This window comes from Mustela nivalis, assembly GCF_964662115.1.
Source record: "Mustela nivalis genome assembly, chromosome: 3".
Classification (NCBI taxonomy): domain Eukaryota; kingdom Metazoa; phylum Chordata; class Mammalia; order Carnivora; family Mustelidae; genus Mustela; species Mustela nivalis.
The window spans coordinates 73,711,435-73,855,613 of record NC_139022.1 but is presented as its reverse complement, the minus strand read 5'-3'; the positions used below and the strand labels follow the sequence as shown (position 1 = coordinate 73,855,613).

The 144,179-nt window shown below is 39.4% G+C and overlaps 1 long non-coding RNA gene and 1 pseudogene across 2 annotated transcripts; both read right to left on the bottom strand.

Annotated features, from left to right (window-relative positions):
- Positions 1–17,122: 17,122 nt before the first annotated feature.
- LOC309861918 (GTP-binding nuclear protein Ran pseudogene) lies at positions 17,123–17,800 on the bottom strand (annotated as a pseudogene). The gene has a single exon. The product of its transcript is annotated as a GTP-binding nuclear protein Ran pseudogene (transcript).
- Positions 17,801–39,393: 21,593 nt separating this feature from the next.
- On the bottom strand, positions 39,394–106,986 carry LOC309860981. The gene is made up of 4 exons (XR_014309706.1): positions 106,775–106,986; positions 83,500–83,848; positions 42,705–42,858; positions 39,394–39,759 (listed from the first exon to the last, which is right to left on the bottom strand). It is a non-coding gene; the product is annotated as an uncharacterized lncRNA (long non-coding RNA).
- Positions 106,987–144,179: the final 37,193 nt, after the last annotated feature.

Genomic DNA, 144,179 nt, shown 5'->3' with positions numbered 1-144,179 from the left:
TTTCCAGTGAGTTATGGTTTTTAAAACTCTACTTATTTTTTAGAATCTTCATATCCAGGGACCCAAAAGGATAATATTCTTCAACTCATTTCCAGGTGGGAGAATGTTCAATAACTTAAGAAATCTTAAGAGTTGGGTAGAGCCTTATACTTTTAAAAGTAGGTTTATATTTTCTACGTATTTGTAAAACTTCACTTTCCGAATGCATTTCTAGATACAACACATATTACCGTGAATATGCTCTCCCCCCCGAAATGTGGTTTAGCCTGTTTGGGTATTGAGGGGTGTCCTCCAGGCCCAGAGCAAGGCTGGCCTTTCACATCCTGTCTTCTTGTAAATACCCCAGCATAGAGGACTTATCCTTAACACCTCAGAAAATCGGGCAAGGTCTGGCCTTTTGTCTGACACATTATTTATCACACAGATGCAGCCCATTGACAATTCTAGAGACCACACATGGGAAAAGGAATTTCTAAAGTAACACATCAGCCTCCCTGGGAGCCACAGGAAACTCCATTCTATGTGAGAGTATTTGCTGAGTCAAACTCTGGTTTGGTGAAAATATTTTCTTGGGTGAATCCAATTCAACCCTTTAAAAACTCATCTGACTCACTCCATAAAAAACACATATTAGACATTGCTAAGTCCTGGCTGTGCGAGCCTATTGCCTGCCTTCTGGACACCTTAGACCACATATCTGCACATGCCTACATGCTAAGGTGTGCCACACACAGTTCTGTGTTACTTGAGGCCATCTCTCAATTGCTCATTGGAACCCTAAATGCATTTTTTCTAAAGGCTGGGTATTTACCAAATTATGTAAAACCATAAACATTAAAAATGCTTTCTTCCATTTCTGGACACTGAGCCCCAATTTTTGGTTGAGAAAGCATGTGCAATGATGCTACTGACCTACCGTCAGCTCGGCATATACTTCTTGCAGTTTCCTAGTGGTAATCACTACAACTTAATCACCTGTGAATAATAAATGGAATTTTAAGATCCCTGGCTAGATTCTGTGGAGTGACCTGATTGGGTGGAGGCTGGCAGCGCAGATGGTATAAGAATTCACCCAGGCAGAACAAAGGAAATAGAAGTTTATTGAATACACTGCAGGGGAGCACTGGGCAGGACAGCAAAGGAGAGAGTGTCTTTCAGGAGACGGTGCTGCAGTGGGCGGTTAGGAGGGACTAGCAGTTGGTAGGGGGAGGTGAGGAGGTATAGGAAGGTATGGAATTTTCCTTTCTTGGTCCCTGTGCCCGGTTGTAAGTAGCCCATTGGTCAGCTAGGGTTAATAGGTATTTTGAGGCGGGTCACCTAAGGAGCCTGTTTTCATTCAGCCTGGTGGTCACTGTGGGCCCTTTTACCTTACCTAGGTTTCCATTGTTCAGGCGTGTTGCCTAAAAGCAGCCTCTACACATCTTGTAACATATCTATTACAGTGGGCTGGAAGCAAGAATGGCCACTACAGGGAAGAATAAGTGGCAACGAGGAATATGTGCTTCCCTAAGATGATATACTGAGTAACTGGGAAAGAGTAAGATGCACATAAATCTCATACGGGACAGAGATTCTCAAAGAATCAGTGCAATCACAATACTGTGCCTTTGTTTCTCCATCTCTCAGAGGTTTATAATCTCTTCTATAAATGCTTTTCCAAAATCTGATTCTTTTAAGGGATACAGTTTGTGCTCCTAAGTGCTGCCCACATTTAACACAACTTTTTAGAAAGATCTCTACTACACATGGGCCTGATTTTTAAGTTGCATGTAAGTAAAAAAGAATTGTTAATTACCCAACGTGGTTAATAAACATAGAAACACTTAGACCTGATAATTCAGGTCTTAAATATAATGGTACATTAGTCAAATCAACAATCAATAATTATTTCCTTACTTAAAGTGTGAAGAGGGACGGAGGAGGCAGAATTAATCTTTTTTAAACAGTCTCCTATGAGTTATGCATTTTGCACACAGTATCTTCCCATTTCATGACAAATGCTATTCTTAGCCCCATTTTGCTGATGAGAAGGAAATGGAGAAACAAAAGAAATTCTAGCCTGAGGTCACAGAGCTAATAGCAGAGATGGAACTTGAATTTTGGTGGGTGGGTTGCAAAATCTAGGCTCTTTTTAAAACACTAAGATGCCTCCTTATAATCCCAGTTGAGTTGATGTTGCCCAAATGAAGAATGGTGAACCAAAAACATAAAATCAAGAGAAGGTGGGGGAGGTGAGAAAGTCCCTCTGTGATCCACATTTGTCTTGTTTCTTCCTGGCAGCTCACAAAACCATAGAGTCCCTGGTGATCCTAAGCATCTGAAGATGAATGCATGAGGTATGGAAAGTACTTGCATCGAAGAGTCAACTGGTCAACTAATCATTCCAACATGTAGTACAGAGCAGCCTCTGCTGAACTGTGTGCCCAGAGAAAATGAAATATAAAAGAAAGAAAGTACCACGGCTCTTTTTATTGGAGCGGAAACATAAAAGCGAAGGATAAGCCATACCACATATGAACATTCATTTGCAATTATTTCTCTTCTAACTTAATGTAGGGCCTTGGGTTATACAATAAACTAGCAGTTTGGGCAGTTCAAGGCATAATAACTTCCTCTCTTTTCATAGATCAGAGTTAGAGAATAACTCTCCCAAGTCACATATCCTATAAGTCTCTACAATAAGCCTTTTGGTGCTGAACAGTCTGTATTTTTTTAGATTTCTAAGTGACCTCCTAACACTTTCCTTCAAAACTTCTTGCTTGTGGTTTCCTAAATCTTCCACAGGTCTTTTGTTAGGAACTGCTTTCCTTTTTTATTTTTTTATTTTTTTTTTCATTTTTGCATCGTTTCCTCTGATTAATGGCAGCACTTAATTTACCAGTTGGGAATATTATTAAAGACAACATGCACATCGGGTATTTGAGATTGAAATGAATTTCCAAAATGGTTATGTATCTGGATGAATGGAAAAAGTACAGTTAATAAATGATCTCTCTGAGCTATGGAACTGAAATACCATTCACCCTATCTCTAGACATCACTTACAGCATTGCTTTTATCAGGGGAAAAAATGTATTCCCACCAGTTCTATATGTATTAATTTATACAAGAAATACTAATGAGTGCCCACTAAAGGCCAGGTATAGTAGCTAAAATGCTAAGTGAACTATACCTTGAGCTTATGGAGCCTTCAACCTAGTGGTTCAGAGAGACAGTTCAACACGTTAACACACATACGAAAAATAGGTGTGACTGGGAAGGTGCAAATGCTGGTGAATATACTGCAGGGGCATTAGCAACCTACATGATGAGGATAAACAGGAGTAAGCAGGTGAAGGTAGTGATAAGGAAGAGACAGTTCCCAGGCAGAGGGAACACATGTGAAAGATGAAGCAAGAGAACGCAAACTCAAAAAGTTCAGCAAACTGGAACTTGGGTGGAAAGAGGGTTAGTGACAGGGTGATGCTGGCCAGATGGATACATGGGCTGAGCCTCGCAGGGTTCAAGAGTCACATGGAAGAGTTTAAATTTTGTCCCAGGGAAGAAAGAAGAGAAAAAGCAAGTCAATCACTTGGTCATATATTCTTCTTAAGACACGCTTGTCAAACTTGGGAAGGCGTAAATATCATCCAGAGAGCTTTTGGAAATACATTTTGTTAGTCCCTACTATAGAGACTATGAACAGTAGGCCTGGAGTGGGGCTGGAGAATTAGCATTTCTCATAAGCTTGTAGGTGATGCGGATACTTCTGGTGCAGAGACCATACTCTGAGCAGTACTGTTTTATAACATTCACTCTGGCTCCGTGCAGAATACGCTGGAAAGGACTGAGACTGAGAATGAAGAGTAGTCATGGAATTCAGCTTGTTACTCATTCGTTCACTCACTCAACAAATGTTTATTTTATTATTTTTCTATTATTATATTATTTCATTTATATGCCAAATTCCTCTTTAAGTGCCAGGTGACATAGAAGTGAACAGAATCTACTCTTTTTCATAGAATTGGTACTCTACTCAAGGAAACAGACCCAAAGGAAAATCTAATAAGTAAATAAACTATATTAGTGGGGGTGAATGCTATGAAGAAAACTGAAACAGGATAAAGGGAATAGAGACTGGTTGTGGGAGTGGGAGTTATTATTCTAAGTAGGGTAGTCAAAGAAGGTCTTCCAGAGTTTGAGTGAAGTGGGAAAGCAAGTCAAGGAGAGATCACAGGAAATGTTTTTCAGGCAGCGGATTAGCATGTGCAAAGGGTCTAAATTGGAAGCAAGCTTAGTGTTCTGGGGGAGGAATAGTAAGAATGCCAGAAAGAGTCAAGAAGGGAGCAGAGGGTGTACGAAGAGATCAGCCAGATACCAGAGGGTGGAGGCTTTGGTAACAATTTTGGATTTTATTCTGAGAGAATTTAGAGGTGCTTAAAGGTTGTGGGTGTACAGAGGTTGTTTCAAATGGTTTGACCTGGTCACTGTGATGAACTAAGAGATGGTGAGACACATGAAATAGAGAGGCTGCTGGGCATGTGGAGGATGGGGTGGTAGATTTAGAGTGCCATTCTCTCTGGTATGACTTTCTCCAGCTGCTCCAGGACAGACAGGTGAAGAGACAGTGCCAGGGATGAGATTGAGCAGATTGCAAGACAGTTGATGTAACTTAAAAATGAGAAGCCACACTGATAAATAACCTGAGCTGATCTCACCACTGAGTATGACTTAATATGGTAACTGCGTGTTATAGATATACTTTTCTAGATGAGCATATTATTCAATGACCCCAATCTTCTAATTCACCAAGTGCCAAAGTGAGCCCTGAAATGTTTTTCTTAATTGACACATAATCCAAAAGTGATTTGTTTTTGGATTTAACTAAAGTTGTATTCTTGTTGACATTTGAGTATGAGGTCTCAATGTATTAAGCCCCACCCATCAAGCAAAACAATGAACATATCCCTGTGGCGATGGACTGCAAAAAAAAAAAAAAAAAGATGGGAAGAATATGGTGTCCTCACTCTGTTCTCCTGCTTGGCTAATCCTTCAGTTTCCACTGCATTGAAAACGGACTGAAAACACCCTCAAACGTTGAAGATCACTAAGCTTGCTTTTAAACAGCATCCAAACAGCAGAAGATAATAGTTTGGGTTTAAAAGAAAGCAGTATCCAATTCCAAAACAGCTGGAGAAATCAGTGGTCCTGGCCTCACATTGCCAAGAGGCCAGTGCCAAGAAGTGCTTGGTGACTTCAGAATAGACCCTGGCATCACACAGTCACATTGTGGCTTCTCTGTGGGGAAGCCATAGTGGCTCCTTCTCTAGATCTTGATTTTCTCATCTGTTAAGATAAAAGCAGTAATACCTACATTATAATGTGGTTACAAATAATGACATGTAAAAAGCCTGAAGCTCCCAGCGTGCCTGTTCATTTTAAAGTTGTGTATGTGTTAGCCATTATTATTTTTTATTTTTTATTTTAATTTTTGTTATTTATTTGTTATTGCTTTTTATTTGTTATTTTTTTAAAGATTTTATTTATTTATTTGGCAGACGGAGATCACAAGTAGGCAGAGATCCAGGCAGAGAGAAAGAGAGGAGGAAGCAGGCTCCCTGCTGAGCAGAGAGCCCAATGTGGGGCTCGATCCCAGGACCCTGAGATCATGACCTGAGCCGAAGGCAGAGGCTTTAACCCACTGAGCCACCCAGGTGTCCCATATTTGTTATTTTAATTAACAAAGAATTCAATTTAAAATTAGAATATAATTAATGAATACTTATAATAGAAATTTTGCACAAGTTTACAGTAAGTATAGTAGAAGAAATTACTCATAATCCTAGCATCTAGAGATGATTTTGATGTATATCTTATAAGCCCCTTATAAGACAAATTAAGTTACATCAATAATACTTTAAAAAAAAAACACTATTGTATCTAATCATGATAATGATGATGATTTGATAATGGTTTTATAATAAGGAGAGATTTGGTATTATATCCAAGCTTTTGCCCATAATGGATAGTCCTTGCACATCCAACTGATTTCTTTCCTTATTTATTCCTACTCCATTAGAAATTCCTAACTCACAATTATAGGTTATTAAGTATGTCACTAAGTGTTTGATTTTTTTTTCAGAGAATTCTAAATATTTAAATGAAACAGTGACCCAGAAACTGTGGAGCCAAAAAAACAGTCCATTATCAAAGTAATAAGAGCTTGTTAGATGAGAAGGGCATCAGCATTGTTGAGAAGCTCAGTGGTGACTCTCCCCAGGACATATAGTAGGAGATACTGTTAGATAACTGGGCGTATTGGGGGCGCCTGGGTGGCTCAGTGGGTTAAGCCTCTGCCTTTGGCTCAGGTCATGATCCCAGGGGCCTGGGATCGAGTCCCGCATTGGGCTCTCTGCTCAGCAGGGAGCCTGCTTCTCCTCATCTCTCTCTCTGTCTGTCTCTCTGCCTATTTGTGATCTCTCTCTCTGTCAAATAAATAAATAAAATCTTAAAAAAAAAAAAGTTTAGGGACGCCTGGGTGGCTCAGTTGGTTAAGCAGCTGCCTTCAGCTCAGGTCATGATCCCAGCGTCCTGGGATCGAGTCCCACATCGGGCTCCTTGCTCAGCAGGGAGCCTGCTTCTCCCTCTGCCTCTGCCTGCCATTCTGTCTGCCTGTGCTCACTCTCTCCCCCCCTCTCTCTCTGATAAATAAATAAAATCTTTAAAAAAAAAAAAAGATAACTGGGCATATTGATGGGAAGGTGGTTAAGAGGATTCTAAAATAATAGAGGTCAGGTGGAGACTCTTTAAAAAAAAAAAGTAAGTGCAAGTACTGCAGTAAAAGGCAAGGGTGGAGGGGGCTATCAAGATAGATAGTAGAACTTAGTATCCCTCTCAGCAAGATGAATGGGAAGACAAGGATATTAATCACTACAATAAAAGAAAATGAAGGATAGATAGGATTACATAGCCTAAAGGCTGTCTAATAGAAAGTCAAGGTCCCTTTCCTAGTTTTAGGAACTGAGCCCATATTTAGGCTCATAGTTCACGGACCATAGGAGAAAGTAGGTCCCCAAAAGGAAGGACTGTACAATGTCATAATAAATACATAGAGTAATAATTTCTCCTGACACTTCCCCAAGGAGGTCATTTACTCTATAACTGTATTCTAGGGAAAGGAGAATACTCAGATATTTTAAGGTCTGTTGTCACAGTGTCTGAGTTGACATTAGTACTGAAGGGCATAAAGCATCAAGATGATAAGTTGTTTACTTTGAGCCCCATCTACCCTGGAACTGGCAGTGGTTCATCGTGGCTGGAAATGGCACATGTTTGAGTCAGAGTTTGTCTCTCCAATTCATAGGGCCTTGGCCAGCACCACTATTCAGACTTACAGAGTGTTAGATCTACTGATATTGTAGGCAGGCTGAGTAATATTCCATTGTGTATCCATGTCTTCTTTATCCATTCATCTATTGATGGACATCTGGGCCCTTTCCATAGTTTGGCTGTTGTGGGCATAGATACTATAAACATTGGAGTGCAGGTGCCCCTTCAGATCACTGCATTTGTATCTTTCGGGTAAGTACTCAGTAATGCAATTGCTGGGTCATAGTGTAGCTCTATTTTTAACTTTTTGAGGAACCTTCCATACTATTTTCCAGAATGGCAGTAGCAGCTTGCATTCCCACCAACAGAGTAAGAAGGTTCCCCTTTCTCCACATCCTCACCATTATCTGTCTTTTCCTGACTTGTTAATTTAAGCCATTCTGACAAGTGTGAGGTGGTATCTCCCTGTGGTTTTGATTTGCATTTCCCTGATGCTGTGTGATGTAGATTATTTTTTCATGTGTCTGTTGGCCATTTGTATGTCTTCTTTGGAAAAATATCTGTTCATACCTTCTGCCCATTTCTTGACTGGATTCTTTGTTCTTTGGGTGTGGATTTTGATAAGTTCTTTATAGATTTTAGATACTAGTCCTTTATTGGATAAGAAATTTACAAAGATCTTCTTCCATTCTATAGGTTGTCTTTTGATTTTGTTGACTGTTTTGCTGTAAAAAAGTTTTTTATCTTGATGAAGTCCCAATAACTCATTTTTGCCTTTGGAGATGTATCTAGCAAGAAGCTCCTGTCGCTGAGGTCAAAGAGGTTGCTACCTGTATTCTCCTCTAGGATTTTGATGGATCCCTATCTCACATTTAGGTCATTCAACCATTTTGAGTCTATTTTTGAATATGTTGTAAGAAAATGGTCCAGTTTCATCCGTCTGCATGTGGCTGTCCAGTTTTCCCACCATTTGTTGACTTTTTTCATTGGATATTCTTTCCTGCTTTGTCAAAGATTAGTTTACCATGGAGTTGAGGGTCCATTTCTGGGTTCTCTATTCTGTTCCATTGATCTATGTGTCTGTTTTTGTGCCAGTACCATACTGTCTTGATGATCACAGCTTTGTAATAGAGCTTGAAATCAAGCATTGCAATGCCACCAGTTTTGGTTTTCTTTTTCAACATCCCTTTAGCTATTTGGGGTATTTTCTGGTTCTATACAAATTTTAGGATTATTTGTTCCAGCTCTGTGAAAAAAGTTGATGGTATTTTGATAGGAATTTCATTGAATGTGTAGATTGCTCTAGGTAAAATAGATATTTTCACAGTGTTTGTTCTTCCAATCCATGAGCATGAAATGTTTCTCCATTTCTTTATGCCTTCCTCAATTTCTTTCATGAGTGTTCTGTAGTTTTCTGAGTACCAATCCTTTGCCTCTTTGGTTAGGTTTATTCCTTGGTATCTTAAGGTTTTGGGTGAGACTGTCAATAACTGTTATTATTTTTAAAAGCTTTCTTTGTTTTTTAGAGAAATTTCAAAAGGTGTTACTACTCTAATACATACAGCATTTCTACAATGTTATAATTATACTGTTTGATAATCTTACTCTCTAAGCAAGTTTTTCATAAAAACATTTCTATTGCCTTGGCAGTACAGACTGTTTGGGTAATCACTCTAAAATAAAATCTTGCGAATGAATTTGGAAAGTTATTAGAAAATCATGCCAAATATGATTGTTCCCTTGCATATTTCCTCCTACCAACAAACCAACTAACCAAAATTCTAATCTTTTTCTTTCCATCTATACTTACCTCTAGATATGGCCCGTCCATTACTATAGACCTCTGCATCAGGTTCACTAAAATGGCCAGATATCTTAGAACTGAATAAGTGTGTTAATTTACTTATTGATTACCAGCCAAAAAAATTCAATAAATATTTTGCATACCTTGCCAACATTTCAAAATTGGGAAGGTTCACATAAAAATCCATATCTGTGCTCTTTCTTAAACTTAGTCTGCATTTCCATGTAGAATCAATATACTAGGGCTGAAGAGCAGTCAGACACTTTAGAAGGGTCTTGCACTCTCCAGATTGACACATTCCACTCCACCTTACTTTTATTTTTACCTACATGGCCCAGGGCCTTTCAGTTTGTATCTTTCACCTAGCTATTTCCTCATAAAGTTGTTTTTCTAAGCCTAGCATATTTCAATTTACATTTTCAGATCTTGAGTAAATTGGCAGAGAGGGGGAAGGGAGAAGTTTGAAGATCACTTCTGTTGTCTTTTTAGTAGAGAACGTACTGTAAACATTATGTTTGCCTTTCCAAAAAATTGATCACTGGGGAATATTTATTCTTACTTCTTATTTCCAGAATATAGTATACGCTGAATAAATGTATATTGAATGAATAAATGAAGATCAGTTGTTCAAGATACCTTAGTGGATAAACTGCTCAGTTCCCAGTCCTCTTTTTATCTACTTAAAAATATGTATTTATTTGAGAGAGGGCGAGCAGGAGGTGTGGGGCAGAGGGAGAAACAGACTTCCTGCTGAGCAAGGAGTCCAGTGTGGGACTCAGTCTCAGGACCCTGGGATTATAACTTCAGCCAAAGGCAGACTCTTAACTGACTGAGCCCACCAGGTACCCCAGTTCCCAGTTCTCTTAAGCCCATGTTTTCTCTTTATTGTACTGAAAACCACTCCCACCAACAACACCAATGATTAAAGTTACTAGAAAAATATGCCACATGTCCCAGGTGTGGTGAAGGCTAAGTTGCTATAACAAAGAGGCTCCAATATATAGTGGTTCAAAGAACATACAAGTTTATTTCTCTTGCACATAATAGGTACTAAGGTAAGAAGGCCACTCTGTTCCATTCAGTCGTTTAGGGAATCAGAGCAATTCTTAATGTTCTATCAGACCATATTCAGGCTCTTCTATATCCTGGCATGGAAGTAAGGGAAAAGAGAACACAGACTCAGTACTTTAAGATCCATACTTGTCATTGGAATCACATAGGAGTTGAGGAAATATGGAACCTGGCTATGTGGCCAGGTACCCAGCAATAACCAACTCTATCCCTATGCGAGAAGGGGAGAATGGACTCTGATGGATCTCTGGTAATGATGGTTCCATGAGATGTATTATCTAAAGTGAAGACCAAATGAAACAATAGTCAGTGTTTTTCAAGATGATTTTCTGGCTCATTAGAGGAAGATCTTTCAGGAACGAGGGCTCCGTGTTTGTGCAGAAGTGTGATGAAGAGAATGGGTAACCTGTGGTAAAAACGCTCAACCCCTTCAGCCTGATACCACGCGAAGGGCTTGTGTTTCTTGGTGACTGTCAGTTTATGGTACACTTTCAGATTCCTTTTGTAGTTTATCAGCAGTTTATGTTTTGGCGCTGTTGATATGTGGAGCTGGATGACTGTTGTAGGAGTTGTCCTACAGCATGTTTAGCAGCATCCTTAACCTCTACTTTCTAGATGACAGCATGCCCTCTAACCCCCACCTCCACTCTGGTAGCGAAAGATGTCTCCACACATCGCCAAATGTCTCCTAAAGACAAAATTGTCACCAGTTGAGAACCCTGGTGTAACTACACACAAACTGCAGGAGATATGGCTGTTTTGATAAAACATACTTTTCAATTAACCTCTTCCTGTGGATGCATGATTATCATTTACACTTCTGTCCAGTTAGTATTTAAACAGTTTCACCACTACAAGGATTGTATTTTGAAAGTGATTTCTGTTAACATCAATAGTTCTTTCCATACGTTATATTTGATCATGCTGCTTCAAATGGTTTTAGTCATGGTTTAGGATTCATGCTTGACATCAAGGTTTAGATTTTTAGGCTAAGTAAAAAGAATTTGAAAATGGCTCAGTTGTGGCAAAAATAAGATGTTTATGCAAGAATGTTAATTACATAGGATCATGAGATTATAAAGGGTTGGCAGCAGCTATTTGTGAGGAAAGTTTATCTGTACTGGGTTCTTTGAATGGATTTCCACCTCAAGCTCAGAATTTGCCTAATCCTGCTCAAATCATTATTTATCTCTGACAAGATCAAAAATTTCCTAAAGAAAGGGTTAGAAATTTTCTTCTACTTAATCTTTCTGCTTTTGGATCTAGACAAGTATTTGATTGTCAAAACACTAAGCTAGGAAGAGCTAGGTATTCTGGAGAATATCTGCACCTCCTTTTGAAGGGTTGTTAGTAGGGGAGCAGGTGAGTAGTAGAAGCCTTAACACTGGGATTGTTCTCCTCCCCTTCCCAATTTTTCTGAAGGATTTTAAGGTAGAAAAGAAATCTCCACCTAGTACTGAATAATATCCCTTGTCATTCAGGTTGACTACAATGCCTACCTTACCTATCTCACAAGGAAATTTCCCACACCCTCAGACTTTAATGCCTGCTTAGCCCTGTTTTACATCTCCTAGTAACCATAGCTTATTGGATCAGGAGTGGACATATGGCCCAAGAACATCAATTTCTGACAGTAACTGTTGACATTGTCTAATCCTAAAAGGTGAGCTAGATCAATCTTTTTGAGGATTTAATCTAGGAAATCTACAGTGAAAGTTGAGTGAATAAACCACATAGAGAAATGGGCTGTGAAACAGAGTCAGGATCCTAAGACAGAAACTATAAGGCATAAGGCCAAACTAGCATTATGAACAAGAAAATCATCTATGAGTATATAGAAACTAAAATTTAGAACAAACATATTCAGAATTGAGGAAAGGAATAACTTACTTGTTGATTTCCTGGGAAGGAAAAAACTACTTTTGAATTTCCTCCTCTCCTTTCACTACAATTATTGTAAAGACTCCAGTTGAAAGTAATACTGTGTAATGGTTAAGTATGTGGAGTGTGGAGTCAGGCAGCCTGGGTTCACATGGTAGCTTTACTATGCAATAGCTGAGCGTTCATAGTTATACATATTGCGAAACTTTCTGTGCTGTAGTTTTCTTCTCCTCAGAACCTAGAGAGACTAAAGCTGAAAGGAATCCTTCGAAAGAATTGTCATCTTAATAGTGGGTCTCTGTATATGCTCACCTTCCTTGGTTCCAAGCCCTCAACATTGTCGTGTGCCTGCTATTTCCCCACTACTTTTCCAGTTTTTGAGTATGTTAAAAAACAAAACCAAAACAATCAAATTAAAAAAAAAACCCAACCCATTGTCAGTTAGTTACTAGCTGAGGATGTTCTACCCTCTGGGGAGACTTTGGGGCAAGACATCACTTTTTTAGGGTATTAAATGCTCAAAACCTCCCAGGTGCCTAGACGATACAGTTCCACTTTTTCCAGCCTTAGCTCTTAATTCTTTTTTTCTGAGATTATCACTCCAGTCTAACAGATTTATTGATTTCAGATATGTGTCTCGCATACAAGCTTCTCAGTTCTGCTCATTATATATTCTTTACCAGATTTCCCTATATTTCCCTCCTCTTGGTCTCTTCTGAACCGTCTCCTCCCACAAGGTCTTCCATGAACCCTTCCCTGATCAACCCACCCCTGACAAAGATTGCTTGGCCTTGGGCTTCTATCTTCACCCTTCTATCTTCAGTCCCGTTTTAGCAAGAATCTTGCTAAATCAGTTTAGCCAAAATCCCCTACCATACTATTTGATCACACTCCATACCTGACCAAATTCCTCACCCACCCCAGCCTCCCTTGGTATTATCTGATCACCTTGGTCTGCCTTCAGCAAGAATCCTGTTAGGTCAGGTTAGGGGGAAAAAAAAAATCATCTCACCCTCTGATTAATTTCCATGTATCAACTCCCTCATTCTACTCCTTGGCTATAAATCCTCACCTTTCCTTGTTGTATTTGGAATTAAGCCTGATCTCTCTCTCCCCTACTGCAAAAGCCCACTGCAGTAATCCCTACAGCTATGGCAATAGCCCTGAATAAAGTCTGTCTTATAATTTTAACAGGTGTCATGAATAACTTTTTCTTTAACACCCACATTGGCCTTGACTTCTCTAGTCTCACTGTGTATTACAGCTCATTTCAGCCACTATAAGCTATTTGTGGTGTTATTTCTGTGCCTCAGAAATAGATTTCCATGGTGCCATGTATGTGCCAAATTATTCCATGTTGTCCAGTATAGTGCCTCAAACACTAAAAGCGTTGAATAAATACCTTTCAGTTCTTCTGGGCATGAGCATAATTGTCAATTTACCACATGACTGGACAGTGCAGTGGCTGAATACTTCCCGAGAAACCTACCCAGAAGCTTTGTCAGCGTCTTGTGGGACTAGGAGAAGATTACCTCAACCTCCTCATTGCAGGTTCAATTGTCTGAAAAGCAGATTCAAGGACGGAAATGAATATGCGGGGTGGGGGGAGTTGTCAAGCAGTCTTCATGGGATCAATGACTATAGAAGAGGAGGGAAGGAAGCCAGATGGAACAAAGAGAGAAACAGGGCTGCAGAGAAGTTACAAGGCCTGGACAGACCCCATGGGGGGACATTAATGCCAGGATAACCCTTTAGAGACTTCCCAAATGGGAGCAAGGAGATGGATTTGAGATACCCACTCTTACCTCCTTAGTCACTTTTTAGCTGTGGAGTGCCCTTGACAGGGGCCACTCTCTTCAGCTGCAGCAATTCCCAAAGAGAGCTTACAACTGAGCTGTTTGTTGACAGCAGTCCCAGCAGTTGCATATGTTCTTCAGTCCTGAGAGGGAATCTGGAAGACACAGCATAGGGTCCTAAACAGACTTCTGCAAAGACATAGGATATAGAGGCTAGAAAGTTCCAGTCTAGCCCGGATCAGATAAGGTCCATATCTCTGTCAGCCACTTGCTTTGGACTCCTCAGTAGGTTTTCTCTTGCCCATGTAACAAACTCTTCTGCCTAGCTTCCAAGACCCACATGGCCCTTTATTTCACTCTTCACAACCTCTAGAACACCAGAACTACTTGCTCTTGGCTTATGTTTCTACCTCTGACAGTCCAAGCTATGTCCATCCTTTAAGCCAATTTTCTTCTTGCCTCGTCTTTCACTAATCCCCCACCCCAGCCTTGTCTACCAGTTCTTTCTGCAGCAGGCATAGATTTTTCCATCTGCTCCATTCACATGGGCTCTTTTTTTTTTTTTTAAAGATTTTATTTATTTATTTGACAGACAGAGATCACAAGTAGGCAGAGAGAGAGAGAGAGAGGGGAGGAAGCAGGCTCCCTGCTGAGCAGAGAGTCTGATGCGGGGCTCCATCCCAGGACCCTGAGATGATGACCTGAGCCGAAGGCAGAGGCTTGAACCCACTGAGCCACCCAGGTGTCCCCACATGGGCTCTTGAATACACCCCACTATCTGGGAGACATGTAAAACTTGCTCTGCCTGTGAGACCGTAAGCTCCCCGAGGGTGGGAAATGTGCTTACAACAACCTTAAAACAATGTACTTACAACGCAGGGCCTGAGGCATCATGGTCATTCAAAATATCATTACTCCTCAAACCCTGACCTACCTCCGGTCAGCTGTGTGAGGAAAAAAAATTTTTTTTTCTTCTTAAAAATGTTCACAGGGGTGCCTGGGTGGCTCAGTGGGTTAAAGCCTCTGCCTTCAGCTCGGGTCGTGATCCCAGGGTCCTGGGATGGAGCCCCACATTGGGCTCTCTGCTCAGCGGGGAGCCTGCTTCCTCCTCTCTCTCTGCCTGCCTCTCTGCCTAGTTGTGATTTCTCTCTGTCAAATAAATAAAATATTAAAAAAAAAATGTTCACGAACAGGGCCCCACTTAATTCTCCTTGTACACGGGTGCCCCTGCTTCAGAAGTTATAATGCAAAGCTCAGTAGAAAAAAGATGAAAAAAAAAAAAAAAAAGGATGAGGCCTTTGCTCAGATGTTCTCATTTACAGTATACTTCAGGACAGGAAATAAAGACTTCCTGCCAATTCAAATGACATTATTTTTGTGGAAGCTTATCCAAGGCATGTAAAAGACATGGGCACAAAATAAGTTAATCACATGTAGTGTGAATTGGTTAAGACTGAGTTCAAGTAAGTCAGAAATTTTTGAAGAGTCAACAGAATTTCAAAATTCACAGTCATTTCCTGAAAGTACAGTCTGGTAAAATTGGCTTATCACCTCACTTTTAATGCACATATGTGATTTCCTGCTTACAGCATTTCCCAAAGGGATGAGAAAAAAATATTTTACAACTAGGGAAGTTTTATAAGAGGGATTATCTATAGTTCCTGAATAAGAAGCCTTCTCCCTCTCCAGGCACACCTGCAGCTCCTAATAACCGACTTACGCAATTTTCCTCTCTACTTGAATCAAAATTGGCAATAAATATTGTATATGTCTCACAGAGTGAATGTTTAAATCTTGTATTTACTGGTTCATGAAACTGGTTCCCTCTAGTTTACCAGCATGGAGGGGTGAGTTTGCATGGAGCAATTAGGGATAAGATAGCCAAAGAAACACAAAGTCAGTTGAAAAAAGAAATCTGTGTGTCTGGCTCTCTCTATGAATTATGACTATTCAAGGGGAAAAAAATCTGAACCTTTGCCAAAAGACTGGCGTGTAAAGGGACAGCTGGAGTTTTCTGTTAGGGGTTACAATGAATTACTTGTTCCATAAGGGAAAAGGGGGATCACTTACCACAGCAACTCACACATTGCATGAGACACTGGCACATCTCTACCTCGTGAAGCATTTTCTTCAAAGGAAAAGAGCCAGATATTTCAGGAAGGTCATTGAAGATCTTTGGGTACAGACGTGCTGACCTTCCTGGTGGAGATTTGTAGCCTTTGTGGTGTGTGGACTCGGTCTCTGTAGATGCCTTCGTTGTACTATAACTTTTATACAGGATGTATTGTTTAAACTGCCAGCCCTAACTCCAATGCCTTTAGAGACTCAGGAAATTCTAACCAAATAATATAAAACCCCATTGTATTTTTCTTTGGTTGAGATGCAAATAACATTTTGAATAAGAATGTTAACAAATACATAAACATGGCACTAAGTTGGAACTTCCATTGGGACTCTAAATTTAAATGTCTTAAACATTTAAATACAAATGAAAAAGAGAATGATAACCATATTTAAAAGTCTCTTAAGAATCAGAGACTCTGCTACTGCTGTCCTTGAGTCTGTACTCAAAGTAGGTCTATCTGTGCACTTATCAGCACTAGACAGTCTGGGTTAAACTCTGAATGACCCTCTCTACCAGAGTCAACGCAGACATGCGGAAGAAGTTACATCTTTTCCTAACCCTAACATGAACCCTAGATTCATGTTATTTTTATTTATTTATTTTTAGATATTTTTAGATATTTGAGATACAACTTTATTCTGATTCTAAACACAAGGGAATGGGAATGGAAGTGACAAATGAGATTTCACCACTGGATATTGTGATGTGGCTCTAGCAGTCTTCTATCTGAAACTCAGGAAGGAAACAACTGCATTCCAAAACAGCTAAATATGCAGGTCCAAAAAAAATGAAGGTACTTTTTAAACTGCCACATTCACTCTGAAGCCCATTCATCTCCTTCATCTCCATTCATCTCCATGTGCAACCCCAAGGTGAAGCACATGTAGTGCTCGGCTCTCTAATAAAGCGGCAAACACCCTGCACCACTGATATCACGGACTCTGGCCTAGAAAACCAGACTTCCGCCTTTTTTTTTTTTTTAAGATTTTATTTTTTTATTTGACAGATAGCAATCACAAGTAGACAGAGAGGCAGGCAGAGAGAGAGGAGGAAGCAGGCTCCCCGCTTAGCAGAGAGCCTGACGCGGGGCTCGATCCTGGGACCCTGGGATCATGACCTGAGCCGAAGGCAGAGGCTTTAACCCACTGAGCCACCCAGGCACCAAAAACCAGACTTCTGATGCTGGGCTGCAGGTGCATCCAGGAGAGCCGTTGTCTGAACAAGTTCTAGATCATGCTCATGCTGGGCTGCTGAAATTGGCTCCGTGACAACCTCTGGTGGGGCAGGAGCAGGCATGGAGACCACCTCCAAGTTAGGGTCTCCAATTAATTTTCTAACAAGCCACAGGAGGGACTTTTCAAAGTTGTAGTTAACTTTCGGCAGAATGTTACAGTACTAATAGTTCTTCTTTCAGTGGAAGATAATAGACTTCACCTTAACTTTCCTGTCCTTCATGTCCACTTTGTTGCCACACAGCAGTATGGGAATGTTTTCCCATACTTGTACCAGATCTCTATGCCAGCTGGGCACCTTCTCACAAGTAACCCTTGATGTTACATCAGACATTATAATGGCACCCTGGGCTTGGATGTAATAGCCAACTCTCAGCCCACCAAATTTCTCCATACATTGAACTCCATAAGTCTTCTATTGGTATGGAACACAAGGGGATGGACCTCAACACCCAAGGTGCCTACATATTTACACTCAGATTCACCAGTTAGATGACATTTCAGAAACGTAGTTTTTTCAGTACCACCTTTGCCAACCAGTACAAGTTTTGAGCTGGACTTGAGGTTCTCCTTGGGTAGCCATCATGCTGTTGCTTCCAAAAGCATCTCTGGCCCATCTGTCTGAGGCTCCTAACCCTAGATTTAAACAAATAAACAAAAACCTTTTTAAAGGCTGATTGGGTGATCTGTTTTACTGTATGCAGTTGGGGTTCATTTCCTAGATTTCCAAAATTAGTGGAAAAGTCAGATTCCATCTTGCTGGTTAAACAGATCAAGACAGATTAATTTACAATTATCTCATATTATATTGTCCATAGAAAGATATATGTTTAAGTATATATTTATAATGCCTATGGAGAAGAAAAATAGGAATTGGTGCATTTAAACCAACCTTGAGGTATTTGGAGGTGTCTCAAGCAAAGAGGATCAGGGGATCAGGATTCACAGTAATGGCCTTATGGAAGGCAGCTAGGTAGAGCTCCACTTGGTTTCCTGAAGAGTGGAGCATACACTAACACTTGAGTTTTTTTGGACCATGGCCTCAGCAATGAAGCCATATTCATGGCCCAGGAGTTGTTCCAATTCAAGGGCGACTCTGAACTGTAGAAGCAGAAAACAGGCCACTCACTTGCCATTAGAAAATTCCTCACATATGTTTTAGTTCTTTAGCATTTGTGGTAAGATTTCAACAGAAAGAATGTGAATAGTATTTTCCAAAAGGGTTCTAGTTGCCTGAAGGATTTCCTATCATTTAAAAATGTCTGTTGGCAGATATACTGAATAAAAATAATTTCTTCTCACCAGTATTTTACAAACTTGTGTTCATAGGACACAAAGGAAAGGAAAGAATCTCAAGCAGACTCCCCACTGAGTGTGGAGCTGGGCCATGGGGCTTAATCTCATGACCCTAAGATCCTGAACTGAAATCAAGAGTCAGATGCATAATTGATTGAGCCCCGGAGGTGTGCCTCACATATATCATTTGTAAATATCTTCTCCCATTCAGTAGGTTGCTGTGCTGTTTTGTTGATGGTCTCCTCCAGTCTATAAAAGCTTTGTATTTTGGTATAATCCAAAAGTTTATTTTTACTTTTTGTTTCCCTTGCCTGAGGAGACACTTCTAAAAAAAAAAACAACATTTTTATGAGTAATCTATTTAAATATCATAGAAAAAAAAAAAAAGGGAAGTCCTTAGTATGAGACTAAAGAACTACAGCTCCTAATTTTTAAAAAATGTCCTAAAATACACATAACATAAAAGTTACCATCTTGGGGCACCTGGGTGGCTCAGTGGGTCAAAGCCTCGGCCCTCGGCTTGGGTCATGGTCCAAGGATCCTGGGATCGAGCCCCACATCTAGCTCTCTTCTAGGCAGGGAGCCTGCTTCCTGCCACCCTCCTCCCCACCTGCCTGCCTCTCTGCCTACTTGTAATCTCTGTCTGTCAAATAAATAATTTGGGGGGAAAAAAAAGTTACCATCTTAACAATTTTTAAGTATGTAGTTCAATAGTGTTGAGCATATTTTACATTGTTGTTCAACCAACCTCTAGAACTTATTCGTCTTAGAAAACTGAAACTCTGTACTCATTAAACAACTCCCCACTTCCCCCTCCTCCAAGTCCCCGAGAAGCACCATTCTATTCTGTTTCTATGAATTTGACTATAAATATTGCCATAAATGTGGAATCCCACAGTACTTGTCTCTTTGTGACTGGCTTATTTCATGTAGCATGATGTCCTCAAGGTGCATCCATATTGTAAAATGTGTCAGAATCTCTTTCCTTTTTAAGGTTAAGTGATATTCTGTTATGTATACATAACACATTTTGTTTATCCATCAATCTGTTGATGGACGTTTGGATTGCTTCCACTTTTTGACTATTGTGAATAATGCTTTTATGAACGTGAGTGTGCAAATATCTGTTTGAGTCCCTACTTTCAATTCTTTGGGGCATATATACTGAAGTGGGATTGCTGGATCATCTGTTAATTTTATTTCTACCTTTCTGAGGAACTGTCATACTGCTTTACGTATCAGCTGTACCATTTTACATCCCCATCAACAGCATGCAAACGTTCCAATTTTTTCATATCCTCACCTACAGTTTCTGTCTTGTTTTCTTTTCCTGGTAGTAACCATCCTGATCGGTGAGGTGATTATTTTCTTGTGGTTTTAATTTGCATTTCCCTGGTGATTAGTGATATTGAACATCTTTTCATATGCTTGTTGACCATTTGTGTAATATCTGTGAGAAATGCCTAATCAAGTCTTTTGCCCATTTTCTTAGGTTCATTTATTGTTTGTTGGGTTATAGGAGCTCTTTATATATTCCAAATATTAATCCCCCATCAGATATATGGTTTACAAGTATTTATTCCTGTTCTATAGGTTGCCTTTTTCCTTCTCTTGAATGTGTCCTTTGATGTATAGTTTTTTATTCTGATGTAGTCCAATTTATCTGTTTTTATGTTTGTTGCCTACAACCACAGTCATTTGAGATTTGTACATTGTATAGGATTAATCAAAATTTATGTCCGAAGCTGAATTTAATGCTGTTTCCACTTGATGGTGGTTTCTAGCAGTTTTTCAGGTTTTAAATCTTGATGGACAAGATGATGCCTCCATTCTTTTAAAGGGCCAATTGAGTTGATGAAAATAGATAGATTGGGGTATTTTGAGAAAACAGCATTTTTTTGTCTAGCCATATTTATGCTACTCATTTTTTCCAGTGAAAGACTAAAAGGGATTTTTAATTACCGTATATTTTAGCTCTCCAAAGCATAGTAAAAAGGGGAAGTTATATTTTTAACATATAATGAGAAATCTATGCATTCAAACCCAACATAGAAAAGCAAGAGACATTGTTCCTCTCAGCAACTACAAGTAACACAACCTGCCTTTCTCCAAAACCCAAATCTTTGACCTACATTGAGACAAACAGGAGTTTCTTTGTATAGTCTTAGAAGCCTTGAAGGCTGACGAGCTAACTCTGGGGGATAAAATATTAAAGAAGCTCTCTGTGTTAAGAGAGTTGCTGTTCAACATTTGTGCAAGAGTTATTTACCCCCCTTTAGTGAAAGTTCTACCATAGGATTGTATAGTTTCCTAGTGGAAAATATAGTTGCAAAATATCAATAAGGGTTATATGAATTTATGGGAAAATGAAAAAAAGAGGAACAAGAAAATACAAACAGTTGTTATTTTTTTCCAAATCACTACCGTTAAAATTTCCACCTGCTTTCCCCCTCCATTTTATTGTGACACATGCTGTGATAATAGATCTACAGTGTGGAACAGTTCTTGCTTTTCTATGTGAATCTGTATTTAAGCATTAAGAAGTAGTTTATTTTCCTTTTTGCATGATAATTCAACTAAAATGTATAATGTATAATGTTTAGGATCCACGGCTATCTGCATTATTCTCTACCTTTTGCAGCAAACAGATTCTTAGAGGTGAAATCTGAATTTGATCTCTGCAGAACATTCAAGACCTCAAGGATATCTCAGACTTTGCTTTCATTTGCTACTTTTGACTCTCAGTTTTCTGGGAGACAGTGTATTCCTGATAAACATGGATAAGTTTTTGTTCTTGTGTACGTGAGATTTACAAGGACCCATAAGTAATGCCTTATGTCACTTTCTTGAGATGAGCATCTGGCTGGATGATGCCTCTAAGATTCTTCCCGTGTATATTTTACTATCTATGGAAAGGCAACTTGGATTTACTACATTCAAAGGAATATTTCTTTTCTCTTTCATTTTTTATCTTTTTGGGGTTTTTTTATATTAATATTGTTTTTTACTTTTTGTATGGGAAGGTAAAGAAATTTATGCACAAAACAGAAGGAATAGATAGAAACAAAGAAAATGATGGAGAATAAGGAAAAAGAAGAGAAAACGATTAGGAGGGAAAGTAGGGAAGATAAGAAAAAGTAAGGGTAAGCAGAACATTTTTTCTGGCCTCTTCTAATTTCTTACAGCTTTGGGATTTATACTGTAATTGCTATTCAAATGACACGTCAGGGAGGTAAAATGAGAAGAGTTGATTAACTGGGAATTCAAGATGAAAGAGCCTTTGAAGGAACTTTATCTAGTTTAGCCCCACAACTTGCCAGGAAAGAAACCACACTATGAAATGATTTCCCCCAAGTTCTTCCTGATAGTTAATAGAACTGGAATTGCAAATAATGACCAAGTCAGTATTATTGACAAATAGGGGGTAATCAAAATTCTGATATTAAGCCCAACTCAAAATTTAATTAAGACCACTCCCTGTACATTACTGTACATTCTAAATCATGTCATTGTAGTGTGTTTGAATCATGCTCTTGGTGCCATGCAACACAACCGACTTGGTTTGTAGGCCCCAGAAAAGGAAATAGGAAACCTTGTTTTGGCTCTTCTTACTTTGCTGAATTTAAATCTCCCCATCTATAAAATAATAAGTGTTGGACAGACAACATCTAACGTCTTTTCCAGGTCTGAAAATAAATTTCTAGGAATATTTCTTCATTCAAGTTCATATATAGCTCCCCACATGCTCAGTCCTAAAGCACTTTTCCCAGAGCAGTATTTCCCTCATAGATTTTCCTTATCAGTATGCAGTCTGCACATCAACATAGTCAACCTGGTAAGCCAGGTTTGGATAAGCTTTGCTGTTTTACTCAATTTGAAGCAATCATAGCCACACTCCTTCTCTGTATCTATACCACTCAAGTATGCATTCCTAATGGGCCAAAGTTATTACCTGGCTCAGAAAGGAAGGTGTTTTTTTGTTTTTTGTTTTTTCTCTTTAAATTCTCAACAGAGAGCAAAGCAAAGTGTATTAGAAGACCACATATCCTGCAACTCCTGTACTGCACTGTGTATATCATCCTGTAGAAGACAGAGTTCTTTTATCCAACCCTAAAAATCTCAAAAACAAACTTTAAATTTGTATAGCATGAAGTTAACCCCTTTGGACTGTGGAAAGAACCGCAAAAATAGACTTAGTTTCTTGAAGAACAAAAGAATGAAAACAAATGTAAGACTTTTGTAAGCAGTAGAAAACAATCTACAGATGGATGAATGGATTGCCATAAGATCAAATGTACTTGTAAATAAGTAGGGTGAGCATACATCCTGTTTTTCCTGGGGCAGTCCTGATTACTTCTGTTATCCCAATGTAACTATTAATAGCACCTCTTTCACTCCAAAAGTGTCCCAGTTGAGACACTAAATAGTAGTACTACCCCTCAAATAAGCCCTAATAAAAGCTTGTGTTCCCCATTCTATGAGTGGAGGGAACAGCTCTTTTCTAGGCTTCCTTTCAAGATACTCACCTTGAATTTCAAATTCAAGAACATTGTTCACCTTTATGTCCATTTTAATAAAGTTTAATTATCCCACCTCAGTTGCCTGTCAGCCTAACCATGAGAAACCTAGTTGGTCATACTTAGGATAACCTCCTTATCTAGGCCTGAATGAGAGTAGTTTCCCAATGACAGCATCTTTCTGAACCATGTGTCATGATACTGGGAAGAGAGACCTTTGTTGAGAAGCATTGGCTTTTGAGACTTAAGAACAGCTTATCCTTTTTCTCCCTGTTGTGGGAGAAAACTAAGCTCCTTAAAGGCAGGAGATAGGCAAGGGTGTATTAACTGTTAACATGTGCCATATGCCAACACTAATGAAAAGGGACAGTTTTGTACTGGAACACAGAACATTAAAAAGCTTGCTTGTGGGGAAGAGAAGTGAACTGTCAATTCACTGAGTGCTTTTATAAATTCAAACTGTCAGGTGTTTTTTTATGGGTCATGTGACTGGGGAGAAGGATGGTTCTTGGGCAAGACAGGTTTTGTAGCATTATCACTCATAGGAAATTTCAGATCATCACTTCTGCTTCTCCCATATTACGGAGAAAAATGGAGCATCTTTCATTCACGGTGAACCCAGACACATCTGGGGAGGGGGATGTTGAATGAAAAGGGAATGAACCATCTATAGGAGGTGTATTTATTCTGCAGTCCCTTTACCCTTTTTGTTGTCTGGGGGTTGGTTTTATTTTTAGTTTCTCAGAAGGAAATGGTAAATAAGCTGGGAAGGTTCATTTTTGCTTTACAACAAATAGAGTTTCTGTACATAGGCAATATCTTTGCATTAGGCAACAATCATCCATATCAAGTATATCCTAAAAGAATAGCAAGAAGGGCAAGATATATATGATCTGTGATTATTTGCACAGGAGGAATACTTTTTTTGCAGCAGAAATACTAATTGGAAGCTTAATGTGAAAATATCTTACTCTAGGAGATATTTTTTTAAATGAAGCATTAGGGGCGCCTAGGTGGCTCAGTGGGTTAAGCCTTTGCCTTCGGCTCAGGTCATGATCTCAGGGTCCTGGGATCGAGTCCTGTATGGGGCTCTCTGCTCAGCAGGGCGCTGCTTCCCCCTATCTCTCTCTGCCTGCCTCTCTGCCTACTTGTGATCTCTCTCTGTCAAATAAATAAAGTCTTTAAATAAATAAATAAATGGCATTAATAGTTCATAGAAGATAAAAAGAACATATTTATTGTGAAAATATTTTGGTAAACTCATATTGTTTTTAGAAAAACACCACTCTCATGCCTAGCTTGTTCAGCCTATCTAAATTTTTATTTTCTTTTCCTTTTAAGAAATTTCTCATCAGCCAAATCCCTGAAGCCATCCCTTCCTATAATGTTCCTTTGATCACTTAAATACAACTTTCCTTCCTATTTCTGGGAGCCATTTCAGCTAACCTCTGAACAATTTTAAAGATCACAAAAGGAGCTTGATGAACTAAATCACATTCTTTTCCAACTTATGGTAGATTCTGTTCCCTCAGTAATTTGTCTAATAGTTCTCAGGGAATTTTTCTAAGATGTAAAACAAAGAGAACTAAATAGGAAGCCCTAGTTTTGGTGCATTACATTGGCATTGTATTTGCATGTTGCCTCCAAGGAGCATAAAGTTTGCTTTCTGTCTTGAAATATTTGTTTGCTATGCTTGGATTTATATTCCATACCTCCACAAATATTATAGCTTATCCATCTTGTTTCCATCACATCATTTATTAAAAAATATTTATTGATCATAACTACATCTCATAAATTGATTGATGAGAATAAATAGGTTCACCCAGTCCTTGGGAGCTTTTTCATCATGCAAGTGATTCCAGGCTTTGAAGGTGTTTTTGTTTTTATTTATTTTTCCATTTTGTTTCAGATTTTCTCTTTTTGGCCTATTAAAATATCGGCCAAAGAATTATTCTGTTGGCCATGGAATATTACATGTAAGAGGCTCTTAAATGATATCCTAGGTGTGGCTTACTCATCTCCTCATTTTCTAAAATTCTCTGGTTTAGCAAGAAAACATAGACATGGGAGAGGACCAGGAGAAAGGGAAACAACTAAGTTGAAGACAGGAGAGTCTTTGAGAATATGAGATCATACCCTCCCCTGTAGTCCTATCTTCTAGGTTTCCATGGTCCCTGAAGCATCACCATTGTGGTAACCACTCCTCTGCATGATTATATCCTTCATTTTTTAATGGTTCAGTTGTAGAAAAGCTCTTCCCTAGGAATATAAATGGAAGAATCTTGAGATGCCATTCGTTAAAATGTAATTACTTACTAGAACATATAACAGTTTTTCAAAAATAAAAACGTGCAGAGTCAGGCTTAATCATTCATTGTCTCTTTTGTTAATAAGAAGGACTAGAAAGATTTGGTGCCTAATTCTTATTAAGACATCATACTTTTTCAGTTATACCACTATCTGTAAAATAGATGCTTTCTTTGCCTTTTAGGCCAAAATCATAGTCTTACTTTTCATTTCTGTTCTGGGTTTAGTCTTGCTTGAAATGAAATAAAAATCATGTGTAATGTTCTCACAAATCAGATTTTTTCATATGTGAAGATATTTGCTTCCTTACTTCAGAGCAACAATCTGATTATCATCTTTTAAGAAATAATATCTTAGAGGGTGAGAGTTCACCAGTATTTACATTCTGTTTATTTGGATTCTATCCCTTTGAGAAAATGGCAAATTCTTTCAGTATGCCAGCAGGTGAAAGGGGGATGCTAATACACAAGAGCAAAACAACTCTTGTTTCTAACAAATATACATATATTTTAAAATCTGGTTCAAATAAGGATTTCTGTACAATCCATTGGTTGATTTTACCACACAATAAATCTAATTCAATTGTTAAATTGACAGGAAACTGGTTTGAATGGATATAGATCATAATTATTTTTTTTTTTAAAAAAGGAGCTCATCCTCCAAGAATGCCTTCTTAAAAATCAGAGCTTACTTTCTTTTCAGAATTACACTTACTCAATTCTCTCTCCTGCCTTATTCTTTTTTTAGAATAATAGTTTCTAAGTTGTTTGTTAACCATTTCACAGCTGTTACACAGCTTCATGAAACAGTGTATTAATCACAATATATAACAGTGAAAAGCTATTTGTAAAATGAAATAACCTCCACTGCTGCATTCTCCTGCAGCCTGACCCCTCCAATATGCCCTTGGCTAGAGCCAAACTAAAGCAGTGCCACAAGCCTGGCAGTGTGTAGCAGCCCCAATAGTGGCCACTCCTTGGGGTGCATGGGGGTGGCTCAGTGGGTTAAAGCCTCTGCCTTCAGCTCAGGTCATGATCCCAGGGTCCTGGGATCTAACCCCGCATCCATCGGGCTCTCTGCTTAGCAGGGACCCTGCTTCCCTTCCTCTCTGTCTCTGCCTTTCTCTCTGCCTACTTGTGATCTCTGTCACATAAATAAATAAAATCTTAAAAAAAAAAAAAAATAGTGGGCACTCCAAAGGGACTTCTGCCTTGGGGAGAGGGGAGGATAAGCACACATACCAGTCTAACTGTGCCTCAGCAGTGGGCTAGGGGCAAACATCAGGTCTGACTGCAGGCAACATCCCCCAATGAAAGATTCTTAGAGGACAACACAGGGAGAGTATCCTGCAATTCAGGGCTACTGAAGCTCTGGCAAAAGCCTGGTCTGACTCAGTTTAATCCCAGCATGGCCCCAGACTGGTGCATTAACATAACAGAGACCAAACCCTCCCACAACAGGCAAAGAGAGACATTCCAGATGACTGGGCCAAAGGAAAAAGTGGCTTAGCCACAATAGCAGGCACACATAACACACATAGAAGACACCAGTTTCTGCTGAACAGGGGACATTGCACCGCAGGGTATTATAGGATTATAGGGCATTATAGGATCTCTTCTTCATAAGTGCACTACATTCAAGAGTAGGAAATGTTACTGACTTTCCTAAAAAAGACACAGAGAGTTAGACAAAATGAAGAGACAGAGGGATATGCCCAAATGAAAGAATAGGACAAAATCGTAGTAAAAGAGCTAAATGAAGTGGAGATGAGTAAAATGCCTTATAGAGAATTTAAAATAGTGGTCATGAAGATACTTACTGGACTGAAGAAAAGAGTGAAGGACCTTTGTGTGACCCTCAAAAAGAAAAAAAAGAAGAAAAAAAGAAAAGAAAAGAAAAGAAAAGAAAAGAAAAACATAAGAAAGGACCAGGCAGAGATTAAGAACTCAATTACTGAAATTAAAAGTACACTAGAGGGGGGAAAATACACTAGAGGAGTAAAGAGTAGACTAGAGAAAGCTGAAGAACAGATCAGTTGGCCAGGAGGACAGTAATGGAAAGCAATCAAGCTGAACAAGAGAGAAAAAAAATAATAAATAGGAAAATAGACTTAGGGGACTCAGTGACACCATGAAGCATAATGACATTTGTGTTATAGGGATCCCAGAAAGAGAAGACAGAAAAGGGAGAGAAAATTTATTTGAAAAAATAATAGCAGAAAACTTTCTGAATTTGGGGAAGAAAACCAAAATCCGCATTCAGGATTCACAGAGAGCCCCCCAAAAAATCAATATAAGGAGATCCACACCAAGACATAGTAATTAAAATGGCAAAAGTAATGATAGAGAGAGAATTTTTAAAGCATCAAGAGAAAAGAAAACAGTTACCTAGAGGGGAAACCCCATCTGGCTACTAGCTGATTTTTCAGCAGGAACTTTGCAGGCCAGAAGAGAGTGGTGTAATATATTCAAAGTGCTGGAAAACAAAACAAAACAAAACCCAAAAAGCAACTGCAACCAAGAATACTTCAACAAAGCTGTTGCTCAGAATAGAAGTAGAGATAGTTTTCCAGAAAAGAGAAGTTAAATAAATTCATCACCACTAAACCAGCCTTATAAGAAATGTTAAAGGGGACTCAGTAAGTGGAAGGGAAAGACCATAAGCAGGAATAAGGAAAGTGGGAAGCACAAAAGTAGTAAAATGAAGTATATCTATACAAATCAGTCAAGGGATATACAAATAAAAGGATGTGAAGCATGATATCATATACCTAAAACAAGGCGGGGGGGGGATAAAAATTTAGTGCTTATAGAATGCATTTAAACTTAATTGACCATCAACTTAATATAGACTGCTTTAGGTGTAAGATATTACATATAAACTTAATATTACCCACAGATCAAAAACCGGTGAGAGATATACAAACAAATAAAGAGAAAGAACAAATATATCACTAAAGGAAGCCAGCAAACCATGAGAAAAGAGAGCAAGAGAATGAGAAAAACTGAAAAACAACCATAAAACAAGTAACAAAGGGCAATAAGTACATACCTATCAATAATTACTTTGAATGTAAATGGTCTAAATTCTCCAGTCAAAAGACATAGGCAGACAGAACAGATAAAAAGCCAGAGCCATCTATATGCTGCCTACAAAACATTCATTTCATATCTAAAGACACATGCAGATTGAAAGTGAAGGGATGGAAAAGTACTTATTGTGAAAATGGAAGCGAAAATAAAGTTAGGATGGCAATACAAATATATATTTGTAAAAAATATGGGACAAAATAGAATATAACAAGACACAAAGGACAATACACAATCATAAAGAGAAGACAGAATGATTATTAATATTTATGCAACCAACATGGGAGCACCCAAGTACATAAAACAGCTAATAACAGAAATAAAAGAATAATCAAGAGTAATACAATAATAGTAACTTTAACACCCCACTTACATCAATGGATAGATCACCCAAACAAAAAATGAACAAGGAAACAGTGGCTTTGAATGACACACTAGACCAGATGAATCTAACAGATATACTCAGAACATTACATCCTGAAACAGCAGAATATACATTCTGTTTAAGTGCACATAGAATGCTCTCTAGAATAGATAATGTGTTAGGCCACAAAAATGTCTCAAGAAATTCAGAAAGACTGAAGTCCTACCATGCATCTTTTCTGACCTCATATTATTAAACTAGAAATCAATGACAAGAAGAGTATCTGGAAAGAACATAAATACATGGAGGTTTAATAACATGCTACTAAACATGAATGGCTCAACCAAGAAATCAAAGAGGAAATTAAAGAATCCATGGAGACAAATGAAAATGAAAACACAAGGGTCCAAAATCTTTGGGATGCAACAAAAGTGGTTCAAAGAGAGAAGTCTATAGCAATACAGGCCTACCTCAAGGAGCAAGAAAAATCTCAAACAACCTAAATTTACATCTAAGGGAAAGAGAGAAAGAAAAACAAAGAGAACCCAAAACCAGTAAAAGGAGAAAATTAATAATAATAATAATAATAATAATAATAATAATAATAATTATAATCCTAATGCTGCAGAAATAAATCAGCTAGAAACTGAAAAAAAAATAATAGAACAGGTCAATGAAACGAGGAGCTGCTTTTTTTTTTTTTAAAGATCAGCAAAATTGATAAGCCTTAGCCAGACTCATTAAAAAAAGAAAAAAGAAGAGGGCCTAAATCTTAAATCTTTCAGTGAGACTCCTTAAAAAAAGAGAGAGAGCTTAAATAACCAAAATCAAGAATGAAAGAGGAGAAATAATAACACCTCATAAATACAAAGGATTATAAGAGAGTGTTATGATAAATCACATACCAAGAAATTGGACAACCTAGAAGAAATTAATAAATTTCTAGAAATAAGCTCCCAAAACTGAATCTGGAAGAAATAGAAAATTTGAACAGATTGATGACCAGCAATAACATTGACTCATAATAAAAATACTACCAACAAACAGAAATCCAGTACCAGATGGCTTTCCAGGTGAATTCTACCAAACATTTAAAAAAGAGTTAATACTTATTCTTCTCAAAGTATTCCAAAAAATAGAATAGGAAGGAAAACTTCCAAATTTATTCTATGAGGCTGGTATTACCCTGATATCAAAACCAGATAAAGACACTACAAAAAAAGAGACCAATATCTCTGATGAACATAGATGCAAAATACTAGCAAACCAAATCTAACAATGCATTAAAAAATTCATTTACCACGATCAAGTGGGATTTATTCCTGGGATGTAAAGGTAATTCAGTATTGACAAATCAATCAATCAACATGATACATCTTATCAATATAAGAAAGAGTAAAAATGATGTGATCATTTCTATAAATGCAGAAAAAGCATTTGGGAAAGTACAATATGCTTTTATGATAAAAACTCTCAACAAATCAGGTTTAGAGGGATCATAACTCAACATAATAAAGGCCATATATGAAAAACCTCCAGTTAAGATCATAATCAGTGCTGAAAAACAGAACTTTTTCCTAAGATCAGCAGCAACACAAGGTTGTCCACTCATCACTTTTATTCAGTGTAGTGTAAGAATTCCTAGCCACAGCAATCAGACAAGAAGAAGAAATTAAGGTCATCCAAATGGGTAAGGAAGAAGTAAAGCTTTCACTATTTGCAGATGACGTGATGCTCTATAAGGAAAATCCCAAGGACCCCACCAAAAAACTACTAGAAATGGTAAGTGAATCCAGTAAGGTCCCAAATCAGCACAGAATCAGTATACAGAAATCCACTGTATTTGTATAGACTAATAATGAAGCAGCAGAAAGAGAGATTGGGAAAATAGTCCCATTTACAATTGCACCAAAAATAATAAAATGCTAAGGAATAAACTTGACCAAGGAGGTGAAAGACCTGTACTCTGAAAACTATAAAACACTGATGAAAGAAATTAAAGATGGCACAAACAAATGGAAAGATATTCCATGCTCATGGATTGGAAGAAAAATAGTGTTAAAAATCTCTATACCACCCAAAGCATTCTACAGATTTAATGAAGTCCTTATCAAAATACCAACAGAATTTTGCACAGAAGTACAACAAATAATCTTAAACAGTTTTATGAAACCAAAAAGATGCCAAATAGCCAAAGAAATCTTGAAAAAGAACAGCAAAACTGGAGATAACACAATCCCAGATTTCAAGATATACTACAAAGCTGTAGTAGTAAAAACAGCATGGTACTGGCACAATAGGAGACATGCAGATAAATGGAACGGAATAGAGGTCCAGAAATAAACTCACAATCGTATAATCAGTTAATTTCAACAAAGGAGACAAGATTATGCACTGAGATAATGACAGTCCTTTCAACAAATGGTTCTGGAAAAACAATAGCTATATGCAAAAGAGTAAAACCAAACCACTTTCTATACCATACACACAAATCAAATAAAAGTGGATTAAAGAACTAAGTGTGAGACTGAAACCTAAAGCTCCTAGATGAGCACACAAGCAGTAATTTTCCTGACATCAGCATTAGCACCTTTTTTCTAGATATGTCTCCTGAAGTAAGGGAAACCAAAGCAAAAATAAACTATTGGGACTACATCAAAATATAAAGCTTTTGTACAGCAAAGGAAACAATCAACAAACTAAAAGACAACCCGCTGAATAGGAGAAGATATTTGCAAGTGGCATATCTGATAAGAGGTTAGTATCCAAAGCATATAAAGAACTTACACAACTCAATAGCCAGAAAACAATCCAATTTAAAATGGGCAAAAGGTGGTGCAAAAATAATGAATACTGTTATATTGAAAATAAATAAAAGAAAAAAAAATAAAATAAAATGGGCAAAAGATGTGAACTGACATTTTTCCAAAGAAGTTGTACGAATGGCCAACAGACACCTGAAAAGATGTTCAACATTATTTATCATCAGAGAAATGCAAATCAAAATTACAATGAGATATCATCTCACACCGGTCAGAATGGCTAAAATCAAAAACATAAGAAACAACAAATGTGGTAAGGATGTGGGAAAAAAAGAAACCTCTTCCATTGTTGATAGGAATGCAAACTGATGCAGCTACTGTGGAAAACAATATGGAGGTTCATCAAAAAATTAAAAAAGAGAATTACCACAAATTAAAAAAGAGAATTACCATAAATGATCCAGAAATTCCACCACTTGGCATTTACCCAAAGAATATAAAACACTAATTTGAAAAGATATATACACCCTTAGGTTCATTGCAGCTTTATTTTCAATAGCCAAGATATGGAAGCAACCCAAGTCTTCATCAGTAGATGAATGGAAAAAGAAGAAGTGGTATATACGTACAATGGAATGTTGCTCAGCCATAAAATTAATGAGGTCTTGTCATTCACAATAACATGAATGGATCTAGATAGTACAATGCTAAATGAAATAAGTTAAATGGAGAAAGACAAGTAGCATATGATTTCATTCATATGCAGAATATAAGAAACAAAACAAACTAACTAAAAAAGGGCAAGCCAAAAAACAGACTCTTGACTATAGACAACAAACTAATTGTTACCAGAGGGGAGTGGGTTGTGGTGTGGGTGAAATAGGTGAAGGGTATTAAGATTACACTAAATGTCATGAGCACTGAGTAATGTATAGAATTTTTTAATCACTGTATTGTATACCTGAAAAAATGTCTGTTAATTATACTGGAATTAAAATAAGGGTGCCTGGGTGGCTCAGTGGGTTAAGCCGCTGCCTTCGGCTCAGGTCATGATCTCAGGGTCCTGGGATCGAGTCCCGCATCGGGCTCTCTGCTCAGCAGGGAGCCTGCTTCCTCCTTTCTTTCTCTCTGCCTGCCTCTCTGCCTACTTGTGATCTCTCTCTGTCAAATAAATAAATAAAATCTTTAAAAAAAAAAAAGATTTTAAAATAAATAAGAAATTAAATAAATAAAATAACATGAACCAAGGTGATGTTTTAATGCTTGTCTAGAGTTTTATTTACCAAATGATTATCATCTGGCTCGGCTCATCTACCATCTTGTGTATTAAATGCACAATACTCTCCTCTTTCTCCAACTTAATTTTGCACTCATTTTCTGTGTATAAAGATATTGTTAATTAATAAATAAATCCTAGTGGAAAATGGGAGACACTAAGCAGTACTGGAAAAGACATTTTTCTAGCAATTGTAATTTTTGTTGTTTGTATGTTCTCTGTTAGTAGAAGAAAGAAAGCTTTCTATCTTCTGCATCTAAAGCAAAAGATACTTGTTTTTATTTTTGACAAAAATGACTAAAACCAGTTACTTATGAATCAGAATCACTGATTTTTTAAAATCAGATTTTCAAAGAGAAGCTTAAAAATGATGACCATTTTTGTAGAACTTTTTGCAAAACTTTTCTTCTTATCTGTTTGATTATGATGCAACTTGGGGTAGTTTTCATCATATTTATTGTGCTTGAGGTTTATTGAATATCTTCAAAGTGTGGGTTTATGGTTTCACCAAGTTGGGCAATTTACCTCAATTATTTCTTAAAATGTGTTTATGTCTTGGGTAACCTGCCAGGCTTAGTCAGTGGAGCATTTAACCCTTGATTTTGGGGTTGTGAGTTTGAGCCTCATGTTGGGCATAGAGATTACTTAATAAAAAAAAACATGTACATACATATTTTTATGTCTCATCCACCCCTTGTGTTTTTTGGCAACTCTGTATGTATATTTGGTCATTTAAAGTCATCCCAGAGATCACTGATACTATGTTCTTTCTTGTTGTTTAGACTTTTTCCCTGGGGCCTTTTCTACTTTGGGCCATTTCTATTGCTGTGTAGTCTAGCTTTGTAATCTTTTCTACAATGTCTAATCTGCTGTTAATCCCACCCAGTGAATTTATAAATCAGGCATTGCAGTTTTCATCACTATAACTTGAATTTGGGTTGTTTTATATTTCCCATGTCTTTATTTGTTCAGTCTTACTTCTAGCTTCTTTATCATTGGAATGCAATTATAATGATAGCCTTTAAATATCCTAATCTAATTCTGTCATTTGCATCAACTACAGGTCAGTGCCAAATGATTGATTTCTAATTGTTTTCTTTCTTCTTTGTATACCTTTAGATGCCAGATGTTGTGAACTATACCTTGTTGCGTGCTGGTTATTTTTGTTTATGTATAAATATTCTTGAGTTCTGTTCTGGTATTCATAGTTTGATCCTACTGGGTCTTATTTTTAAGCTTGGTTAGCAGAACCACAGCAGCATTTAGCGTAAGGTTAATTTTTCTCCACAATTCTTGCAAGACTCGTCTTTGTATTCTAATCATGACTTCTGAATTATGAGGTTCTTCTCTCTAAATACAGGCACTATTCTTGGCCCTGTGTGAGTTCTGAGTACTGTTTCTTCTCATTCTTCCTGGAGGGTTTTTCCTTCACGTTCAGGTAGTTTCTTTACACACATGCCCTAATCAGTATTCAGCTGAATGCTCCTCTGCAGATCCTGGAGTTCTCTGTCCAACTTTCTTTTCTCTGTGCTCTGTGATCTAGAAATACCTTGGCTACCCCAAACTTGCAGCTGTCTCCTCAACTCATGAGATCACTAGGACCTACCTGGTTTCCCCTGTGCTCTGGCCTGGAAACTTTCTTTAGGCAGTAAGCCAGGCAATTGTAGGGCTCACCTGATTTGTTTTCCATCTTTTGGAGATCCTTCTCTGGATGATGTCCAATGTTTTGAAAATGGTCGTTTATATATTTTGTCTCCTTTTCTAATTGTTTCAGGCAGAAGGGTAAATTCAATCCAATTACTCGATTGGAAGCAGATTTTTCAGGGTGACTTTTAAAACATAAATAATTTTATGTCCATCCTTTGCTCTAAATCTCTGAGTAGTTTCCCTTCAAATACTCCTTTCCAAGGTCCATAAGACTCTACATGTTCTGGGCCCTGCTTAAGTCTCAGATCTCATCTGCCATTCTCATCCTACATTACTCTCAATGGTTGTCTTGCCACTCATCCAATATGCTGAGGTTTCTCTTGCCTCAGGGCCCTTGTTCTAGTAGATATCTCCACCTGGAACATTTTTCCCCCCAGATTTGCCAATAACTGACTCCTCTTCACTTAGGACTCTAGTTAAATATCATCTCCTCAGCATGGCCATCTTATCTAAAATACCCTCACCTTCCCCATACATCCTTACACTGCCTTATTTTCCTAATGATTCCTTATCCCTGACATTATATTATATTATTACATTTATTAGCTTGTTGTCTGTTTCCCCTATAAAATAAGGGGAATGACATTTTCTTACTCACTGCTCTATCTCCAGAGCTCCCCAACATTGTTTGACACTAAGTAGGTGCTCATTACATATTTATTGCATGGATGAATGGATAGAGGGATGGATATAACCTCAAAGTTAAAAGGTTAACAGAGGATCTATACAGGAAGTTAGGTACTAAGTCACATTTCAAACAACTCTTGTGTCATCAGCTGACAGTAGGTGGCTAGACAACATGCTTTTGTATAAAATGGTAGTTAAAAAATTGTTATCATTTCCTTGCTTCTTCAGAATTTAAAGGAAATCCATAGCCAAGTGTCAGAAGATACAAGTGTGAAGATTTGCTCTGATGACCTCCCACCCCTGACTTTTGTTTCTTTTTGTTGTTGTTGCTTCAGCTGTTGTTTCTCTTTCCTTTGACAAAATCCTCTTTCAGCTTGAAAGGCAAGTTCCCTTCCTGTGACTGGCTGGCTGCATTCATGGTTCTTTCATCTTACATTATATAGGGCTACTTACTTTTGCCTTGTCTGGCCAACAGCCCCATTCCTTTGGGTAATCTGATACACCTTTGTCACTTTGAAAGGCAAAAAGATAAGACTGGAGCTATAAAGGACACATCCTCCCAAAATTCTTATGCCATCTTTCATAGTCACTGTCAGGAATACATTTCTCTCCATTAATGTGTCCACCACATCTCTTAGAGTTTGGCCAAAGTCCTTCTGTCACTTGTGCTTGTTACTGAAATGCCAAACACCCTGAAAGACAGCATGTCCTACACTGTGGTTTCAAGATAGAAAATTTGGAAGTTGGTATTGGATATGATTAAATCTGTTGCAGTGGATATTCTTCACTGAATTTTAAGTATAAAAATACAATTTTTTTTAGATGAAAGAACTTCTACTAGGAAGTAAATATGTAGATATTACCTATGCTCCTCATTTATAAATATAGGCATCTGTAAACTGTTATAGATTCCTTTTTGGAGGGACAGTTCTCTCACTTCCCACCCCAAAATTCTTCAGAATAAACTTACATTTAGTGACTTACCAAAGTATGCATTGATACAAAGAACATTTATTTTGATATATTTTCCCTAAAATGTTAACTACAGTAGGACTGATGGGGAGGAAAGACATCTGAGAAGAGAACACCTAATTAATTTCTCAGGCAGAGAGGGCGGGGCTGTATTTACAAATCAAAATTTCTTGACTTGATAAACTCCTATTCCCATGATGGTTATAGAAGATCATATCACTTCAGGAATATTTACGGTTGAAGCTATTCATGAATTGATCTGGGAAGCTAATGACTATATATAACATTGTTTCTATAAGAAATTAAATTACAAATAACTATCTCCACTTAAGCTTTTGGAATACAAAGTTGGGAGCCCTCTGTAGTCAGGGAACAAAAAGACATAATTGCCAGTAGGAGCCTCTGGGCACAAGAGATAAATCCACTTCCATAGAACAAAGTAAATCCAAGGAAGGGGGATATTAGTCTTCTTTTTGAACCTTGTTGCATAATGGAAAGTATGAATTAGGTCGGGAGACCTCAGTCCTATTTCTGTCACTACCAGCCAGTTTTCTCATGTCTCATTTCATGACATTGGCCTTGGTCTGTTCCTTGATTCTCAAAGATTGGAGGATCAGAAGAATGGCCAGATGGTGGCTCGCTAGCCACTCCCATGTGACCATTAGATCTTGAGCCTTCCCAGTTACCAGTGTGGGGATCCCAGCCTGCAAGTTCCCTGAAGCCACCAGTCTGCAGAGATCTTTCTCTGGAACCAGATCTCAACAAAACTGAAGAGGCAGCTAATTCAGGCTTCAGTTCCCCTCTCTCTAATCTGAGTGCTGCCCTTCAAGGTGCCCTAGGATTCCCTTTGACTTTATGGTCATTCCTTCCTCTGTTAAAACATCCATTAATAGTGGTTTAAATGATTTAAAAGGCCCCATATACTTTATAACAGAGGAGAGTATATGCTTTATAACAGAGGATAAAGCCTCTTATTAAGTCAAAGGGATATATCTCTAACTGTGGAATCTTAGGGATTAGTGTGTTAGGTAGGAACTCAAGGGAAACAGGATTCTTTCAGCACCTAAGAAATCATGATATGTATATAACCAGTTTATTTGACTAAGGCTCTGAAGGCTGATAGCACATTTGTGGTTCTCAACTCTGGCTGCACATTAGAATCTCTGAGTGTTTTTTAGAACTTATCTGATGCCACAAGCCCTTCCCACAAAGATTCTGACTTTATTGGTCCAGGATAGAACATGAGCACTAGGATATTTTTAAAGCTTTGCAGATAATTCTAATGGGAGGCCAGAACTGAAAGGCATTCTTACATAGATGCAAAGCCCTGTGCCTTCCTCCAGAGACCCCTTCTCCCATCACCATCCCTGCCTTTAAACCTCTAGCAGGCCTGACCGTTCACCCCTTTCTCACCTCTGTCACCTTGCTCCACAGGACTGTGGGACATTATGTCTTTACCTACAGTTCCAGGATGGAGTAGAAGGGCTTCTTTGCCTGGAAAGGGAGTTTCTCTGATAGAGAAGGATGAGGCAGTGGGGCAGCTGACTTGCCTCTTGTGTATGTGTGGAGCAGGTGAGTTCAGGCCCACTGCGTAGAATAACATACTCCTTATTCTTTAAGAATATTTTTCTAGGATGCCTGGGTGGCTCAGTGGGATAAAGCCTCTGCCTTTGGCTTGGGTCATGACCAGGGTCCTGGGATCGAGCCCCGCATCGGGCTCTTTGCTCGTCAGGGAGCCTGCTTCTTCCTGCCTCTCTGCCTACTTGTGATCTCTGTCTGTCCAATAAATAAATAAAATATTGAAAGAAAAAAAAAGAATATTTTTCTAGTAGATGGACTCACCAGGGGAATTTTCTGAGCAATTTGATTCAAATTACAATCTATTCCTATAAGTACTTGTAAATACCACAAATCGATAAAGCAGTTTCTATTGTAGTCAGTGAGATCAAGCACTGGTATTAATGTTTTATGTGCTAAGAAATCCATACATTTATCAGGGGTTTTTGGAAAACCTTGATCATAGCCTGTTTTGCTAGTTTGAGAAAGTTCTAAGAAAGCCCACCTGATGGGCATTTGAATAAATCAGGTACAATTAAATGTCCCAATTTCATAGCACTTGATTAATTCATTGTTCCTGCAGAGAACTCTATGCATTTGGTCTGGTCCCTAATGGTTCAAAGTTCTAATTGCACGAGAATCACAAAATACTAATATCTGGGTTCTCCAGAGAGAAAAAACAATCTCTGAGGATGGGGCATGGACATTGTACTTCTGAACCCTTGCCCTGAGTCAGGAGATTTTAATGTGGAATGAGGGGTAAAAAATGGACTCTCCTTCACAAACCTTACCAGGTTATGTTGAGGGCAAGTCTGCCACTTCAGCAAATTCACTAAAACCTGTTCCACACATAGTAGAATTATCTTCTGAGGTGCCATGTTTTGTTTGGTTGCGTTGGGTTGGTAAACCCCATAATACTGAGTTTTGAGGAATGTTGTTGACCAGAAGCAAATGTAAGCAAACCTTTGGGAATCATCCATTTTGGGGGAGAGCTATTTTATATTTAATGTCATAAAAGTTACCAGCCTTTTTTGGTTTTTCTGCCCAACCACTCCGTATGGAACTTAGCAAGAAAGAAGCTGGGCCATCGTGAGGATGGAACATTTTGTTAACACTTCTGAAACATAAGAATATCGAAGCAACACAATAATCTCCTTTCCCATAGCCAGTGGAAGGGAGGAACTTCACCTATGACTTGATATGAAAAGTGAATATCAGAGGAAACATTCTGATGTCAGAGATGATTTCTGGGAGAAAGTTTTTGTTTGTTTTTATGTATTTCTGTCAAGACACACACAAGAGTTTTCCTTGCCTCTGGCATTTAAGAGAGCACTTTCAATTTCTGTCCTAAAACTTCAAGCAGTAAAATCTGGAATGTTCTTTTTTCCAGCCTTGCTGTAAAAGTCCCTTTGCTATCAAATGGGTATTTTTCTTAGAGTGAAGAAGAGAACATAATCTGATCCGTTCTGGTTTCACTGAGGCAGCCAAGCAATATGTCAGGTTCATGACAGGCTTTATTGAATTGAATGTGCTATGCAAAGATGCAAGGGAAATTTGATTTTCTATGTGAATCTAACAAGGACATTTAGCACCCACTTCTAGTTGGAATTTCACTCTGACTAAGCAACTATAAAATAAAAAGCAAATACAGATATATATAATACCATTTTGACAAGAACGTTAGGAATTATACTTAAAATATGTCCAGAAAATTTTATTAATTGGAAAATAAGAAAGGGAGGGAGAGAGGAAGGAAGGAAGGAAGGAAGGAAGGAAGGAAGGAAGGAAAGAGGGAGTGCAGAAGAAAGGAAGTCTCAAACTTCGAGAAATTGTCTGTAGAGGCTGTTCATATCCATCCAAGCCCTGTGAGAACACTGTGGTTGCCAAGAGAATCCACTGTGATGGAGGAGAACAAAGGTGTCTGGGAATCCCAGTTGTGTCCCTAATCATCCGGATGACCCAGCGCAGGCCTTTCTTCACCTCTTAGGGCCACCACATCTTTTGAAAAAGAACAGAGTTTCCTTTGAGTTCTGAGATTCCCTAAGAAGAGGAATGAGGGAAGAACCTAAAGGCAAAAGAGGAAAAGATAACAAAAGTGAGAAAATGCTAGTTAGGGGCGCCTGGGTGGCTCAGTGGGTTAAAGCCTCTGCCTTTGGCTCAGGTCATGATCCCAGGGTCCTGGGATCGAGCCCCGCATTAGGCTCTCTGCTCAGTAGGGAGCCTGCTTCTTTCTTTTCTCTTTGCCTGCCTCTCTGCCTACTTGTAATCTCTGTCTGTCATAAATAAAAGCTTGAAAAAAGAAAAGAAAAGAAAAAGTTAGTTTTCAAACAAGTAAGGCAGTAGTATATTCTTAGAAAAAGGTATACTTGAGCTTTCCTGCCTTGCTGATGCACTGACGTGAGTAAAATTGAGATAGCTTAGGTTTATTTAAACAGAACAGCTCTGCTTTGTACAATTCCACTACTAATCAGCAAACCACAGGACCCCAAGAAAGGAACATTTTGAATATATGGAAAAGAAATTTCAGGAATATAGTCTAGCTTTTTGGCCCTGCCACTAGATTCTCTGATATTCTCTGGCAATTTTCAGGAATCTGTTTTAGCAAAGGGAGACCACAGAATTTAATTTTAAGGAAGGTGGGAATGGGGGCACCTGGGTGGCTCAGTTGGTTAAGCATCTGCCTTCAGCTTGGTTCATGATTCCAGGGTCATGCAATCGAGTCCTGCATTGGACTTCCTGCTCAGTGGGGAGCCTGCTTTTCCCTCTCCCTCTGCTACTCTCCCTGCTTATGCTTATGCTCTCTCTCTCTCTCTCTCTCTCTCTCTCTCTCTCTCTGTGTCAAATAAATAAATAAAATCTTAAAAAAAAAAAAAAAAGGTGGGGAGGAAAGTGGGAATGTGTGCATTTTCCTTTCTCATGCTACATCAGACTTCTAGGTGGGGTTCTAGAATGCCTAAGATTTTTCTTAGTCGAATGGCTATAAAATCTGATCATTATTTAAAACCTGCTTTACTGATCAAGTCTGTGCTCTGGGAAAACACATAACATACATACCTAGACACGTCCTGTCCCATTGAGGAGAAGTTGTTACCGGAGATGAAGTGCTAAGCTTTCAGTCTTTAGCAAGGATGAAAACCTGCATGCAACCCAATCTTTTCATTTGAGGTTTAGAAGGCTCTTGCAGTAATTAACAAGAGAGCCACTTGACTTAGTGAGATCTATCCTCTTGGGAGTTTGGGAAGCTGCCCACAAAAAGCTGGGGATTTCTGCCCTAGGGGGAGATTACATCCTGATCCTTGGGAGGGACCCTCCCATTTGTCCTTTGAAGTAACTGCCACTCTGCAGGTGCCAAGTCGGTCTCTTCTTGGGTCTGGCTTTCAGACTTGGAACTTTCTACTAAGCACTCTCAGTGACCTTTCTCCATGGGTCTTTGGGAAGTTTACATGGTAATCCCTTAAAAGCATTACCGAGATCAGAAACAGTTCTAACGGAAAATTGAAGAAGGCTGCCCAGCACTCTTATCCATAGCTTCAGTTTTTCTTCAAGGTGAGGCTAGCCCTGGTAAGGCCATTTATGCATTCTCTTTGCCCCTGTTCAGACGTTTAGTGCCATGCTTGCCCATTCCCACCCAAGCACATGGATCGTAATGTAGTGTTTTCCAGATTTGGTCATTGTTTGTTAAATGTCCTCTACTGGGATCTATTGCACCAAAAAGAAGTCACTAGGAAGTGAATACCATGTCTGTGGCCATCTTGGGGGCCTCCCTAGCTCAGCCTGGGGTTCTAGGACTGGCTGTTCCTCCAGGGCCAGTCCCAGATGTTCCCTCTTTCTGGTCTGCCTCTCCCTTCTCAGCAGTCATTCCAATTCCCTCTCCATCAGGAAAGGGAAATGATAGCCATACTTAGAATATTAGTAAGTGTTTTCCATACTTGTTGGTCATGCCCATCAGTGCTTTGGCAGGTGGTGTAGGACAAGTGGCCAAGAAGGACCACACTGGTACAGGATATTTTGCTTCTTTCCCTGGCTGTCACTTCTTTGAGATTAACTTTGTTGGTTGTGCCTCTTTGATTAGTTATTTCAAATTTTTAAAATCTTGGTCGTACCACTTTTTAAATTTGTTTTGAAATATTTTATTTATCTAATTTCTATAAAGATCAAGATTTTATTTTTAAGTAATCTCCTCACACACATATGGGCTGGAACTCAAATTCCAACATCACTCCACTGACTGCACCAGCCAGGTGCCCCTAAAATTTTATTTAAAATCTACACATGACTAAATAATTAATTTTATTTATTTCATTTCATAGTAGGGGAGGCAGATTTTTGATGGTTCTTCAGGTCATAATTTTTAAAATATTTGTTAAATATTCTTAAGTAATAGTTAAATACTCTAAAAATGTTTTTGTTTGTTTTTCCTAATAGGCAGTTTTATTTAAAAATAAGACTAATTTGGGTTCAACTCTTTACTGTGTGATTTTGACCAAACTACTTCACCTCCTGAAGAGTCACTTTCCTTGTCTTTGAGAACTGCGGGTATAAAAATACTCCAAGCCCATCAATGTTGTCATGCTTACGTGAAGCAAGGGCGTCTAGCTTTCAGCAGAATGCCTGACATATGGTAAGAAATCCGTAAATAACAGTGACCCTGAAGATGATAAGTGAGTGTGCACTTCGTGTCGAAAAAGGGACAGAGTTATGATAGAGGAAGAAATCAGTCTTTTGGGAATCTGCACGTTTGGAGCAGACATGAAAGCAACAAAAGTAAACACTTAAAGATTATAATGATAAGCAACAGAAAAGAGCTCTAACAGTGAGCTCTATATCCAGTACTGGGATAGACCCTGTTCCATGTTCATTCATAGCCTCACACAATTCCATGCTCATTCCCTTATCCATATGCAGTCAACCTGCCTTAGTCTTGGTCTTCAGGAGTGTCCCTGGCTATTTCTGGCACAGTTAGTTCTAATCCAGATACAGGTCATTCACTGGACTATACTTTGAACTGACCTTGTAAACAAGCTTCTTTTCCTTCTGTGGTCCATGTGGTTTCTGTGGTCTTCTGTTTTTTTAATCTGTTAAAACACTTTGAAGTTCAGCTTTGTGGGTTTGACATCCAACTCCCACTGGAACCTGGTGGTGGTTTCCTATTTCTGGCTTATTGCTAAAGAATGATAAGAAAGAGAAGGCATTAGAGCAAGGTCACTACAATACATTAAATAAGAAATATATCCATGGTGAACATTTCGAAGGCAAAATAGAGGGCTTCCTCTCAGGATGATTTTCTCTCTTAGTCCTATCTTAGAAAATGAGCTATAATTCTTTGAATTATTTGCCACATTACTTACTTTATCAACCATGATATTATGATCTTCCCATCTGCTTATAATTAAAGAAAAGTCTCTGAATGTCACAAGGACGCTGGAGTAGGTGCAGTGGGACTTGTAAGCTGCTATGGGAAGATTTTGGTTAGGTTTCCATGCTGCTTTAAAATCGTCACTCATAGATACAGGAAGAAAACTAATAGACACCAGAGAGGGTAGAAGTTGGGGGGGGAGGGTGGGTGAAATAGGGGATGGTAACTTTCAGTTATAAAGTAAGCCATGGGGATATAATGTACAGCATAGGGAATATAGTCAATGATATTATAATAACTTTGTATAGTGAGAGATAGTAACTAGACTTATTGTGGGGATCCCTTGATAATGTATAAAAATATCAAATCAGTATGATATACACCTGAAACTAATCAGATATTTATTGCATGTCAATTATACTTTAATTTTTTTTAAAGCCCTGATACTCAGAAAACAAAAACAAAAAAACACCTACTAACACTTTATCCTACTGAGTGCTACTAGACCTGCAGGTCTGTGCAGAGCTGCTAACATGAGTGTCTGTTTGTCAGGAAGTTTATTCAGACTCTTGAGAATAGAGCCCATCTCCAGAGATTCCAGTGCAATGTGGGAGATGATGAGAGGGTACAACTGATTATTAGTGTGCTCAGACATGCCTGGAAATCTAGGATAAGAATAAGAACAAGATTAGATAAGAATAAGAACATACCCAAATGCAGATGATAGCATTACCAACAGAAAGGTCATTTGAAAAGCACTCTGCTCATAAATGTCCAACACAAAATGTAAAGGTTCCCCTGACAAATGTTGCTATGGCACATTGTTGAGGCCTTGTGGGCCCACTGTGGGCCAGCACAGCTTCTTAATAGCTTTAGCATGGATATGATCTCTGAGGGTCAAGTGCAAGCAGGCAGAGATGAATCTGGTAGAACGTAGTGAAGACCAACTTGGTGACTTAGTAGGTTATTTGCAGAATGATTCAGGGGTCATCAAAACTATTCCTGGAAACAAACTTCCAGGGCTCTGAGGAGCTATAGATAGATGAATAATAATCAGGCCTTAGAGCACCAAATGATTCCTGGGTTTTGGTTGAGAAAGCAAAGAATTAAGTGCAGAAACCCTTGGTAAGCACATCAAGGGAAGAAGATAAAGGGACTTAAAAGAAACTTTGTTTTCTGTGTACATTGAGAACAGTCTAACTCCAGACCTGTTAAGGAAGAGGTACAGGAAAGTGCACGCTGCCATATGAGATGAAATCTAAAAGGGAAAAAAATAAAAAATCCAAGAAAAAGATTATCTAAAAAAGGTAGAACCATCTTAATATGTCTCTTGTACAGAAGAAAAATAGGGTAGCTCAAAATACAAGCAAGCATCGTTGGAGCTCAGATGCATGCTACAAACAGCTAAACCAAACCATCCTAATTTGTAATTTTCTTTTTTTTTTTTTAAGATTTTGTTTATTTATTTAACAGACAGAGATCACAAGTAGGCAGAGAGGCAAGCAGAGAGAGAGGGGGACGCAGGCTCCCTGCTGAGCAGAGAGTCCGATGTGGGGCTCGATCCCAGGACCCTAAGATCACAACCTGAGCCAAAGGCAGGGGCTTTAACCCACTGAGCCACCCAGGTGCCCCCCCCCACAATTTGTAATTTTCTAAAATGATTTTTCACATTAAGATAATAAACATAACAATCAAGAAAGAAAGATGCCACTAACATGCCAGCTACATTTTCCCTCTGGAGGACACAATACAAATACATGGAAAAACTTCTGCTACATGGTATAGTAGGAAATATTTGCAAACCCACAGAATAACTAGTTAAAACCTAAAAGCAGAAGGAAATAATATTGGGAGTTAGGCCTATGGAATCATACTGTTGCTCTCTTAATCTAGTCTTCTTCCTCGAAGCAGACAGGTCTCCCAAACGTATAATTATGTGATGAACAGATAGGGTAACACCCTTCAATATAGCTTGTTTATATTTGATATAAAATGCCTGTAATACATTTAACGCCTCCTCTTCTCTTTTTTGTTTTGTTTTTGTTTTTGGCCTTTAATCCTAGAGCATTGTGAAGTTTTATCTTCTTTTATTCTTTTCTTCAGATACTACATTCATTTGTTCATTTATTCATTCATTCATTCATTCAACAAACATTCAACATATACTAGTGTAGGCCCTGCTGCCCTGAATAACCATGCTCTCCATTGAGTGAGTCCATGCCCTCTCATTGATCACAGCTGATTGAACCAGTGCAACAGTTGACCCAAAGGTAGTCATTTCCTTCATATACTTCCAGAACTTGTTCCCTGTGAGGTTTGACTAAAAATCATAAGTGGGCCAAACTTCCCTGGAAATTTTGGTACTTAAACACTTAGCTGATTAGCAGATGGAGGTCAGAAATACAAGAATCAAGAGTTCCCATGATATAACAGGAGCTGGATCAGCTCCTCTGAATTACATACAAGCTGAAGAAGCAGAGTTGACAATGGGTCATATACACAGAGTAGCAGAGACCCCATAACCTTGTACCCCTGCACCCCTCAACCCAAAGAGACAGAGTAGCCTTCATTCCTAATAGCTTTATAATTTTGGGTCCCAGGCCTGTTTACATAGTAGATCCTGTTCCTGGATATCTATGAGCTTTTTCATAACCCAAATTCTTGAGCTAGTTGTTTATAGCTCTTTCCTCTGAAGAACCCTGAATAGAACACTTGCCTGATTACCTGATGTCCTGAAAAAAAAAAAAAAAAAATGGTTGAGTCCATGAACATCTGAAAGAGACATCTTGGTGCAGGTCAACTGAATGAGTCTTATCAGCTAGCCATTTGTCATATTTATAAAGATTGCCATTCTGATCTCTAACAGAAGCAGTCTGTTATGTAGATTCAGTCTGTATGTAAAAATTGAATGTTAGCCCATCATACAGGTACAGTTTTGAATGTACTGAGTATATAATATATAGCAATTCTGAGTAAAGCCTATTTTACAAGTATCTCTGAAGTATGATGAGTTAGTTAAGAAACCAAAATCTCAATGACCATTCCTATGAATATAGCACTATATATTTAAAACTTTTACACTATTTCCTTTCCAAAACATAAAGTTACAACTTCTGCTAGTTGTCTCTGAGGTTATTGTCTTAAACTTCTGTTTCATTCCTCTACTGTGACAGACTTGAAATCCTAAAACATAATCTTTCATCTTTTGAAACTGTCATTATTATGTCTATTTTGCAATAAATTTGGGCCAAAAAATATCCAGAATAATATAATTCTGTAATATTCTAGGGTCAGTTTTCAACTCAAAGAGAGATATATCCATAGTCCAGAAATATCTGGAAGATTCTTTTAAAGAATTAAGCTGTGTTCTTCCTCTTTATATAAAATAAGTGACAGTCCTTTAATTGCATGGACATATCAGTAGAGTTCTTCTGGAATAAAAAAATATATATTTATTATAGCAGTGTGTGGTTCCTCATGGTAAAAAATAGAATTTGTGTGGATTTGAATAGTTATGAGTTAATTGCAGTTCCTAAGATACTTTTTAATACATATCTTAAAAAGGAAGCATCTTCTGTAATATAAAACAGAGCAGTTAAAAATTTTAATTGAGAAATGCAAATAATCAAATATTTATCAAATAGGAAGGAGTTTTTATAGTCAAGAAAACCACACACTTAAGGAAATGTGTGAATAAAATGTTGTGTCAGAGAAAGCCAAATCAATTGATGGTCACTCTGATTGCTGTAATCTAATATATAAATGGAAATGTGAAGATTTGTTTACTTATTTGAGAGAGAGTGGGTAGTGATGGGGGAGGGGCAGAGGGAGAGGGAGAGATGGTCTTAAGCAGATTGTGGTGAGTAGGGAGCCTGATGTGGGACCATCTCACTACACTGGGATCAAGACCTGAGCTGAAGCCAAGACGTTTAACGAACTGTGCAACCCAGGCACCCCCCAAACCAATCTTGAACAAATTGAATAAAGGGTGGACTTAATAACTGATTTCAAGAATTCCCTTAGAACTACTGTAATCAAAATGGTATAATGGTGGTGTAAGTCTCAATGGAATAATATAGAGAATTCAGAAATAGGCCTATAAATATTTGGCCAATTAATTTCTTTTCTTTTTTTTTTTTTTTTAAAGAAATGAGGAGCAATTTAGTTACTCATTTAAAATAAATGAGTAGCTAAATTGCTACTAGTGCAATTGCATAGCCCTAGGGGAAAAAAATGAACCTTATTTCTTACCTTACACTCTACATAAAAATTAACTTGAAATGAAAATACACCTGAACAGGAAAAATTAAAACCATAAAACTTAAAAGGCGGCCTAGGAAAAGTATTCATGACACTGGCATGGCAAAGATTTCTTTGAAGAAAAAATACATAAACCATAAGAATAAAATTGATAAACTGGATTTCATCAAAATAAATACTTCTGCTCTTTGAAGTCTACATCACTTATCTCTGCTCTAATCTTATTTATTTCCCTTCTTCTACTGGCTTTAGGCTTTATTTGCTGTTATTTTTCCAGGTCCTTTAGGTGTCAGGTTAGGTTGTGTATTTGAGACTTTTCTTGCTTCTTGAGGAAGGCCTGTGTTGCTCTATACTTTCCTCTTAGGATCCCCTTTGCTGCATCCCAAAGGTTTTGGACTATCACGTTTTCATTTTCATTTGCTTCCATGTATTTTTTTTTAAATTTCTTCCTTAATTTCCTTGTTAATCCATTCATTCTTTAATAGAATGCTCTTTAACCTCCATGTATTTGTGGTCTTCCCAAATTTTTTCTTGTGGTTGACTTCAATTTTCATAGTGTTGTGGTCTGAAAATATGCATGGTATGATCTCAGTCTTGTACTGGTTGAGGCCTGATTTGTGACCCAGTATGAGATCTATTCTGAAGAATGTTTTATGTGCACTTGAAAAGAATGTGTACTCTGCTGCTTTAGGATGAAATGCTCTGAATACATCTCTTAAGACCATCTGATCCAGTGTGTCTTTCAAAGCTATTGTTTCCTTGTTGATCTTTTGCTTAGATGATCTTTCCATTGCTGTGAGTGGACTGTTAATGTTTCCTACTAATATTATATTATTATCAATGAGTTTCTTTAAGTCTGTTGTTAGTTTATTTGTATATTTGACTTGTTAGTTGATTTGCATATTTGTATATTTGACTGCTTCCAAGTTGGGGGCATAAATACTTACAACTGTTAGATCTTCAAGTTGGTTAGTCTCCCTTATTATCATATAGTTAACCCTTCATTTTTTGCTACAGTCAAGATTATGGTTTATAATCTAGCTTGTATGGGGCACCTGGGTCAGTCAGTTAAGCATTTACCTTTGGCTCAAATCATGATCTCAGGGTCCAGGGATTGAGCCCTGCATCAGGCTCCCTGCTCAGCGGGAAGCCTACTTCTCACTCTCTGTCACTCTCCCTGCTTGTGCTCTCTCACTCTCTAGCAAATAAATAAATAAATTCTTAAAAATATAAATAAAATCTAGTTTTCTAATATAAGTACACCTACTCCAGCTTTCTTTTGATGTCCACTAGCATGATGGTTCTCCACCCCCTCACCTTCAATTTGGAGGTGACTTTGGGTCTAAAATGAGTCTCTTATAAGCAGCATATTTATGAGGTTTTTTTTTTAAAAATATCCATTCTGATATTCTGTTTTGATTGGATCATTTAGTCCATTTACCCTCAGAATAATTATTGATAAATATGAATTTAGTGCCATTGTAGTACCAGTAAAGTTGCTGTTCTTAGAGATTATTTCTCTTCTTTTCTAGTCTTTGTTGCTTTTGGTCTCTCTGTGCTGCTCAAAGAGTACCCTTTAATGTTTCTTACAGAGTTGGTTTAGTGTTCACGGTTTCCTTTGGTTTTTGCTTGTCTTGGAAACTCTTCTACTCTCTTTGTATTCTGAATGACAGCCTTGGTGGATATACTATTTTTGGCTGCATGTTTTCCCATTCTGCTTATTGAATATATCATGCCACTTTTTTCTGGCCTGCCAAGTTTCTGTGGACAGTTCTGCTGCTAACCTTATCTGTCTACCCTTATAGTAAGAACATTTAGTCCCTAGGTACTTTGAAATTTTTCTTTATCTTTGTATTTTGCAAGTTTCAATATGATATGTCTTGGTGTTGACCTGTTTTTGTTGATTTTGAGGGGAATTCTCCATGCCTCTTGAACTAAAATTCAAGAATTAAAGACAAATAGTTCAGTTAAAGGAATAGGCAGAAAACTTGAACAGACATATCATAAAAGAAAATATGTGAGTGGCCAATAAACATGAAAACATATTCAGAATCACTAATCGTCAGGGAAATGTGAATTAAACCATGTAAGATGCCACTTAATACCCATTAGAATGACTGCAATGAAAAAGAAAATATTGGTGATAATGTGGAGCACCTGGAACCTTCTTCATACCACACTGGTGTGACTATAAAAATGGTACAACCATTTTGGAAAACTTTGGCAGTTTCTTACAAAATTAAGTACACACTTACCATACTACCTAGAAATTCCACTCATAGATATTTATTCAAAAGAATTGAAAATATGTTTTCTCACAAAGACTTGAACATGTATGTCTATAGAAGCTTTATTTATAATAATCAATACTTAGAAATAATCTAAATATATATCAACAGATGAATAAACAACTGTGGTGTACCCTACACTAGAATACCATACAAGAACAAATCACTGATACATATAACAACATGGATGAACCTCAGAAACATGCCAAATTAAGGAAGCTAGAAACAAAAGATTTTATTTATATGAAAGTACAGAAAGAACAAAACCAATCTATGCTGACTGGAAGCAAATCAGTAGTTACCTTGAGTCCAACATATGTGTATGGGAGGTGGGGTGGGGGGAGTAATTGACTGGCAAGATACACAAGGGACTTTGGGAATTAATAGAACCACTCCATGTCTTGATATCTTAATGGTTAAGGTGGTTACAAAGGTCTATATATTGAACAGAAGTTTAAGCACAAGCGAGACTTTTTAGATGCAACATTTAAGATGAAGACACTAAGTTGCAAAAAACTAAAACCCATTTTAGAGACATGGATTTAAAAGTCTTTTGACCAACTTAGTGAAGTTTAACTATAAATAAAGTTAAAATAGAAGTAATTTCAGCCTAATGACGTGTGTGTGAGTCAACTGAGAAGGGACATCCAACTTCCACTGTCCCAACAGGAAATCAGTCAGTTGATCATCTGAATCTTCTGGCTTCTATTGTCTGAAGAGGTATTCTTTTTCTTTTTGGTCTCATAATATTTATACAACTGTAGTAAGATATTAAAATTATATTATTAAAACTTTGGAAGATGCCAAAATCTGTGTAGTTGTAACCCAGGAAGGTAAAGAAATAAGCATAGGAAATTTTTTTTTTTTTTTTAGGAAAAAATTTTTTAAAGTGACTTCAAACTCATAGTGTTGCTGTTTTAGAATAAATTTATGTATAATTGTATTCATTGACATGTTTGATTTTTAAATATCTGATTTATAAAAAATAATCAGCAATGCCAAAATCTTAGTTGTGTAGACTCTTTGAAGAAATTTAGTTGATCAGAATTTTTAATTAATGACTAAATGCTCAGGAAAAAATTGCTTCTGTGATTTTTTTATTTGATAAAGGAATTTCATCATTTTTGCACTCAACAGTGTCAGGTGGTTAAATATGTCTTTCTTTAAATGTTTACAAAATATGTACAAAACCATATTGCCCCAATTTTAGTATATTTGCTGCTGAAGCAAACAGACATATTGCCACAATTAAAGAATTACCATACTCATGGCTTCATGTAAAGCATCTAAGAATCTGAAGTTTTCAGTATTTTCCTAGGAAAGTTCTTGTCATTTGCTTTGGTTAGGCTTCTTCTAATTTCAAGGAACAGAAAAAGTTCAGGTAAACAGAGAAATGAGGAATTCTAGGCAACTTCTTGGGAACTTCTTAATACGTTTAGGGCTGAAATGTACAGCTAGAATCTCACCAAGAATGTGGCCACCCTGTTGTCATAGTTTGGGCTTACGCTGAATGCAAATCTGAGAAAAGATACAGACGAAAGTGATTTATTTAGGAAGTGCTTTTAGGCGAGAACAGTAAGGGAGTGGGAGAGATAGGATAGGGAAGGCAAAGAAGCTAAGTTACAATAGGATTTCAGCTTGACTTCAAGGACCTCTCTGGGATATAAACCACTCTTCAGAGTTTGCACTTACCTGAGGTGTAGGAAGTGGGCTTTTATACCTCACTTCATTCAGCACTGGCTAAAAGACAAGAATGGGGAAGGGAATTAGGAAAGAAAAGAATGGAAAATTTAAGTCCTTCTGTTCACGCAAGGCAGTTGCTGGGGCTCCAATGTCCACGGGCAGTTGTGAAGGTACCAGTTGTTACAAGCAAAGCACACTAGATGGGTTGAGTTCGTGGGGTTAGTGAAAGGAAACCAAGGGGATCTGGGTGGGGTAGCAGCAGTGTCCACTATACTTGTGCAGTCTAATCATATGTAACCCCGTCAATCCGGGATTCTCTAATATTAAGAGAGTTGCTAAGAATTACTGGGAGAAAAAGTAGAGAGGATGCACTTTAGTTGGAGGGCTTAATCTCTACTGTTTTCCCAAGAAATTCAAATCTGACCTCAAAATGCAAAATTCATTCAGGAATGAGATACATCCCCCAAATAAAAACCTACAGCAAATGGAACTTACCCTTTTTAGAAAGCAGTTTAGTAATCGTGGATCTCATCTCTACCTCAAACATTTTTTTCAAGATATTCTTCCAACCACATTGTAATACTCTTGCTGAGAGAAGTTCTAGTAAGCACTACATTTACATTCCCAGGGTTATTTTAGTAGCCCTTATAGGTTGGTGCCATTGGTGACTTCTCAATGAGTCTCCCTTAATCCAACTCAATACAGCAAACCCCAAAGTGAACTGGAACAATAGGTCATCATCTGTTGGACATTAGTACTTATGCCCCATAGATAACTCTCTCATCTCCTTCAAGTATTTGTGCAAGAATCTTCTTTTTTTCTTTTAAGATTTTATTTATTTAGTTAGTTATTGAGAGAGAGAGAGTGCAAGTAGGAGGAGGGGCAAAGGGGGAGGAAGAGAGAGAGTCTCAAACAGACTCTGCACTGAGCTCAGACCCAACTTTGGCCTCAATCTCATGACTCTGAGCTGAAACCAAGAGTCAGAAGCTTAACCACCTAGTCGCACTGCTCAAATAGCTTTTTTTAACATATAGTATATTACTAGTTTCACAAGTAGATTTCAGTGATTCATCAGTTGTACATAACACCCACTGCTCATTACATCACATGCCCTCCTTAATGCCCATCATCCAGTTACCCCATCCTCCTACCTGACTTCCCCTCTAGCAACTGTCAGTTTGTTTCCTATGATTAAGAGTCTCATGATTTGTCTCCCTCTCTGATTTCATCTTATTTTATTTTCCCTCCCTTCTCCCATGCTCCTGTTTTGTTTCTTAAATTCCACATATGAGTGAAGTTATATGATAATTGTCTTCCTCTGAATGAATTATTTTGCTTAGCATAATACCCTCTGGTTCCACCCATGTAGTTGCAAATGGCAAGGTTTCATTTTTGATGGCTGAGTAATATTCATATATATATATATCTCACCTCTTCACTCTCTCTCACTCTGTGTGTGTGTGTGTGTGTGTGTGTGTGTGTGTGTGTATATACATGTATATATATACACACACACACCTCTTCTTTATCCATTCATCTGTCGATGGACATATGGGCTCTGTCCATAGTTTGACTGTTGTGGACATTGCTGCTGTTAACATTGGGGTGCATGTGCCCCACTCAAATTTCTTCTTAATGAGATCTGCTCTAAACACTCTATTTTAAAATTTGTTACATGTTTTTTTATCACAACAACAGAATAATAATTTGGTAAAGAAAACATCAGATAGCAAACCCCTATCTCCCACCACTACCAACTCTCTTGATCCCTTAACCAAGTTTTACCGTTTTTGTTCATAGTGCTCCTAGCACCTTCTAACCTGTTATTATCTATTTCATCAACATCTTATTATCTGTTCTCTTCTCCTGCTAAAATGAAACTACATGAAGTTAAGACTTCATTTATTTTATACACTAGTGTGCCCCAAGCACCTAGAACAGTACCCAATACATGATAGGTGCTAAATAAATCTTTACTGCTTCAGCAATCCTACAATTTCAGTGACCCAGATAAACTAGTGTTGTCTAAGGAGCATGAGCCCTTCCATCCCTGCCTTGGTGTCAGCCAGTCTCACAGTTTAGCCTCAGCTTTTATCCCCGACTCTATAATCTCTTTCTCTCTCTCTTCCCTTCTCTCTCTTTCTCTCCCTCTCTCTCTCTCTTCCACCCTCCTTCCCTCTCTAATTCCTAAAACAAAAATAAACTGATTAGGTCTGATCAGTTACCATCTGGTCAAGAATATCTTTGTAGGGCTTCCTAGACTATAGATCCATGATCCAATCAACTATTCATGCTATAGCAGAATTATAAGACATGAAACCTGAAATCTTCTGAATTTTAGGAACAGTTAATTTTCTCCTCATTCTAAATGAGGTCAGTGGGAAAAGCTGATACTTGGGCTGTGCCTCAAACACACATTTCAACAACAACAAAATATATGTAACTATATATGAATGTGAGTTGACGACCTCAAGGCTCTGGCTGGCTGTCAGTTGGCTCCCAAAATCACCTCTTTTGGGAACCTCTGAGAGAAATCCTATCTATGACAGACTTGCTGGCAAGGAAAAACAGCACAGATGAGAGACCTGGAGTTTAATGGCAAACTATGATCATATTTAAGTAAATGTGTTTATAGGTTATAGTCTGAACGTGAGAATAAAAGATGTGGATATAGTGATTCCTTTGACTTTCATAGTCCATAAAATTTGGAAAGAAAAAGCAATTTGATGTTGCAGAAAGAATTGGATACCAGTGTTCTCATCTAACTTCTGCCTGTAAGAAACTGATTGGCACTAAGTCATGTAACCTTTCTAGAACCCCATCTTCTCACCTATAAAATGGTGGGGTTGGCCAGGAGGAGCTGCCGGGCCTACCAGCTGGCTTGCAGTCATGGCGGCCGTCACTTAGAATCGGGCATTCAAAGCGTATGGATGAACATTCTGCTAAGTTCCCCCAAATACATGTGCTATTCAGTACATTTTCCACAGAGAAAATTTTGAAACTACTACTGACATTTTATAGGTAAAAATGCCCTATTCAGGCAGAAACTAAACGGTAAAGCAACGTTTAGAAAATTGATCTTTTGTTCATTATTTGGGATTGTTTTATGCCATGTGTACAGTTCTAGCCACTTAACAGTGGTACTTTTTGACTCCATAATATATTAAATGTGCTACTAATGCATTGTAATACTAAGTGCCAAGGGCCACAGATAACCCTGCTAATGCAAGTTTCCTGCATTACAGTGAGAGAAATGGATTGCAGAGTGCAATGAGCCAGGGATAGGATGCAGACCCAGAACTAGTTAGACTGTTTGTGTCCCTTTATAACAGCTTCCAGGCTTTGAACAAAGAATCTGATCGCATGAGCCCTTTAGTGCTAATAGACTTTGTTTAGTGGCTATTATTGGACTGCTTTTTGCCCAGCATATCATTAAAACATCCAAAAGTATATCTAATCTTTCTTTTGCAAAGTTTTCCATCCTTTTGGGTTTCTCTCTAGGACTGGTCCGAATGGGCACTCTGAAAACTCATAATAGCTTTAGTGTTCTGAAAATACAATGGTTTGTTTCCAGCCCTAAATAATTAGTAGAGTGAGTACAAACTTGGTGCCCATCTTGTCTAAATCCATCGTTTAACATGCAGAGGACTTTTTAGACATAGTGACACCTTACAATGTTATTTTTTTTTTAAGATTTTATTTATTTATTTGACAGAGATCACAAGTAGGCAGAGAGGCAGGCAGAGAGAAAGAGGAGGAAGCAGGCTCCCCACTGAGCAGGGACCCGATGCAGGGCTCGATCCCAGGACCCCGAGATCATGACCTGAGCTGAAGGCAGAGGGTTTAACCCACTGAGCCACCCAGGCGCCCCACAGTGTTGTTTTTTAAAAGCCTACAGTAACACTGTAACAAATGCTGTTGCAGTTTTTATGTGTGTCTGACCCTGTTTAAGGGTTTTACATGTATTAATATATTTAATCTTTCCTCCAGTCTGACCTTTGACAAACCTGTGATGTGCATACTATTTATACCCTTATTTTTTCGTGTGAGGAAACAGAAGAAAAAGAGGCTGAGTAACTTGGTCAATAACACACGAGTAGTAAGGGAGAGGGCCAGTGTTTGAATCCAAGCAATCTGGTTCCACGTGTAAATATATATGTGTATATCAAAACGGAGATAGAACTCCAACAAAAAAAGGCTTTTCGTGAACATTTAAACACATAAATATCCATATCTCAGTCACTTTGTACTTTTGTAACAAAGGTAACAATCTGTTTTCTTGGGCGAATGTTTTGTTGTTGTTGGATCATGAAAGTCCTGCTGGAAGATTATACAGTGGGTCTGAATGGAACAGCAGCGTGGCATGCTAGGAGCTCAGCTTAGAGTTGCAATGTGCTTGTTACGTGTCCCATTACATAGAGTTATAAGTAGCTAACTTTGTGGGTTTTAGTAAGACTGATCATATAGGTTTACTGTGTTCTAGAATTCACGAAATGAATTTAACATAAGGAATATGCTATTTGGCACAAAGTGAAAGGATGTAAGCTTTCAGTATGATTCAAAGGAACAAGAAGGAAGCAAATCCTGAAACTTCTTATAAGATTTTGCAGAAAGAATAATCAGGAAGCCATAATCAAGTGGGTAAAACCTCTTTTATACAAGCTGACCTACAGACCTACCTCTGCCTGTCTCTCTACCTACTTGTGATCTCTCTCTCTCTCTCTGTCAAATAAATAAATTAAATCTTAAAAAAAAAAAAATCTGTCCCCAACCTACCTCCATAATTTTGATCCTTTTCTCCCCTTGATTTCTCCTCTTTGCTTATGTGCTCCTTATTCCTCACATATCTTTCTTCCCCACCCTGTACTCCTAGAGAATGTATGTATGTATTTTAATATCAACTCAATGGTTACTTCTTTTTTTTTAATATTTTATTTATTTATTTGACAGATCACAAGTAGAGAGGCAGACAGAGAGAGAGGAGGAAGCAGGCTCCCCACTAAGCAGAGAGCCTGTTGCAGAGCTCCATCCCAGGACCCTGAGATCATGACCTGAGCTGAAGGCAGAGGCTTTAACCTACTGAGCCACCCAAGTGTCAAGGGCTACTTCTTGATAGAACCCCTTCCTAAAGTTCCCCTAATCTAAAGAGTTATCTCTTCCTTTGTGACTGCTTTAGTCCACTCAGGTCGTCCACTTATGGCTTATAAGCAACAGAAATTTTTTTCTCATAGTTCTGGTTGCTAGGAGATCTGAGATCAAGACACTGGCAGATTTGGTGGCTGATGAGGGCCTGCTTCCTGGCTCATACATAGCTGTCTTCTAGCTGTAGCCTCAATGGTGAAATGGGGCAAGGGAGCTCTCGGGATCTCTTTTATGAGGGTATTAATCCCATTCATGAGGGCTCCAGCTTCATGACCTAATCACCTCCCACAAATGCCACCTTCTAATACCACCATATTAGGAATTAGGATTTAAGTTACGAATTTTGGGGGACACAAACATTCATTCCATAGCAGGGAATTGTGATTGTGATACAGTGTGATACAGTATCACAATCACTCTACTCACATAAAACCCATTATTTTGTTTCTTTACATTTAAGTCACTCTCCATTAGGTGGTAAAACAGGGTTGCAAATAACTTAACAGCCAGGACAAGAGTGAATGAATGAAGCAGCTAGGATTAATTAATGGGGATCAGTGGGGAGCGCAGCAAACTAGAAAGGGTATACCACCACCTAGAGAATGAAAACGAACTCTTAAAATAAAGCAAAACAAATCTCCCCCAAAACTATGAGACCAAAATCTTTTGACACTGTTCCTTTCATGTGTAAGCCACTAAAGTAGATGTAGACTCTTCAGCGTGGAGGGGGACAGATATTCCTGAGTGGCCAAAGTTTATACGAGTCATCATGTCAGGGAGTTTCCGATTCAGTCCCTGTCTCCCAGGGCACACTGCTGCCCGGGAGAGTAAACCACAGCTAATAGCCCCTACCTAAATTTCCAAGTATTATTTGAGAAAACAGGAAACCATTTTCATCCCAATACCTAATTGCTCACAGATTAATTTTACTTCCATAAAGTCAAGTGAAGATATGTTTTCTTATAAATGATGTTTTGTTCTGTTTGACATCATGCAACAGCTCTTTCTCATTAAGCAACATGCTTAAACTTGGGATGTCAAAATATATATACAATGTGTTTACATTTTATAGACAACAATTGCACATCATGGGTTTAACTGGGGTTCAGATTTATGGCATATTGTCAGATAACCTCCTCACTAATGCTCGCAAGTCTTTTATAAGGTTTATTCATTTTTTTACAACATGACTTTCTTGGGTGTTTTCACTTTCTTTGTTAGGAGAATCACTTCAGACTACATATGATGGAGTATGTGCTAAGAAAGAAATACAAGCCAGAATTTTGAGCAGTGCCACTAGGCAGATGTTGCTTTGAGGAAATCAAGTCTTGGAACTTACACAGGAAATGTGGAGCAAAGAACAAACAATTCTGGTAAACTCCCTTTAATCCCCTAGAAGACTACGATGAGTGATCTTTGTTAGAATTTTAGATGATGCTAATGTAATTCGAAGCATTTGCTCAGGTAGGCAGTGCAGTACAGAGATTAATAGTACAGGCTCTGAAGTCAGAGGTCTTGGGTCAAATCTAAGGTCACACTTAATCACCTAAGCCTCAGGTTCCTCATCTGTAAAGCTAGCTGCCTCATAGACTTGTTAAAAAGATCAAGTGAGGGAACTGGCAAAGTACTTACCATCAATTCTGATACATAGTAAGACTCAATAAATCATAACAGCCATTACTATTATATTTGCCTGAAACTAAACCGAGAAATTAGATGGCATTTAATTATTTTTTGGTCATAAAGAAGTTACTATTCCTTTTACTCAGTGTTTAAAAGCTTCAACATCTCTGATTACACACACACACACACACATACACACACACACACAATTTTTATAACCAGATTATAATTTTAAAAATTATCCATTTTGCTTAGAGCTACGATGATGAGAGAAAATTATCTCCGTGTAAACCCCGTTAGCAGTGTCCGTGACTATAGCAAGAAACTATGGTGTAATTACTACACATAGAAAGGCCCTGCATACTTAATTACTGATTTCACTGATCTTTTAAATTCTTATTCAAGCACGGTGAGGAGAATATAGTTCAATCTATAGTTGAGTAATTATAAATAATTAAATTTAATTAAACCCTAATTATGCATAGAGAAAGCCTCTCATTTCCTTGGGTCTTAAGATATTCCTGCAGTCTCATTACAGATCGGCTGACTATACACAGCAACACAAAACTTGAGAATTGATAAGAAACCTAAAAAATCAATAGATACCACTAAATCAACATGTGTCCTTGAATAAGGCACTCGACTTTTGTGAATTGTAACCTCCTTACTTACATAGCCTGGAGTAGGACCAGTTCCTTCAAAGATCTTTCCTAGATTTCAGAGTCTGTGCTTGTATGATCATCATTCCACTGTTTTCCTATCGCAACATAATTTAAGGAAAGCAGCCCATCCTCATCACTAACTGTGGCCGAAATTCTCAGGTAGAATGACAGATGCCGCCTACTGGAGACTATCAGAATTGCTTGTGGAGTGAGAAGGAAATTTATGACTGGAAGAAATCCTTCCATCCTAAGGTAATCATTCAGTACCCTACAGATGGGCTCTGCTTTCCTCTTCTTCACTAACTGAACTACTCCAACCATCCAAATATTAGATTTTAAAATACATATTATTTAGAAAACCTCTAATCCAGGTGTCAAAACACATGGCTCTCGACTATTAACAGCTTATATATTTTATAGTTCATAGTCTTCTTAAAATTTTGGATTAGTTGCCAAACCTTATAAAATCTAAATTTTGTAGACTTTACAAAAATCTAAATTTCTAGTTTCCTCTGACAATTCAGGCAATCAGGCTATTATACTAGGGTCTCATTCCTGCAGAGCTAGGAATGTGGACATTGACTGAATATCTAATGGCATTAAGAAATTATTGTTACTTTTTAAGGTATGATAATGATTTATAGTTATTTTTAAAGAGACCTCATAATTTAGGGATGAAGATTGAAATAGTTACAGATGACACAATATATCTTCAGTGATATGCTTCGAAGTATCCAATGGTGATAATGAACTAGGTGTATAGGGGGTGAATGGATGCCTGAAACAAGGTTGACCATAAGCTGATCATTGTTGAAACTGGAGGATAGGTACATAAAGATTTGTTTTATTACCTTTCTACTTTTTTGTGTTTGAACTTTTGCATTATAGAAAGGTTCTCAAATGGAAAACCTGAAAAATTAAAGTTTGACAATGTCCAATTTTGCAGGGATATAGGACATCAGGAATATAATTTGGCACCTTTACATTAGAGAACAATTTGTCACTATCTGGTAAATCTCAGGGCGGGCCATTCCATGACTGTGTGACAATTTCACATCTAGTTATACATCTCAGAAAAATTTTTTCATATCTACATGAGAACACACATAAAACTTGCTATTATTTCCTGCCAAAGAAGAAAAGAAAGAAAATAACCTGTATGTTCATTAACAGAAAAGAGGATAAATGAACCCACACAAACAAAATTCACTAACTCTGGATGGTGGCTACTTTATGTTTTGCTATATTATTTACCATAGACACCAGCAGTTTTAAAATGGTACATCATTCTAAAATAAAAATGATGATGGGGTGCCTGGGTGGCTCAGTGGGTTAAAGCTCTACCTTCGGCTCAGGTCATGATCCCAGGGTCCTGGGATGGAGCCCTGCATTGGGCTCTCTGCTCAGCAGGGAGCCTGCTTCCCTTCTGCTCTCTCTGCCTGCTTCTTTGCCTACTTGTGATCTCTGTCTGTCAGATAAATAAATAAAATCTTAAAAAATAATAATAAAATAAAATAAAAATGATGGCATGCTCTGTGTCTGTAATGCAATAAGGGGAAGTTACAAATGCTTCAAAATTGCCTGAAAGTAAATGAATAATTTAAGCTGATGTGAAGACAATAATCAGTCAAGGGAATTGAGAGTTTAAATCTCCGTGGTGTTAAATGGGTGTTAGGATACTCAGCTGGCCTCTTAGCAAAGGCTTAGCTTTAACTACTGCTCTTAATGGGGGAAACCATACATCATTACACCAGCTTCTATTTTTAGTGCCCACAATGAAAATTAGCTGTTTGTTCCTTCCCTCGACTTTTGAAAATCATAGTTTCCACTTGTAATGTAAAACATTTTTGTGCTAACTTGCCTTTGTAGAGTTGCTGCATTATTAGATGTCTCACATACACAAATGCTTACTTGTAATACATTTTAAAGAGCTCAAGTGAGACATTTGCTTCTTTTTTTTGCATCACATTTGAAATTAGACTGTAGGAAACAGACACTCTAGTGATGACTATATCCAAATCTGAAGGCAATAAAGAACAGCCGAACAGTCCACTCCTTGTTGGTCACAATGGTTTCTTTCCAAATGAAAAAAATATTTTAAATGCTCGGAGGTTTTTTTTTCTTTTCCTCCCAATCTTATTTTCTGCCTTTCTTTTTTGTTATCAGAATCGTCCTAGAAGGAATGACCCATGACATCTCTCCCATTCTGAGAAAATTTCTTTCTGTACTGTAGCCATATTTGAATGTCGGCAGTTGGCACTTAGCATGTTCATTCTCACAACGTGTGAAATGTGCTATACAACTGTCCCATATGCAGGACTCCACAAAGATGCCTTCTGCTGTGCAGCCAAAGCCTGTCAGCAGTGTCTTTGGGGTGCAGCAGTAACAAGTGGTGGTAAAGGGAGACAGAAGGCTAGCCTATGAGCACTGTGAACTCAGCCTCTGAGGGGCTGGTATTTGTATCTTGTTCAGTAAGGAAGCAATAGAAAGACTCCAGATATGCTTGGTAGAATCTCTGAAAGAAAGCGGAGTCAAAAATCTCTAGACAGGACTAGGTGGCTCAGTGGGTTAAAGCCTCTGCCTTCAGCTCGGGTCATGATCCCAGGGTTCTGCTCAGCGGGGAGCCTGCTTACTCCTTTCTCTCTCTCTGCCTGCCTCTCTGCCTGCTTGTGATCTCTGTCTGCCAAATGAATAAATAAAATCTTAAAAAAAAAAATCTCTAGACTCCTTGCCTCCTTTATTTCAGGCTCTTAAAAAAAGAGAAAGAGCTAGATCTCTATTTGTGTGAGTGATGAGATGGCACAATCACCCAAGGGTGACAGGAGTAGACATCACTTTTATAGTGTTGGAAAATGGTCTTGGGAAGCAGGACCCTATGTAGGGGTGTGTGTGTGTGTGTGTGTGTGTGTGTGTGTGTGTGTGTCACATACTGCAGACATTAGGCAAGTGTTCTCCTGCTCAGACAATAATGCAAAACAAAAACAAAACAGAAAACCATTCAGGTTTGGAATGAGTCATGGGATTCTATTCTTCGTTTTCCTAAACTGGAACACACCAGGAAAATGGCCTCAATTACTATAGGGAGGCAGAGTGTGCGAGACTATAGCTGTACTTAAGCCAAAGCAACGGCAGTCTTTTCCCACTCTCCTCTGTTGCTCTTTCACCGGATTTTCTTTCCATCAGGGGAGTGGAATGGAATAGCTACATGAACTCTTTAATGTCTTTTTGTTAATATGTATTTTTGCCTCCCATTTTATCTTTCTTGTTCTGTTCCCATTCCTTTCCTAGTCTTCTTTCTCCTGCTTCTAGCTTGACATTTATAATAACCTTTTCATCTGGTTTCTACCCCAAACCACATGTTTGCATATTTGTTCTTATGACTTCTGGTTATTGCAATTGTCATAGTTCTTTGCTAGCTGTTTTCTCATCTTGTAACAACTTCATCATAACTTGTCTTTAAGAAAATAAAACAACATAAACCCACTCTCATACTAAACTATTACTTCTGGAATTAATCCAAAAACTATATTTTTATAAGATCCTGAGAGCTAATGGTTCAGTAAATAATTACAGGGTTTTCTCCCCTCCAAAAAAGAACACAAAAGCAAAAAGGATTTTTACCAAATTGAAGAGAAAAGCCATGTTTATTGCCTGAGATCCCCCAAAAAATGTGTGAATAATTAATTCCTGCGAACAAAATTCTCCTCCCGTGGTTATAATCGATTTGCCCGAAACCTTAGATTTATCCCTGAATTTTTTCCTTGGGTCTACAGAGTTTACAGTCTAGTATTAGGGGTCACAGTTTGTAACAGTTCTTGGAATAAGAAGAAAATCCCTGCATATGTCCCGCTCCTCTTTGTCTATGAACATTTATGGGTCTAATATTTTGTCAGCAGTTCATCAAGGTAATTACTGGGCAGCCTGACAGTTTTATCTTGCAGGACCACCACTTGCATCCGTGAGATCTTCCAGGAGTCTCTCCATGGAGGAGTGGACACATAGGATTACTTCAGAGGTTGGGTGGAGGAACACCATACTTTGACTTTTAGGAATCTAATCCGATCCTGATGACAGACCCAAGTCATTTACGCTTTCTCAAAATGTATTTTTAACAGGAAAGTTTTTGTTGCTTCAAGTTCTGTTTTTTATGTAATGTGATAGTACATTTCGTATCCAATTTTTGTTTTTGCAGAACGGCGCAAGTGAGTTGACCAAGACTAATACCACAATTGCCAGCGAAGTGTTTATATAGTTTAACAACACGAGGTAGCGCTTTACAAACCTTAACTCATTTACTGTCCATCGTAGCCCTGTGAAATAACTTTGACTTTTATCCCCATTTTAAGAATGAGGAGATTAAGGCAAAACTTGGGTTAGTGGCCTTCCTGAAGGTCCCCCAGACAGCAAGTCCTAGATCCCGGCTCCAAGTCTCCGATGTTGTTACACTAATTTGTACATCTCTGCCACACTGCTTCTGGTGCTGCCTAGATATTCAATACAGGTCTGTAAATGTCAGAACAAGTGAAAAAGAGAAAGGGAGGAAAAAAGGAAAGATGAGAAAAAGCAATTGTAAAAATACATGAACCTAAAAATGTCAGGGATGATTCAAATATAAAATTGGGATTTAAATTTTCTTGTTACTATGCAGCACCATGTGCAATAAACTTTCTTACCTTTTTACCATATTTTGATAACCATAAAATATAGGAATATTTATTTAAATTTTAAAATGAAATAATGGATGCCCACAAAACTAACACACGTTCCAAAACCAGGATGTGAGTCTTTCTGTGTGTCACTAATCTATGTCACCTTCCTACCGCCCCCTGGGAAGAAGTAACAGCTATAACTGAATTTGTGTGTTCATTTCCTTTCTGGTTTTATGTAGTTTTATCAGTGGTTTTTTATATGGTTTTTATCAGCTACTTACATATGTAAGTAGCCGAAACAATAGATTGTTTAGTTTTGCTTAATTTTTATTCACTGTAAAGTCATCTGTAACCTGCTTTTTTCATTTCACATTATACTTCAAAGATTCATCTATGTTGAGTAACATCTTTTTTATAAAATGGCGTGTAGTTTTCAAAAAACTATTATGTAAATTATCTCATTTGACTTACATAGGTATCTTTTGGAAATAGGTAGCTTGGTGTAATTTTTCTGTTTCCTTTTACAATAGTATCAAAGTCCATGCTGGCAACCACTAACAAATCCAGATTTTTAGCCAGGTACCATTTGCATCAAGACCCTCAGGTCAGTATGGGCTCTGAGTGTTCACATTAAGAGCAATGCTACAAACTTTCCATATCAGAGAATGTGTCTGAATACTTGAAGCTTGAAGTTCTTTTCCATGTGGTATGGTGATACCACATTATATTGAAAGAAAAAAGTAAAATAAAAAGAGTCAATGCACTTTCCTTAGGACTTCATGGAAATTCATCTTATTTCCATATGTATGGCACATAAATAAAGCTTTGTGTTCATTCCAAATATGACTGTCATGTCTATTTCACCATATCCTATAGGATATGGTAAATAATAGCATATGTAAATTCCCCAAGAAATGTATCTGAGGGAAGATTCTGTCTCTCATTACCTTCCGGATATCTCTTTCAGACATTCCTTCAGCTGTCTGGCAAGCATGTGAGGCAGGAAAAAAAACGATGTTCCTATGGTTGTCATGGGTTTTGAGTTATTTATTACTCAGTCATGTGCTAATATCTACTTTACAAAATAGCACCGGTCAGCAGAGAAATTAGAATTCTGCTTTCCTCCATGAAATGTTCAGAACAAACACACCATGATACCCGTGAGAAGATTAAAAATGCAGAAAGCTTCTGCTCACTGAACCGAAAGACTGGTGGTTTCCTCCATGGCACTGGACTTCCTACTGATGGCCTGGCCACCCGCATGGGAGGCTTCAGTAATGAAAAGGAGAAGCTAGCAGGGCATCAGCACACCCTTCCCTAACTGTTGGGAAAAGGGCTGAAAAGTGAATTTTCCACAAAGACTTTTCAGGTGTGTTCTTGCTCATAGATTGATAAATGAATTTAACTGCCTAACCATGGAAAGACTAGTCATTATTTTCCAAGGAGTAAAATAGATGCATAGACCAGCATCTGAACATTCTGTAAAAGGAGTGAGAATTGGCTTGCCCTAAGCAGTCAGACTAAAACATTTACCATCCTGGAGACAAGAACAAGTTACTCAGTATCCTTAAAGCAACCAAAAGAACTGCACCCCTATGAGTTCGTAGGACATAAGAAAAAGATGCAGGGCAAACATTATTGCCTCTTTAACCTGCAGTGCAGTAAAGAAGTTGAGAGTATAGCATTTAGAGTAAACCAGACTTGAGTTCAAGTCCCATCTTTGCCACTTATGGAATCTGCAGCTTAACATTGTTACATAACCTCTCTGAACCTCTGTTTCCACCGTGATAAAGTGGGGGGTTTTCTTACGGCCTTTATTTCATAGGACAGCTATGAGTATTAAATGAGCTGAAGCACATAGATCGCCCAACAGGACCTGCCACGTAGCAAGCGCTTTTTAGAAGAGAGTGTCCCATAGGGTGATTGGGTCATCCTGCCGATTTAAAGGCCTGGATCGTGCTTGTCATTTTCAGACCATATTTTCCTGTAGACAGAGCTGGTGGTTGCATTCTTAGACATCTTCACGCATTTGGTCTCCATGTGGCCCCCAGCTGTGGCAGAGGGATGGAAGTCAGGGCTCTGTAGCACGTGGGGTGCAGCCAGTTTGCACTGGGGTTGCACTTTCTTTGCTCAGCCATCTGACGGGCTAGCGGAAGAGGCCCAGCAGCCTACTCTCCCCAGTGTCATTCCTACGGAGAGTCGGTATACACAACCCACTTTCATTTTGCCTCCACATGGAGATTGTTGTTCTTTTCTAGGGCTTCATGTTTTCTTTCTTACCGGGTCCTTTTCATGTTAAAATTGGGCAAGACCTACCTGCACAGCAGGAATGCTCTCCCCTCCTGATTGAGTATCTTATTTCTAGTTTCCATCCCACATGGTTAAAGCTGGTTGTTTTGGGAAACAAACAGGCTAAGACAAAGTTGGGGCAAACAGGATGTGTTCCCACGCAGGGGGTGGCATCCATAAAGGAGAGTCCCACGTGAGGTATGCTCTCTCACCCAGTTACTCAGTTTGAAATGATCCAAAAGAGCAAAGAAAATCTGGACACATGAGATTTGCTGGTTTCGATCAGAGCTCATTTTGCCCCAAAAACAAAACTGGACATGATATTTCAAAGACAGAATTCACTTGGAAACTATAATCAAGCAGCATAAATGTACTTATGATATGAAACTGAATGATTCCAAAGCTTTTCTAATGACTGGTATTTAACTAACACATGATGATTTTAGCTCACCACGGAATCAGATGTATCTCAGACAGACAGAAGGGAAAAAAGGAAGAAGGGACGTTCTGGTTCAGTTCAGGAATGGAAATTGAGAAGAACAAGGGTAGAGCAGAGAAGGGAAACACTAGAGGAAAAATGGGTCGAAAGTACTGTATCTCCAATGAGAAATGGCCATGCCCTGAATTTAGAGTTTTCTGGAGGCTTCTTGCCCAGGACGTCTCAGAAATTCTTACAGGGATTGTCAAGATGATTTCTTGCTGCTACTTTCGTCCCCTTGAGTTGTTTATGCATAGGCAGTCAGTTAGAAGTGAGAGTCCCAGCTGGTAATTCCTTCAGCTGCATGTTCCTCTCTTGGTATAGCTTCATCTTTGACTGTTTGGCTTGTCATTTCTTTTTCCCAAGATAATTCTTATACCCACTGTCATTCTTGAAGTCAGCTGCATCAGTCGAGATGCACTCGGATTCTTTTCTTAAGCAGATTTTAAACTCATTTGAACATGTTTCTATTGAAACTGTTTTAATGCATTCTAGTGCACATTTTTTAATTCTTTTAAATTTAATGTTTTAAGAAATAAATGGAACCATTGATTGTGGTGGTAGTTTTTCAAAACTCGTAGAACTGTACACTAAGAGGGTGTCATTTACTTAATGTCAATTATATCTCAATTTTTAAAGTTTGTTTAAGTAATCTCTACGCCCTAAATCTCAAATTAGTTTTTAAGATTTTATTTATCTATTTGACAGACAGCAATCACAAGTAGGCAGAGAGGCAGGCGGGGGCGGGGGCGCAGGGAGCAGGCTCCCTGCCAAGCAGAGAGCCAGAGGCGGAGCTTGATCCCAGGACCCTGCGACCATAACCCCAGCTGAAGGCAGATGCTTAAACCACTGAGCCACCCAGGTGCCCCCCCCCATATCTCAGATTTTAAAGAAGCTTTTGAAATGTGGCGAAATTATCTGCTGATTTGGGGCACTATGGATAAACAGAACAAGTTGGGTGTAAGGATATTGCAACTTAGAACATCATGAGCCCTAGATTTTAGGGCCACGTACACCACTAATGAGCTGTGGGATCTCGGGTGTGCAGTTTAATCTCCAAGGACTCAGTTCATCAGCTCTAAGATGAGGGGTTTCTCCAGATTAGCATTTCTCAAAGTTACATTTGGTGAAACGCTGGCTCTTTAGGAGGTTTTTAGTTTTTGTGTGAAAAAAGGGGATAGGGGTTCTTTTGTCAAATAAATTTAAGAATGACTACATCAAACAAAATCAAATAGGTTTTTTTAGTGCAAGACTTATCACAGCCTTTTTGCCTATATACAAATGTGTATGATGTTTTCTAAACTTAACTTACTCATCATACCCTTCATCCACTCTACTCCTGCCTCCAGCATCTGCACATCTGGTGTATGAACTGTGGGAGGCTCTTAGCAAATCCTACTGCCTTCTTGACAATCATTCTGATCATTTTCTCAGCCACCATTTTTATTTGGATACTTAAATTCAGACACATAAGCAAAAAGCTATTGGTTGGTTATTATAGCATAGCAATTTGCCATCAGGAGTCTGAGTAATTGGAACAACCCTTCACATTGCTTATGTGGACACAGATATGGTCACTGTATTCATTGCACAAATAAATGTCAGCTTTGCTCCAGCATCTTCTGAATGAGGTGTAGGTAGAAAGCAGGCTGAGGCGAGCAGAAATGAGAGGTGGAAGTATGGGCAGTGTCAAATCAAATTCTAATGGAAAATTTTAAAAATGGTAGGCTTCAAAAATATTTGAACCCTGTTATAGATTTAAATCAACCTTTTCTTTCCCAATAACCATAAGAGTCAAATCATAGTACAAAAACAAAACAAAACAAAAGCTTATTTTTAGCCCCATTCTAGGAGCCCATGTCCTTCGTGTTGGGGTGTAAATCTGGGAATGGAGGGTCTTTTTGAACTGCATGAACTAGAAGAAGCAGTAGACTGTTTTTCTGCTCTGTAATCAGCAGCCCAGCTTTGCACAGTTATGTCTCTAAGGAGAACTTCATCTTAACTTTTCCAAAGTTCTTTTGGTATATATTACATTATCTATGTGCTGTCAAAAATTGGCTGAAACCTAGTTATCTACAGCTATCCACAATTCCTAGAAAATTTAGCATATAATGTTCCTGGGTCCTTCTCTGTCTTTCTACAAGGAACTTATCTAGTTACAATAATGGTTATTGGCCTTCTTTACCATTCTTTTGCAACAAAATCCTTCTGGGCAACACAAATATAAAAAATGTAAATATGGTCACATGTAATAAATGACTGCTTTTGCAATAGCTTGACTGTATGTTATATATGATGAATCCCAGCAGGCTTCTCTCTTTCGTAGTTGTATTTATTAGCAACAGTGGTTGTTTTTCTTATGTTACTTGAAGTAATACACTGTGAAGCAATTCTGTACATATATAATTTTATAAGTTAAATACAAATAAAAATCTAAATAATTAAGTTAATGGCATAATTTTCTCGGAAGTCCTGACTGGAGTTTTCAGTCAGAGTTGCAGAAGATAAAATTATAGTATAGACACCACTGGAAACAGAAGGACAATAGAAATTTTTGGCCTCTCTAGGGCAAAATTTCAAGAATGGTCTCACTAGACCTTTACTTGAAAATGAACCAATTTTCTTTTGCAATATTGGAGAGACTCAGGTTTCATTTAAGCCTAAGAAGAAAGGAGGAAAACACAAGCAAATATTGTTTTCTCCTCCATACGAGAGCAGTGTCTAACCATCAGCAAGGTGAATAACGGATCCACTGCCTCTACTTAGCCTGTATCCTGCAAGTGAATAAAATGTACCCATTAGAGTCACTGTAAAATACCTTGAGTTGATTTAGTTGGACTTTGAATTAGTGAATTGCAGACTCATCTTTAACCCTTAAACCTTTAACCTTTCCATATTCTGCCTGTTCCCAAATGCTCCTGGGACTGCTTAGGTGAAAAATATTTCAGAATTATAATATTTCTATGTTTGGCTTGATATTACCAACATGGAAGCAGATTTAGAGAATTAACGCCATTAACATCTAATATAGAAACATCAATTCTTGACTTTAAAGGCTAATAATAAAGATTTCATGAGATAATAAAATTACATTGGTCATTAGATTTTTTTGTAATTTTCTTCAGTTCAGATATTTACAAAAGAGCTTAAAAATTCAATGTTTGATTTCGGTTGTACAAGATAGAGATCTACTGTATAGCATGATACCCATAGTTAACAATACTGTATTGTATACTTAAAAATTTGTCAAGGGGCTCCTGGGTGGCTCCATCCATTAAGCATCTGACTCTTGATTTTGGCTCAGGTCATGATCTCAGGGTTGTGAGATTGAGCCCCATGCTGGCTCTGGGCTGGCCTTGGAGCCTGCTTGAGATTCTCTCTCTCTCTCTCTCTCTCTCTACCCTTCCTTTCCCCATTCTCTCCCTCCCTCTAAAAAAGAAATAAAATTTGTCAATTTTATTTCTTTTTTTCGTCAGGGTAGATCTTATCGTAAATAATAACAGTAATAAGAGGGAGGAAACTTTTGGAGGTGATGGCTAGGTTTATGGGATAGAGTGTGGTTATAGTTTCACGGGTATATACTTAACTCCAAATCCATTAAGTTGTAGTCATTAGTTATGTACAACTTTGTTTATGTCAACAAATAAACAAAACTAGCAAATAAATAACTGATGTTAATTTTTTTAAAAAATCATAATATATTTGAACTTCTTCAAGGAGAAATTAACTGCCGGCTATGTATGTCTTGTCCTTGTTCCACAGAGGGCAGAGAGGAGACTAGAAATAGTATTTCAAATTTCCCAGCAACACACGAACAGTGTATAATAAAGAATTTAAAATATTTATTCAATTGAAAGAATGTCAGCTAATAAGTAATGATTTGATAAATAGTACTTACAAATCCCATCCCTCAAAGATTGCCAGAACTAAACTGTGGACTGAAAAGTTTCAAAAAGCTCTAGAATAAAATGGCACATTGGGCCTTTTTTCCTGGCAGAGCAGAAAAGCAGACTGAATGTGCCCCAGAAGTAGAAGGAATTTTACCGTCCAGTGAGTTTTCTACTTGCTACTCCTTTTAAATGCCAGCAAATTCTGCCCAGAAGGGAAATCACCTGACGTTTTATATAACAGAACAAGGAGAGTCTATGGTCTTCACACCCCCGTCTCCATGACTCTGCTGTGTGCTGCATTGGGCTTCTGGAACGAGGTGATGACCAAGATTTGAGGAGAAAGCATATCTGCCACAGCAAGTTTCTAACACTGGCTTCTTCTACAGAAAGATATCTTACTCGATTTAATGTACTCTGAAAATACATTTATTTCCATATTTATTGTTTTACCCCTAACCACTTATTTTCCATCAGTGTTTGATCTTGCTATCTGTGGCATTTTGGGAGAAGTCAGTCTAGACTTAGTCAAAGAGCTGTTATATTTTCTTTTCCATAAGGCAGTTTTTAAGGGTTCCTTAATAGAACTTGCTCTTGGGATCGGTCTATGCTTGCTTGCTTTGCTTTCTTCCTTTCTTCCTTTCTTTCTTTCTGGATTTTATTTATTTGTTTTAAAACAGCGAGAGAGAGGACCAGCAGGGGAGAGGAACAGAGGGAGAGGGAGAGGTAGATACTCTCTAGCAGACTTCATGCCAAGTGCAGATCCTGACGTCGGGCTTGATCTCAGGACCTCAGGGTCATGACTTGAGCCAAAACCAAGAGTCGGCTGCCCAGAGCCACCCAGGTCCCCACAAGCCGTGCTTTCTAAAATAAGTTTAAAGTTTCCTTTCCTCCATTCTACTTATCTGAATCTGTAACTTCTGTTATCTGTTCCCCGGTCTTTGCCTACACCATACAAGATGTGTGAGGGCAGGGACCTGTGTCTGTCTTGTTTGCCGTGTGTCTCCACGAAAAGCAGAATGCCTGACACAACAACTGGATGTGAAAAGGAATGTAAATGAATGAATGAAGCTGATGGCAATAGAACACTTTGCAAGCAGTTTTGCGCATCGATTCACTTGAGTTCATGTGTGGGGAGCTCCTCGGCTTTGTCCTGGTTCTCCTGAGCATGGCCTTACTACCCATCTTGTGTAGATTTCTAGGCTGCCACGGCTAGTGGACCTCTGCCATTCCTGAGCTAAGACACTGGGAACCCAAGCAGGTTTTTCTGCATCTGTTGGTCCTGCCCTGGCCTGGTGCCTTTATTCAGCAAAACAAGCTATAGTACATTTTCTTCTCATTATCTTACCATTTGAACCTACCAAAAAGTTTGGGCCTTTCATTGCTCTGCCAAGAAACACTCTACACCATTCATAACATCTGGCCTACAGCTTCTAATAACCCACAGGATGACTTGACATGAGCAACAGCAAGCTTTGTATTATGCAAGGTTTTGGTACATAAAAAATGAGATAATGTACATGAAAGTACTTTATAAACTATAAAATCCTATACAAATGAAATAGATAATGATCATGGTTATTACTATCATTGTTGTTGCTTCAGCTAAGACAGAAACCTCTTTGAAAAGCCTTTTCACATTCTGTTCTTTCGGCTTTTAAGAAATATTGAGCTACACACTTCCAGGGAAGAAATTGTTCCCTGGCATTAAAATGGAAATTTTAAGAAAATCACATTAACACTTCTAAACACTATGTAACAGAATAGAGGGAGAAAGACAAACAAACAAACAAAAACCCCATTCTCTATTGACCCAGATCCACCATTTATCCAAAATGTGAGAGACAGGCGTTTCTGAGTAGTTTATATTATCAGGTCAGGCATACAGCATAAGCTTCGAGATATACTTGCAGAAATTTCCCTCCATGGAAGGATGAGCCTGATTCCCCCTTTATACAAACCATCGCCTTATTCCCCTTCACAGAAACCATCTCCTTAGGGAGGAGACCCTGCTATCCGGATCAACCCAGCAATATTTATGATCATATCAGACTCATTGTAGGAGAAGTTGCCCAACCTGTGTAATTTGAAGCATATCAGAGAAAGATTCCTACGTGGTCCTACCCAGAGGTCTAGCCCTAGGGACTGAATAATCGAATAATAATCCCAGTCTCCTTGAGTACTTTCAACCAACAAGCAAAAGTCACGTTAGACAAATGGGAGTACAAAAATGGATATATACAAACACGCTTCTTTAACATAGGAGTGTCTCTAGAAGGTGCTGAATTGCATACTAGCAAGAGAGCTAGCTGGGAGGGACTCTCAGGAGGATTCTATAAGCAAATACTTGTTTCACAATTTTGACCTTTGCTGTCGGAGAACAGTCTGTTCCCCCCCACTTCCTTGAGCAAAATTAACATTCCCTATCAATCCAGATAAAAGAACATGTATTCAAGAGTCCCTAAAACCCTGAAACTTACAAAATGATGTCACAGGATTCTGAATAATTAATATAGATTTTAAATGTGTAATATATCCTCATGAGGGATTGTACCCTCCACAAGAATCTAGCTCATTAATTTTCTGAAGAGTCAAAGCACTTTTCAGGTTTCATTTTTGCACCATCAGACTCTCCTTCAGCTTCCCTCTGGTTATGAAGAATCAGAGGGGGATAATAAAACCTACCTTGGGTAAAAGGCATCTAACTGAAGAACCTTAATATTATTGGCAAGCGTTTAACAATGACTTGAGGTTTCATTGATGATTGGACTGGAAATTGGCATTTGCAAAGAAGCCTTTGCATAGCATTCAGCAGGCTCTTTAAAAATGTATAATTTAGTTTTGGTAGTTTGCATAAAGTAGGGGTTAGATTCTGCCAGTGACCTTTCATGAACTTCTAGGAATGGATAGTCTCTTGCTGAAAAGGTAAAAAATAAAGACTCTCTTTTCCTACCAAGGTGGTAATTACATTTAAGTTTATGTAGCTCTAATGTTCGTGGGAGAGCTTTGTAATTTACTCCTGGGTAGGCTCTCTCTGTGAAGCTTTTCTTCCCCCCTTGGGAGAAAAGAAAAAAAAATTTTTTTTTTTTTTTTTTAACTAACATCCTTGCAAATTGGATAAGTGTTGCATTACAGTGTTTGCAACCCATTGATAGAGACTTACATGCTTTGAACTTGAGTAACAGCATTTGAAAGAGAGATTAAAATCCCTTTAAGTAGCAAGCATTCACTTTCTAAAAATTCCTATTTCTAAGGCATGAAAGCACTGCGTTTTGAAAGCCATGGAAGCCCAAGCAAAGCAAAATGTACCTCTACTCAAATGAGTTCATTGGTGGTCGGGTCTTGGAGAAAAGGACTTATGAGGCTGTCTGCAGATAGCCAAAGGAGCTCGTCATTCGTTCGACATCACAGGGATCTTCTGCCATCATGGTAATTATACATGTTGCCAACCCAATTAAGATTGCATGAGGAAGGGGTAGTGTTCATTGTCGCCATTTCACTTTAGAGTCAGTGGTAGATTCTGTGAGAAAACCTCATCCCGCCCCTTTCCCATCCTTCTGGAAGGGGGGCCTTTGGTGTCCAGATACATGCAAACCTATCAGTATAATTCATGCTGCTTGGGGGTTCCCAAAACAGATATTTCCCAAGCCAGGGCAAATTAGCCTTTGGCATTGAAACTCAAGATAATTTATCCACTCAGGCACATCTATACAATGAGAAACAACTGCTTTGAAAGGCAATAAAATGTTGCATACAGTTCCCAGAAGCCTGTCTTCCCGACGAAGCACTGAATCAAGCAGGTCACAGAGCCATTCGCCTTTCATGGACATAAGGGAGGCACTACATGAAACTGGTTGAGAAAAAGCCATCTCGCCCAGGCCTGGATTTTCTCCACTGACTCTTCAGGCAAAGTCCCAGAAGGACTGTAGAGGGGTGTTTTCAAGCCCTAGAAGTCAGCTCTGCTTTCTCAGAAAACTCAAGTCAGGAAGATGTTCTCTCATATCCTTCCTGAACTTTTCAGAGTTGTGGTTAGCCCTTCTTGCTAATCGTTTTAAGTGCTTTAGTTTTGTTTCCCCAGTAATAATGTAGATTACATGAAGGCAGGATGATAGCATTTTCCCCCACAGCATGTAAAACCGTGCTTGGAAGGATAATCGGTTCTGGAAAAATACGTCTTTATTGGTCTACTCCTGGCTTCTCCCCTAAACAACATTTCCATTTGGAAATGGGAGTACCCCACTTACTTAGTAAGTGCTGCCTTCCCTTTCTTTTGATTTAGGCCTTTCCGTCAACCCTTTCCATCTGATGCCCCCTGACTTTGAAGTCTCCTAGGTCAAAAAGCTGCCACTTAAAGTTTTTTTTCATTGCATCAACTTTCATAGATGAAAAGTCACTGCATCAGAGCAACTCATTTATCCAATGGTGCTTTGCATGTAAGAATAAAAGGGAAAAGATCTTTTGGAACACTAGTTGTTCATCTCTAGAAGAGCATCTGTATAAATTATCTGGCTACCCTATTCAGGAAGCACAAATAACTTTACTTCGTGTATTTGAGTATTACAGATGTATTTGTTTGAATATTATTGCCCAGCTCTATAATGAGTTATAATACCAATCCCTGGTTCCTCTTCACCACTGGACCGTTTGTAACTCATTTAAGGTCTAGGTATACTGTAGGATAATCACAGCTCTGCTGCATGTTAGCTGTATGATTTTGGTCACATTATTTAACCTTGATGCCTTGATTTACAAATCTGTAAAATGGAAATGGCAATAGTTTATAAGGCTGTCGTGAAGATTAAATAAGTTAATACAGGTAAAGCATCTGGTTTTTGTTTTTGTTTTTGTTTTTCCTTCCAGATTTAGGGGCATTCTCATGTGTTCCAGTAAATTTTGTCCCATATTAGCTGAGGGTAACTGGGGATAATATGTCTTAATTTAGGGTGCTTGGTGCAGGGTCCTTGGCCTTTTATCATATACTTGTTCAAAACACTGGCTTCCAATAATGACTCTGTATTTCTATTGTCTCCAGATACTGTCTTAGATTGAGAGATTCCCAAGCACCAGAACTTTACCCTAAGCTTCCTTGTATTGCCCACCAAGTCTAACACAGGATGTCACTCAGAGTAAGAGCCCCATATTTATTATTTTGATATTTTTTTCTGTCCCTTCCTCTCCAGTTGACCAGGGCTGTTTATAGCAGTATTCCATTCTTCATCTTCCTCCATATTTTGTAGGTTTTGGTATGCTAGGGCTTCCAGAGCCTCCGAAGCATAAAGCAATGGGGTTACTTAACACTTCTCAGTTAACCAAATATGTTATCCTTGCCAAAACTCTCATTTTTTAGATGAAAGAAAGGACAGAGATTATTTTGGACAGATTTGTATCCTGGGTCATTTGTGGGCTCTTTGTGGATTACTCATGGGCTGGCATGCTGATAAAATTGGAAGGCAATAAAAAAATTCTCACAGCCATTCAGTTGAAGCCAATACTAGAATCATTGATTTTGAGCAACTTCGGCTGCATTGCTGGGGGAGACAGTCCATAAAGTTACGTTTAATGGGAAGTGCTCTACGATATGAATGAAACTATGAATGAAAAACTCAAATTCACTGGGCCAGACTCCTTTCCACACATTTTTCCGTGGCCTCAGTACAAAATACTTTTTCTTTTTTTCACCTGTTCATCTTACCTTTGCATGCAAATTCAAGGGTGAACTGGCTTTATTCTCTCTAGAAGAAGCTATTTCCAATGAAAGTACAGCCACGAGAGAAAACCCTTGCAGAGGAATTTCCCTCCAGTGAGAAGAGTCAAACCTCCACGCTACTAGATAGTTTTTTCACTAATTGTGTGGAAAGTCCCTTCTCTTACTTAGCGCCTTTGGCTTAATTCCCCCTATAGTTGCTTTCAGAGTTATCTTGTGATTTATTATTAACGTTATTAACTGGTTAATCTGGCAAAAAATTAAACTGGCAAAAAAATCTCTCCTGGATTTTTCCCTTGTAAGTTGTGACTTCCCTCAGCACTTGCATTTGATTCGATGTGTTCTGTGACCTGTGTACAAGGAATGTTTTTTTAGTTGGAAATGAGCTGATGTTTGGGTGATCGCTTACACATGTTACTGCTTTCCCTTTGTGTCTCTGCCTACTCCCTTCTAAAATCCCACAAAAGAGAAGGTAAATTGTTTTTGAACCAGGTGAGAATTGAACTTTGGGCTCATTTTTTAAATGGACAGGTTTTCCTAGGAAAGGGTTTTGATGTTGTTTGCTTTCGAATTTTGTTCTTTTGAATGTCTTTCTAAAACCCAGATGTTGTTTAAAATTAGTAGAGGGTGTTTGAACTGTACGATTATCAAAACAAACTGTTACCATCCAGTGAGTTCCATATATTTTTAAACACAGCAAATCGTAACTACTTGGAATTGGTTAGTGACTTTTAAATTTGCATTGTAATGGGAAGAACTTCATACTATTAACCAATGTGAATTACTGATGGGATCTGAAATAAGGAAATCTCCTTCCATTTGTATTGGTCTGAACATCAGAGAAGGGATAGTGCTATTTCATGTCAGTCTTTGGGTAGCTGCTGAAGAGGGAGGAAGTTCCTTCACGATGTGGGACTGAGGCAGAGATTACTGCAGAAAGCATAGGCTCCTTCATTTCCTGAGTCTAGGAGAACCCAGGAGATCCTTCATGGGTACGAACTTCTTCACTTTTCCTATAAAATCAGTGTCCTCATCTTTTCTTGCTCTGCGCACTCACTTTTTATGATCTCATTCACCCCATACCTTCACATACAAACAAGAGGTAAAAACTTCCCCAAGCTGAGACCAGCCAGACCTCTCCCTGGAGCTATCCACCTTCTTACTGCACAATTCCCCTTGGTTCTACCATCAGGGCTTCAAATTTAATATGTTTACAGAGGAAATCATCAGCTCCTTTACTAGAAGTTTGACCAGCAGAGATGAGGGCATTCCATTCAAGGCAGCATGGTGTGACCATCACAGTAGGGGTGCTTAGTGGATGGATGGTGACTGTCCTCCAGCTCACTTCCAGTGGCTACTGGTAGGCAAGGAGACTTCGTCTAAGAAGATAGGGTTAGCTATGATTTTTAGAAGGCTTGCTTATAATTCTGGATTCTACTCTGTGGGGAGTGGGGAATCACTGAAAATCTCTCATTAGAGCAGCTCCTAAAAAACAGTATCACATGTTTCTGCCTCTCATGTCAGTTAACTGTTAGGTATTAGTGATGTCATGGATGACCTCAGTTTCTTCCTCTGTATTCTCTACCTGTCTGTCAAGACCAATGAACATGCCTGCTGCTGTCAGATTTTCTGTGAGTGGGCTGAAAAGGTTCAAGATGTCAAACATGAATCCTTTCCGCCATGGAAACCTGAAGACCAGCTGATCTGGCTCCCTGCCTCTTTCTGAAATCTCTGCTGAAATGAGATAATCCAGTTCCAATTGCAGGACATCAGGCCAGTCTGACAGCTGCTGTTTCTTAGCCAGTTATGTTGCACAATTTAAACTTGTACCTAGGAAAGTATTTTTCACAGATTTCCTGATTAATGGTAGCAGCTTCATGCTAGTCATCTCAATAGATAATAAGGTCTGATTTCTTGTATGATCCATCCCCACCCAAGACTGTCATCCGTCACAGTGCATGTTAATGTGGGGCACAAGAGGGTCACAGCCACACTGAGTACGGATGGCCTGGAGCATCCCCAGCCCAGAAGAGTAGCTTCTGACTGGTATGTGCTGAGCACACAAAAATTACTCAGGGAGAACACTGTTAATCCACCACTTCATTCAGCAAGTATTAATTTAGTACCTACTATATACCAGATACTTGTCTAGATTCCAGCTTACACCAGAGAACAAAAAGACAAAAATCTCATCCTTGTGGAAAATATATCCTATTGCACTAAGAAGGGATTTGAGACCTGGGAAAAAGTGGGGTTGGAGATTTTTGCTTAGTTGACTTACTCAGATCAAATTCCTGAATTATACATCTATGCTATAGTATTAAAACTAACAAAAAAGCACACACACACAACACCCAGATATATACCTATATATGTGTATGTAATTAACAACACCGTCCCCCTCGTCCCACATGTAATTCTACGAGTGAGAAGGTATTCTCTCAGATGGTGTCACGGTTGAAAAGAAAAGCAGATGGTGCTCCTAGAGGAGGCAGCTTGCTTGTTGAAATGTCATGGATATACAGAAATAAAACCGAAAATGAAAGGCAAAAAAATATTCTCATTTGAATAATGAACTGTCTCATGTTTCCTCAGAGCCACACAGCTCAGATAATGCAAAGAAACACTCTCAGACCCTTTGTTCTGTGTTTATAACAAAATTCAAACCACATGTCTGTCATGTAACAAGCCACTCTGGATAATTTCTTGAAGAATAATAATCATTGTTTGATGGCACCACTTGTAAAATCCAGAAGGTACCCCTGAGAAGCTGGCACCCGGAGTAAACTATCCAAGGGGTAATTTGTGGCAGCAACAATACACTAAGCATTGCATTGAACTTTAAAACAATTGCTCACACACAAAAGGAAACTAATGACTGATCCCACTCCACACCCCAGCTTCCTGTCACTGTTCATTCTTCAGTGTTCCCCATAGTTGAAGGAAGCCCTCAGGACTCATGGCAGCAGATAGTTCAAAATGATGCCCATGAAGCTTTTATAATTATTATTATGTTAAATACATAATTTGGTTGCTTTGTTCTGTGACTAGATGTGCTCATTTCAGCTTCATAATAGTTGCCAGATTCTGCTGCATGATTTGTATCCTGCAGCGAAATGCACAGACCGCAAGTTGGCTTTTCTTTGCTGGCTCTTAAACCAGCGCCATGCACACCAACAATGCCCGTCATTGTCTCTTGGGAGCTTTGTGCACCCCTAAAGTGACAAAAGGGAACAGCTCCAGACAAATCAACTGAATGTAATTACAGGTAAGGAGTTTGGCTGTGCTTTCTCTAGAGGTCTTTGAGGCCTGGGATACATTTTGAGTTAACAACCAACTGAGCCGGTTTTAGGATCAGTTGTTTACCTAATGCTATCACAGCCAGCTTTCACATGAGCCCAGAGACCCACCTGCAAAGACTGCCCAAAGTTCACCATCTTCCCAACTACCTTCTGGGATAGGGAAAATCCTTCAAGAAAGATTAAGTGACAGGTATTGGAGATGTGAGCTTTAGCACTATCTGGGTGGACTGGGACCCCAGTGCTGTGGAAGAGGACCGACCACTGCATACCTCCCCCCCCCCGCCCCCCCCCCCGCCCCAGGGCACTCCCACCCTGGGCTTCCTCGTTCCAAAGCTGCTTCTGGGAACAAAGCAATTTGCCTGCAGCTCAGAAACAAACCTCCCTAAGTCTGAACGGACAGAGGAGACACTTCTTTTACAAAGAAGGTGAGATTCCCTAAAAGTGTTATAGGGCAGCAAAAAAAGAGCTTCGGAAAATCGATTGACTTGTTTTCCCTTAACAGTTACCTAATTAAATAGCGAGAGGCCAATTGCTAGGATTTGAAAGCAAGTCAGAAGCTGTAGAAATCCTTTGATTGTAACTCCCTTTGCCCAGACTTTCCTTCCTTAAGAAAGAAAACTCTCATCAATTAGAGTCAGCAAATAATGGCTCCACTAGGGTTCTCAGTAAGAGCCGATGAATCAAAGTCCACAGAAAACAGCCAGGAGCAGGGCACTGCAGTCTCGCAAATACTGATTTTAAAAATTAGGACTCCGTCCTATATAGTGGGGACAACACATTGACCAGGTGGTCACAATTAAAGTGATCAAGGAAAAGCAGACAGACCGTGGGTACCTCTGGGTGCAGTGTCCTGAGAAAGACACAACCTCAGCCAGGTCGTCGTCTGACGGTATGTGCATAAACTGAATCTAATCATGAGAAAGCATCAGGAAAAACTAGGAGCATTTTATTTAAAAGGGAGGAGTGAGGCTGAAGAATTCAAAAATGACACTGTGATCAAAGTCAGTGAAAGGCTGAGACACTCTTCCAGATTCAAATAAAGAACAAATGCTACATGTGATCTTTGACTGGATCGTCTATGGAGGGGAAATGCTATAAAGAACATTATTGGTCCAATTGGAAAAACTGAAATAATAGTCAAAGATTAAAGTATTCAATGTTAAATGTCCTGAAGTTGATAACTGTACTTTGGTTAGGTAAGAGAAAGTCCTTATTCTTGGGAGATACATATTGAAGTATTTAGAAATAAAGGGACATATATACAGATACGCAGCATATATATATACATATACACAGAGGGAGGTTGGGAAGAGAAAAACGAAAAGTAACGGGCAAAATATGAACAGTAGGAGAATCTTGGTCAAGAACATAGGGATGTACTTTGTATTATTCATGCAACTTTATTGTAAGTTTCAAATTATTTCTAAATAGGTGTGTGGGTTTTTTGAAGCTTTTAGGATGTATTCTAAGGTGTCCTTTAATAGAAGGCAAATTGGTTCCTCTATTTTTATATTCTAGTTTATTTCAGAGTCTTCAGATTAAGGGTGATTAAATGATAAAGGAGAATATACAAGGCATCCAGCATTAACTAAAATCTATATAAAAGGTTAAATGAGCCTATTTTCTGATTATGATCATTGGTTAAGAAAGGTTTTAAAGACATTTAGTAAATTTTTAAAAAGTGAAATAATTCTAAAATAGAGCATTTAGTGAACATAAATCAGCTTCTAAACTTAAAAACAAAAACAAAAAAACAGGCTTCCTTCAGCTCCTTTTCCAAGATAGGCAGCCACTCTGGGCCCTGGTTCTATTGCAGCAAAATGGAAGTAATGCTACCTTACCTAGTCTTCTAAGGCTTCCTGTATGGGAATATATTTATATATGTGTGTGTGTGTGTGTGTGTGTGTGTGTGTGTGTGATTGTGTGATTGTGTGTAAAAAACCTTAACTTCTTCTAAGACTACCTATATGGGAATATATGTGTGTGGGGGGGGGGTGTATCACTTTTTTACTAGAAACAAAACTCAAACTAGTTTAAATAATTTATTGTCTCAAAGAAGAGGGTGTCCTACTATAGGACATTGTCTCAGAATAAATAAATGCTGACCTTACTCTTCTCCCTTCTTTCTATGTCCTCCTGGTATTCCCCATTGGTCAAAGCCAACTGGGAGCCAGAGGGAAGAGAGCCCGTTTACACAGACTCATACAAGTCAGCCTTTCAGAGCAGAGAGTGGGGCAAGGAAGCTAGATGATAGATAAGGGAGACATATCTGCCGCAGAGCAGTTTAGGTCTGATGGATTGATTTAATGGTTCTATGACATCAAGCATCTAGATCTTTATATTAATTTGCCGTCCAGAGCTTTGTCTCCGTCCCCCAAAATGGAAAAAACAAAAACGTTTTCCTTTCAATTTAGGTCTTCACCCAGCCTTAACCTAGTGACTCTTAGGTGAGTGCAGTGCTCTGATTCACATAAACCTGGGCTCAGAATTCCTCACAGAACAGGGAATGGGATTACTCTGATGGAATTAAACTGTTTAAAAAACCATTCCTTTGTTGCTGCACAAAGGAAGGGTTTGGAATGGAAGTTGTAGAGTTAACTTCAATGACCTCTATAAATGTAAAACATTTGCCACAATTCCTGGCACTGAGTGGGTGCTTAATAATTTTTTTTCTCCCCGTTTAGCAAGGCTTTCTGCAAAGCAATGTTCTTGCTCCTAAACATCCTAGGTATTAAAGTGTAATAATTTATTCCTCTTTTCAGAGATTTAACAATCTACATGAAGGAGATGAGGAATGCTAACATAAAAAAAATATATTATCTAAGAATATCAATACAAGGTGCCATGTTAAGTACCCAACTAGGCCCATGGATTTGGGGCATTTAGAATAGTGGTTTCCAGGACATGGTCTCTTGTAGATGGGTGGAGAGAGTAAATAATTATAAGGGTTTGAGAATCTAAATGCTCATCAAGCATTAACCATAGGCTTTAGGCTGTAAGGGCAATGAATAACACATAGTATAATAAATATACACCCTGAGCACATGCACATTCCTTGGTGGTAGAGCAGCTTCCAGCAAAGAGACTTCCTTTGCAAATGGGCTGCGTGGTCTAGCACTCCTCAGTCCCTACCATGCATAATCATAGGCCAAGGTTTCCATCAGCCCACAAGCAAGAACATGGCAGCTATCCCCCTGAGCTGTTTGCTCCTGGCCGCTCATGACCAGTACTGCTGAATCCTGGGCTCCACTTCCAATTGCAGCTCCTGCAGAAGTGCTAAGTACTCTTGGGATGCCATCCTCTGCCACCTGGGTCTTCCCAAGGCAGGCCCAGGCACATGTGAGCAAGCCTGTCTTGGGAAGGCCACTCTTCCACTCATGGTCACACTGTTGGAGTCCCCAGAGCACCTTGAATCTCTCCAGGCCTCTAGCAGCATAATCACCTGTGCAGCCTGGCTGGGGAAGCCCCAGGGAAGCAGCCTGGCAGTCACTAGGGCCAAGCAAATGTCCAGGGGTTCCCTGCTGAGCCACAACCACTAGCCACCATTCTGGTGAGACACCAGACACCTCAGAGTCCTTGATGAAGCAAGCCACAGTGAGACAAGAAGCAGTGAGGTTCTTTTTATACTAAAACACCAGAAAATAAGCTAAGAGTACTCTACTATTCAAGTCATCTTTCAGCTTTTCTGATGCAACCACCACAAAGAACATAATAAATTATAAGATAAAATAATAAAGCAAAAATATATACTGGTATTTGTAAAATGTTAGATACAAATTAAAGTATTGCTAAATTCATTGGAACCTTTGCTATTATATATTTCACTTGAAACTAATATTAAGTGAACAACCATTGTCATAATACATCACTAAAATGCTTTTTATGTTTATAAGATATCAAGCTGGAAAAAGTGGAGACCCTCTGGTTTTGGAAGTTCTTTTTTTTTTTTTTTTTAATTTTATTTATTTATTTGACAGATATCACAAGTAGGCAGAGAGGCAGACAGAGAGAGTGAGAGGGAAGCAGGCTCCCCGCTGAGCAGAGAGCCTGATGCGGGACTTGATCCCAGGACCCTGAGATCATGACCCGAGCCAAAGGCAGCGGCTTAACCCACCGAGCCACCCAGGCACCCCCGGTTTTGGAAGTTCTTAAACTAGAAACCCTCCCCATTCCAACATGTGTTCTCTGTGTTTTTATGGCAGTCATTCAGGCTATGGTAGTTCCCCACCTTGTCCTTGGGAGGTTTGTTCCCAGGCCCCCAGTGGATGACTGCACCAACAGAGGGCACTGAACCTTATATAGATAGACTTTATTGTTCCTACACATGCATACCTATGATAATCTTCATAAGTTAGACACAGTAAGGGATGAACAACAACTAATAATAAATAGTAAAATAAAGCAATTATAACAATATACTGTAATAAAAGAGATGTAAGTGTGCTCTCTCTGTCTCAAAACACCTTACTGTACTGTACTCACCCTCCTTGTGATGATGTGAGATGACTGACATGCCTGGTGACGTAGTGTTAGGCTACTGCTGAGCTTCTGTGGATCTGTTGGAAGGAGGACCATCTGTCTCAGAACCACAGTTGACCACGGATGACTGAAACCATGGATAAGTGAAGAGCAGGGCGCTTCATTCTCATGGTGCTGCTCCGTGCACTGTGTACCTTCTACTGGAACTTATATTTTATAAAGTACTGAGGAAGGGGAGCTAGGACATCTGGAAAGAGAGTCTTCCTCGTTGCTAAGCTTCTGCTGCCAGATCCTCCCTGCTCGGCTTCCACTGAGAACACTGGCCTGGGCCTCACAACGTCCAGTCTCCTCTCTGGAACACAAAAGCACTGTATCAGAACTCTTGAGTTAGAGGCTCATCTTGCCAATGGACTATTTTCCACTGACAAAATCAGGAACCGTGTGTGTGTGTGAATTTTCTGTGGAAGAATACCTATTTTCCCTCACATCCCACCCTCAAGAGAACAAGGTAATGTTTTTCCCATAGAGACAACATTCTATTTTATTCTCTCTAGGGGATTTGAAATTACTTTTTTCCAAATCCTAACTCTGTCACTTATTAATTACCCAATATTTTACCCACCTGTGAAAAAGGCTTATGCATATAAGGCCACATAAGGTGAAGGATAGGACATTTAATCTCTAGGTCATCAAATACACATAGTGGGTATTCAGTAAACTGTTGAATGAGTGAAAGAAGAATAAAGAAATAAATTCCTAAACGTCTATATTCCCATCGATTATCTTATTTAAAGCTGTAGGAATAAAGCCTTCAGTGGCTAATACAGTTGGAATGGTCTTGGATGATCTGTAGAAGACATTCTTTTAGACTGGGACTCTCCAGCCATTCCATTATTGGCATCATATGTTTCAAAGAGTTTCTCACACAGACCCAAGAGGACATGTACAAGGATGTCTGTTGCAGCATTCCATGTGATGGCAGAAAGGTGGAGGAACTTGTGACAGATACCCAACCACTGTGACAGTGTGGCGAATGTGCATCAGAAGTGTAACTGTTAGGGGCAGTGCATTCCATATATGCATAGCAATATGAATATATCTTAAGACTGTGGTGCTTAAGGGCAAAGACAAAATGCACAGCAACTTACATGCAGGCACAAGAACAGCAATACTCATTTTGCAAGAAAAGTGCCAACAAAAGATGTACAGCAAAAGCATTGGAGAGGGGCACCTGGGTGGCTCAGTTGATTAAGCAACTGACTTTATCTCAGGGCATGATCCCAAAGTCCTGGGATGGAGCCCCACTGTCATGTCATCATGTCCTCGTGTCCAGCTCCCTGCTAAGCAGGGAACCTGCTTCTCTGTCTCTCTCTCCCCTGCTCTTGCTTTCTCTCACTATCTCTGTCTCTCTTTTTCAAATAAAAAAAATCATAAAAAAAGAAGGGATTGGAGAGATTGACTATGGGATAGAAAGAAATGAAGATAAAGGGAAATGGATAAAGGAGAGAGGAAAGGAAGGGAGGAAGGAAAGAAGGAAAAAGGAAGACAGACAGTTTGCTTGCAACAATGATTATTATGTTCTATGAACTGAACCGAAAGGTAGAGTTAGTTGTCCCTTCTGCGGTGAGGTCAGGGAAGAAGAAAGAAGGAAACAGGAAGAAAGCCTGTAGGAAGCAGTTCTAAAAACTTGTTTCTAACCCTACAGAGTTCCAGTATCCTTCCATCAGGACCCTGATTCTCCAGCCACTGCAGGCGAGGAGTGAGGAAGATGGAGGGCGCCCACGTCTGAAGGTACATCGGTAATCTATTTAAACAGGGCTAAGCCTTTCCTGGTCCTGAGTTCAGATGCTTTGTTTTTGTTTTGGCGTTTTTTGTTTGTTTGTTTTTGGGTTTTGTTTTTGTTTTTGTTTTTTTTAATAAACTGATTGTTGTTCCCTAAGTTTAAGGCTGTGAAGCACCCAAGTAATTAGTCATGGAAGCCATGGCTTTTCATTTTTTTACTTACTTTTATAACAGGCAAGCTGGAGAAGGGCGAAAATCAGGTTTATTCAGCAGATGTGATAAAAACAATTGACCATCCCTTTTTACACAGAAGTAAAAAGTGAATGCAAGAAATTCATTTGCATTGGTACTTCTTGGGTCCTTCAAACCACCTGACATTGGCAGTAAACATTGATCAAACTGATATCTGTTATAATTACACATATTGTTGTATATTGTTTCTTTTTTCGTGGAACACATGGCAAGTGTCCAGAAACTTTTGGTCTGTTATTTTGCTTAATATTCTTCAGTACGGAGGAGGACAGGGTTTTTCCCCCACCCCTTTCCTTGGAAATTATTTCCCATGTCTTTCACAGAACTTGGTAATGTTCCAAAATTTTTCTAATCAATCTAACATTGGAGGTTGTCAGAACAGATCTTCTTCACTAGAATTTATATGACACTATACATTTAATAACTGTTCTACATAAATCCTTTTTTTTCTTTCTTTATTACATCCTTTGTTTCTTGAGTCTTTTTTGTTCTTTTCAGATCTATTGAGTTATCTCCAATTTTACAGGCTTTAGTAAAGTAGCTCTAAAAATTCCATTTCTAGGAAAATTGATTGGCAAAATCTTTTTGATAATTTTCTGTCAAGTTACTGGCTTAGCGTTTGTGACTAACTCGTTTGAAAAATGCCTGTAAAGGGGCGCCTGGGTGGCTCGGTGGGTTAAAGCCTCTGCCTTCAGCTCAGGTCATGGTCCCAGAGTCCTAGGATGGAGCCCCGCACTCCACAGGGAGCCTGCCTCCTCCCCTCTGTCTCTGCCTGTGTCTCTGCCTATACTTGTGACCTCTGTCTGTCAAATAAATAAATAAAATCTTAAAAAAAAAAAAATAGAAAGAAAGGAAAACTCCTAAAAAGAGGGGTGTGAGAACTTTGAGAAGGAATAACTGTTCTGACTGAACTGGTTAGTAAGTTCACTCCCCACGACCCACTGAATTCTGATAGCAAGTTTGATGATTATGGGATTGTTTTGTTCTTTCTATGTATTGAGAGGCTGTCTTAACAAAGTTACCAAAATACAGGAGTTTTCTTTGTGTTGTTGTGGTTTCACTTCATTCTAGTCTGTAATCTTGAAGCAACCATATTAAACACAAAAATGAAGCTTAAAATTAAACAGTAATAGCAGCTCAATATGCCAAGGGGTTGCTTCCTCACATAAGCCACTTATAAACTTCTGGGATGTTTAGCATCCCAGACACAAATGTTGTTAGCATCACTGACATAAAAATACCATACCATATGTGCTCCACAATCTCTCTACATCATAGTGGCCTCCATTTCTGAAGAAAACGCTCTGTCTGGTTTCTGTGGATTATCGGATTTGATAATGTGACTAGAAAAATCCTTGTCTACAGATATGGAGAGTAAGGGCTGTATTTATGGTGTATTAAAAATCATAGATCACTGTATTGTTAGTTGTTTGCAGTGTAGTTTTTGGTGGACCCTGGCAGTCCTTCTTTAATTGTCACCTGCAGTGCAGTGTGGTCTGGGGACCTCTCCTTCATGACCCTCTGACTGAATTCTTCCAGCCCCTATGTACCTAAAATGACTTTATTTTCTGGGATGAATTTTCTTCTAGTTTATTTGTTTCAAGTGATGATAATCCCCTCAGCAATACCTTTCTTTATTTCTGGAGGCTTCTTTCTCAGTCAAGTTAATTAGATCAGCATGGTCCCGTATAAATGCACTTTACCTGAAGTTCTGTCTTTAGAAACTGACCATCTCTGAGATGAGACCTCATTATCACCTCCGAGCTCACCCCGAACATGTCTGTTAACAGGTGTAAAGGTTATAAAAATCAAACAGTAAAAGTGAGTCAAGGGAAGAAGGCCTGTACAGGAAAGAGGAGCACTTTGGAATGTTCCACCCATTCTGATTTTAGTTCACGGCTATTTCATGGGTATTTTTAAGACAGAAGGATCTGTCGGAATGTTTGCACGACAGCTCTCCTTTGTTCCTTCCTTGAGTCGAGTTCAGCAGTTCACAAACTAATGTGCTGAAGAATTGCTGGATAGCAATAGTATGCAATAAAATGCATCCTGCTCCTTGATGGCCTACTGAGGGTATTTAAGGGTAGTTTTGATTGCATGAAATTTTTATCTTATATAGTCATTTAAAACATAATTGCTCTATATAATGGGGTTGTATTTTTTTTTCTAGCATAAATAACTGAAGTTCCTGAGTGTTTGCATCATCTGATCAAACATTTAGGATTACTATGTTATTTTGGCATTAATATTGCCAGTTTTTAAAAATGCATGGGTTAGGGCCACCTGGGTGGCTCAGTTGGTTAGGTGTCTGTCTTCCGCTTAGGTCACCATACCAGAGTCCTGACATCAGGCTCCCTGCTCAGCAGGAAGCCTGCTTCTCCCTCTTGCACTCCCGCTGCTGTGTTCCCTCTCTATCTATGTCTCTCTCTGTCAAATAAATAAAATCTTACAACAAAAAAATGCATGTGTTATATAGGTAAACTGATAATTCTGAAAAAAAAAATACTTCAATGTTAATACTCGATTGTTTGGGCAGGATATAAAAAGAACATTATATAACAAATTAAAAATGGAAAAACTGGTTATTTACAGGAGCACCTTGGTGGTTCAGTTGGTTAAGTATCTGACTCTCCATCTCAGCTAGAAGTCATGAGTTCAAGCCTCACATTGGGCTCCATGCTGGGTGTGGAGCCTACTGGAAAAAAATAAATAAATAAAAAGGGAAGGAAAGGAAAAACAAGTCTGAAATTCACCAGATAAAATGCTGTCCTTCTTTCTGTAATGTCACCATTGCTGTACAATGACAGTTATGATTTAATTGCCATGTATTATACTTCAACATTATATTAGCTTTGTGTGTCCCTGGTTGTTCTGGCAAGAACATACATTGAAGAGAGGCTCCTGGGTGGCATAGTCATTTAAGCCTCTGACTTTTGGTTTTGGCTGAGATCATGATCTCAGGATTATGAGATCGAGCCCCACTTGATACTCTCTTGAGACTCTCTCTCCTTCTCCTTCTGCCCTTTCCCCCAACTCTCTCACTCTCTCTTATGTAAATAAACAAATCTTTTTTTAGAAAAGAATATACACTGAGGAATATATGCGGAATGGTCTGTATATTATTTGCATTTATTAAAGATCCACCAAACAGTAGGGAGGTATGGGAATGGATATGTACTGACTCACATATTTGGGCCACTCCTGTCTCATACTATGTGAGGAAAAAGAACTGAACATTAGCATGTGTGATTGACTAAGAATAGGAGAGACCAGCCAAGTCAGTGCTCATGAGTCTGTAAAAATGTTAGCTATTTTGCAACATGAACCTTTCTGTTAATTTGGGTTTAAGGCTAAATAAGCATTATATAAATACATTGAAGTTAGGCTGCTGACAGAGTGGAAATGGTTTGTTTTCTGAAAACACCACGGACTATTTTTTAAACATTTAGACTTTGGCATTGAACAAATGTATTTTCCAAGTACCTTTCCCCCATTTAAAATATGAATACATATAGTCCACATGTTTCTGATTCATTTGCAACTAATTTATCAAAATTGGCAAGACCTGTTTGCTAACCACAAGGTCTGAGGAGCTGTTAAAAAAGAAAAAATAAAGCCTTTTTAAAATCTTCCTTTTGGACCCCTCAATTCATCCAGAGGGGATTCAGACTTTGATGATGAGAGTTCATTAAAAACTGAGAATCAGTGTTTCTTTTCACTTGATTTTTTTCTATTTGATCTCCTTTGCCATCCTGAGAGACCCCCAGTCTTCCTTGGCTTGCCTTGCTCTCAAGATAGGTGGAACATGTTCCTTAATAGTATTAGAAATGAGAAATTCCAAAAATATGTATTATGAATATTAATGCTTCCATTCCCCATGGTTCTTATTTTCAAAAAAAAAAGTTATTAGAAGCCAACTGTATAATAAATTCACATTTCTTTGAGTTTCTTTCATATTTAACTGATGGTGTATTTCAGTGCAGATTTGCTCTCCTTAAACTTTCTCTAAAGCCCAATACCAAAGTTCAGTGTTTGTATCAGGAACCAGTTAAGTAGTTGAATATCTACACATCAATCTATTAATTAATCAGTAACAAATATTTCTCACATTATTCAGTCTTGCAAATGTGTGAAGTCATAGGATTCGCCTGGACACTTACTTAATGCTCAGAATCCCAGTTGCCTGCTGTGGAAGGGGAGGAACGTATATGTTTCACCAATGCCTTGAAATGAGGGTCAAAAACCACAGGGGCTCCAAGGCCACATAATGGAAGAGGGTTCTGTCTAGGAAACTTCCAGATGCTATCAAGGAGGGGAGGAGGGGAAGGGAGTCAAAGAAGTAAAAGAGAATTCCAAGGATGAGGGAAGAGCTTAGTAGCAGTAGAGATTGATGGGCGCCTTTAGTCCCTCTTGATGGCTGTTCACTGTGCGTAAATTTTATCATCTGATTATGTCAGATGCTGACAACCTGGTGGTGGGAAGATGGAAGAATATCTTAACTCAGCCTAGTTTCAGATCAGGCTTCTACTTATTGGTCACTACCAACAAATCAGTTAGCCTCCCGGAACTTCGTGGTGTCATCCGCAAAAGGAGGACCTTGTTTCTAGTCACATCTTCTCCTTTTCAGGGTTGTTGTGAGTATTGGGTGAAATCATGTAGGTCGTTAAAATGCTCTATCTGTGGGGTGCCTGGGTGGTGCAGTCAGTTGAGCCTGTGACTCTTGGTTTCTGCTCAGGTGGTGATCTCAGGGTCCTAAGATCAAACCCTGCATCGGGCTCCGTGCTTAGCACAGAGTCTGCTTCAGATTCTCTCCCTCTCCCTGCCCCTCCTGCTCATGCTCTCTATTTCTCTTTCTCTCTCTAAAGTGAATGAATAAATCTTTAAAAATAAAATAAAATGCTGTACCTGCAAAGTGATAGTATTTTAAAAACTGTCCTGCTAAGCTGCACATCTTTACTGAGAAGAGTTTATTATCATCCGTAATCACATTCATGAAAGATTAATGCTCATCAGCTTCCTCCCAGAGGGGAGACGTGTGCTTGAGTGATCACAGGGAACATCCACGGCAGGGAATACAAAGGTGGGCATCAGAAAGATAATGAGAAGAGGGATGACAACAAAGGATAGCGGATATTAAAGAGGACACTTGTCCTGGGCCAGATATACTGGGAACAGAATGGGCCACGAATTCACACCATTCCAAAGCCCCTGCAATTTGGTGAAAGGAGAGGTGGTCCTTTGAACTCAAGTTTTAAAGAAGTTACATTTAAAAGACACATGCAATACAATAGGCTCTTTAAAAGAAATAATAGCTTAATTGTTGGCACAGTTCCCAGCAGGTTTTCTAGTATTAAATATACATTCTGCAAATAGAAAGGACATTTCATAGAAACTCCCTCTCTAGCCAAACAATGAAGAAGCAAGTGATTTAGGTCTCAGCCCTTTGGATGACAGAATTACTCAGCCCAGGGAAGAGAAATGTTTCTCACTCTGGGACCTCTAAAATTACTGGTAACATGACTATGAAAAAAGGTGTCAAATAAATAAAAGCACCAACATCAGAGACCACAAGTAACCGATTTCTCCATGAAAATATCAAATATTTTATACTTGATCAGATGCGTGCTTAAATTATATAAAGAGAGTAAGTGTCAATATTTTTCATTTCTCTTCCTCTGCATCTATTATTAATATAATACAAAAGAAATGAAGATGAGAGGTAGGACAAAATACAGACAAGATGTCTCGGTAGTCAGACTTGTTCTGATTAAGGCAGCTGCTACTCGGGAATTTCCCAGAATTTAAGTCTTCCAGCCTTGGATATAAGGAGAGGAAGGAATTATTGATGTAGAAATAAGGGAAATACAGAGAAGAAGAATAGGGAGACGCTCTGCCAAGTGAAAGATTCGAAGGGGAGCCAAGTTTTCTCCAATTAATTTGTTCATTCATAAAATGAATCCACACAATTATTGAACCCTTTTATGTGCCAGACACGTTGCCAGTGCTGGGGAGAAAGCAGGAAGGCATGGGAGGGAGCCCTTGCTCTTATGAAGCTCACAGTGTAGTTGGGTAAGACTTACTTCTAACAAGTAATTGAGCAAAGTACCGCATGACTATGGATAGACAATGGGGTGTTGGAAAGAGATAAATGGAAACTCAGTTGAGGTTGTGGATACTACATTAATATCTTCAGCCTTTCCTTTCCCTCAGATTGCTATTTGCCTCAAACAGTGTAATTCTGTTCCAGCCGCCTTTTGATTTTAACAAAAAGTTTGGAGGGTTTGGGTTGCATGTCAGAAGCTGAAGAAAATCCTTGTCTCAGCAGAGAATCAAGTGCTAGTTTTGGTGGCAGCCAAAGTGAACCTGTCAAACTAAATGGTTTAGGTTAATCACTTTAATTTGTATTAAGTTGACAGAATCAGATTACCTTTCTTTTAGCTATTGATTTTTTTGCTTTTGATTTACCTTTTAATTTAACCTGGTCTATTATTGACGTCATAGCTTACCCTGGGAAAATATCAGTGTTTCTTTTGTTTACTACTGTCTGAAATTCCTCCACAGTGATAAGAAAAAGGAGTGGTGTCTTGTATCCCACCATGAGAGCTGGAATTATTGTAGCTAAAGAGTCAGAGCTCCTTTTGCATGGGCTCTTTCCAAGCACCTTTTTATATTTCTAATTTTGTATTCTTTATTCTTGAAGAGAGCCCCCCAAATTCTGGATGTACCTTCAAGTGAGATTCAAACTAAAAAAGCATATACCCCTGAGAATAAATACTGTTAACTAAGATATATTCATATCATATCGGTGGTGCATCACAGTGAAGGACATATTTATAAGTAGGACAGGATTGTCAAGGGAGAGCGGAAACGGTATAAAAATAACCCTAACTGGCCTTTTCTAGGCTTGCTTGGGGTGGGTACTATCCAAACATTCAATAATTCAGCAAATCTTTATTATGGGCTCACTATGTGCCAGGCAGTATTCTAGAAAAGTGAGATTTATCAGGACACAAAAAACCAATAATGTCCAGCCTGTGGAGCTTCCATTCTAGCAAGGGAAGACAAACAAACACTAAGCATAATAAGTAAACATCTATTATATTAGAAGGTGATAAGTACAATAGGGAGGAAAGTAGAGCAGGATAAGAGAGTGTGGTAGAAAAAAAAAAGGGTACACACTGCCAGGAAAAGATTGGTGATTCTATAGCTCTGGTAACAAGACAATGTTCAGTGAATCAGGACAACTCACCTCTGTGAAAACACTTTTTTACAAGCCAACCACAGTGTCAGTCCCTTGCTTTTTAAAAATCAGCCAATCAGGAAGGAACTCAGTTTAAAAAAACAAACAAACAAACAAAAAAACCCACACATACCTCTCAGTGCCTACCCGCCAATCAGCATGGAGTAACCTTGCTTCTCCTGTTAAAAATTATGACTCTGAAATCCTGCCAGTCCCTGAACTTCATGTTCCCCAAAACGTTATATAAGATTAATGTGACTGTCTGTCCTCTGCTCTGTTTGGAAAGAGTATGTGAGCTGCACAGCTCTCTCTTACCATAGCAAGCAAAACCATTGAGCTTTGTCTTTTATCTCTAAGATACTGAAGAATTGAGTGGTGGACAGTTGGACAAAGCAGAGCCCTTTGAGAAGATGACATCTGAGCAAAGAAACGAGGGAAACTGGAGAGTGGGCCAAGCAAATCTCTGGGAGAGAGAGAGTTCTAAGAAGAGGAAACAGTTAATGGGAAGGTTCTAATATGGGAACATGTCTGACGTGCTCAGAAACAGAAAAGAAGACAATGGGGTTAGACAAGAGTGAGCTAGAGATAGAGTAGCAGGATGAGAGTCGAGAAATCATGGAGGATGTGTCACACACACCCAGAGGCCACCAAAAAGACATGGATTTCTAGTTCAGACAAAATGTTCGAGACTGGTCTCTCCCAGCTCTTCCCTGACAACTCCTCCCCTCCTCCTGACAACCATGGAACTTGGAAATGATGCAAAAGATGAAATCGAAGAAGAAGTCCAAAAGGTGGGAAGGTGAAGGTGAAGTGGTTTGGGATTAGGGGACTGAAGGAGCAAGGATAAGGATAGGCATCTTACAGCTCTCCACCCAAAAGAAGGTGGCTCAGGTCCAGCATTTCCCGACTCCCAGTTTAGCATCAGAAAGCATTCAGGTAGGCTCTTCTCTCCTCTGGAGCAAACAGAATTCTCACCAACAAGTCAAGTGTGGCTGGCATAATGAGCGAGAGGAATGCATCAAAAGTCTCACAACATAAATAGCCAAGGCACTCCTTCCCTGCCAGACCTAAGACTCCTCTCCTTCTCCCACAGACACTTTCTTGCCTGGGGCACCAATTAGAGGGACCCTGTCACAAGTAACCCCAATTTAGGAATTATCTTTGCTTCTGAAGTTCCCTTCACCTGCCTGGAGATAGCACTTGCCTGGGGGCATCAACAAGAGGAATAGTGTCACAAAAATTTCCTCTGGCCAGGGTAGGTTGCTCCTTCCCTCTGTGGACTTGAGAATCTCCTCCCCCAGCCAGAGACACCAGTAAGAGAGATCCCACCACAGCAAGCACCTGGCCCAGGAAGCCCTCTTTGTTCCTACCTGCCAAAGACTTCTTCCTTGCCCAGAGGCACCAGGCAGACCAGCCTAGGTAAGATTCCTCTACCTCTTAAGCAGCGCTTGCAGGGGCCAATGGGAGCTCCAGTGGCAGAAGATAAACAAAACAGACCGAAATAGCACTATGATGGCCATTGAAACCATAGCCCATGGAAATAGATGGGGACTGGATAGTGAACCTAAACAGGATGACTGCCTGCAAAAATAGAAAAAAAAAAAAAAATGTAAATAGAACACACAGTCTCCTAACATAATAGCCAAAATATTCAGGACATGTTCCAAAATTACCAAGAACCATGAAAATCACAATTTGAACGAGAAAAGACAGTTAACAGACACCAATACCAAAAAATGAATCAGATGTTGCAATTACATGACAAGGATTTGAAAGCAACTAAAATAAAAATGATTCAATAATTACAAATTGCCTTAAAACAAATAAAAAAAAGAGAAAATCTCAGCAAAGTGATGGAAGTCATAAAACCAGCCAAGTGAAAATTACTTAACTGAAAAACATAAATAATAAGGTGGCAGTCATGAAAGAACAATAATTATCTGATATAGAAATGGCTTTCATAGGGTGTAGGAGAAGGATAAATGAAACAAGATGGGATTGGGAGGGAGACAAACCATAAGTGACTCTTAATCTCACAAAACAAACTGAGGGTTGCTGGGGGGAGGGGGGTTGGGAGAAGGGAGTGGGGTTATGGACATTGGGGATGGTATGTGCTATAGTGAGCGCTGTGAAGTGTGTAAACCTGGCGATTCACAGACCTGTACCCCTGGGGATAAAAATATATGTTTACGAAAAATAAAAAGTTTAAAAAATATATCAATACTTATGGGAAAGAGGTTTTTCTAATAAAAAATTTAAAAAGAAAAAAAAAAAAATGGCTTTCATTCTAAAGGAATCAATCTGCCGGGAAGACGTAACCATCCTAAATGTGTATGGACCAAACAATGTGAAGCGAAAGCTGAAGTGAAAAGACAAATAAGCAAATTCACATTTATAGTTGGGACCTCAACATCCTCTTCTCAGAAACTGAAAGAACTGCAAGGATGTAGAAAATCTGAACAACACATCAACCAACAGGAGACAGACAGTGCTGATTAATGAGCACTCCACCCAGGAGGAGCAGAGAAAATGATGTTTTCACATGCCCATGGATATTCACCAAGATGAACCATACTCTGGGCCACAACACAAACCTCAACAACAACAATTTAGCTTTTTCTGTAAATGAAACAGGGCTTCGTTGCCAGGTGTTGAAGTAGTAGGACCTGTAAGCTCTGATGACTGTTTCCTCTTGACGGTGAGGGCGAACCCTGTGAGACCAGTTGGGAGACTGTCTTCATAATCCAGGCAAAAGAAGGTGGTGGGTTCAGATTAGGATGTTAGCTTTGAAGGCAGTAAGAGTAGTCCAGTTCTGGAAACACTCAAGAAAGTACAAAAATACTTTAATATTACTATCATTTAATATTACTATCATTATATTACTATTATTAAATACTTTAATATTACTATCATTTAATATTACTATCATTTTAAATAATAGTCATGGTAAACAGTAACAGAATATTTATTAGAAGAGAACCATAAGGGTGTCTGGGTGGCGGCGCAGTGGGTTCTTAAGCCTCTGCCTTCGGCTCAGGTCATGGTCTCAGGGTCCTGGGATGGAGCCCTGCATCAGGCTCTCTGCTCAGTTGGGAGCCTGCTTCCCCCACTCTCTCTGCCTGCCTCTCTGCCTACTTATGATCTCTCTTTCTGTGCCAAATAAATAAAATTAAAAAAAAAAAAAAGGAAGAGAAACATCATTGTGTCTTATGTGACACAACTTGCCATACTTTTCCCAAACAGCAATTAACAAGCCTTGCACCCCAAGATGTTTGCAAAGAGTAATTGCTTCGCATTTAATTTTTGTGAATTCAGTTATCCTCTCTTGGCAAAGAGAGACAAGGAGAAGTTGATGAAAGAGGAGGAAATACATAAATTAAATTGGGTTACAATTCTTTTTTTTTTTTTTTAAAGATTTTATTTATTTATTTGAAAGACGGAGATCACAAGTAGGCAGAGAGGCAGGCAGAGAGAGAGAGAGAGAGGGAAGCAGGCTTCCTGCGGAGCAGGGAGCCCGATGCGGGGCTCGATCCCAGGACCCTGAGATCATGACCCGAGCCAAAGGCAGCAGCCCAAACCACTGAGCCACCCAGGCGCCCCTGGGTTACAATTCTTGCCTGCCTTTTCACTCAACAACCTTGGGATGAAAAAGGAGTCTGTTTTTCCCTAGATCAGTTCCGGAGTGCCTCTAAGCATGAGGCTAATGTTTAACAACATGGACTTTTGATATGACACAATCCCTACATGCAAACCTGCTACACTACTTGATGTTCAATCAGAGAAACAACAATCTGTTCCAATACGGGAAGAAAAATTGACAGTGCTAGACATATTGAGAGATGGGCTTTGGTCTCCAAAAAGGTAACTTCCCAAGGATTTTTCTAGACAATTTTTACTATATGTAAATGGAACTTTACCTACCGATTTTCAGACCTAATCACCAAGTAATATGCAATTCCATTTGCACTGGGACATAGTATGACTAACTATATTTATTCCAGGTAATATTAAAAATTATTAACTTATTTAATCCCCATAACTCTGTAAACTTATATACATATATTCATATGCTCATACATATATATCCTGTGACATTTTCATTTTACTCATGAAGGCACTGAGGAACAGAGAGGTGAGGAACTTGCAGTATTACACATCTGGTACTCAGTAGAGCTAGGGTTTCAAGCCCAGGAGATCTGGTTCTGGAAGTTGAGTTTGCACATGATTAGGATATTCTACTATGAAGGCTTTTATGTCTCAGTATTGACTTGTGCAAACCCCAAAATGGATATTTTCTTCCAAGCAAAGGAAAAGTGTCCTATCTTCTACCAGTCAGTACAGAGTCACTGAATTTACCGTGTAGCCAGAAAGGTAGGTAAGCGTTGTGAGATTCAAAACAAGTGTTCAATGTACAGACATTGGATGTTGAGAAAAATATAGTAATCGTGAAGGCAATAGACAAACTTTCTATGGCCTCCCCAGGTACACCAAGGTAGCACTTTCTGGGAATTAATCAACCTCCCGCACCTGCCCCATCCATCTTGCCCCTCCAGAATGTGGGCATCTGAATGGGTAGAATTCTGCTGCTTACTCAGAATAATATCCTAGGGGCCTCATAGAGCGTCTGGCACGTAATAGATCCTACAAATTTTGTTGACTAAAGGAACCAAATCAATAAAATTATATAAAAAGTTATGATAGGGATGGTGATGATTGACCTTTTGTCCTTTATATGTGCATCAAATATGCAGCCATATATTATTCAGTAAACTTGAGGCTGGTGTTTTTTACTTTAGCAGGGCCGCATAATTCTGCCGTCCTGAAAACACACATTGTAGGCCTTATGCAAAATCTTGAGATGTTTATCCATGGGAGTAGTCAAACATAGGGGACGTAGGGCAATTTTGGGAGGCCACAGAAGTAGGTAGAAAGTGGTCACTCGTTTTCACACATATGGCAGACTTGCTCTTTATTACCGCCTTCATACTAAGAGAGAGTATGCTTTTTTAGACGGGAGAGTGTTGATAATGAAACAGTGGGAGAGAGGCCCCATTCTCTGCTGACTTCTAATGATTAGCAGTAAAGACAGTTAAAGTTCAAGGGTGTTCGTTCCCTCGGAGGCAGAGTTTTCCCCTCAGGGCAATCTTGGCTTTTTTGTGAAACCAAACTAGCTAATTGGTATCGTCCTCTGAAAATGCCCCGACTGGATCCCTGGAGCCCCGTCTAAGTATCTGGGGCCCCCAGCTATCTAGTAATAATGGGGACGAGAGGAGAATAAATTATCATTAAAGAATCATTGTCCTCCAAAGCCGGCAGTTTCGGCAATTGAAAACATCAAAATGTGCTAGGTCATTTAATAATTCACTTCCTGAAGTGCAATCAAATTCTAATTGAAAAGTATGTTCTAATTAGCGCTATGTGGGAAACTTAAAATAGAACCATACTTCTAAAGGTATCTGAACTGCTAGGTTTAGTTTCATTGAACAGTTTTCCCTTCATCTTCATAACTTTGTAGTTCATATAGATTTTATGAAGATACCTATTCTTGTAAATCTGGTGTAGGGTTCCCCCCGACCCCACCCCAGGCTTTGTTCACTCTCAGAATTCAGACGCCTGACTCTGGAACAGAAAGTGAACATGCGTTCTTTGCAGATGATTCTTACTTATACATATGGCTGTTATGTTGTACATTTTAAACATTATATTTAATGCAGCGAATTCAAGTGCTTTCCATATGGGATGTTTTTTCTTCAGCTCCTTGCGGGTTAGTTCCTCCTCTTGTATCCATCCTGTAACATTGAGGGGAATACTAATAGGCCAGAGCATAACCACTTACCAGCTTCAAGTTGTACAGTTAAGACTCTTTTGGCTGCAAGTAATACCAGCCAGCTTAAACTACTAGGGCAAATACTGCCTCATTAAAGGGAAGTCCAGAGCCAGGGAAAATTTTAAGTGTGGTCAGCAGCCCAATAATGTCACGAAAGGCTTAGGTTCTTTCTTTCTCTCTTCTCTCCTAAATTCAATGTCGGCTTCATTCAAAACTGTTTCCTCTTGTAGTACCAAGAAGGTTGACACTTTTAAGCAGCCTTTATTCTTTCTTACTCTTGTCCAGCAGGAGAGGAAAAGAAACAAAGCTTGCCTACAGGCAAGGTCTTTGCTGTCAGCGTGGATGGGCCATCTTCTGCCCCAGACCAATTATAATTGTCAAGTCAAAGTGGTGAGCTTCAGTGACCAATATGGTGGCCACTAGCCACACATGGCTGTCGAGCACTTGAAATGAGACTAGTCCTAGATGATATGTGCTATAGTGAAAAAGATACACTGGATTTTAAAACTTAATATGAAAAATATACATATCTTGTTAATCATTTCTATGTTGATTATATGGTGACTGTAACATTTTAGATATGTTGGATAAATAAAATATATAATGAAAATATATATTTAATTTCTTTTTACTTTTTTAAAAATGTGACTGCCAGAAAAATTTGGAAGTATTATGTATGCCTGTCTGTATTTCTGTTGAAGTGTTAGCTAACCAAACAGGATTTGCTCTGAAATGGGGAATCAAGGTACATACTTAAACAAAATTCAGGGCTTTCTTAGAAAGAGGGATAATTGGTATTGGTTAGACAAGGGTATGGTCTACTACATCTGGAGAACTGTTTCTTTAATTTCTTTCTTACTAGTTTTACTCTAATTTCTAATGGCTGGCTGGAGGGTATGGAAAAATCAGTATCTACCTATGAGATTCCTTTGGGACAGGACGGTTTTCTCTAAGCATGCCCAACCTACAGCCACTGTACTGTCCAGGTATTTTGAGGTACCAAAGATTTTAAATACTGTTCTTGATTTTTCCTGCAAATGCACTTACAACTGAGAACAAAGACAGATTGATCTCCGAGGCCTGAGTTGTTTCTCTTCTAGTATGTAGCCCTAAAAAATTTTGTTTCATATTCAGTACTTTATTCTCTTAATAATATTATACATAACGGCAGATCCAAAGATGCTGTGAGGGACAGAAGAGCCTTCAGTGGATGTTGCTTACTGATTTTCTACTTGGCACCACTTCTCTTTCTCCTCTTTTGTTTTCTGTCTTACTCTTAGAGGTATAAGGATTCTTTTTAACATTGACCTTACTGTGAAGTTAGTCCTGTCTCTCTGTTTGACAGCTAATCTTACAATTGTTCTAAGAACAAGGATTCAAAAGGATCTGAGAATGATCCGGAGGACTGTAGAAATGAGTAAAGAAAAATCAGCGTGAATTCTCTACAAAGTATATGTTACGGTCAGGATACCCAGTCGTAAAGTGAAGGGTCTTCCTTTAAGAAAAGTTTTCCCTCTCTCTTTGTTCAAGGTGCTGATTTGCAAGTGTGTGAACAGTGCTGGTTTAGGGATAATGGTTCCTGTCCTCTTGGACTTCTGCAAAAGGAGAAGCGTTAGCAAAATGAGGAAACTCACTGTCTGGGGATCAGTGAGCAGTCTGGTTTCTCCTAATCTACTGGTGAGAGATTGGACTGGAAGGGGTGGTCTGGAGAAAGCCATGAGTGCCAGGCTCAGGATATCAGTGGGCGGTATGCAGCAAGGGTGACAAGGGAGGAATATTCTTATTGTGGAGGTGGCCTGTGGAGCAGAGAGATTGATTAATTAGGAAGCTTTGGGAAATAGGCCAAGCCATGGCACCTTAGAATCACCCACGGATGGGGTTCCTTAGGTGGCTCAGTGGGTTACGCGTCTGCCTTTGGCTCAGCAGAGTCTGCTTCTTCCTCTGCCTCTACCCCTGCCCTTGCTTGTGCTCATAGACTTACGACTCATCCCTAGAGTTTCTGATTTAATGGTTGTCTAGGGGAGAATTGGAAAATCTAGATTTCTAACAAGTTCTTGGGTGCTGCTGCTATTGCTGGTCTTGGTACCGTACTTCAAGGATCACAGGTCTGAGCTAGGGGGTCTCAGCCTTCACAATACATTAGACTCCCTTCGGAGAGAGTTTTTAAATGCCAGTGCTCACACTAAACCTCTGAATAAAAGGTCTAGGGAAAAGCCTAAGCACTGATTATTTTCTAAGAGTAATTCTATTTGTAGCAAAGTTTGAGAACCGCTCATCTAGATAGTGATTCAGAAATGTGGCAGCTTATCAGAATTACCCAGGGAGCTTATAAAGCAGATTCCTGGGCACCACCCCAGCACATTCCGATAAGGAGATCTGGAGTGGGGCCCTGACGTTCTTGTGCTTACTCATCACAGACTGGTTATTCTGATCCAGTGGTTTCTGCACTGGTTTTGGGAACTGCTAGCCTGGAAAGAGAAGTGAAGACATAAATCCTGGAAACAGAGTAGGAGTGGCAATAGCATAGAGTTCCTAGGATTTGCTGACTCATTAGATGGACAGACCAGGGGAAAGGGACTGAAGCCTGGAGGGCAACAAATCTACTGAAATTCGCAAGACAGCCGTGTATGGCAGTCACGGTATTGCCATGGATGAATGCTAGTGGCACAAAGGGCGACAATGTGAGTGGATTATTTTCTTGCCATCAGCCTGGCCTATGCAGACACCCCATCTTGTAGGACCCTGAGAATCAGTGGAGACTAATTCATGCAGATGAAGCCCCAAGAGGCTCAAGTCCCTAACACAAGACAACAATTACTAATTTTCAATAAGAAGCAATAATGGCCAAGGCCTCCAAGTACTTGTGTTTCCTTCCTGGGCAAATTACATCAGGGAGTCAAATTATGATGAGAAGGTTGCTGGGTAGTTATGAAATCAAGAGCAAAGGAGTTAATGGTATGATTTAACCTACATATGTTATAGACATACTTTCATATATGTCATTTGAATGTATGATTCCAATGCTTAAAGGCATCAGGTTATGATAAGTGGGTACATCCTTCTCTACAAGTAAATATTAGTGAGACTGACAGCCACACCCCTGGTAGACAGTTCCTAATGGGCAAGCCAATATTGGCCTAGGTGACTGCCATGTTCACGCTCTGCTATCAACAGACTAATTCACCCACTATTTCTTTAGATTATGAATACCCTCAGTCGGATGAATCACATCTTGCTTACCCATGGAACACTGTGTTTCTGGAGGTGATTTTTTTTTTTTTTAAAGATTTTATTTATTTACTTGACACAGAGATCACAAGTAGGCAGAGAGGCAGGCAGAGAGAGACGAGGAAGCAGGCTCCCTGCCGAGCAGAGAGCCCAATGTGGGGCTCAATCCCAGGACCCTGGGATCATGACCCGAGCCGAAGGCAGAGGCTTTAACCCACTGAGCCACCCAGGCGCCCCTCTGGAGGTGATTTTTATATCTCCTGCCTCAGCGACAGTGTGTTCAGTAGCTCTCAGAGGTCATTTCTGTTTTCCTTAATACTGCATTCTGGGGAGATTCCTTAATTTTACTGTTGCCGCATACAGTTCATTTTATTTCTTTTGACAATGATTGGGCTCTTTTTTATATATTGGAATTAGAGCCAACAATTTAATTAAGAATTCTATGGTGTCTTTTCAAAAAACATAATTTACTTCCAGGATTAAAAGAGACATAGGTAACCACGAACATGTGAAGCCTTTATAGTCAGCTCATGAGGTCACAGGGTCACAGGGTCACTCTTCACCTACTATAAGAATGCCCTCAAGGAGCAGGCAGGCTACTGTAATTAGGAGGAAAAGAATCAAGCTCTACAAGTGCGTGTGCCAACCCAAACCTGCAGAAGAATGGCAAGTGTCCCAACGGTATTTTAGTTCTACGGTTATGTTGCAATGAAGCAGCTCATTGTGAGAGCCTGAAGTAGAACAAAGCACTTTTATCATACTTGATATAGATAACAAATGAAATAAATCCAAACGATAGCATTTGGTTGCCCTTTTTGGGAGTGGGGGCAGAGGTAAGGGTGGTTGAATGAGAGTCTCCAAATGCATATTTGTTGCTTAGTAGCCTAAGGAGCAGCTTTTTGCTGGAGAGGGGAGAAGGTGCAGATGGGGAAGGCCTGAATCTGCTTTCAATAGAAACAGACAGGATGTGTCTTCTCTGACCTCTCGAGGCTTTCCTCTTTATGTCAGGCCTTCTGGGTGATTGTGCTGAAATTCTTATTTAAATCCAATTAAATCTGAGACTAGAGTAAACACACATGTATCTCATCCAGAAGATAATATTGAAGGATTCTGCATTTAGGCCAGAGCAGCTGTATCTTTTCTATTTAAGATTTGATCTTTTTCTTAGTATCTTTTGTGGGGAGTGGGGGGTGGGAGAGGGTGGAATTGGCAGTAAATATTGGAGGTTTTAATTTCATGTGAAACTAGAGTATCCATCATTCCTCTTTTTGGTCTAGGCCAGACTTAGTGTCTTCGAATATAATCTGATCAGGTCTCTCCTTTTGGGGGCTCCCCATCACCCACAGACTAAAACCTAGCCACCCAGGGGGCCCTCACATTCCCCCTACGATCTGGTCCCTCCTGGCCTAACTTTATACCTACCACTTCTCCTCTCACATAGAATATTCTATCAAATCCTTGCTCTTACAGTTTCCCTAGTTCAGACCTGTTGCACACCTGCATGCTTTATGGGCCTCATTTATCTCCATGAAGATTAGAAATTACACAGATTCTGGAGCAAAACTGCCCAATCTACATTTTGGCTCTGATATTTTGTTAGGGATATGACCTCAGGCAAATTACCTCACCCCTCTGTGCCTCAGTTTTCTGTTCTCTAGAGCAGAATGATAGTATCTGTCTCACATGGGTATTGTGAGGATTAAATAAATTAACATGTATAAAATACCCAATACTGTGCCTGGCATATAAGAAGTACTTAATATTAACTTCCACTTACCCTACACAACTAAGCCTAAACATCATGTCCTGTGGGAGGTCTTATCTGCAAAGCCTCCCCTCTCCTGTGTAAGGAGTTGATTAATTTCCCCATTGTGCCTTATATATTTCCTGTCATTGCATTTATCCTCTCTCAACCCTCAATCCACAACTGCCCCACCCACCTGCATTATCACTATGTGCGCTGGTGTGTGACTGATCCTCAACTAGCGTGTGAGCTTTGGAAGTTCCTAATTGTCTCCTGCTCCCCAGTGAGTAGCACAATAACCAGCGCGTGGTAGATGTTTTGTGAATGTCTACTGGAAGTGTAAGGAACCATGTTTCTGAGATACGGGAACCTCTAAACATTCTTTCATTATCACTGAACACTTTCTAAGTAGAAGATGATTGAAGGCTGCCCTGTTGAGGGCAAGACATTTTATTTCTTTTATTTTATTGTAAATACTTACACACTCACTTCTTGTCTATGTAAGTTGTAAAAGATCATCAGGCATTACAAGACTTGAATTTACTACAACATTTTTGTATTTCACGAGCGTAGATGAGAAGCGTACTGAGCAAATGATGACTCAGCGTGGAGCATAACCATCTGGAGAACTAGCTGGGTGACCTTGGGCAAACCACGTCATCTCAGTATCATCTGATTAGTAAACTGGGAGTGGTGATGGACTATCTGTACTCCCTACCTCAAGGGAGTGTTAGAAAATGAGAGGGTGTAATTCTCATGGACACTGTGTACACTGATGGTTATAAGGCCCTTCTCACCCAGGAGTAATTACACTCCACTTCCCCCTCCTATCCCACCCTCAGGGGATATTTGGCATTGTATGGAGATACTTCTGGTTGTTATAGCTGAGGGGATATTACTGGTAGAGGCCATGGATGCTGGTAAAAAATCTACAATGTGCAGGAGAGTTCTCAGCAACCCCCAAGCAAGAATTATCAGGCCCCAAACGTCGCTAGAGCTGAAGTTGAATAATTCCAATAAGGTGCACCATGTCATTGCTTAACATTCAGTTCCGTTAATATTTAATTCTCGCATTCCAACTGAACAAAACAAAGGATGGCCGTAGTACTTCCGTTTTACAAAATGTATCTTGGAAACTCATGTGATTTATGCAGTTGTAGCTTTTCAACATGCCCGTCTCTGCCACCTTCTTAAACTAGTTGCTATTACTGAGCCAGAGGCAGTTCTAAGCACTTTACCTGTATTAATTCATTAAATCCTCACCACAGCCCTGTGAGGTAAGTACTTTATTACCCCTAATTTACAGATAAGGAAACTGAAGCAAAGTAGCAGAGCCGGGTTCGAACCCAGTCTTGCTCCGAACATTATTCACAGAACTGGGTACCACTGAGTCTCCACGCTCAGCCCTCCACTGACTTCCTGCTTGAAATGTTGTTCATAAGCGGGTTTGGTTTTCCTTCCCTTGCCACCTTTGACAGAGAAATGACTCTGGTTCATGGGGTCTTCTTAGCAGAGGACCTACTGAGTCTGAGGTATTGGACTGATTGAAGAGGAAAACTGCAACAGCTCGGAGAAGGGCGTAAGAAAAGAAACCTCTCAAGAATTTGGGATCTGCGCCCAGTAATCTATGGAAAAGCACTTTGCAAATGGCAAGGCAGTGGCTTTCAAGCTATAGTATATTCAAAATTACCAGGGGAGCTTGTTAAAAATGCTGATTTCCCAGCATCACTCTAAGAGCTTCTGATTCAGCAAGTCTGGGAGGTTCCCAGGGATCTGCCTTTTTAACAAGCTCCCCGCTGAGCCTGCTGCAGAGGTCCGAGCTTACACCTTGAGAAACACTCCCTTGCAGCCAGGGCTGGGGGATGAGAGCTGGCGAATCCCAGAGGAAGATCCGGGTTGACCTGCACATTAATTCGAGCCACCTGCATGGGAACTTCCTTGTGCTGTTCTGGTCCCCGTAACTGGGGAGCCTCAGTTAGGCCTGGGAGCTTGATTGAGAGGGCAGGGATGGGGAGGACGGAAAGGAGCAGGGCAATTATGAGCACTTCTAGGGAAGTGACTGTTTCTCTGTGCACAGTGAAGGAGCTGTCACTGGAGCCCCTTCTTCCTGCAGTGTCCCCCTAATTGGCTGTTGTAGCTATCATTCTGCCCTGAGGGAGTTTAATAGAAACAAGGAGAAAGAAGAAAAGACATTACTTGGAGCGGGAACAAAAGGCGAGCGGGGCTTATTTCCACCCTCAAGGAAAGAAGCCCTGATTGGTTCCTTTCCCCAGGGTCCTCCCTCACACCAGCCCTGCAACCATCCCCCCGCCCCTTTTTCTTTTCACCTCACAGGGCCCAATAAACACAATTTGTCTGGGCAGACAGAGCTTTATAATGGTCCGGAGGAAATATTCTGACGGCCCCAGAATTCTGCCATAAAATAATGTTGTGCTATAGCAAAGTGGTGATGCTCTTAACCTTCTTGCTGAATCTCATTATCTTGGATGTGAACACTAGGCAGATGCCCTTTTACCCTGTGCATCTTTCCAAGAGATCAGTTGAATTATTTCGATTTAAATATCTGAGCATTATATGACATGCATTAACAATACAGGCAATTTACCTTTCACTGAACTAAGTAATTTCAAGTCATTTGAGCAATATAGAATAGCATGGTGATCAAGACTGCTGGGCTTCGGTCCTAGCCCTGCAAATCACTAGCTGAGTGACCTTGAAGGTTACTTTACATCCCTAAGCTGCAGGTACTAATCTATAAAATTGAGGTAATAATAGGACCTAGCTCCCAGCACACACACAAAAACACGTGCGCACAACTCTTCAATGTTGTTTTGACTACCAGATAAGACAATTTGCACGACATATTTTGCCTCATTTACAGCAAACCAGCGATAGTATTTGACTCTGTTGCTTTCAACCTTTTATTTTTCTCCTGAAGTTTAAATGTTTGATATTTTAAACTTGATATCTGCACAAAAATTGGAAGACAAATAAAGGAAAAGAGAAACAATGAAAAAACCCGTTTCCGCTCTATTTGCACTCAGTTTCAAATGCTCATAACACACTGTGAGCAGAACAACAGATGAATTCCATCCAGAGGGAAGTACACATAATTTACAAAGCAGACAGAGGAGAAGAAGATAAATCACTCAGTTGCTTACCACACACATTGTGAGATATTGAATGTGGATTAGAAGTTTCTTACCAATAGTTTGTCCTCCATTTCTTGAGTGGTTTTATATTTCCAGACTGCAAACAAATGATTATATGTGTGGGAAAAAAAAAATATGTAATAGGCTAGAGCACAATTTCAAGTGAGCCAGAATACCAGGGGCTCTGAAGTTCTGGTATGTTCCCTTAGAGCCCTCCGTATAGGGAAATCTGAGCGTCTTGTTGCTGACAGCCATCTCATTCACATGCCGGTTCCTCCTGGGTACAGCTCTGAGAGCAACAGCCCCCAGTCAGTGCAGGTTACTAAGCAACCCATCTCCCCCTGAGGTATGCAAGGAGAGCAAGTCTTGATTTTAAAAACAAAAGGAAACCAGAAAGCCCTGCAGAGCAGAGCTAATAATACACCCTGCTCTTCTTTAACTAAATTAACCCTCAAGCTAGTTTACCTTTACCAGACACACAACCTCATGGAAATGGAGTCTGAAAGCAAGCTACAGTTTTATAAATGAACTTCTAGTGATGTTTTGAATTAATGCCGCTAAATGTTATGTTACACTGGAACCTCATATAGTGAATGCTCTTGGGTGTGTCATCTCAGTCGGGTGCCTGAATGGAAGCTGATTGTCATCTTAAGCCACAGAGGAGCCACTTTTTAGTTTTGGATTTACAGTTGCTCCGTGATTTTTCATATTATCTAAGTTGTACATACCGAGGACAAAAATTACTAGTTTTGAAGTCATTAATGCAAAGATGATAAGGAAGAATAGTTGACTGGGTCATTGAAGCTTCTTTTCACAATTCCAAGTAGATGTGTATGTGTTTGGGCATTCTCATATAAGCCTGTAGGAGGACACGATGGAACATTTTCTCGCCCTAATTCTCACGCTGATCCGCATTGACGAAGCACTGATTTGTGCAGGCACTAACCACACCAGACACCAGAGTGAAGACGCTCCAAGAAATGACACAGGGTCCAACCCCTTAAACAGTATCCTTTTTTTTACAGAAGAGATAGACTTGGGCATAGATAATGCAAGAGAGGATGGAAAGAGGAACGAGGAAGTTCTTAAAGTTACGTCATAATTATGAAACTCACCAACTCCAAATTGAGCTTGAGCTTCAGTGTTTTATGGGATAGAGCAGGAGAGCAGCTCAGAGGGAGTGTCAGATAATTAGAACTCCCAGATAGGAAGGAGCTTGGGACTGACAACACCCGGTCTCTTCTAACCTTTCTCATTAAGGGGCGCTTCAGAAGCAGTTAGTTAACACCCTTAGCATCTACCCAATACCTTACCACCCCACCCACATACCCACTTGGAAGCCCTGCATATTTGAGACATGCTGCTTCCAAGGTTTGATCCACCATGGAGCCAGAATCCTCAACATAATGTAAAGGAATTATCCCTACACAGCTAACTATAGTGTGTGTGATGCAGCATGCTTAGCAAGGCAAATGGAGCCGGGATGGAACCCCAGCCTGATCACTCACTAATTTACATGACCTTGGGCAAGTTAGCTCACCTCTCTAAATTTAGAAAAATAACAGGCAGTATCCTCACAAGCCATGTTGGGGCTCAAAAGAAAAGGAAGAATGTATATTCATATGTACAGTCATCAAAAACCCTCCCCTGTTTTGAATCAAGTGGAAACAAAGAATAGAAGCCCCTAGTGGGGAAAAAAAACTGCCTCTATATAAAGCTCAGTATTGCCCAATCTGCTCACACATCGTTATCCTAATAAACTGGATGGTAGGGGATGCGCTAATTGGAAAGTGGCTGTTCCTGTCGCACCATAATACAGGGTCAAAAAACACATGGCCCATTTTTATTTAAAATTATGTTTGGGGCGCCTGGGTGGCTCAGTGGATTAAGCCGCTGCCTTCGGCTCAGGTCATGATCTCAGTGTCCTGGGATCGAACGTCGCAGCGGGCTCTTTGCTCAGCGGGGAGCCTGCTTCTCTCTCTCTCTCTGCCTGACTCTCCGCCTACTTGTGATTTCTCTCTCTGTCAAATAAATAATAAATAAAATCTTTTAAAAAAAATAAAATTAAATTAAAAAATAAATAAAATTATGTTTGATTGTTTTAGAGTTTTCCCATTAATTTTGATTTTTTAAAATGTCATGTTAAAAAATGGCTTTTGTCAAGAACCGCATTTTTCGATGCCCCCTTAAATTTTGCTCCTGGGGTATCCCTTGCTTCACCCTAGTGTTGGTCATGAAAATACGGACCCTGCAGGACAATTATAATTAGGAATAAAGTCTGTAAAATATCTTCACAAAATCGATACTTAAAAATAGTAGGTACCGCTATTGTACAATACCTGTGGAGATCCTGAAGCTATTACAGAACACATTTGTTGAGAAGCAGCAGTGTAAGAACAGCTTGCGGTTTACTAAGCATGTTTGAAAGGATACGGAACGAGCTCTTAGATCAGCCTAGAGGTCCTGCTCACCAGGGAAATGATGATGATTCTTAACCAGAGTGTGCGAGGAAAGGGTGTTGGCTCCGGCGGATTTACTCTTCTCCAGTCCCGGGCACCCTCTCGTGTTTCCCAAGCTGTGTGCCCACCTGTCCCTTTAGACCCTCTTGATTGTACTCAGGTAGTTTTTAGTCTTTGCCTGCACCAAAAAGTCTGTAAATACTGAGTTTACCAATTGACTTTCATGGAAAGCTCCGATTCACTCCTATATGTTGAGCAAAATGCTGACAGCCTGCCGAACTGTGCTGAAAGCCTTCTGTCTCTCCAGCTCGGAAACTCTTCTCTCTGGCCCCATATTGATTCTCAATGGGCAGACCTGGGGATTTTGAATCTGCCTTTGGCATCAAGAACAACTTTCTTGGGGCGCCTGGGTGGCTCAGTGGGTTAAGCCGCTGCCTTTGGCTCGGGTCATGATCTCACGGTCCTGGGATCGAGTCCCGCATCGGGCTCTCTGCTCAGCAGGGAGCCTGCTTCTCTCTCTCTCTCTGCCTGCCTCTCCGACTACTTGTGATTTCTCTCTGTCAAATAAATAAATAAAATCTTTAAAAAAAAAAAAAAAAAAAAAAAAAAAGAACAACTTTCTTGCAGCAGTCTGACCAAAATCGTTCCCTGTGAGCAGTGCCCTGAGCTGCTTTCTCCAGCAGAAACTGCAAGGAAGCAGAAGCTTTCCTGTGGCCCCACTTCACCCACCTTGCTGGGAGGGCTGCTGCGGGGGGGAAATAACCCTGCGGGACACATCACCTGCCTCTGCCTCAGAGAATGGATATCCTGGGGTAATTTGATGGCAAACACAATAAAAGAACCAGTAGATACTTAAATTCCACAAAGGCTGAAAAATTAGCACAGTGACTGCTCCTAACTACCTCCATTTATTCTGGAACTCGGGGGAGTCTAGCAGAACAATTCTGTGGTAATTTTGCAATGTGTTGCTTTCAGCCTGGGAAGGCAAATAAATAGGTGCTTTCGCTTTTCATTCCCTGAGCTATTTGCAGAGAATGGGGGGAGAGGGGGTTGTAGAAAACACAGCGAACTGTTAAATATTTAAAAAAAATTTTTTTTTAGTCATCAAAAGGGAAAGTGCTTACAGGAGGAAAGACTTGATGGAAAGTAATATGTAGACACAGCACAGAGCCTTCTCACTTCTGATGAGTTTGCAGCCTAAATAGTAAAATGTGCTCTTTCCTAGTCCTCCTTGTTCCCACAGAGACCTCAGCTGACAAACAGTCTGTCACCAACAGTTAGCGCCCTTTGTCTGCCCTGGATGCTGAAGGCTCCGTGAGCAAGGAATGAGCAAATGTGGAATAAATGTCAGCTGCTGATTCCATTCTCACTTGGTACCTTATCTCTCTCACCTGCGAGTCACGAAGGAGCTCTCGGATTTGCCTCAATCTGACTCACTTTACACGCTGACTTTTCTTCTATCTACTTCCTCCTCTTTGTGTAACAGAAAGCATGCAGTGCAGCATGCCTCTGTGTTCTTTGTTTGCTGGTTTAGAAATTAGTTCATATTCTCTGCTATCTCTTCTCTTTACGAAAGCAGCATATGTCTACAAGCTATTCCAGCAATATGGAAATACGGAAAGGAAAACATTAAAAATCACTGATAAGACCATCCAAAAATGACAAGTTAACATCCTGATGTGACTTCATCTGGATTTTTCCCTGCCTCCCCCTCCTTATTTATTTATTCTCTATCCATTTCTTTCCCCTACTTATTTGAGATGCCACTTATACAGAAATCCCCAAGTATTCATAGGTGTGTTTCTAGACTCAGTTCAGGTGATTAAGTACGTATTGATCTCAGAGTCCTGAGGGCTCTGCCGATCCTTTGCAATGGGATTGAAGGCGGAGTGTGTGTGGATGGTAGAAGAGGATCCGTCTGCTGTGAGAGCTGGAGGTTCTAGGTCTCCCGGTCCTCCTTTTACCAGACCAGCCTTCATCTTTGCCCAGGAAGTAGGGCTTATGTGCAAGATTGTGTTTGCATAAAGAATTATGTGGCAGAAACAAACTAAACCCTCACATACTCTGTTTCCTTGTTCTGTCAGGATATGAGATGTTTGCTGTCATGCTTTTGTAGCAGTTATCTTCATGTGGTTGCTTTGCTAGGACTGTTTTGAAGCAAGGATGCTTCTATATAACCTAAAAAGCAACTGTTACATGTATAACTCATATGTGAGTACGGTATGAAATAGAGGTCCTCAGCTAATTCCCGAGCCATCCCTGGGCTCGAGTACCTTTTTCTGATGTATCCTGTTGATGTTTGACTCTGTCCCAGGAAGAGAACAGGTTCTCACGAGGTCAGTGTTCATTCCTGGCTGTTCTCACCATCCACAGGGGCTGTGAGACTGAGACTCACCCGTGAAGGCCAGAGGGCTCCACAGTGACTGACCCTGACTTGCTACCCAGCGGCTGCTCGCCTAGTATTTTTCTTGCTATGGCAACTGCCGCCATGTAAAATGTGGAACTGAGATGCCCCAGCTGCTTTTTGTCTGTCTTTGTGGGATGGGGACAGATGACCACCGTCATTGTTATAGCCTCCTTCCTCACATTCCCACACGTGCTAATGAAACCCGTTAGACTCCATGACTCATTTCTGCTCCAAGAGTAGCCATTTCCCAGGATTACTGACAGTAGGAGTATCTCATCTAGGTAGGAAAAAACCAACCCGATTTCTCTCACCCACAGTATGGCCTCACCTCATCGCCCAAGAAAGAAAATAACCAAAAAAGCTTTACATTGGTATATCTCACATATTTTGAAGGGGGTTATCTGTCCTATCCACAAAAACTTTGTCATATTTTCTGAGAATTTATTTGTATATTAAGTGGTCCACCTCCCAAAACTTTGCTTTCTCTCCTGACTTTTCTAGGGTCTTATTCGTTTGCATTCGGTTAATAATTATTTGACTTACTAATGGCACTTAATTGAAGATCTAAAATATATATACTTCTGTCTCTGTAGACTTCCTCATAATTCTAAATCTATTTGGATGGATGTAAAATAGATACTATGAGACAGTAGATGTGGAAAAACGGAATATTTAGACTGAATCACTAATATTTACTCAATACTTTTAATTATATATGTGGACTATATGACATTTATAATCATGATTAGAAAGGAAAGGATAAATATATTCTTGGAAGCTAACTTACAACAGGCTTTTGACATGTTCTGTTGAATTGATAGACTTTAAAATTAATGCACATATAATTTCTAAAATCCCAGTAACATAATACTGAATAAAGGAAAAATTCCTCACCATTGCTATAAGGGTTAAAGGTAGAAGAAGAATTAAGAATATCTTTCACACACATTCCTTGGTAACTAAAATGTATTTTATGTTTTTGTAGGATAATTTCAGTGTGGTTCTGCAAAAACATCTCAGGTTGGAGGTCTACATCAAAACCACACACAGTGCTGTAACTTTATCACACAGTTGTGTATCCCCCGGGTCAAAGGGCCACTAATTACTCTTTAATTTCCCCCCTCAGGATTTTCCTGATGAATCTTCCTTGTTTAATCTTCACTATAGAATCATTCAGTCAAGATCTGAATTAAACTTTGACTTTACAGAAACAGTCTGTTTGGCAGCAAAGCAAAATGACAATCTTGAAAGGCGTGATCTTTAAATGCAACTCTATTAAATGCTACACACGTTTTGCTTCAGCAAGAATCACCTGAAAGTATTTTGACCTTTAGTGTCTGACATTTGTCCTCATTGTAAATTAGAATTTGTGAACGCGGTTGGTGGTTCGGTCTATTTTTACACTCTGTTTTTCCCGAGGGAATGTCTGAGAGGCGTGAGCATGCTGTCCTGCTCCATCAGCACCTCGTGAAGGTGAAGTGTTATTGGATCATAAGTTGACTGCTGCTCTCCTAATAGGAATCGTATGGTCTGAGCTGTTGTGAGGGAAGAGAATAGCCCAGCTGATGTGAGAAAGAGGAAGCAACTTTAAATTACAACCGGGGAGGTGGGCTACTGAAGACTAATTTTGTTTTTTCCTGAGGATTACTCTTCATTATTTTCGAAAATGTATTTAAATATACTTAGACACAGAGTTTAGGGGCACTTGGGTGGCTCAGTGGGTTAAGCCTCTGCCTTTGGCTCAGGTCATGATCTCAGGGTCCTGGGATAGAGCCCCGGTTCTCTGCTCAGTGGGGAGCCTGCTTCCTCCTCTCTCTCTGCCTACCTCTGCCTACTTGTGACCTCTCTCCGTCAAATAAATAAATAAAATCTTTCAAAAAATAAAATTATATATATATATATATATATATATATATATATACACTTATACACACAGTTTCTAGGTGACAAACCAAATTTGTCACCCATTCCCCTTCCTCTTCTCCTCTACCTATATTCTTTTAAGTTGCTCTAAACAGAGACACATTCAAATTACTCTGGTTATGAGATTTTATTTTAAAGATATAAGCGAAATAAGGAATCTCTCAGCCCTTTGAGATTACCAGGAACAGAGAAATTGATGATGGAGTAAAATATAAGGATGCCCACTGAAATAAGAATGACAGAAAAAAATAACAAAAGAGTTTTATATCAGCATATTTGAAAGTGTGGGTTATCAAAAGTGTGCATTTTCTGAGAATTCATTTGCATGTTAAATAATCTGCCTCTCAAATACTCTCATTTCTCTCTTGACTCTACCATTGTTTTAGTCATTTATATTCAACTAATAAATTATTTCACTGTGTACAAATAGGAGCTGCCCATTCAGGCCTCAAGGAACTTGAACAAGATCTAAAATGGCTTTCAGAATATAATGCTTTCTGTTCTCCTATATGGCCCTGGTAGGACTCAAGTTATCTTTGGTTTTACTTTTCCTGAGACTACTGAACCTCTTCCGATTAGCTGTCTCTGCTGCTACCTCTCTGCTTCTAGGCATCTTCTCTCTCTTGGCACATGGTGTCTCCCCATTGCCTTCTTTCTCTGTCTTTCTCATCTCATGCCACTTTACTTTGCCAAAGCTCTCTGGATATCTGGCATTCAGACTCACCAAGAGAATCTGATTAGTTCAGCCTGTCACTATTCTTACAGAAAAGCTTTTGTAGTAGCCTTTGTATCAGGCATCAGGCCCCGGCCCAGTTAACTGTGACCAGGGCAGGGTCACCTGGCAGGGTCCACCATGAGTCTCTTTGCCCAGGGAATCCCCTGCAGCTGCTTTTCTCAGAAGAGCGTCACGCATGTGGCAGGCCTTCAGAGTGGAATGGCTTGTTTAGTATGGGAAAGTTTTCGATTTTTATTCATGCTCACTAAAGAGGTCAACCCTTGTACTGTCACAAATACTGGTCTTGGCATCAGTCATTGAAATAACAAGAGTGTCACAGAATGCAGCTCAAAGTAGCACATATTGGCCCTTACCACTCAAACATATGAGGGAGTGACTCTAGACAAGAGGGTGTAGGTGCTGATGAGTATGGTATATATGTGACCTCTGCTTCGCAAGTCATTCCAGCCTAGGGATGGACATCACATCAGTGGTTGACTAGGATTTGTGAAGCCCCATCCTTCTATGCTTAGAAGGAACTGCTTCCTCCCTCAAATTTTTTTTTTTTTAAATCAGTAGAGCTGGGAGTTCCCAGAGGGCTTTTCCCATGTGCTCTGAGAACTAAGCCTCTTGACGGCCATGGCATGCCTGAATTCTATCCCTCTTTTGTCTTGAGTGCTTGTGATGAAGACCCTGGATGCAGCTGATGCCAGGAGAGGCAGCTGTGCCTCCTGCCAAAAGCACCATTGCAGCTGTTTCTGCTGCTGACACTGCCTACCAGACTGAAACCTACCCTGACTGTAGAGAAAGATGTCACCAAGTGTAACTGTGCTCAATATCCAGGGCATGGCATCCAGCAACAGCTGCAGCCAAGTCTACATTCTTAGTGTTGCTGCTTTCATCACAAGTGATGCTGTCACTGCCATCAGTGCTGCTCCTGGTGCCTATGAGCTTGTTGCCTTGTCCTCTTCACACCCCAGAGAGATCTAAGGGAAAATGGATATTTTAACTTTCACTTGTTATTTTATTGAAATTGTTTCCTCCAAAAACTCAGTCATGAGTTCGTAGGACTTAGGCCAGGGCATAATCTAGGTGACAAATTGTGTTCAGAATCCTCTCTCCCATCTAGTGTTAGTTTGCTGATTTCCCTACATTATTTTCATTTCTTTGGTGATGAGTTCTTTCCCACAAGCTTCTTGTTCCCTGTGTATAGGAATAAGATGGGCCTTGGGCATCCCATAATCTCTCTCTCTTTTTCTTTTATCCCATAATCTCTTAATCTACTATAATCTGTGAGTCCCATAGCAGCTGTGGTGGAGGGATTGACAATGCAAGATGATTTTATATTGCTCCAAGTGACCCCAATGCCACAAATCCCTTAAAGTTGACTGAATCCCTCCACCATCTGAGGCACCATTAATAAGCCCAGGAGTGTTTCTAATTCGGGAAGAGATGATCTGTAGTTGGTAGATAACCAGTGAGGTGGGCTAGTGTAAAAGCCCTCTCCAGACAAGGTTAATACCCAAAAGATCTTCTCTCTTAAAAAAACTGAAAATGAATTACATTTACAGAGGGAGTGAGCAGTTGGAAATGGGAAAATAAACTGAAGGACACAGAGCTGGGAGAAAAGAAGCAACCACTAGGAAGAAAACGTCTAAGGGTAGAAAGAACTTGAGTGGTGGGAGGGGAGGTGTGGCAGACAGTAGTAGCAAAGAGAATAAACTGCATTTCAAGTATAGTGCAGTTGCTAGGGTGGGTAATGACAGCCATTAGCCATGAGCTTCTGAGGGGAAACACTACCAGAATTTCCCTTGTGTGAGTCTCCAGAGCTGCTATTGCAAGTACTTTTATTAGAAATGCCAGAGAATAGTTGTCTTTAACAGGAAAATATCTGGGGCACCTGGATGGCTAGGTTGGTCAAGCTTCTGCCTTCAGCTTGGGTCATGATCCTCAGGGTCCTGGGATCGAGCCCCACATGGGATTCTCTACTCAGCAGAGAGTCTGCTTTTCCCTCTCCCTCTGTGCTTTCTCTCCCTCTTTTGCTCTCTTTCAAATAAATATATAAATAAATAAAATCAAACAAACAGAAAAGTATCTTACACTACTTTTCGCTAACAATTTTTCTGAACCAAGAATTGTCACCATAAGGTCTGGCAGTGAAAATAGGCTTATGGGCTTGAATAAGTGAAAAAAGAACTATGCAGGGAAACCTATCTTCCTGATTTGTGTTGGACACAGCTTTCTGTATAATGTTGAGGGAGTACACACTCTATTTGTTGATTATTGCCTACCTTAAAATTTTAGAAAGTTTCTATCACTAAACTCTTTACTGGGAATTATAGACACTCTTGATTTATAAACATCTTTATCTTCCTAAATTCATGTTCTTGTTTATGATAGTTACTTTAAATGGGAAATTAGAGAAACATCACTTAGTTTCTTTAAAAATAATAATTTTTTTGAAACTATAGAGAATGTGTCTTTTGTGGGGGAAAAAAAAAGCGACAACAACAATGTATTTCTGCTGTCTTTTTATTTCCCTGTAGGACTATTAAACACTGTGTGGTAGTCTTTTATCAACATGTTTATGCTGCATGATTTTGTTTATTTAGATGCTTGTAGAGTGTAAAATTATGGGTTTGGTGGTTTGTAGCTAGAATTTGCTTCCCTACTTCTATCCTTGCTCTTACTTGAATTTTGAATGGTTTGGGAGAGTGTGGTTTTGTTTTCTTCTGTAAAGCAGATAAAAAATATGCAAACTCCCTCAAGGAACTCTCCTCAGATTGATAATTGGAGAAAATTCCTCTCCATTTTGGCGCTGCACAGTTCTCAAGTCAAGTTATATAAAATGAGCACTCCTTGGGTCAGGCAGAGGGTTGGACTTAGAGTGCCTATAGCTTTTCCACACTGGACTAGTTCATCTGCTTGCCACTCACTTCTTCTAGAAAAGATCCTGTTCTTTTTTTTTTTTTTTTTTAATTTAAGAAGCAACTTAGGAAGGCTGATGGGCCCAAAGCTGTGGAGAACATCAATTTTAGTTCATTTTTTCCCCTGCATTTTTAGTTCATTTTTTTCTATTTTCAACAAAGTAGAAACTTACTTTGAAAGAAGAATCTAGAGCTGAGTTTTTCACCTCTCTTCCTCTAAATGGGTGTGTTACTATGTGTTCTTGAACCGGGCAACACTAGCTTTTGTCAGTTTCTTAGATTGCTCTCAGCTCATGCCGATTTTGTGACTTCTAGACCTAAATCTCAGGGACTCCTGGGAGCTGAAGTCAGTTTGCCCTTCAGAAGTCGTGCATGGAATTATGATTATTGGCTCTAAATCACACACAGCTCTACATCAGTTATGGTAGTTTTCATTGTTATTTTTGGTGTTTTTTATTTGTTTTTTTGGAGGCCTGGGAAAGTTGTTTTTTTTTTTTTTAATTTCTAAATTTTATCTATCGATTTATTTATTTATTTATTTATTTATTTATTTGGCTGCAACTAACAGAAAATCAACTTGAACTAAATCAGGCAACCAAAATAGGAAAGGGTTGTTGTCACTTCATGGGAACTAAGGATTGAAGAAACAGAAAAGATGTGAATGCATCTGGGCCTTAAGTCAACAGAAAACCTTGACCTGGATTTTGTATGGTCTTTCTCATTCTCTCTCTCTCTCTCTATCTCTATCTCTCCCCTCCTTCTTCTCCTACCTATGTTCCCCTCTGCTCTTCTCAGGGAGCTGGCTTCATTCTCTTTGACTGCAGACTTACCACTGATACCATTTCCCATTTTATAGTTTCTGTGTGCCGGAGAGGTACTGTGAGTCTCTTCTTTGTTTGATGGTTAAAACTGCTTAGGGAAAAGCTTTGACTGGCTCCGCTGGGAGAGGTGCCCCTGGCTCAACTATTCAAAGAACTAATCAACAGTAACACCTAGTAAGAACTTGGTTTCCATGGGAACCGCAGGTAGGCTTGGGGAGGGAAAGTGAAAAGGGGGGTAAGTCTCAAAGGAAGGGGAAGAGCAAGGAGGCTTGGCATTCATAGAAGGGAAACAATACATGTCCTTCAGAGAAATGTGATTTAGTTGTATGGGTACAAGTATATTCCCTATCTGTATTTCAGTGAGTGAGCAGACATATGTTTGTCACTGCTCCACATCTGATCCCAGGACTGGATTTTTCTCATTTCAAGCATATGGAAAAATAGGCTTATTTGTGGGTAATTAGTGATACAGATTCTTTTTTGTAGTATGAGATAAGTTACACCATAAAATTGAACTTTTATGCGAAGTTACTTACCAGGAAGTTGAATTTTTTCCATCACGTACTTGATTGTTGATTGGTTGATTCTGGATCTATGAAAAATTTTGAAATGGTTTAAAAAGATGGGCATTTGGACTCTTTCAATGATGTGTGATGTGCCGAAAGTAAAACAAATCTTCCACGTAGCCAGTGCTGAAAATAAACTGATTTCAATTGCAGAATCGAAGCATCATCTGAAACCCATACTGCCGCGCTCATAAAACAGCCATTTGACTTACTGCTTGTTGTTCAGTTTTTTTACTTTAAAGGTCATGTAAGCATTGTGTAGCCCATGGCTCATCCCATTACTGGGTAAAGGAAAACAGAAATCTCTGGTTATAAATGAATAGAAAGAGGGGGAATTTTTGACAGTGAGTGGATACATTTAACAAATTATTGCTCACTAAAAACATAAAAAGAAGCCAAAGTCACTTTGACTTTGAGAATTAACCTTACTAATGAGACTATTTTTTTTCCTTTTCCTTTACTTTTTGACCTTTTTTAGATGGATTTATAACAAAATGCACTACTAAAAATTGAGCAAACCAGTTATTTTTGTGCACTGTTCTTGTTTTCCTTTTTCCAGCATCTGTCTTTAAATGCATACTTGCAGAGAGAGTCTGTCTTGATAGACAGAGGAACGTTTCCCACCGGAGGGCAGTTTGGCAATACTTCCATCTATGTAGTCTCCGCTATGGATTTGCCTAGATTAGGGAGATAATTAATAAGGACAACTTCAAATCACATAAACTAGCTATAAAAATTTCAACAAAGAGAAAAAAAATCTTTTTCAATAAAGAGATAAATGAATAAATTAAATTGTCTTTTATATACTTATTATTACTATCGGCCGGGGGGGGGGGCGATCATTCAACTTGCACAGACAAGGGGCAGCTAAAATCTGGATATTTCCCAAGGATTTATTGTTTGTGCTTGTTAGCACACCTGACTAAAGTCAAACTCTTAAGAATTATCTAATCTAACTTTACAGATGGCTTCAGGGAGAAATAAATATCTAAATGCTTAGGGGCAAGTCAAGTGTAAAATATGCTTTGTGAAAATGCCTGCTGAATTTGACAAGACATGCTTTATTATCACAACGGATGATCTGATAGTAAGAGCCCTCAGGCTTTTGAGGCTCATTGGTGTCAATTTTGGGAACAAGGGTAAAAGATTTTTATCTTCAAGCTTCACTGTTATGCCTTATTTTGTGGCTCTTTTAGGAATGTTTGTAATTGTTATTCAACAAAAATAACCAAAAAGAATAGATCTAACATAGCCTTTTTATATGAAAGATTCAAGATTATCATCAATCTATAAATTTATTGTGGGATATTTAGTTTGTGTGAATTCATTTTTGCCATAAATTTTTTTAAAAATTAGAGGTTTATTTCTTGGTTACTCATATCAGTTTTCCATTTGTATTTGTAACAGATTTCTCAAATTTGATATTTCCTATACTCAACTCTTGATCTCCGAGCTTCACCAATCCAGTCTACCTGCAGACATGTCCTTCTCAGTAAAAGGCAATCCCATCTTTCCGGTTGCTCAGTCCATGTTCTTAGAGTCACTCTTGACTCCTGTCTTTCCCTTATATACCAACATTCAAATGATTAGCATATTTTACTGATTTTATCTTGGAAATACATTTAGAATCCAGTCAATTCTCATTTCTTTCATTACCATCTTCCTGGTCCAAATATCCATCATCTACAGCCTTGTTTATTTGCAGTAGCCTAACTTTGACCTTCCTGTTTTATTCTTTCTCCAAATAGTCTATGCACAAAAGAACAGCCAGGGTGATGCTATAAAAACCTGATATTCTTCTGCTTAAACTTCCCCAAATTCTTCCATTTAAAAGTAAAGGCCCTTCAAAGACGCCCAGGCCCTACGAAATCTCTTCTCTACCTCACCATCTCATTTACCTTTCTGCCCTCACTTTCTGGGACTCTCTCCCCTGCTGACTTTCAGCCACGTTGCCTTCTTTTCTCTTCTTCCATTCTGAAGGTGCAAGTGGCAGTCCCTGTGACTAGTTCCTTCAACCTGAATTTTCTGCTTCTGACTCCATAGGAGGCATAGTCCTAGCGTAAGAACTATCAGCCTTGAACCTAGTGGTGGACAGTCGTCGGGAAAAATTAGTTCCCACTATACTCCTTCACCGTCTTCTACTAAAGTCACATGTATCTTAGGAGCATGAAGATCAGCTAAATCATATGTGATAGAAGGATAAGAAAGGGAAGAGGGAGCAGACCTAATGTAACTGTAAATTATGAGAATGGAGCCATAACCCATGATAAGATTACTTACAGTAGTACCTATTATTTTATATTCTTACCTTTCATTAAATCTGGAGATTTCATATAAACCTTCTTGTACCATTTAGAAGAGTGGGATTCTCACAGGCAATACTTAGCCAACCTCTTAAAATATATGAGTGTGTGTGTGTGTGTGTGTGTGTGTGTGTGTGTGTGAAAAATATGGTTCCTAGGCCTGCAACTAAGTCTGCCAGAGCAGTTTTCTTCCAGTTTCTGAGAAGCCCTGGTCAGCTTTAGCAGGTAGAAGTGTTTTCATCTTCAGTAAATCTAGCCTAAGTAAATAACTGAATAAGATTATGAATTTTAAGGTCTTAGATGCTGACCAAAGAATAAAAGAAATCAAACACCCCCAAAAATGCATGCTCTGTTAGGTTCAGATTAAGAAGCACTAATGAAATGCACCAAAGCAAGCATTGCTGTTTTATGTATTACACATTTTCTTGATGAAGGAAGGTGTCAACAGGGCTCCTGGGTGGCTCAGTCAGTTAAATGTCTGCTTTCAGATCAGGTGATCCCCCGGGTCCTGGAATTGAGTCCCACACTGGGTTCCCTGCTCAGTAGTGGAGTCTGGTTTTCCCTCTCTCTCTGCCCCTCTCCCCACTCGTGCACACACTCTCTCTCTCTCCAGCTCTCTCTCAAATAAATAAATAAAATCTTAAAAAAAAAAAAAAGCAAGGTGTCAACATAATCCATCTCTAGTGACTTTTGAGCAGAGGTTCAGGATAAGGATCAGGTTTCTAGGACCAACTGCAAATGTGCTCATCCTTTGGGAACACAGGAAAGGAAATCTAATGATGAAGAAATCTTCATAGGGCAGGCTGGGTGGGGGGAAGACCAGAAGAAAGGAGAACAGACTGGAATGCAAGCTGCCACAAAGGTCTTGAAGTCACTGGTTGAACACTTCCCCAACTATGCTTGATGATTTCAAGGCGTGGAGAAGCAAATGAGTGATTGACATTAAGCCTCACTTGTAGTTCAGGTGTACTGTGTTTTTTGCTTGACTTCATTAATAAGTGTAAACATTGTCTTTGTCTCTCATGGTCAATTACTAGATTATTTTTAAAAGATCAAACTGTCTAGAAATTGGCATTCTTTCCCTATGATTTTCATATTTTCCAATCCTTGGAGTTTCGGATTATCATAGTGCTAATTTTATTTCTTATTAAAAATCTTCAGCTTTGGGGTGCCTAGGTGGCTCAGTGGGTTAGAGCCTCTGCCTTCAGGTCAGGTCACAATCCCAGGGTCCTGGGATCAAGCTCTGCATTGGGCTCTCTGCTCACCAGGGAGTCTGCTTCCTCCTCTCTCTCTCTGCCTACCTCTCTGCCTACTTGTGATCCTCTGCCAAATAAATAAATAAAATCTTAAAAAATAAAAATAAAAATCTTCAACTTTTACCATTAAACCTATTCTTCAACTTCTACCATCAACCTTACCTTCCTTTTTTTTTTTAGCTTAATGAGGTATCATTGACAAAATTACAAGATATTTAAAGGTTATGATATTTACTGTTGATTCTTACAGAAAGCATTTTTATTTCTTTTGAGTCTTTTGTTGTTTCCTCCTATCTCTCTATATTACAAGTTTATATGCTAGCTTTTGACTTGTTAATTATAGTCATATAATTATAGTTTCCTGCTATGCTGGATTATGACTTAACCCACTTACACAATTATCTTGCTAAGTTTTGTTTTTTGTCTTAATTATCTTTGTTATTTATTTTCGTTTCTATCAACTATAAACAGTATCTCTTGATTCCACTTCACTATTCTTCCTCACATTCAGCCATTCAGCTGTCTATACTTAAACATTTATTATGTCAAACTTCATTAAAATTTTATTTTTGTTCTGTGTCAATAAATGCTTCTAGTTTTTTATGTTTGTTGTTTTAACTAACTCCTGCTGAGGACTTACTATGTGTCAAGCACTATTACACACACTTTGTGTAAAGTAACTGAAGCCTCCCCAAAAGATGAAGAAATAGATAACTTATTTCTATCTTACAGAAAGGAAATTGAGTAACATAGAAATCAAGTAAGTTTCTGGATTCATATAACCACTAAGAACCTTAGAATCTGTTTTCTTAAATACTGACTAATACTGTCAATCTCTTTAGGTTGTCTCTTAAAATCAAGTCATTAACCATTATTTATATTCTGTTTACAATCTAAATAGCATCCATGATAGTGTCAAGTAGTGTATTATGATTACACTCAGTTTCTTATCTGGTTTGTTTTTTAATTGCTTTTTTCCCCCTTACGTTGCCTGCCTTTTCTATTTCTTAAAATCTTTTGATATGTCAAGAGTAGTATTAAATCTCCTTTTTTTCTTCGATACCTTTTCCCAAGCCTTTCATTATCCTCCAAAAGTTGTTCTGATTTCTCTAAAGGATGGATCACTGCATAGTTCTGTCCTGGACTGGATCATCTATTTCCTAGATTTCACATTTTCCTCCTTAATTTACTGTCTTACTATGCTATAATGTATCCTCAAATATACCCTAAGAAATGGTAGTAGAAATTACATTTTAGAGAACTCACATTTTTGAAGTTTTTAAAAATGTGTCCTTCTTTGGACAGTTGTTTTGACTGCTTTTAGAATTCTAAGTTATAAAGAATTTCCACTCAAAGCTTTGAAGGCATTTGTCCATTACCTCCTACCATTCGGAATTGTTGATTGGATGGCCAGTGCCAAACTTTTATGCTTGTTATTTTGTGGATGTCCTGTCTCTTCTCCTTGGAACCTACTAAGATAATGTCTCTCCCTAGCATTCTGAAATGCTATGAAAATACAGTTAGAGCAGCCTCTAATACTTCATGCACTGGGGACAGACTGGGCTTTTTTAGTCTGAAGACTTTCTTCTTCCATTCTAAGAAATCTATCTGTCTCTCTATTTCATTTCTTCCCCTCTGTCTTCTCTGGTCTATTTTTAAAATTCCTATGAATAGAATGTTGAACTTCTGAATTATCATATATGTCTTACAACTTTTCTCTCACTTTTTTTTTTTTTTTAATCTTTTAAAACTTTTGTTCTAGGAGATTTACTTCTCAATAGTCTCTTTCAACTTTTGCAATTTTTTCCTTTTATTTTTTTAATTTCAGAAAACATTTTTGTAAGCATATCTGGAGCTCTTTGTGTTCTCTAAATTTTTCTTTTCTCGTTGCATCTTGTTTTTGTTTCATGGATGCAGAATCTTCTCTGATCTTTGTAATATTACTTAGGAAGATTTTTTTTTCTAAATTCTGCAGGATCGCTTTTGTCTGCTGCTAATTTTGTTTCTTCTCTTTGTGTTGTTGTTACAGGGTTTTCTCGGGTTTGGCACCCCTTGTTTCTCATTTGTATTTAAGCACAGGCCATGGAAGTGTCAGTCTGTGAGCTTTCTGAGGGTAGGCAGGGCTTGACGACTAGCCAGCTGCTCTGTAGGGTGAGTGGTCAAGGAGCTGGCTGTCACACTAGAGGACAGAGTCACTTCCTTCAGTGCCCCTCCTGGCTGTCCTGGTTCTTCTTAGATAGCTCATTCCATACCATGAGAAAAGATCCTTTTCCTTTTATTATTTGTTCATTTGTTCAAAGAGTATCTGCTGGCAGCCAGGAGGGCTGTGTTTTGGGGGAAGGGAGGGCATTGACCAGGTAGTCTCTATTTTGTATTTCAGTGAATCCTCCATCCCATGCCCCCTGTTTCATTCCTACTGTCCATTGTCCCTGTGATTCTAAGAGCCACACATCTCCAGTACTGTGAGAGCTAATGGGCTTCCTTACCTATTGCTTTCCCCTTTCATGTCAGGCTTCAGCTTACTCTCTTCCACATTGACAAACAACAGTCATCCTCGTGTTTCCAGGAAAATATATGGTAAGCATATATCTGTATATAACTATATCCCAATTCATTTAATTCTGCTGATAAATTACAAGTATGAAAAATTCCCTTGAAATACTATTGGAAATATGCATTTTTAGTGTGTAAATTTGCAAAACTTCTACCTGAAGCATGATTGTGTGTATTTGGCTAGGAAGCTCTGAGTTCCCTTCCTATGTCCCATTTTTAAGTTAAAGCTGCCACTCCCTAGAAGGTAAATTTTCCCCACTATGAAAGAATTCTGAAATTCTAGTGTGCTTCACCTGGTGAGTTTATTAAAAATACAAAATATTGGTCTTCAAACCCAGAAAGTCAGGAGATCTAAACTAAGGCCAAGGAATCTTGCTTTATAATACATTCTGCAGATTATTCAAATGCAGACAGTACATGACCTTCCTTTGAGAGTTCCACTCTAAGGATAAAGAAGGAAAAGGGAGATTAATTAAGAAGCCAGTGTTTCCAGATAAATACTTTAAGAGGAAATAGAGCAGAGAAAATCAGCATTGTAAATGTCTGTAGTACCTGAGTCCCACTAGAGTTAAGTAGATGGTAATTCTTCACATTAAACATGTAAATGAACCGAAAAGATATGAATGTCATTAGATTAATTTCTTTTTCTTTCTTTCTTCCTTCCTCCTTTCCTTCCCTTTCTTTTTCCTTCCTTCCTTCTTTCCTTCCTTTCTTTCTTTCTTTTTCTTTCTTTCTTTCAAGAAAAACTCCTTACTTAGGTAAAGAACTTTTATAATTACCAAAATTCCAAACTTTGAAATGATATTTTCATTTGTTTTGTGAAATAATAATTCTAGAGAATAATGTTTCTTCTGCATATTGGATTGATGTGCCTCTCCCAAACTCAAAGGATACATAACCTTAACCTGCCCTTTTAAAATAAATAGCAGCTTTCATACCTGTCTTTTCCCAAGAATATCTCTTATTCTCTGAAACTCTATGTTTGTTCATTGTGTCAGGGCAAACCGCAGGCTCTAAGACAAAAGTGAATAGGTAAGCATGCTGGGACTGGAAGACTTTCTTTGCTGTCAACTGTTTTGCTTGGAAGAAAGATAACCAAAGGGAGCTATTTGGTTGAGACTAAATATTCAAATGAAGTTAGCATTGCATTCAAGACTTTTTTTTTTTTTTAAGAATTTGAGCTATTTTCCTCCGCATTATTATACACGTAGACAGGTAGAAACCTGCAAAGTCAAACTGTGAAGGAAGAAAAGTGACAGAGGTCTTTGTTAGATTTTTGAGGGAGATTGGCCTGTCTTCCTCTAGTGTATATCCACCAGACAGGTAGCTGTGATTGCTTTACAGATATCCACTTCTACAGGGAAGTTACTCCCTCTGATTGAAAAGTCTAGCATGATTGGACCCAAAATAACTGTGGCCAAATGCCAAGAGAAATTCCCCCTAAGCATGAATGTCTTCCCTGTTTCCACAATCCTAGACAAGGGGTGCTTCAAATCTATTCACCTCCCACCCCCCACCCACTCTGTCTGTCTACTAGGGCAAAAGCCCTTCACTTACCCTCACTTGAATTGTTTCTATCAGCCTCCATTTCTCGCTTGGCTGTAAGTTCATGGTCAACATTTAATGGCTGATATGTGGACTAATTTAGGAAAGCTTAGATCTGCTTGCTCATATCTGCAGTTTTACAGATATGTTGATATGTTGATCCCAAAACAATTAACATCTTTTTACACATTAAGAAATTTCCTTAATTTTTAGGCTAGTTACCCGGGAGAGGAGGAAAGAGAGGAGGTAAAGAGAAAAAGCAGGAAGACATCTGCCTTTGAACCACACCCCCACAACCCGACCTAACAGCTTCTTCACTGGGAGGTTGGAAATGAACTCAGTTCTTTCTTCTCTTTCTATTATTTATCTTGTGATTCAGATTTCATTTTTCTTAAAGGATCAGTCTACCAATAACATCTTGTGAGCAAAAATTTAAAAAAATTAAGAGAAGAAAATTTGCTAATTCACTTACAAATTATAAGGTTGATGAGAATATGCTTAAGAAAAGTAAGTATATCAACCATTTGTATCCATTAAAAATGTATTTATTGTTAGCTCATCTTCTGCCAGGTATTGAGTTGAAATAAAGATCCCACCATGTGCTGGCTTGGGCAGCACATATACTAAAATTAGAACAGTGCAAAGAAGATTAGCATGTCCTCTGTGCAAGGATGAATGTAAATTCGTAAGGCATTCTATATTTAAAAAAAAAAGAAAGAAAGAAAGAAATAGAAGTCTCACTGATTATTTCATTCTTATCACCCAAACCTAGAAAAAATGTACTTTCATTTCTATCTGCCACTTGTGTTTATTGATTTTTATTTTACAACAACAACAAAAAACCAGCTTTTCACTTTTTGCCCTTTACTGTCACAGAAGAATATTCTCCGGTGTTTTTACAGTCTTCTATGATGTTTCATTATCATTAGTCCTCAGACTATGGTTGGGATAGGATGCCGTCCGAGGGCTTAAAGGGGAGCTACATGAATCAAAATATGATGATCTAACATAATACCACATTTGTGAACTCAGGTTGAGTTCTTGACCTAATAAGTAGCAGCAACTATTTCCTAATTTTGGGTGGGGTATTAACGGCCAGCATTAGAGAGAGACAATATTAGCACAGTGACATCAAACAATAATCATCTAAATGTTTCCATTAGATTTTATTTTTTCCCTTAATTACAATAGAACACGAATTTAGCTTTCTGCACTTTACAATCCTTTACATTGTAATACATGACATGAATGAAAACAGCAGTGCCCCCTGGCCCTGTGGTTGAGTTCTCCAGACTCAAGAGTGGGAAAGGTCTGCCGTGTCACAGACGGCTAAAGCACGGGGCAAGCAAGGCTGAAGAGAGGATTGATGAGGTAATTAGGCCACGAGAACAGACCGAATAGTGTCAAATAAATAATTTAATTTCAGCCTTTTTCATTAATATTTTAAAAACTGAAGGATGGGGGACTTTGGGCTGTCTCCTTCCAGTACCCACAAATGACATGCTTCACATTCAAAATTTCTGTTGCCAATCTACACTTAAAAAGTAGCTCAGGGATTAGATTAGCAATAAAAGGTTTGAGAATAATACCTAGGCTTTTGACTCCTAATCCAGTGCTTTTCCCAGTACAATACAGTATCTCAGTCTTCAGCTGGAGATATTTTTGCTGAAAGGGAATTTCTTGTAGGACATAAAGGCTAGAAGGTTTATTGGGGAAACCCAGTGGCCTCCTTCAGCTTTAGTCCAAGTGTGGACAGATGTCATGAGCCGCCAGTTGTCAGCAGAAATGTGTGTGGACAGGGACAGGGCAGGGATGGAAGGAATAAGAAGGATTGTGTCTCTTCTGTTCCCAGTCCTGGCCTCGGGCAAAGTGTCCCCGTGACCTTCACTTCACATTCAGTTTTGAGGCAGAGCAGCACTTGCAGAATGACTGGATATTCACAGAAGCGCTGCCCTTCCTTTTAGCGCCCATCCTATCTGAAATCCAGAACATTGGCAATCCTTGATCTCCAGATTAAACCTCAAGGTTGAGAAACGATTGCGTGTGAAGAGAGAGGGTCAGTGGGTCAATCAATCACTTTTCTAAGTCATTTCTGAAGTCATCTGACAAATCTCATGACAAGACCTGACACAAGTTAGTATGTTTTTATTCAACTGAGTTTTAATATAGTATTAATAAATTTGAATGTAGTAACATCGAAATGTTGGGCTGCATAGGACAGATTTCTAAAACTATACTTTGGAACATCCTCATTCCAGTGAAATTTCCCATTGTCACCATCATAAATTACAGGCAAAGGCACATTTAGAAGAAAAGTCTCTTGCAAAGGAAACATAAAATATCCAGGCATTAAGCATAACAACATATTTCAAATAACACAAAAAGAAGGGCACCTGGGTGGCTCAGTCAGTTAAGCATCTGCCTTCGGCTCAGGTCATGATCTCAGGGTCCTGGAATCGAGCCCTGCACTGGGCTCCCTGCTCATCGGGGAGCCTGCTTCTCCCTCTCCCTCTGCTCCTCTCTCTCTTTCTCTGTCAAATAAATAAAATATTTTAAAAAAATATAAAAAAAACACAAAAAATTTTTAAATGAAAACCTATTGAGATTATTAATTGGCTTTACATCATTTAAGAAGTTGATATCTCCAGAATTAAAAAGCTAATTATTACTAGAGTCAGTATGCCATTACTTGCCAAAGATTAGAAAACAGGCCTAAATTCAGATCAAAGAGAATCACTTGTTTCCATTCCCTCTGCACGAACACTCATTCCTCTTCTTCCTCACCAATTCCGATTTTCTGGTAACAAATGATCTTTCACTCCATATGAGAGAAATGTCCAGTAGAAAAAGGCATTTTATTTCTTTTATGATTTTTTTGTATTTTTTAAAACAAATTGCTCGATTTCTCAGGGCAGTTTTGACAACTTCATTATAGTTTCTAACTGCTCAATGATTTTACCAAGAGAGAGTTCTCAGAGGAGTTATTTCATTTTGTGTCTTCTAGGATGGAAAAGGAAGAGACATGACAGAAATTGCCAAAAAGGTTGTTTCTAGAAGTCTTGAGCTAATACTTGAAATTTAGAACTCTATTCTCTGCCTCAAGATTGGCTGATGGCTTTGTCCTGAATGAGTGCTATTCCTGTCAAATCCAGGAGAAAAATTAAATATATTTCAGGTCAGAATAGATAGCCACTTGTAGTCTGAACTTCAGTAAAAACCTGACATAATTTAAACACAACCTTAACTCTTGTTTTCAAATATTATTTTTAAAAATATATCAATAATTAGTTGATGACACTAATAATGTAACAGGGAGATCAAAAATTGCATTTTTACAATTAGTAACAGAAATCACAGAAAACACCCCATTCAATGAAATTAAATGCTATTTAACACATTCTTCTTCTTTTCTGGAAATGATGGATGACAGTATCAGAACATCAAAAAGTGGCAGTAAATCTGTAAAAATCAATAAGAAGATTCCAATTATGCTATCAATCATTTCTATCAAGTATTCCCATTAACATTTATAATCTGATCAAAGTTTTGGCTTTCCAGCTGGTCCCCACAAATTATATTCACAACACGCAAAATTTATATAGTGTTTAGTCTCAATTTAAAGTAAGTTGATATTAAGTTGATAAGTGGGTAAAGATTGAAATGCAAAGAAATACAGGCCAGAGGGTAAAGTTATATTTGAACCAGAGCCATGGCATCTTATTATAAAAATGCTTAAAAATAAAGTTTTTGTCTTTGCTGAATGATATGGGAAACTGAGGAAATTCTATGGAGATAATTAAAGTAAAAGAAATCCAAAAACACCCTTTGATTTGAGGTATCCGGACAATGTATATAAAGATTTTGGATTTTATTTGGTTTGATTATGACCTAAATATAATTGCTATAAATTCATCACTTTACTTACTGTGTTTCCATGGAGTCCTTAGAATAAGAGATAAAAGGCCATTATTCAGAAGTATGTCTTTTGAACAACAGCCAGAGTGACTTGTAAGCATACTTCACACCAACAAGCAGGGAAAAGAGTAGGCAGAGGGAGAGGGAAAAGTAGGCTCTCCACTGAGCAAGGAGCCCAATGCGCAGCACTTGATCCCAGGATCCTGAGATCATGACCTGAGCCGAAGGCAGACACTTAACGAATGAGCTACCCAGGTGTTCCTTCTGTTTTGTTTCTTAAATCCCATATATGAGTGAAATAATGTAATATTTATCTTTCTTTGACTGGCTTATTTCACTTAGCACAATATACTCTAGTTTCATCTATGTTGTCCATTCTTTTTTATATTCCATTGTGTGTATATACCACATCTTTATCCATTCATCTGTTGAGGGACATTTGGGCTCTTTTCATAGTTTGACTATCGCTGATAATGCTGCTATAAACATTGAGGTGCATGTGCCCTTTGAATCAAGTGTCCCTGACAGTATTTTTTATGTGATACTCTGTTTCTAGGTCATCATGGACTCTAGTAACCTTTTGTCAATAACTAGAATGTTCATCCCTGGGCAAGTCATGTCAGCCCCATAGACCTCATGCTTCTACAATGTGAGGGAGTTGGCCACCATGACCTCCGTGGCCCCTTCCTGCCCCTCATTTTGTGAGAGTGTGCATTGCTTAACATTTCTCCAGTAATTATATCTGTTTTTACTGTTACGTAACAAATTACTACCAACTCAGGTTCTTAATACAGCATGAAGTTATGACCTCAGTGTCTCTGGGTCAGGAATTTGGGCACAGTATGTCTGGGTTCTGTGGATGCTTGGGGCTGTGAGCTTATCTGAGGCTGAGGGTCCTCTTCCAAGCTCAGCAGTTGTTGGCAGAATTCAGTTCCTTGTGGCCGTAGCCTAACATCCTTATTTACTTGATGGCTTTGGCAGAGGATCACTCTCAGCACATGTCACCTGCACATGTCTACCATGTGCCCTCTCTGCAACAGCAGTGTGTGTTTTCAAGGCCCCCAGGAAAAACTCTCTGACTTTTCTGTCTTCTACAACCTCTGTTACTAGTATTCTCTTGATTAGATCAGACCTGTCCACACTTGAGGAAAGGAGATTTTTGCCCAAACAATATGATTTAGAGAGCCATCCATTTTGATACATGTGGTTCTTGCTCACTCACCTTTAACTGCTATATTAAATCCTATTGTATGAATGTACCAAGTTATCTTTCAGATCTTAGTTCAGACGTTTCTTCAGAAAGGACTTCTCTCTGGGGCACCTGGGTGGTTCAATCAGTGAAACATCCGACCCTTGATCTGAGGTCAGGTCTTGATCTCAGGGTTGTGAATGGAGCCTACTTAAAAAAAAAAAAAAAAAGGATTTTCTGATTTGACAAACTCCCCCCAACACCTCCTTCCCCTGTAATAAGTAAATAAATAAGCCAATAAATAAATCTCCTAATGTAACACTATCATGGCAATGAGCATTTTTTTAATGCTTCTTCACTATTTGTAATTATTCTAATTATTTAATTAATTTCTCTCTTCCCCACCAGATTATAAGCCTCAGAAAAGAAGTTGCCATGTTTATTTTGCTCATTACTGTGTCCTCAGAGCCTAATAAAGAGGAAACCAAACCGTACTTGTTGAAAGAACAATGTTCCTGTGCTAACATTTCTAACAGCATAATTTTAATTAAACTATATTGTTTAATACAGTTTGTGTGTGCATTGGTGAGATGCAGAAGACAGGATTTTACAGTCAAAACCCCTGTCAATAAAAGCAGGAACCTGGAGGTTGGTGCACACAGGGCGTCTGACTTTGGAGCTGCAATATTGCGGGAGGCCCTGACGTGGAGGGCAACCATTGCTTCTCTGGGAGTGAACCATTAATCTTTTCTGGGAGTGAAACACATTTTTCTGTAATTCATTTAAACTCTGCTTAAAAAGGCGGGGATAGATTCTCTTACAGAGAGAGAGAGATAATGTTCAGTCAGCTCCCACTTAGATTACAATAAACAACATGAATTAATTATAAGCATTAAAGTTTTTCTTCTCAAGGTATTTGCTTTCCAAAGATTAGTTTTCCTATATCAACTGTGAGAGGTACCTCTTTCTAGTTAAAGAGGCTCATTCTGGAAAGTGAATGCAAAAACCTTAGTACTCTCCACTCAAATACCCCATATCCCAGAGTTCAAAGGTGAGATTTGTTACACATCCAACCGTGTCTCTTAAAGGCAGCTCAACTTAAATATCTCCTGGAGAAAGAAAGCAGATCATTCTTGGAATGGCTTGACTATTAACATTTGCTCGGAATCTCTCAAAATTCATCTACTCATTTTCACTGAGTTTCTGAGTATTCTCTGAAGGCTTTTCAGAGTTGAAAATCAGTTGAATCCCAGTAGTAAGGGTAGGATTTAAAAGGAGAGAGGAGACATCCTGTTGATTTCTTTTTTCCTTCAATATCAACAAGAAATCTCCAAGACCTTCTCTCATAGAGGTAAATATTTGGGGTTCTTTTTCCTCTTTCCCTAAGGGCAGTATGCTGGGTGTAGGGATATGGAGAAATAGGAAGGAAAAGGAAAGTGTGGGCAGAGGAGGCATGGATCTAAGACCGAGGATGGCAAATGCAGGGTGAAATTGTCGGGATTTAAGTAGCGTCTTCTTGCTAGCCTGTCATGAGCTCTGTGCAGTGACATTATAATGGTCCTGCAATCTGAAACCCCAGGAAAGGCAAGGAAAAACAGTTGGTGGGGAAGTCTGAGGTTTCCCACACCATAAATTCTGGCTAAGAGCCAGAGTCTTTCAGGATTTTGCAGTCATTTTCAAACTGGCCATGTATTTGGTTTGTTTGTTTCGTTTTGTTTTAACTTTACATACTCATACAGATTTTCTGGAAGTTCAAGAAGAGAGTTCTGTTGGAGGCTATGGTATGGTTGGAGTCGAGGATCAAACCAGGCCCTGACTTGTGTCTCCTTCAAAGTCCGGACACCTTGACAAGGTTAAGGATGGGAAAGTTGAGAAACACTGAGAAAAGGGTCTCTGCTATGTGTCGTGCGCTCGCCTAGGTGACTTCCCACACACTCTCCCTACAGAATAGAACAATGTGGTCAGGGTCATGAGTTCTTAGTTGGTCCATGTTGTTCCTGTACCTCCCATAACCCACTCCCTGGTTGATTGTCTTGCTAATGGCATTAGCCGAGACTACCTGGCGGCATCACGAGGTTTGCTTGTAGTTAATGTAAACTTGTTATAGAAACTTGCGGTCATCTGACTAGGTACTGATGTATTACTCCTCCTATTGTGGTCTGCCTTACAAATGCTTGTAAGATGTGGAATAAAATTGGCACTGTTGGACATCCTCCTCAGTGCTCCTCCTGCCCCCATCTCTTTGTCTCTTAATTTCTTTTCACCATCCTCTTAACCCTCACATTTTCCTGGTCGATTTGTGCGCTGGCCATGACAAAGTTCACAATGCATTGGCCTTGCCTGGTGCGATTTATGACAGACAGGCACCTCCTGCAGAGTTTAACGACAATTGGACGAAGCACGCTTGTTAGAATACAGATAACTCCATATAGTACTAAGGAGAAATCAACGTAACAGTCTAGGAAATGTTAGACCTATGAGCAGTGACAGAGCACAGTAGCAGAGAAATAGGTTAGCGGCTAAACCTTAAGCTGGGTGTGTGGCAGGCAGTGGGGGATAACATGTAAAAAGAAGCAGGTTCCACACCTCTCCTCCTGTCTCAGACGAGGAGGTTGACGAGATGTATAATAACAACTGACGAAGGATCTGGAAAGAGAACATTGGGTCCTCTTCTCCCCGCCTCCAAGAACAACGGGCATTGTCTTAAAGATAAGGGAGGAATAGATACTTACCACATATCACCCCATAGTCTAGAACGTGATGATTTGCTCAGGGTCGGATTAATACCTTTAGAGGCTCTCAGCATTGAAAACATTATGAGATCCTGCCCATCGATAATTCAGTATAGTACCTAACCAGTGGAACACGACTTGCAGGAATCCTGGAATTAAAAGAGCTTCTTTCTAAAGAGTCTGACTGCAGAATTTGGATGAGTTCACTGGAGCTTGTCTTCTTTGATCACTTATGTTTGGTGCCTCAGCTCTGCTGGCTCCCTGTACCCATACTGAGTCTGCCTGTTGGTGTGCCTACCAGTGGATTCCTCCCAGGTCCAAACAGGGGCCGTGGAAGACAGAGACAGGGAGGCCAGGGCACGGGTACAGAGCTTGCCCTGGCTCACTGTGGAAAGCCTTTCAGAATCTTCTTCCCTCCCAAGTGGCCACGTATGGAGGCCTTCACACACCTGGGTCCTAAGGAGGGCACGGAGCAGCCCTCTCCCTTACTACAGCGTGCTGCCTGCATCTGAGTTCAGGTGGGTGAGGGTAGAGCGCTGACAGTGCTCACATGGTCACTCAGCAGGTTAGCTCCCAGGCTCACAGTAATGCCACTGAAGGGAAAATGTCTGCACTTGAAGTAATCACAGGCTTTCTCCTCTAGTACCAGCCTGCCCTGCCTTCCTCTAGTGTCAGCCGCATAAAGGGGCCCCAGCTTTCTTTCTCCATCAAGGCATAAGCAGCGCGTCCCCCTGCCGTTTGGCTCCCAGCTCCCTGTTTGGACAGGGACACAGCTGGGCTTTCATCTGAGGAGGGGTGGATTCAAGCTGATTACTTTTGTTTGGCCTTCAGTGAAGACAACGGAGCAGGAGGCGTTTTTTATCCGCCTTGTGTTCGAAACCCCAGCGCGGGATGACTCAAGAACATTCTCTTCTCAGAGCAAAGCCTGCAGATGAACCATCGCATACATTTTTTTTGCTTTGAAAAAAGAGGAACATTAAGAAAACGCTCCGAATTTTACGCAGAAAGCGTGTATTACTTGCATTATCAGAATAATAAAACAGGATTAATTTAGAGGAGGGAAAAAGTGATGGTTAGCTAAATATTTTAAGTAATTATCTGAAGGATAAATTGCTTTCTTTTCTATACTCCCTCTTTAGCCTCCTTAATCTCCCCCTACTCCTATGGCCCCCACTTTCACTTATCAGCTGGGGGTTCCCCAAAATCTATATCAGCCAATCTTCCATATCAGCCCAATCTTTCATATGAGCCCCAAACATATCTAAATCCAGCTGATTACCTGCCACCTCAGTTTGTATAGGTCATGGCTTTCCTCAAACTCACCAATTTTTTTTCTTTTTCATGACCTTTCCCCAAGCTTTACCCCTTCTAGACTCCTTCCTCTCTATACATTCACTCATAAATTCTGTTGTTATCCTTGTTTCTCCCTTTTTTTATTTCCCTCTGTCCTCTCATTTGCCACATCCTATCAATTTTCTTGTTGCAGTATGATCCTACTTCCTACTGTAAAAATACTCAGATTTGTTGAGCACTTCAGTCATGCCAGCCATTATTCTGATGGTTTCTATGTATTATTTTATTTAATCCTTACAACAACTCCAAGAAGCAGATTACTGTTATAATCCCCATTTTATGGAGGAGGAAACTGAGGTACAAAGATGTGATATAACCTGCCATATACCTTCCTACAACAGGTAACTAGAGGAATAAGATTTCAGACCCAAGCTGATTAATGCCAAAGCCTAAGCGTTCAATCCCAGTACTACACTGCCTTCTGAAGTTGTTTATTTATATATAGATTTACATATACATGCTCCCCTCCATCCTCATTACTTAGATAAAGCTCTCACCATAATATAGATGATACCTTCTCCAGAATTGTGTTCTTAAAGCACAAATGTGTTCTTGTCACAGTCCTGCTTAATTTCAAAGGATTCCTAGGCATGAGTCTCCCTTGACCATTTTTTCAACTGGTCATTTTCACAGCTGTGTTGTCCAATTTGGGGCACCATACCCATGTTTGGCTTTGTTGGCTCCAGCCAGGGCTCCTACGATGACAGTAACACCTCTCGCTCAGAATGTTAAATTAAGGTGATGGTGAGACGATGGAGCCAGCATGCAAGTTCCTACAGGTGTTGGACCAAGGAAAGCACATGTTCAAGGAATACGAGGGAACTTTTCCTTCTTTGTATAATTGGGGCAGGATGCTGTTCTGCTCACACTGTGACCAAAAAAGCTCTGCAGGAGATCTGGACGTAAATTTATTCTTTAGTGTGCTACCAAAAATTCCCATACACAGAAGTACATGAGAAGCTCACATATGTTAGACATGACAAGCCCACAGGAAAAAAACTGGAAGTTCTTGTATCAATACCATTTATCTATTCTCTGATCTCATCTACTGTCCCCCCAACTTCTCCCTTCACCTCACACTCTGCTCCAGCTCCAACTTTATGTTCTGAATATATTGCCCTCCTTCCTGCCATCCTACCTAAATACTCTCCTCAGTATAGGATACCCTTCCTTAACTTTTCATTCTGGAAAGTCTTTTTGTTGTTGTTGTGGTGGTGGTTGTTGTTTGTTTTTAATGATTTTATTTTTTCATTTTAGAGAGAGAGCTAGAAAACATGCCTGTTGGTGGGGGGAAGAGCAGAGGGAAAGGGAGAGGCAGAGGGAGAGAATCTCCAGTAGACTCTGGAGCCCAACACGGCTCAACCCCCAACCCAGAGATCGTGACCCTGAGATCACGACACAAGCCGAAACCAAGAGTTGACTGCTCAACTGATTGAGCCACCAGGGCGCCCCAGTCTGTCTTTGTTTTTGAGGGTTTATCCCAAAGATCATCTCCTCTGCCTCTCCTGTCTTGTGCACCCAGGAGATGAGCTGCTATTCTCCACTGCACATTATTCATACACTCACCAAAAGTACATTTAGTCATAGTGCAGATGACATAACGTTGTCATATTATAATAGTTCATTCTTCCGCCTCCCTCATTAGACAGTGAGCTCCTTAAAAGTCCAGTCCTTGCTCTGGTCATCATTGTACTTCGTTTCTGAGCATACTGAATAACATATGATAGATGCCCTACAAATATTAGAATGAAGGAAGAAGTACTATCTCTAAAACTTCAGTTGATGGGGGTCACACATATGGTGTTTTGGATGAATTACCTAGGTAGCTCACTCTCTTTTTCCTTACCATTTTTTTTTTAAGATTTTATTTATTTATTTGACAGAGAGAGATCACAAGTAGGCAGAGAGGCAGGCAGAGAGAGTGAGAGGGAAGCAGGATCCCTGCTGAGCAGAGAGCCTGATGCAGGGCTCAATCCAAGGACCCTGAGATCATGACCTGAGCCAAAGGCAGCGGCTTAACCCGCTGAGCCACCTAGGCACCCCTCCTTACCCTTTTTATGCTACAGTGGAGAAGACACCAGAAAACTTTGTTTCAGTTAGTTGTCCCTTTTCCTCAAATAACACGGAAATACCTATTATTAAAACTGCCATTAAAGGGCCAGATATCCTTTAGTAGAACCTCGGGGTAAAGCAAAGGAGTTTCTGTATGCCAGTAACTTAGTATTTTCCTGTTTCAGCTGTCCTGCCAGGGGTTGTAATTCAGGAACCAATCTCAAGTTAGGCAGAGGAAAAAATGAGATGCTTAATTACAATGGGCAAATGTCATCAGCAGTAGTACTACTTGAGAGTAGCTCTGTCAGGAGCCATCTGCATGTAAAATGGACTTTCACAAAATTCTGGCCATCTGCAGGGTCATGAAGACTCGGAACATGTATGTCTCCTGAAGGATCCTTTTCAGTTTTGTGCTTTTCTGATGCTAAGAAATACAAACACTTGTGATTTGCTACTGGGCACTTATAAGCATGGAGTCAATTATTTCCCAAGAGGTTTGGAGACAAAAATGAGATATTCAGAAAATAAAAATATGTTCTGTGGCAAAAAAACAAAAACAAACAAAAAACCCCACAACATATATATATATCAAAAAGCTTGAGGAGTAGGAAAAAAGACCCAGTACTCTAGTTAATAAAATGTTGTAAATTAATGAGAGCCTGAAAACCCTTTTGTTTCCAGTATATTTTTGAACTTCCTAAACTGTATTAGTTCTCCTTTTCACCTCAGGAATTACAATGCAGTATGTGAGAGAGCATAATTCTAAACAAACATTATTAATTTTGTTGAATATACCTTTGAGGTTATAGCATTTTGATGTTTGCGGTCACAATAGCATATTATAGAGAACAAATGTAGCACAGAAGAAGAATTAAAGGCCTCCAAGTTAGAAATGCTAGAGTCTGGCTTTATCATTTATAAATTCTGTGACCTGGAGCAATTCATTTCAGGCCCCCATAATTTCAGGTACTTCATCTATAAAATAGTTAGAAAAAGATGTCTCTCTTTCTATTCCTTGTGCTCCTACCTCAGCTCATAAAATGGGAACTTGCTAATACTTCTCACCCCAGAAGTGATTCTTTGGTGCCAAGCACAACTATTTTCTCTGCATTTTGTTTCTCCTTCCCCCAAGAAGGAGTTAATTAATTAATGCAATTAGGGAGAGTCTAACAGTGACTGGTCTTGGTTTTTTCTTTGGAAGGGGTAATGCATTAATTTTCTCTGTTTCTGTGTGACCACCTTGATTTTGAGGTAGAAGACTATTATCTTTGTTTTCAGTTATTTTAGAATCAAAAAAGGGGATGAATGATTAACTAGTAATCTCCGTTGATTCCAACAATAATACTTGGGATGTTTGTCCCAGATTAAGACTGTAGAATGTACAACAAACTTCCTATCGATCCAGACTCCATGGAAATCCCAGTGACTTTATGATATCATATAGCAGTACCAAAAATATTCATTAACAGGGGTGCCCGGGTGGTTCATTCAGGTAAGTGTCTGCCTTTGGCTCAGTTCATGATCTCAGGGTTCTGGGATCTAGCCCTGTGTCAGGCTCCCTGCTCAACGGGGAGTCTGCTTCTCCTTCTCCCTTTTCCTCTGCTTCTCCCCCACTGCTTGTGCTCTTGCTCAATCATTCACGCCCTCTCAAATAAATAAATAAATAAAATCTTCTAAAAAAATCATTAGCAAAGAAAGTAATGGGGAGATGGAACAGAGATTCTAACAAGATTTTGAAAGACAGAAAAGGGATAAAAGGCTATTGACATATGAGATAGGACAGAGTGAAATACAGGTTCAGATTCACTAATTACAGACTCTGGTAGAGATGGAGGTAGAAGTCAGCCTCCCCACTGGAGGCACGAAGGTGAAGTTTGCAAATAAGGCAGAGTGTGGAAATGAGAAATAAAGTAAACAGGAAGATTAGCTGCCCAATGTACCTCTCATTTCTCCTTCTTGCACTAGAAGGTAGAGAGCCAAGCAGCCTAAGGTCTCTTTGATCAATAGACTGATTTGATCGCCAAAAACTTCTTTTGGGGTACAAAAGCTTAAAACCTGTTTTTTTTCTGGCATCTAGAGAAGTTGCACCTGTTAGCTAATGTCTGTATTGCTCACCCTGAAACAAATCAGGTTACGTGACATGCCCATGCCCACATACATAAAACTGCTAGTCATGTTCCAATGGGGTGGAGGGTACTTTTGGGGAAAGAACTATTCATAAAACAGCAGAGGAAAGTTACAAAACCACTTAGAATAAAGAGCTTCATTATTCTTAAAAATGGTTGGATAACAAAAAATCTATAGGGAAACTAGATGCACAAAAGAAAGAGATCCAAATAGTAAGTCAGAGAAAACAATTCTGAAGAAAACAGAAGCAAACTTTATGATAGCATTCATATAGCTCAGGGCGGGGGGGGGGGGGGCGGGGCAAGGCATCATTCTAAGGACTTTATATATATATGTCAACTTCTGTATTCCTCACAACCACCTTACCAAGTATGTATCATTCCTATCCTCATTTTACAGAGAAAGAAACTGAGGCACAGAGAAGTACGGTGAGTTATCCAGGGGCACACAGCTGTTAACTGGCAGGGCCTTGATTCTAACAGAGTCAGCCTGGCTCTAGAGTCCACCCTATTAATCAGTCTGCCAATTCCAGTGATAATCCTGGTCATGATGCGAGAACATTGCATTACATTACATCATGTAATGCAATAAGAACAGAATGCAATGAAAAAGGAATGATGCAGCTGCAGGGAAGAGGTTTCAGACATTAAAATTATAACAGCTACAACAGGTTAGACACAGTGTAATTAATTAAAGATAAATACTGAAATGTAGAAGAGATTGTAACCAGACAAACATGGAAACTCCTGCTCTCACAGGTTAGCCTGGAACTGAACACTTACGAAGCACCTTCACTTGCTCGGACAATGAGGACTACAAGTATGTGTAAACTGTGTCTCCTGAGGAGCTATAGACACACATGGATGTAGACACAGGGAGGAAAGAAGCAAATGACATCTGGGAGTTCCCAGCAGCTTGGCGCCTTGCTGTGGAGTCGCCAACAAGGAGAGTTGAGCACTAGCTCCCCTTCTGCAAAGTTAAGGAGGAGAGAACCCCCTCCTTCCCACCATTGCAAGCCACACTCTTTTTTTCACACAACACAGGCCCACCCTTCTGGGCTCAGGGGAAGGAGGGATGCTTCTCAGATAAGGGTAGGCATTTAAGGTCTCAAAGGGGATCTGCTGTGTGCATGGACATGTGCCCCAGCAGAGTTCCTCTGAGGCGAAGGAACCCCGAAAGTTCCTGTGAGGAAGGTGGAGACTTCCTTATGCCACCTCTGTTGTGCCCATTTCAAAAGCATGTCAAGGCATCACAAAGAGGCTATAGGAAGAAGTCGCCCTGGCTATCTCAACTGCTTGGTCCTCTTGGCCCCTTCTCCTTTCCTTCCCTGATACATAGGAAGAAGGGGGAAAAAAATCACCTATGGAAGGAAGGCAATATAGGGAGATAATTTCCTCTGTGTTGGTCAAGGGTCATAAAAGGCAGACAGCATAACCATGTATGAAGGGATTTATTAGAGCAGATTGAATGGGTTACAGAATCACAGGAACACCTAAGATGTCCAGTCTGAGAACTTCTAGGTGAAATTCTGAGCTGCTTATCATACCAGAGAACTAGCCTAGAAGGAGACATACTTTACCCTAGTATCATAAAAAGTCTCCACAATGGGGATGCTAATCCTCCCCACCTGCCGGAGAACCATGCTATACCAAACCAAGTCGGAAAGCTGCAGGTATCATCACACACCTTCAGCCCTGCCCCAAATGAATGGATGCCACTAGACTGCCACCTTCCCACATTGCTTACTTACGGACCCAAGACTCATGTGAGCGTGTCTGATGGGCAGAACAGATGCCCCATGTCTCACCTCACTGGCAGAAGGGGCTGAGACAAGCAGGACTTTAGGTTCTCTGTTGGGAAAATGCAGTTCAACTTTGTAGGGCAGCCATCAAAATGTAGAAAAAGCTCACGTACGTCCATAGAGACAGAAAGTAGACTAGTGGTTAGCAGGGGCAATGCAGAGTTATTGCTTAATGGGCATAGAGTTTCAGTTTCAGATGAAGAAAAAGTTTTGGAGATGTACAGTGGTGATCATGGCACAACAATGTCAATGTAGTTAATGCCATTGAATTGATCACTTAACCGTGGTTAAAATGTTAGCATTTTCAGTATATGCTTTTTACCACAGTTGGCAAAAGGGGAACTTCCCCAAAAGTTATTTAATGATATCGAGGCAATCATGAGTGAAAGATACTCACTACAGCTCTGATCTGTTTGCCTAATTGCGTAAGTGAATGTATAGATGTTTGAGACAGATTGTGAAGTTCTCTATTTGAACCATTCCATACAAGTGGAATTTTTCTTAATATGGAAAGATTGCCTCAGAAGGAAATTCCACAGATTTCCTTTATAAACCCTTGCAATATTTAACAACCTGCATTATTAAGAAATTCTTCTTTATATCTAACCTAAATCCCTCTTGCTACATTTTAAAACATTTCCTTGTTTCCTTCTTTGGTAGGGATGGGAAACAGCTGGCCTGTGTTTTGTGTGCTTCACCTTTAGGCCAAAATAATTCCAGTTGTTTTAACCCTTCCTGAAAGGTTATGTGCTCTATCCCTTGACTTCATTTTCTTTTTATCTCTTCTAAATCCTCCTCCTTCCATTTCTCGGTAACCATGAGGGCATGTCTGGGGATTGAGCAGCATGAAAAAATGGACTCGATCTTTTTCAACATTATCAACCCCCAATGTCTAATTTGTAAACAACATTATTAGAAGTACTTGAATTCCCATGGAGTCATGGTGAGTACATAACGTCCTGAGAACAGTGGTAATGGACGGGAAATTACACCGCCGCCTCTAGGACATGGGAGCATTACTAAGGGGCAGCGTGGAAAAGGGGGGCGACAGGAAAGAGCAAACCCTGGGTGTAGTGTAAGGACATTGAGGTGCTGATGTGCCCCGCAGAAGGGGGAGCACAGCTACTCCTGTGTCCTGGGTGTGTGTGCTCTGGGAGGAAAGCTGTGTGTGGTGAGGCAGTGGGGTTACATCCCCAGGGTGATGGCATTTGCGCTCAGCTCCTGGGAACTGGAGGAGGTGGGATGAATGAGCCGTTTGAATGGAAAACTCTAGTTCTCAGCATGACTCTTTCTTCTGGCTGCGGAGGAGGGGCTCTGCTGTTCAGTTTGAGGTCGGGGTGGTGGTAAGATACGAGGTGCTAACAATGGCAATGTGGAGAGGCTTGGATCAGTCAGAGCAGGGCCTCCGTGTAATCAGATACCAGGATCTCTTCGTGTTTGCCCAGCCCACTGTGGCCCACAAAGCACTCCCACATTCTTGATCTAATTTATATCACACATCACCCTGTGCTAGTATCTGGCCACTTGTGGCATCACCACACTGCTGGGAAAGAGATGCAGTAGGATCCCATGACCAGGAAAGGAGCTAGGACGAGCACCTTGCCCTTTGGCTCATACTGGGGTGCTCTTTGCTCCACACCATGCCACTTTCCCTGTGAGAGCTGTCACAGCGGGGTTCAGTGAGCACTTCCCTGAGATTCTTCGGTAAGGGACAGAGTACTACTTAATTAGCTAAAGATACCCATTACCCGAATCCAAGCCATGCACAAAGCATGCCTTATAAACACTCAAAGGGGGTGATAGTTAATAAGATGAAATGGTGAGGAGGAGGAAGTTGTTTACATTGGCACATTGAATGGTAGCCTGCAGACTCCCCAAATAATTGATTATTCTCAGAGAAATGTTTACACTGGTTTAGGATTGAGTGAGGATCCCTTTAAACTTGTTATATTCTTTGGTAAATTCTTTGGTAAATATTCTTTGGTAAATATTGTTACATTCTTTGGTAGATAAACACTGGCCAGAAGGAATACAATTAAAAAATATATATGTATATATGTGTTCTTAAATATTATAAAAGAATATAGTCAATGAATTACTAATGTTACTTCCTATTCATAATACCCTAAAACTAAACAGTATTTCTAACTGAATAAGCTGTGTACATTGAATTGTTCATGAGTCAAATAAGAAATGAATACTGTATTGAAACCAAAGCAAAATTAGTTATTCTTTTCCCTAGTAAGAAAGGATTCCTTCCTCCCACCCCCACAATTTCCACACAGATTAGAGAATGGTCTATTTTATTTTAACAAAGCTCTTGGCAAAAATGCTAACCAGCCACAAATGTGGCCTCTGAGTACAGGCACCAAAGAAACTAATCCTGTTCCTATGAGAAACACACAGTGTGCCCAACAGATGAGAGAAATAGAGAACTGTAGTTGTGTGGAATCTCGTAAGTTAGGACATTCAACTATCCCTGTGCAATTTCTCATAGAACTGTAGTTGTGTGGAATCTCGTAAGTTAGGACATTCAACTATCCCTGTGCAATTTCTCATAAATCAGTGGCCATCAAGTTATATTGCACAATATCAGTTCTTATTTTTATAGTATTTTGTGGTGGTCCCCAGTATAAATTAATGGTTAGCTTGGTGTGTTCAGTTGTTTATTCATTTAGTACTCTTAGGGGAATATGGAAACATTCAGCCTGTACGATCCAGTCAGACTACATGAAACTGCCAATAAAGAGCAAGTCAGATGCATCTGGTGCCTGCTCCACAGGGCAGTCATACAGGTAGGCAGAGCCAAACCTG